We start from the raw sequence: 130,939 nt of genomic DNA on the forward strand, positions 1-130,939 counted from the left end.
GAAACACTACCAAGTTAGTCGGAACAAAGATATCATTATATAAACAAAGGCTCCACAATCAAATATACATTAGCTAATCTATTTCAAGAGGAAATGCTTCTGTTATTTCTGAAAAATTCTCTTATAATATTATGCAGTTTTTCTTCTTCTTTTTCCTCTGTTTCTGTCCCAGTTTCATTGTTGATGAATGAGAAGTGGTCTCACACACAGAAAAGAACAAAAAAAAAAAAAAAAAGCTTTGATGATCTTGCAATGATTATCCTATCATGCAGGCATATGTAGTAGGTAGAACGACATGTTAATTACAGCTCGAGCAATTCTTGTCTACAATTGCCTTTGCTCTCAGAATCTGCAGCTCCTTTCATTTTCATTTGCATGAAATAGTCACATTCTTCCACAGCTAGAAGATGAAAATTTGTGTTTCTACTGTGTTCCTTTCTTCAGGACTGTTGAGGAGGCAATAGAGAAAGCCAACAACACTAGGTATGGACTTGCAGCAGGGATTGTGACCAAAGACCTGAACATAGCTAACAGGGTCTCAAGATCGATTCGTGCAGGCATCATTTGGATCAACTGTTACTTTGCTTTCGATGTCGACTGTCCTTTCGGTGGCTACAAGATGAGTGGTTTCGGAAGGGACATGGGAATGCATGCGATGGACAAATATCTCCAAGTCAAGTCTGTTGTGACCCCCATTTATGGTTCCCCTTGGCTGTAATTTAAACATTGCAACGAATTCTCGCAATGAATATTATGGAATAATTTTCTCTTGGGCTAATAAGCATTTTACAAACACTTCATATTCTCAAGAAATTATATACAAATACACACAAACACTGCTGCTACGGATGATGGTGAGGGCATGGTCTGAGAACTTGAAGCTCATGGGAAATCTTATCCTTTGTTGTGGTCTGATTTTGGATGATGCTGATTTATATAAGGTCACTCAAAAATTTTAGTGGTTTCTACAAATTTGAATGCGATCCCAGAACCGACATTAACAAAAGAAAACATTATTGAATTCATAATTTGGCGCCGCAGACCACACAATAGATATAAAACCTCTGACAAGTAGTTAGCAGAAGAAATTTTGTTCATCACCTCATTCTGATTCCATATATTAGAAGACTGCTAATATTAAAGAAACTTGCAGCAATGAGCATATATGGTATGAAGTATCGATCTTATACTTCCTGATAAAAAGCATCGATCGATCGGTCTTAAGCAAATGTCAATCCATTGGCAGGCCAGTGCCTGGGAAACCTGAGAATCCTATATCATGACTTTGAGAAACCTAAAAAAATGATGTTAACGGTCTGGAACGTAAATCATGCTCCACCACTAATTTTAAAGCTCCAGGTACACGATGCTCATCAAGGAAACATGTTTTACGGGTTGCCAGCCATCCACCATGTTTGAAACAGATCTCGAAAACTATGATGCAAAATTTCTTTTAAAAAATAGCCTCACTAAATTTCTGCAACCTTAGTGTTATTTTTTAAAAATTTTCTCTTTCTCTTCTCCTTCTGAAAAATAAAAAAAAAGGACAATCGTTCTTTATTGAATCTGAATAGAGTTTCTCTCAAGAATTAGTGATTCAGACGTCATTTTTCGAATAAGGGCAAAAGAATAAGCGTAATTTGTATCCTTGTAGATCCGATCTATAATCCCGTGATTGAATTGATACTGTAATATTAATTTATTCAAAATTAATCAAGAATTGATAGTTGTATTTGTTTTTGTCTGACAAGGATATCATATATTAAATCAATCAATACAGCACGCAATTATCGAAGCTTTCGTTCATAATAATAATAATAATAATAAAATTCAGCTACCGCGCTCAAAAATGCTTGGGTGTCATGGTCAAAAGTGTCATGCTAGTTGAGGCCGACCACGCAAGGGGAAAGAGATCTTTGGATAAATTCGGTGAATCCGAAGCACGAGTTGACGGGAAGGGACAAGTCACGTGTCCCAGACCGCATGCTGAATGTTGGCATTTCTGAGACCACGGGAAGCGGCGGGGAATGGCATCCATGACGCATGCACCCACGCCGATGCCGACTACTCGCTCACTGCTTATCATGTCCGTAATGTACTAACTCTCTTTCGTTCTCTCTTTTCCACCACCATTCCATCCGCATAAAAAATGCTCGTAGAAGTTTTTTTTTTTAAAAAATATACGTGCCAAACTACACGACTCATCTAATAAAATTAAAAAATAAAACACCACAAAATAATTTAAGTAAATCTGCATCTCGAATTCACAACGTAGCATCTGCATGGTTAGCTGTGTAAGCGGCATCCAGTCTATAGTACTGTTAGCCTTCTTGAACACATGCTTGGCCTCAAAAGCGATCCCAACTTCGCCCATCAACCAAATATCGCGCAGCAGGGGATAGTCCCCTTCTAAGCCACTCGGGCTTCCCTGGATCCAGCCTATCACGGTGACCGAGTCCTTTTCCATAATGATGGAGGTGGCCTGCAACACCCGTCGGGCGTACGGGATATCCGCCCATGCCGCTCGCAACTCAGCTCCGAAAACAGTGATGTCAAAAAACTGACATCCACCGGCCGCAACTACTTGTGAACGCGGGTCTCTGATAACGAAACTCGCGCCCCCTCTGCTCCCACTATCTAAAACATGACCCGTCGAAGTTGATCTTAAAGAAGATAGGAGATGAGAGCTTCCAAATAATGAACACCGTACGAGGCGCTATCTGAGTATGATAAGACTCCTAAATATCCCTAGCTATCAAAGGCCTACCACCCGAAGAACCTCAAAGAAGCTCCGCAGCCTATGCTCGACCTCGCTCTACCGCGAATCTTAGGAATAGGCAACGTCTGCTAAAGATCCGGATATTTATACTAAATCTGGCCAGCAATCAATGTTCGTAGATATCTTCGTCGGGAGACAGAGCAATCTTACTTGATGCTTAACTTTTGTTATCAAAACCGCAGCAATGATGTTTGCTTGCAGTGTACCAAAAAAAAAATTTGCTTGCCTGCCTTGCTACCACAGGGAAGACATTCAGGAAAACTGCGGAGATACAGTGAGAGCTGCAGTGGTTGTTTCTTTTGCACCCAAGGATAATTGATCTTTTTCTCCTGGCACCAAAAGAAAACCGTCGGATCACATTCAACACAGATCTTAAAGCATGCCAAATATTTTCATTCATCTATCCGTATAGGTCTCGAAGCAACCATTGCAATAGATTCACATGAAACAAAAAAAAAAAAGAAAAATCCTTCTCTTGTGCAGAAGATGCAACCCTGCCATGCTGCGGAGGGCGACAAAGATAAGAGCTATATCTTTCGTACTAAAAAAGGATTTACGTTCCTTCATGCAAATCTACCATTATTGGATCATACAACAGCCGCTTCAAGATCCATGTGGATGGATGATTCGAAGTGCTTTGAGAATTGTGCAGGATGCGATCCGACGGTTGGCAGGCAATAAAGCGGCCATCGACATGGCCGTCAAGACTGCCAGAGAAACCTGGGCCATGGCGCATGGCCGTTAATTTGTCTGGGCTGAGCCTGGTCTAATGTTGGCCCATGGGAGGCCTGTGCCCCTAGACTGGACCTTAACTATTCTCGGGCTCTTTTGAAAAATTTAGGAGCCCATATTTAGAGTCGTCATTTCACGAGCGCATAAGAAAACCCCATGGATCGATCCCAATCTCAGGTTCAGCTACTATTTCAAGCCAAACTGTTGTACCGAGTTGGTATGATCCTTAGTGCAGTATGGCCTATGACTCTTCAACTATGCTGCAATTTAAGGATTTGAATTGCCTTGAATCATGAGGGAGAGGGGGAGGATTAGATTATGATGAAGTTCCCACACTCGATCCAAGAGCACGTAGAAGAGTTGGCGTTGTTGGGAGGCTGCTCAAGCTTGGCAATAACGTGGTGCGCTAAAAACACTTTAGATGCTGCGCTAGTATGCTGGGATTGCATTGCAGAAAAATCCATGGTGATGGTTTAACAACAACTGAATAAATAAATAAATAGCAGTAGTTTTCTATTCCATCATTAAATCTTTGTCCCCAAAGATTAAATTTGTTGTGGTGTGAGCTCATACATGGGCAGTGTATTACTGGAGAAGTTATAGATTATGTAGAAAAACTGCCAGTAAGCATCCAGGATAAGTTAACAGCATAGAAAAAACTATCCAAAAAATAGAAGAATTGCTGATATAATTACTGATCTGCATCATAACAAGAGAAACTTTGTTCGGAATGTTTCTCACTTTCTACAACAACAACAGCACGACATTTGGTCATGAAATCCGATTATTGCACCTATTTATCCTAGGATTAGGGTTGAGCCTCTAAAGCGGATCAGGTCTACCTTTTGCATTGCTTTCCTTAATGGATAAATAAGTCTTCCTCGTTACCATATCGATAATTATCCTTATGTAAGCCTATGATACCATGTTAATTAATAATTATCTTGTTTGAGCGATTATTACTCTTAGATGAGTAATTATTGCGGGAATATAAATGATAATTACGGCAAGACATTAGATTATTTGCGGAAGTTTGTGAAGGAACCACCTCAATACATCCTCAGTGCTTTGCAGCAAATTCTTTTTAAAGTTGCAAGTTAGACTATAAATCTTTATTATCAAGTTATGAAAAAGAATCCACCATTTCTCTCACGAATTTATCAGAGCTTGCTCGACATTGTTCGAGCCGAATTGTTTTCTAGTGAATACAACCATATAAGATATGAAGAACAAAATTATTGCAAACTACATTTTTTTATAATTTTAAATTTATTGTTTTATGCAGTAACTACTATATTTTTTTTTAATGATTGCTAGATAAAATACATATATAAAAAAACGATGATGGAAACTGGAAACTTGATGCAGCCCTCCGTTCCTTAAAATTTAATTCAAATTTTTAAATAGAAATTCTAGTTGTTTCCTTCTGAAAAAGTGTCAAATTTTAAAAATTCCTTCTTCATAGTCCATATTGGATTTAAGATACTTAGATACTTGTGCTCTTATTTATCCGGTTGGACTTTAGGAATGATGGGCCGGTGACCACAAATGCAAGACGAACTTGAAATTTAATTTCATATCTGTAACTCTCAGCAGACCTGCACATTATTGATCCTAATGCGCATACACTGTCGGACCATTATGAATCTATTGGATGTCTTCACACCCCTTCCTTCCAATTATTATTGCTATTTATCTTGTTATTAAATTTTGTAATTGTTTATAAATCATGTTTTATGCAAATATTCATCTTGTTTTATGCGGTTCCTAGTAATTTCTAGGACTACCAACTAACACATGCATACTACTTCCTCTCTTTCCTACTAAACATCAAAACGACCTCATCTACTTAATGTAAACAATTAAAATGCTTCTAGTTAAATTCGCTATGCGACGTATTAAGGTTTAGATAGTTGCGTACTTTTGACAAGCACTTTAGAAGCTTTAACCACCCATCTCAGTAGAAAGCTGCACTTGTGGCAGTTAAGATTACCTACGCTCTAATGTTATTATCCTACCTTAATTACCAAGCAACTAGGGTCAGGTCGTGGATGCAGCATATAAAGTCCGAAGAAACTTTGAAGGCATTCTGGATTTTCCATTCATGACCTGTTTGGATGCTAAAAATTTTATAAAAACCGGGTCTGGCCCATACAGCACATATCTTCTAAACAAATATTCACAGATTATATCTAATATTATCGGATATAAAGTATAGCGCAGCCAATATCAATTGGACCTCTTTCAGTCTATTTCTGTGAGATTCGGATCGGTCTACTTTGAAAAAATTTCTATAAAAACTACGAATAAATTGTGTCTGGTCTGTGTTATTGCGAATCTTGTTGGATTGCATAGAATTATCGAACTAGATCCTCAATAATTTTTTATGGAGGGAAAAGTGGATCACCCAACACATATGGTTAAAGCACCCGAATCCAACAGTAAGCCTAGTCTCGGTAAGCATGGTCTCGGTAGGCATGGTCTCGACGAGCGTGATCTCAGTAAGCATGGTCTCGGCGAGCGTGATCTCGATAAGCGTGGTACCGGCTAAGCAAAGTTCGATTGACCTCGAGGTCAAGAAAGACCTAGTTAGAAGCTGAGACCGACCCCGACTCCACCAACAATCAAGCCGGTCTCTAAATCGGAGCGTCTGCATAAAGAAGGGGTCACCCAATCCTCCATATTCGGGATCAAATCCCGCGGTCTCCACCATAACAGCTGTCAAAATTTGAATCATTACAATCTCAACCGATTGCTAGCTAGCCTAAAATTCCGTGCCATTTAAGGTAATTTATTTAACCCAAGATTTACGCAATCACATCCGATTGCGAGTAACCAGTACACCCCCTCCTATAAAGAGGGGGAACTCCGGGGAGAGGGGGACTTCTCCCCTTGACGAAAAAGATATCTCTATTAAAATATCTAAAAATTCTCTTTGACTTAAGCATCGGAGGGCCTTCGCCAGATCCTCCGGTTTGGGCTTCTTGCAGGTCTGCCGAAGATAGCCATCCACCACTGTCTGTAACAGAAGCTCCTCCTCCGAGTTCTCGATCATCTCCGGATCTGATTTCAGCAATAACAATTTTGATGGAATTTTCTACCAAACTGTAGCAAATGCTGGCGAGTGGTCCATCCCGGATGAACCTTGGTCGCTGCTTTGCTGCCTTCACTGTGCCTTCACTGTGTGATCGGCCTACGAGGAGAGGGTCATCGTCATGAAGCGCAACCCGAGCCATAAGGAAAAGGAATTCAAGGCTACAGGCCACGTGTCAACTGTGCAATTCCACTGTATGACCTCCATCTCTGGTTGCGAATATGGGGAAGACCACATGGTGGTAATGTGGAAGAACCTAACTTTCGGTCGATTGCTCGAAGCAAGACCTAATCAATCATGATCGTGACAACTTGAATCAATCACATGAACCACAAAGCCCCTTTCTCCTTTCAAGGACATTAATTCCAAAGAAAGAATAAAAAGTTAAAAACTTACGCAAGATATCACTCCAAAGGGGAAGAAAACTCTCCCCCTTTTGGAAGAAGATTTACAGCGATGATTAATGAAGTCGATGTAAGGCGGTGAAATTAATTGCTCCATATCTCGTTTAATAAATGGGAATGTAAAGCTCATTAATGGAAGGAGGTCCGTCCTGCCACGTGCTGCGCCCGCGTATGGGCAGCCGGCGGCAGGATCGTGTCCACAACCGTCTGATATCTGCATCGGTGTCTTATCCTTCGCACCCCCACTGCAGCGGACTCCTTTGGATCGCAGAAATTTTTTTATTAAAATATTTTCCAAAAAATAATTTTTGAAAATATAATATTTAAAAAATAGTTTTGATATATGTAATTAATTAATAAAAAATGACATATTATAGAGTGAGTTATGTTTGTTTGACCATTTATTTTTTAAAAAAATTATATAAAATATCTATTATATTCTTAATAAAAACAAAAATCTTACTTATAAATTTTGATGGGTAAAATATATTTTAAAAAAATTCTAATTTCTAATCCATCAAAAAGTAGTTTTTTCTTTTTATATTTTTCATGAGTTTTTTTTTTTTTTTGGCCGAAACGAAAGTATCATACAAACTGAATACGGATACAAGTAAAAAAATCAAAAATCAATACATGCCGGAGCGCACTAGACAACTCCGCCTCACCCACCCATAGGTAGTCCGCAACCCAATCGACCGCCCTATTGGCCTTCCGAAATACATACTGCGCCTGAACATCTATCCCACCATAAATCATGGCCCGAACATTCCTCAAGAGTTTCTTTTCCTTTTTATCGCCTCTCTTTTTTAAAAACCCCAACAAGAGATTCTTTTTGTCTTTCCGTTGACCACACTTTACTTCTATTTCTGTGAACTAGATAAGTTCCTGATAAGTAGATATGGTGGATCAGTCCGGTAGTCACTCGCCCTATTACCTCGTTGTATTTTAAACAATTCAATATCAAATAAGATCGATCGCTCTCATCTAGTAGATATGTTTGGATATTGATTGATCTATTGGATCTGGTCCATATAATAACTCCTTACCGCAGTTAGACGATGAATGGGGCCTATAGAAACTAACAAACCTTATTGGCTGCCCGACTATATGATGCATGCAATATAGATGATAACAAATAGAACGATGTGTCATCCATCCACAAGCAGACCATGCCGTTTATATAGAAGAGCAATCGGACGGGCATCATCATGGATAGCCATCTGATCATAATCAATCAGATCAGTAAAGAAGAGCCATGCTATACTCTGAAAAATGGGGAGGCTATGGAAAAAAACACGATGATGTACTTGACTTGACATCTGTGGGGTGGGTGATCTGATGGTTGCATAGATCTCAAAAGTGATTGGTGGGTGATCAACTGGTGGATTCTTTTGTGCAAAAGATGAATCCTCCTTTCTAATTTATTAGGCATATTCACTTTTGGAGAAAATTTGGACTCCATTTTAGAATATAGAATCTTTCACCTTAGAATTTACCAGTTTGGTAATTGGAAATGATTAATATAGTGCTAAAGATTCAAATTCAAAAAAAAAAAAAACTCAATGCATTTATTATAATATCAGAAATAATTGAAAAAATTTGAATAAACAAAGAGAAAAAGGAATATGTATTTAATTTCATATACTTATATTTATATTGAAAGTAAGAGTAGAATGTGTAGGGTTAATAAACAAACAAGAAAAATAGCAAGAGCCTGTACGTAGCATTACTAATTCATCATACTTCATCAGCGTCTTTAGATTAGTGAGGTACAATTCGTGGATAAATCACAATATACGTGAGTGTATGAGTAATTCTGGATTAATTTTTTATTTGAGAAACAACTTGAAGAATCTTTTAATTTACTAAGGTAAGAAAATAAGAATAACCTAAAAATCAAGGATCTAAAATAATTTCGCTTAAATTCATGAGAACAAGACCTGCATCACATTTCAAAATATGGAACATGCGTCAGTCTAAAAACTTGACATGGTTCAGATTACTTCCATTTCAAGCCTGAAATCTATCATCACCCACATACTCAACTTTGAAGACTGCTGCAACTTTGAAGACTGATGTAACACATGGAATGTTCCACATTTCAGCAAGAAAGCAAAGAATCGAGGTTATAGTTATGTTATTCTATGCACAAAAAAAAAAAGATGGAAGCTATGACCAGCATCAAAACAAGTTCAGACGCACAAGGATAAATAGATCCGGTAAACTATGCAATAAAGATGCACTTAAACCTGTGCGAGATGCCATACCTGGCAAAGTTGGTGGCCCCAAAAGAGTTTGGCTGTTGAAATCAAAATCAAAAAAAAAAAAAAATCTAGTTGAGATTAAACAAAACGTCAGGCCAAGCGAAGCAGCCGCTGGAGGCCATGCCGGCAGAGCAATTCACGTTAACTTTACAACCCCATAAATCCATCGAAACCTACTCTCGCTTATCTAACCCCCAATTCAATTCAGACCTGCACAATTTAATCCCGTACCGGCTAAACATATTTATAGCCCATTAATTAACATCTTACCTTCCGAAGATGGAGTAAAACATCCTTCCAGCTTTACCCCTCCAAGTATCAATCTTCTTCATCTCCCATCCCTCGTCTCCTTTCTCCCCCTATATATAATACAAGAAATATCAACTGCCTCTCCTCTGAACCATCTTTAGTCTCTCCACAAAGACCAAACCCAAAAGGAGAAGCAACCAAAGAAGAGAAGAAAAATATGGGGAAGAAGGGCATTCACAAATCTCTCCAACTTTACCTGTCTAAGCTCAAGAAAGTCCCCACACTCCGCCTTCCAAACCCCCCGAGCCCCTCCAACGCCGCCGGCAGTTGGCTTCTCTCCGCCTGCAAGTACCCCAAGACCCCATCTTTCGCTATCGATCGCGACCAACCCGATGATGATGGCAGCGGAGGCGCCCGCGACCCTGCCGCCACCCTCTCCGACGTCGACCGTTTCCTCTACGAGAACTTCGGCTCCCTCTACTACCGCGACAAAGACGGCACTGAATTCTCCTCTGAATCCCCCAGCTATGACGCCGAGCTCACGGCGGGCATGATCCGATCGTCGGAGCGCTTCTTCGTGTCCCCCGGTACGTCCAACTCTCTCCTCGATGAGGCCCGGCCGAGCGCCGCCGCGTCGTCGTCGTCTTCCCGGCGGTCCGACGCCGGTCCGGCGGTCCTCGGCGACGGGGTGGCGGTGACGACCTTCACCAAGGACCCCTACGACGATTTCCGGCGGTCCATGCAGGACATGGTGGAAGCCCGACACGTGGATCCCCGCCAGCCGTTGGATTGGGACTTCATGGAGGAGCTCCTCTTCTGCTACTTGGAGCTCAACGACCGGAGCGTCCACAAGTACATCCTCAGAGCCTTCACCGATCTGGCGGTCAGCTACCGCCGCAGGGGAAGGCGGCGGAGGAAGACCAAGGAAGGGCAAGTGGCCGTGGTGCCACGTAATTTTCCGGTGGGTGTGACCGGGAGGTCTTGAACGGCGCCGTTGGAAAAGGTGGGAAACGCCTTATTTTCCGGCTGTAGATATATAATATATTATATATATACCAAGAGTGATAGGGTCGTGGGAGCGCAAGTTAGGGGTTGCTCACATGCAAATAATATCATTCACACATAATGTAATTTAAAAGGGCGAAGGAAATAGTGATTCGGGCCGTTTGATCAAAGGGTAATTTGAAGAAGTAATGAATCAAACGGTGAGAAACAGTAGTTTGTCGTGGAATTTTTCCTGATTCCAAAAGGAGACCGACACCCTCTCTCGCTCCATATGTACTATGTAGGTCTGGTTCTTCTACAAACTATTGATAATTATTTGACATGCTTGACTTTCTCATGATCAGTGAATGGGATGGCTACTAAGGACAAGGTTGGTTGTATCTTTTGTATGAAAAAATAATTGATTTTTTTCGTGATATCGGCTGTTGGATCGCACTTTGCACAGACTTAATCAAACTTCTTCGTTCATCTATTTGCATGAATCTTGAAGCGAATTGAATGATGGATTCGCACGACAGATACAACCTCCGTCCAGCTCTAACATGAATAGACAACTTATTATCTTTCAGAGTCCCACACATGGTCTGATATGTAAGTTTATGTGGTGTGCCAAAATGCATGTTGTGAGTCTTGAATGGTGTCATTAAAGAAACAACAGATGCACAGGCTACGGTATTTATTCTACTGTCGTGCTAACCAAGTCTACACTTAATTGGTATAATTATTCAAAAGAGATTATTGAGATTTGCCATCACGTGCAATGCAGCAAGCAGATACAATGTTCTGATCATATTTATATATACGCGTCCAAAGGCACACCCATTATTGCAAATGACCTCTAAACACTGCATCATTGAGCATCCAAAATTATGATCTTTAATTTCTCTCCTATGTTCGGAGAATGTGAAGAGGTCCTGCCAATAGTGTTTTTCATATAGGCATATGACCATTACGTAAGTGCATCAGGAGACTAATCTAAAGTCATCTAAGACCATTCCAGTGGAAGGCTTCCAAGGGCAGACGAAAGGCCAAATCAGGGAAAGATCTCGCTATGCTCGAGTACTCAAGGCACTTCCATTGTCTCAGCTTGTTGAGACCGACAAAGATAATCCCATCTCAATCTCAAAAAATAGAAAGAGCAATCATATAGCATGAGTCTAATCTACGGGTTCCATATTCATCCATCCATGCAAGAATTGTTCCACCGGCAACCCCGTATCACGAAGTCGCATCTGAGAGAGCAAAGGCCTTGGAAAACCTTTTTCACCCACGACAAGCTTACGCGGCAGCGCCAGATTATCATTCGCCTAATTAAGAACATCTTCATGACATCCTCACAGCGATTATGAATCCCACTCCGTGACATCCACCACGCCTGTTCCTAAAGAAAAGGTTTAGAAGGCTTAAAAGTTACCAACCCCACGTTCAAGCCTCCTTTTGTCAACTTTTTTCCTCACGAGAGCGTGAGGCCACCCCATCTCTTCTCGGTCACCGCTCCATTCCTTCACCATCTATTTTGTAGAAACGTGTATTCCCCCAATTCGACTCAACCTCACCCCCCCCACCCCCAAAAAAATCACCTGAGATCAATTTTAAATAGAAAACCATGAAAATCTAAAGCAAAACTCGAAGCCTTACCCGACTGTCAGTTCTAGATGAAAGAAAATACATCTTGATCTATGATTGCAAGTATTTCTTTGCTTTTAATATGGTCATCATCGCAAGTACAACTAGAGGGTAGATATTCCCAATCACGTAGATCAGACATGCAGAATTCTAGTTGCTGGAGAGCCAGCCTCCAACCCTCAGATGGGAAAGACTTGCCGCCCAAAGCAACACCACCCCATGAAAGACCTGTCAAAGCCTAGGAATTCTAGTCCATATTAACAAAGGTACCTGCAACACATCTCAGCTTATAAACCAAGCCATTTGACCTGTAGCGAGATAGGCCTTAGCCCCGTATTTGAAAAGCATATCTACTTTTAGTTTTATGTATTTTGACCTCATGCCGTCCATTATTCTTGACGTTCTTTATCACCGAGAAAGGCATTCTCCCGAACTGGAATCACCCAACCCAGTACTCCCAGCTTGTGATCAAAAGTTTGGCTTCATATCTCCATCAGGTGATGAACTGAACTGAGGTCATGCAAACTTCTAATTACCGGCATTTGTATTCATCAGCAAGTTGTTCATTCCGCCATAAAATGGAATCCAGCAAATGATTCTGGCATCTTGTTGCACTAACTGGCAGCTATAATTTAGAAGAGCAGCAAGCGCGCCCAAGATCATTACATAAAACAACAGAATTACTTTTATTTCTGCCCGAATATTTATTATAAAACGACATCGGGTCAATCGGACAATATGTCACATTTATGTTCAATTCTTCCGTGCTGCCGAAGTCACCGTTTAAAGAAGCACGCACCTCTGGTCCAAAAAAAAAAGAAACGACAGTATGAAAATGATCTGCGTCATCAAATGATAAAACTGCTACTGAAACGACAGAAATATGGCAAAAGCTAAATCAGCAGTCGAAATAATCAGTGTTACCTTTTCTGAGATGTGGATGCCATCCTGGCTCCATTTTTGCTTCTCGAATCTTTAAAGATTGAACGAGTTATAACCATCTTACTCAAAAAAATAATTGCAAAATTAATATTACTCGTCCTTTTACTCGAGCAACCTGGCAGCCCATCTAGCAGACATGCAGGCCATGATGTTGGGAAGGCACAGCAAGCGGATACAAAAGTAGACCCTGAAGGATGTCTCTTACACAGTTACACCATTGGATCGGATTCATCTGCAAGAAAATAACCAATAAATAATACACACATCTACAGTGTAACATAACGAGGTAGGGACCAGCAATCTCCATGTTGTAGTTAGCAACTATGCCAATTCTTTTTGACCGAGATTAAGTACAGTATGTGTTGGGTGAAAAGAATAATGCACAAAATCTAGTTCAGCATAAATAATGACCAAGAAAAAACATACCTAGGTCTAAGACAACAATAATTTCAACTGGAAGTTGAGATATAGCTCTTTTAGTGAGTTATTCATGTCGGGCAAGATGCCGAACTCAAAGGCAAAACGTGGCACTCCAATAAAAAGGAAAAAAAAACACGAACATAGGAGTCGTAAAGAAACTAGAAAGTCGCCCAGGAGCCGTGTGACTTTTTTATGTGAGATGTAAAAGTGTATCCTAGTGCTGCTCTTACCACACCTGGGGGAGTTGGGGTGCAGACACCTTGGGGGGGGAGGAATAAATCCATTTGATGATTTCCAGCAAGAAAAAACAGCACAACAACCAACAAGACTTGCGGGAAAAGAACATAATAATTTATACACGATATAAGCATGTTCAAGTATATCTAAACAAGCGATGAAATACTATTATGTAGATTCTAATGCAGTTTTGTTCACCTCTGATGGACTAAATCATTCAAACAATAAGTTCAAAGGGGAACAACCAATAGTACATTTGTGAGATAGCACATGATACATATGCCTGTGCATACACACACACACACACATAGAGAGAGAAAGAGGAACTTGATTCCCATAGTTGCACAATCATGCTCGGGAACTGGTGAAACACCGTAACACACGTCAGCATGCAGATTCTAATGAAGTTTTGTTCACCTGAGATGTGGCTTGATCACTCAAACAACAAGTTCAATGTGGAAAACCAACAGTACATTTGTCAGACAGACCATGATAAATGAAAAAAATGAGAGCAAGTTTATTCCCTAGTTGTATAACAATTGTACAACTTATGAGACTCGTTAATCTGAAACTTGATCAGAAATGCACTGTTATAGTACTTGGGCGCCAAAGCTCCAACTCCAATTTCACATACATCAGAACTTTTATATCGGTCTGAAGGGATCGGGTAACAAACTACGTAGTTCTCCATGCCCTATCATTACTTGCTCATCTGGCTACAAGTAGTTGATAATAGGCTTGAATCAACTACAGAGTGGCCAAAGACATTAAACTATGGTAATTGAATTGGCAAATTAATATACAAAAATAATTAGAGAAATATGATCTTTGACTTAAACAAGGAGAAAATCACCTGACACTTTCTTACAACCACCATAATCTGCTGTACCACTAGCTCTGAGATGTTGCACGTATATGGGATGATATTTCGTAGGAACAAAATCTTTGAACCTGTTCAGAATGTCAATTGCAACATAAATATACTAACTGTACAACAAATGAAAGAGAAGAACTATAAGCGAGCAAACGAAGAGATCATACCGAGAAAACATTCATCCACCCAACACTCAATTTTGAATTGATAATTCTAATAACAGTCAATTTTGAGCAGATTAGAAAAGGAGAGGGAAAGAGAACTAGCCCTTTCCCAGATATTTGCCTGTGATATTATAGGAGTACTTACATAATCTTTAAGATTGATATCTTATATTACATGCTATTTGACATTAAGGCAAGGGAATTCCAATGATACAAAACAGAGAGCCATTAGAGAGCAAGAAATGGTGGGTTTTTGTATATTGATGACAAGTGCTTGAAACTGGTATCAAACTCCATACAATTTTTGCATCAGAAAAATACAGTGTTGGTATAGGACCAATATCGATGGTGTACCAAAACTAACATATTCCAAAATTGAAATACCAACAGTACCAACCGGTATGGTACCACTATATGCACCAGTATGGATCAGTACAAAATACAAGCCGGTATGGCCTGTATGGTACTAGTAGGACTTTTTCGGTATCTTCACACCCGTATCGGTGCTAGTTTTATGTTGGAATGGTGCGGTACTAGTCATACCATCCGATTTTGGAGGTTTTTGAAACCATGGATGACAATATGTTAAAACAAGAAAGCATAGAGTTAGAAACAAGTACACAAAAAAGCTCAAAGTTGCTATAGAAACTTGCATCGATGGATCATGTCCCTAAGTTACCACCTTAACAATAAACAAGGCTTCAATACACATAGTGCAACCCCCCACCTAGGAGAATCATGATGTAGGCAACCATCTTGAGTTTTGATCACCAACCTAGTGGCATTTTTTGCCAGTCCAATCTACTATTTTGAAAAGTATGCATGCATGTCTATATAAATGAATGTAATTTTCATGTTGCTTCTTTTGAGGACACACAGATACTACAATTGGTATAATTAGACAAATATGTTAGGTTGGAGTTTCAAAGAAAATCAAATTGCAGCAATAATTGTTAAACAATTTACCCATATTAAGCTATATTATATATGGGAAATATATAAGTACTTTTATTATGTCCAATTTAATAGCTCGGTATAAAAAAATTATGAATGTACTATGTGCTCTCCAAGTGCACTTACTTTTTAAAAATGCTTAAGTTTTCATTTTCTGCCTTGAGGCAAGTTAAGATATATCAACCATCTAGATTACAAGTTAGGTCAATTAAATTCACTTTGGTAACGACAAAAAAGAGAGTGAAAGGATTTTATAGAGGAAAAAATTGTCGAATTGATCCATATGTTGGAAAATACATACATAAATGTGTCATTTTCTTAAAAGGATATCCTTCTGCATTCTTGAGCAACTGGATTAAACTGAGAAATACAAAATCCATTAACACCAATTAACGAAATCACCCCGTGACTCCCCACAGCCTTCACTCTTTCCTGCTCCATAGACCCTCCCTTCCCCCATCCCTGAATTCCTTCTTGGGAGTGCAAGCACTCCTTCATTCATTCAAACTGCCACCACCTACTTTCTCATCCCTAAAATGCCTAACTGGCTACTAAAGTCGGACATGTCAGGTGGTCAGATTAAAAAGCAGCAAGAATGGGAGGATAGGAATAATGTGACTGAAGGGGAAGGAAGGAGCATTGGACAATGAGGGAAACAAGGAAGGAGCAAAGGAGTGAGGGAAAAGAGGAAGAAAGATGGGAATGAGGGGAGGTGAGAAGACAGGCTTGATCAAATGGATAATATATTAGATCAGACCCCTTGAATCTATAAGTAACCATCTAAATATTTATGAGTTTGTGTTGCATGTGTGTGTATGAGTGAGTCTGTGCATATAAGGTGGGGAACTTCCAGTTATTCCTGGTGCTCAAAGCATAGCTCCCTACTAAGAGCCAAGTAAAATGAGTTCATGACCAACGAAACTACCTAAGGCAACAAGTTGGTTACAAATATTTATATGCTGCCAGAAATAAGTTTTACCATAAAACTTGGTGTACATGGTAGCATAAAGGTGCTCCTTAAAATATTTATCCACAAAACAGAACTTTTAAAAATAGATTTAAATAATTACAGAATATTTCATGTCGCATTACAACATAGGATGGAATATGTTTAAGTTCCGTGGCTGGCCATGGTTTCATCAATTGATGAAATGTTGCTAAACAAGTTAAGATGCAGATAATTGGTTCAAGAGAAAGATGTATATGATGTACGGCCATGATCCTATCAATCAATGGCGTGTTTGAAATTTACATTGCTACGGAAGTTTTTTCATTTATAAATTTAACTTCTTTATTCTCTGCAGCATCATTTGGAGAAAGTGAATTTAAGGGATGTATTTACTAAAGCATACTACATTTACAAAGATGGCCTCAATACCTCATTGCCACTTGTCCAGCCTGGCTAGGAAATTTGTGTTAAATATGATATTGATAAGAGAAAAAGATCCAACACTGAAGCATTTAAAAGAGGAAATATGCTCTAGCCACAGAAAAAGGAACCAGCATTTCAAATTGTGATCATATAGGATACTCACAAGTATGCAAATGAATATTGTAAATTTCTCTTTTCCAAGTATTGAAATGAATATTGTAAATTTCTCTTTTCCAAATATTGAAATGAATATTGTAAATTTCTTTTTTCCAAATCCAAAAGGCACAGGGACTATCCAACAATACATTGAGTACAAATGGGAGTTTCAAAGAAAAGATGCCTATGTCAAGGTATAAATCTGTGAAACAACTAACTGGTTAAATAACGCATATGAGGAAATATTTATTCGAGTTCCAGGCAAAGCATGAAATAAAAATAAGAGAGGTCACTAAGGGATAGTTAAAAAGCAAAAACAATTTGTGAAACTTGATTACATGATCATAATAACATGTTTCAAACATCTTATGTTGTTTGCCTGTCTTTCCCAACATCAATTAACAATTTTCCAAGAAAAAAAGACATTTTTCTCTGACATGAAATTTGAGTGGTAAGAAAATATCCCAGTGCTCCAATGTAAGTGCAATCAAGCATTTGTTGGATAATCTGAATGTTACCTTTTAAGAAGACAAATCCTCTCTGGAGCAGAGAATAATTTTGCAATTGACCCCAATACAGATGTAATCTTCATGGTCTTGGATTTCAATGCCTTCATCAAACCTACAAACTCTTTATACTCTGCAACAGTAAGTTTCTCTTGAACCTGTATGATTGTCAAAGACAGAAGTTTATCGTATAATATAATGCAATAAAAAATTTTCCTGAAGGTAAAAGAATTAGTGCCCCATAATCATCACGTGCTACTCAGGAAACTGAATAAAATGCAACAGCCAACTCTGAATTCCATTTTGTATAGAAAAAGTAATAAAAATACGATCATGTTCAAAAGTAACACACACAAAAAGAGAAAAAACGCTTATTTTGAACTAAATTTTCATAGTATTCAACAATACCATCTTTCATGTTAGAACCACACTGCATTGTTTTAAAAATGAATGAGGCACTTTGACATACCAGCATAAGGAGTAGGAGAAAATGGATCAAATCATATTGCAATATTATAATTTCATTTTGAATGCCGTACTAACAAGAAAAAGAAATCTTATAGATTCAATTCTAAGGTAGTGTAAGAAATTTTCCTCGAAAAACAGTGGTGTGAGGAAAAACAGGCAGGACATGATCACACAGAAATCAGCAAACAGATGCCCCATGTTGTGCAATTACCATCCGATGTTTACATGTTTAAACAATCAATAAACTGCACAAAACTAAGAGAGCTAATGACTCAGCTAACGACAAGTGAGGAGTATCAGAATGAACCAGAAAAATCTATACTGTAAAACAACAACCACCGAGAAAAATGGTACAAAAATTACAATAAGAAGTGTTTTCATAGCTTCTAGCAAAATGTCTTCTTCATTTTTTTTTTTTGAATCAAAAATTTTGTGTACAGAATTTTTTGATGGGCAAACATTAATACAGCAAATTAGGTCTACTCTTTGAAAAGTGTATGACTTTTAAAGCTCTAAATGAATTTCCATAGGAAGAAAGCAAATTTGTTGAAAATATTTGGGCCATAAATGATTGGATCATGAGGTGATAAGATTCTGTGGAGGAAAAGAGAACTTAAGAATGTATGTGGAAGAAGTGGTTCATAGATCTCACTTTTAAAGATACCTCAGTGACCTAATAGAATGTCAGACTACCACAGTATGTAAAATATGCACTCCACAGTAACAAATGAGTACAACTATTGACAGCTGAGGAAAAAAGGATGTGTGATGTAGGACAGCAAGGAGTAAGGGCTGCCTGCATGCAACGGTGGACCTCGAGGCGAAGGATTAGGGTCATGAAGGACTTTATTTCCTGCTCTCCAGGTTCTGAGATTACGATAGTCCATAAAAATTAATTAAAAAAAAACCTTGAAATTTGGGACAATGGCTGTTCAAGAGAATGTCTATTTAGGGTGTTCTATATGTGGGAGGACGAACCAAATAACAATCTAGAGCTCTCTCAGACAATCAAATATAAATCTATGATCATGTAAGATCAATTAATGCACACAGAAATCTGCAGATAGCAAGTATGATCTATCCAAAGTCCAAATGAAGTAGTGATAAAGAGTAATTTATGAAATAAAGAAGAAGTCAAGAAAATTGAGAGAGAGACGATAGGAATAAGTAGCAGAAAATAGAAAGGAGGAGAAGAGGGGAAGAGAGACGAAGGAAACAAGAGGGCCAAACCTGGACTCAAATCTTCAATTTCATGCACAACAAAGAAAAAACCAGCACATAAATCTTTTTCTCAGCCCACTTTATAAAGACTTACACTTGACCCACAAGTTAATGAATTATAGTCCTTCTGTGACTCCTTACAAAGATAGAAGCAAATCCGTTAAAAATTTTCCAAAACAAACTAGTTCTTTTGACTCCAACTAGATCATGGTACTGTAGCATCATTATTCATGCTACAATGATGTGAAATGACACCTTAACTTACCTAAACTGACTCCTTTTCAACCTCCTAAAATTAGGGACTTCAAGATCTTATGATATGACCTTGATTGACTATTTTTGGACTTAAAAAAACCCTAATTATTTCAATTAAAATCTGCAATTAAAGGACTTTAAATCAACAAATTCAGGCTATTGAATGTAATGCAATTCAGTCGCCCATAAGTTACTTCCACTATGTGGATCTTGTCCCTGAGATTTTTTTTCCCCAGAAGCTTGATCCTCCATTTAGTCTCTATGCTTTGATGATGGAGGCCCACATAAAGTTCTCTTGCAATCATACCATTCATTGGTTGCTCTAATGTCCACTGGTTTACAAGCAACAAGGTCTGGACTCTGGATCATCCATTTGATGGAGATCTTCGAGGAATCCAGCAAATAATAAAGAAAGGATCTCCTTATGGCTTGATCTTGATCATTGACTTCAGATCAGTAACTAGATCTTGCCATATATGCTCCTCACATGCATGTTCAATTCTTTGATCTTTTGCCCTTGAGAAGTTCACTGATCATCAACTAATAGATTCTCAATGAATAAATCTCTGATGGTACTATAATATTGCTGCATGATAGATACTCGACCATAGACTCTTCCCATGATAGAGCTTCAGTTGCAGGTTCTACGGGCATTAGTTCTTTGGCTTCTTCATCTTTAAGATTCTTGATCTGTACTTCAACCTCAGGGAGTTTTTCAATGCCTAAAGCCACTGCAATTGCTAGCAATATAGCCTACATTGACATCACATCGTTGTTGATAGATGCCAAGTTATTATCCACCCGACAGAAGATCTTTTCATATTTGACTCATGAAGATCACATCTGAAACTCAAATCCTCATTCATGATTATGATAAAAAGGGAAAGACATACGAAGTAAACAGAAAGAAGATCAAGAAAGAAAGAAGACAAGGTAGGATCCTTCAGCTTTGATACCAAACTTGATGTAGGACAGCAAGGGGTTAGGGCTGCCTACATGCAATAGTGGACCTTGAGGTGAAGGATTAGGGTAATGAAGAACTTAAATGCCCGCTATCCAGGTTCTGAGATTAGGATAGTCAATAAGAAAACTTGAAATTAACGGCAATGGTTGTTCAAAGGTTAGGGTCTCCTATATGGGAGAAGATGAACCAAATCACAATATGCAGCTCTCTTAGACAATCAAATATAAATATGTAATCCTATTAGATTAAATAATGCCCACAGAACACTGTAGACAGCAATATGATCTATTCAAAGACTAAAAAGCAGGGATAAACTACAGATTTATGAAATAAAGAACATTAAGAAAGAGAAAGAGAGGAGAGGAACAAGTAGCAGAAAATAGAGAGAATAGGGGAAGAGGGAGGGAGAGAGGGAGGAAACAAGAGGGCTGAACTTAGCCTAAAATTTTCAATTCCATTCACAATAACAAAAAACCAGCATACAAGTCTTCTGCTCAACCCCCTTTATAAAGACACAAAATTGACCTAGTCCTTCTGGGACTCCAAAAAGATGGAAACAAATCCCTCAAATGTTTGCAAAACAAACTAGTTATTGACTCCTAACAGACCATGAAGAATCACTGTTCAAGCTACATCAATGTGAACAGTATACCCCTTAGCTAAATTGACCCTTTTTCAACCTCCTAAAATTAGGGACTTAAAAGTTCCAACGATGCGACCTTGAATGCCTATTTTTGGACTTCAAAAAACCCTAATGATTTCAATCTAAAGCCTACAATTAAAGAACTTCAAATCAGCAGAATTCAGGACATAAATGTGATGCAATTCAGTCCTGCATCGATGAGGAATCCCGAAATAAGATAGCATGAACAAATTGAAGAAAAATAAACAAAAAATATTGTGGTCAACAAATGGGAAAAAACGAAGTTCGTGGGTTGCCTAAAAACTATAAAGGCAAAACATGCCAAACTAACATAAAGGCCTAGTGACAAATTTAAGGAAGGAGTCATCAATTGGCAAACTTTGATGCATGAAGCATATGAAGTATATGTACACCGGCAAGTTTTTGATTGAACCAATGAACCCCATCCTACCATAAACTAAGGGCTCTGCAATGAATTTGAGAGAACGAGTGGCTAAATTGTTGTCGTTTTCACTTGAAAAAAGAACGAAGGGTTAGAAAACTAATGCAAAACTTTTTTCATGAGAAGAATGCTGCACATGTTTAAACAGGGTACAGAAAACTCCCATCCACTTGCCCACACACACATAGAGAAGAAAAAGAAGATTGACATGTCCCATTCACTATTAATTGTCTGCAAAACTAACAGTATTAGTAATTAAAATAATTTCTTATTTGTATAGTTAGCTACTATGAAATACCAAATGCTCCAAGTGATGAGATTTCATATCATACAAGAAATGTCATAGTTTACTCATTAGATACTCATCTGGCAACCAGACCTGATTAAAAGAGCAATTAATTAATAAATTTTAGAAATAACCTGCATCAAGAAAGCAGAACCTCTTGTTTCCTTATCACCATGAGGCAATGAACTACTCCAATTATCCTCCTCTCGAGATGGTTGCTCGGTAGTTTTCTCTGCATTTATTTCACCATTAGATATCATTGCTGAACCAAATTGGCCAGTTTGTGTACAAATATCCTTGTCATAAGTTCCATATTTTACAGAACCATAAGGTGAAAGCCCTGATATTTCTTCACCATGTCCCCCTGTATTGCTACTGGAGGGAAATTTTTCCAGTGAACTTCTTGAATGACCATTACGCAACCATTCATCGCATTCACAGTCAACCGCACTAGAACCTATTTTTGATATTCTTAGCTTTTTCACAGAAGGTGTTGAAGCATCTTCACGCTGTTCACAACATGGTGTATCACTAGTCAAATCAATCACTTGATCATCCTGACACTGACTTTCTTTTAAGCCGCTTTCTGGTGAACTCTGTACAGTCAAGTGACAATTGGCTTTGTTAGAAAGGGTTGAACGATTTGCAGGGACTATTTGCGCTAACTTATTGCAGGTGTTGCTTCTCGAATCTGCCAGTACAGATGATAGTGACTTCCTAGAACAATGTTCAGTAGTCGAAGCCTGGACAGAAAAGAAGAAGTTAAGAAATGTTCCTAACTGAAATAAAATTGGCAGCAAGCACATTATAAGAGCCATCTATGATTGAAAATCATGTTGTCAGAACCATACCAAACAGGGAAGGTTTTTCGGTAGTGAGATCTTGTCTTCAGAAAGCCTTGCTTTCACTGCAGGAAAGTTATCCACGAATATTACTATTTGATAAGGAATGAACTGGATGCAATTAATTAACTGAAAGATTTTATAGTAACAAAACTTTTCCAGCACAAAAATAGAAATCAACAAGCAAACGTCAAGTAGGAGGGCAAACCTTGGCACAATGGTAAGGTTGCTCCATTGTGACACGAGTGTCATGAGTTCAAAATACGGAAATAGCTTCTTAACATGAAGGGATAAAGCTGTATACATCTAACACTCTCCAGACTCCGCAACCAGGGTCGACGGAACTGTCCCGAACCATCCAGTTCAAGGCGTCCCGAGCTGTACCGGCGGCAGACCGGGATGGTTCCGGCAATGAAACCGAGACGCTGTTGCCGGAGGAAGAGAAGAAGGAAAGAGAAGAAAAGAGAGCAAGCAGGGAAGGGAGGGAGAGGAAGAGGGAGAGAGGCCGGTAGAGGGTGACAGAAGCCGGCCCCTGAGCAGGAGGCGGAGGCCACGGCCGGATCCTTTGTTTCGTTCTGCCGGCCTCCTCTCTCCGTCCCTCTCTCCTCTCTCTCTCTCTCTCTCTCTTTTTCTCTCTCTCGCCCTCTCCTGTGTCGGTACAAGCCCAGCTTGGCACAGCACAATACGGCATGGCACGACGCAAGCCCGTACCGACTCGTCCCGTCGGACAACCGGTATGGTGCCCGATAACGGCATAGGAGACCGTGCCCGCAACAGTGGGAGCCTCATGCACTTGGACGCCCTTTAAGCAAATGTCAAGTAGGGTGTTGAGGTCACACATCTCACTCAACAATAAATGCAAATTGGGTCATCTAAGAATAAAACAAACTAAAACTGATATATTTTAAGGCCCAATTTTATCCAAAGGCTCCATAAAATAACCCCAAAAGAGCTGATTCTAAGAGGACCCCTCAAAATCCTAAAGATTTGGACCTGTTCACACTGAATTGGTCATGTGAACTGGCTTCTAATATCCATCAAACTTGAAACCAAGCCAAAGCTAATCTAGCTCACCAAATCATAAAAGCTTCACTAAGCATAGAGGCAGCAAATGTCTCACATGTTACCAAGGTCTGTTGAACCGGCCCGAACCAACTGGTTTAGCACATACCGTACCGGCCCCAACCGGTACGATTCGGCTGTAAAAAACGGTTTTGGCCCCTATAAAGCCAGAATCAGCCAATTTTCGTTATGTACCGGTGTGAACCGGGCACTAGCCGGGCGCAGCTTTCCTGCGCGTGCGGCGTGTACCGGTGCGAACCGGGCACTAGCCCGGTGCAGCTTTCCCGTGCGCCCACACGCGGGGCAGCATTCCCGCGCGGCCGCGAGCTGGGAACCACGTCCGCGCACGGTTCCCTGAGCTGGGAACTGCACCCACGCAGGGCAACGCGCCCGTGCGGGCGCGAGCGGGGAATCGCGCGCCCGCGCGCGGCATCCCGCGTGGGGTATTTAATGCCACTTTGTGGCATTTAATACGTCTGCGCGCGCGCTGTTGACCGGTTCGGTACTGATTCCAATCGATACCGGTACCCACCGGTGCATCGGTACAGTCGGTACGACGGACCTTGCATGTTACAAATATAAGCTGATTTACTCCTTAGGATTCTCAAATGTGGAAGGTTGGCCGCCTATTAGCCACATTAACCACCCCCCACGCCCTGTGCAGAAAAGGGGGAAGAGAGAGAGCGAGGGAGGGAGGGAGGGAGGGAGGGTGGGTGACAGAGAGCACAAAGCCACAAACAAACCAAGCTAGAAGGAAAAAAAGTCCGAATGGGTCCACCAGAACTCAACGACCGGTAGCACACTTAATAACATACATATTGTAGACTAAACAAACTACCCTCTCTTTACATGTGATGGAAGCCAACCCAACTGTTTTTCACATTCAAAGACATTGACATAGTGCAAAACAAAAAAAAGAAGCATTAAGCGTGCCACATCATATGGCCTCTACAACTTGACATTGCCCAACCAAAGGGGTCACTGCATGCTAGGTGCCAACCACATTTAAGAAGTTTAAAGTCCTTACAGACATGCCATGGAAGCCAACCATTTCATGCACATGCAGGCTTACCTAGAACAAAAAAACATGGATAAGTTGTAGGCGTACAAGCATGCAACATCATATGGGAGAGATAATGTAACTAGTGTCCCACTTTATACACCGAAAATGAAGAGCTAATGAATGTCTCTTTTCTAATAGCAATGCCCCAAATACAAAGCCACATGTCAACTAATTAACAACAAAATAGATGTATTAACCAAGGTTCGCCATCTAGATACCAAACCCCATACTGGTAGCATGCTGGTATAGTATTGGTACACAGTGTGAGGGTCGTTCGACACACCAAGACTCGGTACACCTCCTGTCCTGAGTCTCATTCTGGAAACAGTATGATATGACACACCCGATATGGAGCGCTATGGACTAGTACGGCAAACCTTGATATAAACAAAAAACATCCCTTTTTTAGCTATATATCTTATTCAAGAAGATCACCAGACTCAATATGGACCACTCTAGCCATCATGAGTAGGTTTGTGCAGGGTCTGAGTGCAGGATCAACCTCATCAAAAGCTGAATTGCATATCAAAAGTTCTAGAGGTCATAACTTGCTTGTATGATATCCGATTAAGATGCATTTTTTATGTTAAGTAACCTTTTGAGATCGCCATGATGTTGAATCCTCCCTCAAATGGTTCGATGCATGTAGTGACCTAGGGCAAAATCCTTCTTTTGGGCCTTAAAACAAATAGGGCAAAGTAAAAAAAAAAGTTTCTTTCTTAGGAAACACTTTGACCAGGAATATCTCGCAATCTGGTAAAAACCGGGCAAAATGGCTGAAGACAAAGTTGATGCAAGCAACGTTCGCCCATTATCGATTTTAGCACCCAAATCGGAACCATTTGATATGGTGTCAATAACGATCGGCTTACCATACCGACACTCAGTACACTCCTCAACCTCTCGTACTGAATATAAACTTAGTAGTTAGTACCAATACGAGATGGTATGCACCAATATGGCGAACCTTGGGTATAAGAGCTGAGATCTATCTCTAGTAGAATTTTAGCTTTTCATGATTATTTTCACTAGTGGCTATTTTGAGAAAGTTGTAACCTCTTTTAACTAGATAAAAAATCCAACACGGATTACTTAAGAGCAGACCTCATTAATATAATAGAGACCTTGCAACTCAATTTTACTAATCCTTAATGAAAGAAAAAGGGACTTAAACCCTACTTTCACCAATTACCTTATGCTTTATTGTTCTATTCTAGATATTCATGTTGAATTGGTTGAAGGAATTCCTTCTTTCTCCCCATAGAATCAATATCTATCCTTGCTCACAAAAGAAGAGATGTTATTCCTATAATCTTTTTTCCATTCAATAAACTCCTTGAAGGACATGGAAAAACTAGAGGAACGCGCAAATATAGCCTAGGGTTAAACAAGTCTTTAGGTTTATGAGTTAGGCTCCAAATTAATTAGTTTGCTTATTTTTTTGAGTGTTTCACCCAAGTGGCATGATAAGAATGGACTGCCCTAGGCTAAGGATTAATTATGAGCATATCTATTAGATAATGGGCTCATTTTTTTTAATTAGTAATTTCAAGATATATATTAGACTATCAAGAAAATTTAGTAGTAAGGTTCGCCGTCTCAATACAAAACTCCATTCTAGTGCCACACTAGCATATAATCAGTACGGTATAGTACGGAGTTTTTTTGGCATACTTAGTATCGGTACGCCACCCGACTGGATACCAGTACCGAATTCTTATGGTACGGTATACCTTGTACCACCCGATTCAGGCCATACCTTGTTCAGTAGAAATATTAAGAACCAATATGACTCACTATGACAACAATCATAACTATATTAAGAACAAGAATTCTTTTTATCTATGATGACTTTCAATGAGAAATGAAAGCATCAAAGTAAACGAAACAAATGAAAGGCCTTGGAGCAATACCAAAGCAAGATACCACATAGCTATTAGACAACAAGTGAGCACCATACGAATTCAATATGAAAAACAGGAGTTAAAGAAATTTACTATACCAATGCTTAAGCTTTCAGCTTGTTTTGGTTTCAAAGTTCCGCAAGTGCCTTTTTCTCGAAAAAATCTAGTCAATGTAAAAACTACATCCCCAAATTTGGGGTAGCACTGCAAGAGCAATATGTGACTTAGTAAAAGACCTTGCAATGTTAAAATGCAATGTGAAACAGGAGATAAAACCTTGATATGAGACTGCAGCCAGTATGACATTTGGCATTGACGATTTTGTTGTGCAAACCTACATATAACAGAATACTGCAATAGTTATTAAAAAAAAAAAAACTGTCTACAACATAAGATTAGTCAATAGTTAAAAAAATGCAACAATAATGGCCATCAGAAATTCTATCAACACCAAAAATGAAGGTTGCATGTTACAAACCATCAATTCTACCTATTCATCTCCAATAAAAAATAAAGATAATGCTCTGCAGGTCAAGAAATTTGACCCAGACATGGACAAACCCATTTGCAGCCTCTTGACCTATAACATGAATAGGTTATGCACGGATTTTGCCTGGCCATAACCAGAACTAGACAAACCCATTTGCGGCCATAACTATGAAGTGCACAACACTAATGCTCATGCAAACTCTGACATATAACAATATTCAATCAAAAAAGAAACAAATAAAATACAAAAATGAACAATCCGTACAAGTTCAGCACTAACATTATCTCAAAAATATATCTAAGAATCTGAAATAGTTTATTTTTGCTAAGGCAAGATTTCTGAAACTCTGCATGAACAGAAAAGTGAAGCATACTGAAGAGATGTGAGGACTTCCTCTACAACACAAATGTGAAAACATTCCAATGATTGACCCTGCCTCAATTTATGCTTATCCTGCAACTCAGAAACTTAACACTGCAAAAAAGAGTTTCCAATATTTTTTTTATCATTGAACCTTTCATCACAGAAAATTATAGCTCCATAATCATGACGATGTCTAATGATGCGCCCAACAGCCTGATTCACAGCCCTTGCTGCTTGCTGGACATACCACTCCTCCCCAGTCAGAACCTGTAAGTTAGCAACATAACTCGAACATTATATAGGGTAATAAAAAGCATAAAGGGTCACAACTTCTGCAACAATTAAGACATAAATATTGAGATGAGGAAAACAAGAAGACAAATTATTTCCTTTAAATAGAGAATCACTTATGCTTCATTTTTATCAGGCTCTATAAAATACGACAAATAACACAGGGGAACCTTTCTTAAACTTGAAATATCAAACACTAGAGTTTGTAGAAATTTAGTACCACAAATCAACTCAAGTATATCAATTACCTTAGAGTCCTTATTCTGGGACAAAGCCTGCTGATCCAAGTACTGACGTTTGAGACGAACCTACAACAAAAATGTCATGTAGTAAAACCAAAAGAAAACCAGTGGTAAGTAATGATGAAGAAAGAATTAGTGCCAGAAAATTTAAGGAACCATGAGGTATTACAAAATCAATGAGCAACAAGCGTGCTGAATTGTTGAACCATGTCATATTGTTACTTGGATCTCAATATTCATGTGTCTTGGGTCCATAAAAAAAACAATACCTAACTTGCAGCAATAATTTCTTCTCATGGATAGAATAGTGTCCAGTCTCTTTGTTAAGGTGGCAAAATATCATTACAAACATCTATAATGCACAATAGTCTTTTTCCTTCCATTAAGTGGGACTGAGAACTAGCAGCATTGGAATAATAAGTAACTGAAAAGTTTCAGTAAGAAATAACTAACTAGCACTTCAAACAGAAAAAAATGCTTCCTTGGATAATCATGTCACATCCCTTGGATAGTTTTGTTATATCAAGCAAAAAACTTGGATTGAAGTTCAACTTGTTTTCCTGCATCACATCCAATATTATTCAATCACTGAAGGTGGCCTTACATGCCAAGGTTTTCAGATTATTACAGAGCAACTGCATTTCTGTTGTATATTTATGGATGGTAACTATAACAGACTCGGATAATGAAACAGAAGGATCTAAAGGGCATTTCCTGAGACAGGAACAGATTGCAAATTTCCACCCATTTTCTTCTTTTGCTCATTATCGTTCTACAGGTTTATACAACAAGAAGGCAATGCCAGTCACTGCCCATTATTCTTGCAAATTATCTCTCAGAATCCACGAAGAAAATATAGGATTCACATCGGAAAAGTTGGAGATAGAGTTCTATCTGATAAAGTTGAATCAACACAGAAAATCTAACTACACAGTATGGTTAAGAGATCTTTTCTTGGTGCAGGCATGCTAGAGACTGCTGCCTTGGAAAAATCAAAACCAGCAAAAACCTATTCAGACACAAGATGATTACAAATAAATTTCTTTGTGATCTACACAGGTGGCTCAGCATCCATGACAATGCAACATTCAGAGAGAAATAACTGTTTTCATTGGTTGCTTTGTATAAGTCTCAAACATGAGAAGGACCTTGTTTGCATGCACTCTCTCCATTTTCTTTTAATTTGTATTTTGTTAGTAACTTACAAATACGAAGTTAAATTGTTTTGCTAAACTTTCTATAATGATGTTATAAGAGGATTCGTGATTACCAACCTTGGGGTCAGTCTTCATAGAAAAGGGCATGCCAGTTATCACCACAGCTCTCCCAGCCTGGTCAGCAAAATCAAGGCCCTCACTTACCTGGATAGATAAAGAATTCAGATAAAGTCCTGAAGGTTGTAGTAGTTTTTGGTTTTACTATTCATGCAAAAAGCCAGATTATATAATTTGAGACTAAAAATGAAAAAAAAAAAAAAACTCAATAATGATTCCATATAATGTCAAATTTGGCTATTGCAGAATTCTTTTCTGGTCTGCTGTGCTCATGGTTGTATTGATACATGACATGGAAAAATGGCATTTGAACTAAGCTTCAATAATCAAGATAACAAATTATAAGTTTCCAAATACAATAAGAGTAAGAAGTTATGGAGAAAAGGAATGATTTAGTTTTAGCATGCCAAAATTACTGTATCAGCAAGCACGTAAACCAAAACCATTTATTTGAGCCTTCGAGATATGAGACAGACCCCAAATCTACATAGCATGCTATTCTGTGTAGATTATTCAACCTAGCTGAGGTAGGGTATCATGCTCATATACAAATAGTCCTACGCATCTAATGAAAGCTCTTGAAGAATAAAATACTGCCTCATATACTTTTGCTCCCTCTAACCTACTAACATACCAAAACCCAAATTAATATAAATATGCCTGACAAACAGTGGCAAAGAAGTTGTGTGACCAAGATAGTGTATATGAATTGTGGGTTAGCTATGTTATTGTTGTTATTGCTCAATCCATGATATATACCCATTAAAAAATTGGAGACATGTATTATAAACCCAAGAAAAAATGGTGAAACACGTTTAAAAAAAAGAGAGAGAAAGAGAGAAAGAAAAGAAGCTGTTTCATAAACTTCTCAGTTTCAAATGATTTGTGGAGTTAATCAGCATCTGACAGTAACACCTTACCGTCATTTAAGAAACAAGAAGCTTAAAGTGTTCAATGTGGAAAGCCTTAAATATATATAACTCGACACTGCGTTCTCCCAAACTGTCATCACAATTGTACAGGCGATTCACAAAAAAACCAAAAACAAATGTGGAGAGAGAGAGGGAGGGAGTTGAGCTATAGCCATATCAGTAGGGTTTCAATCAAAACATATCAACGCAGAATATATGATGGGCCATTTAAATTGAGAATGCATGGCACTTCCCAAGTTCTACAGCATTTCGTTGCCCAAAAGCTCTATCTTAATTTTTGATCTCGTCTCAGTAATGCATAGAGAGGCATATAATAGAAAAGTTTCATTGCAAGATAAGAAAATTGATTCAACACAGATCTCAAGAATATCAAAATGGCTAATATTTTGATTATTATATGTTATCAGAATAGTAGATTATGGTCAACAGTGTAAATCCTTGATTTATATGTCCTACAAACAAACTTCCAAAACATTTGCCCTTTGATTTTTATGGTTTTTACATGTCTTAAATTGTTGTGGAGTGTCAACGTCTCATAAAATATTCCATATAATGCAGGATTGACACCCCACCCACCTCTTGGGGACCTTTTCCATCGCCTGTACATGTACATATTGGAGCCCCTAGATGCTAGAGATAGTGTATTAATAAGGAAAAGTGAAAGCCATACTTTTGCAAGCTGTTCTAGAAGCAATAGAGCTTTGCGATCAAAAAAATTGCAATATTTGATGAACTGATGGCAGGGCCGGCCCGAGCCTTAGGCGACTGAGGCGGTCGCCTAAGGCCCCGGGCCAATGGAAGGCCCCGGGATGCTGACCAAAAGGAAGCAAAGGCCCCATATAAACGGGATCAGGAGCTGGCTACGAATCTTCCCCCCTCCATCGGTGGAGAGTTTCCTGGCCTGCAGAGGGGCAATTTGGAAGTTGGGGACAGTAGTTTTGTTTTGGGTGGGGGGGGGGGGGGGGGGGAGAGAGAGAGAGGAGGGATTTGGTTGGCTTGATAGACGCCTGAAGCCACTCTTACCTTTCATCCCTTCTCTTTTTTGGTTTTGGTCTTGGTTTTCCTTCCCTCACATTACTCCTGATCCAGCTGGGCCATCCGGAAGAAAGATAGGGGGATTGGAGATGGACGTCTTGGAGGGTGGAGATTCTTTTAGTTTTCTCCTCTCGGTTTCTTCTCCCCTCTTGGGTGGTAGAGAGAGAAAAGGAGGGAGGGGGTTGAATGGCTGCTGTGTCGTGATGTTGCAGTTGCTGCTTGGGTACTCACTTGAAGGGGAGATGGTGGGATGGGACTTTTATTAATTTGATGGAGTGAATTTCCCATAATGACCCTACTTTCTCTTATTGAGAGGTTTCTTTATGGACAAATCCTTTTCTTTACCTTGACCATGAAGTGCCATGGGATGACCTTTTCCTATCCGGCTCTTGCTTGACATGGTAAACAGTATTGCCAAGTATTATCTCAGTTATTTAATCAGTTTTATGGCCCTTCATTTAGAATAATTACTTTTATGTGCTTCCATTCAAGAATTATATTAAATTGAAAAGGCTTCTTGTCTATCTTTGTTAGATTCATGGTTGAAATAGTGTACTTGATAGCTATCTATTTTCATATTTTTTTGAAGTATTTTATATTTATTAAAAAAATTATTATTAAAAAAAAGGCCTCATTCATTGGATTCGCCTTAGGCCCCAGAATGTATTGAGCCGCCCCTGACTGATGGCTTTCAATTTTTTCCTGTCATACAATAGCTCACAAGTTCAACTCATCCAGGGAAACATTCTAAGTGGTTCTCCATTGTTGTTTTCAAAAACATGAAAATTTCCATAAAAGATATTTTGAGATTTGAGACAAAGCACACATAAATGGACCTCTATTCACCCTCCTTTGCTTCCTAAAAGTGACTTTCTAGTCTTAATGTAAGTTTCTTTAACAAAACGGAGTCACGTTTTTATTCAGGTCAAGAATATGGTTAGTCTTTAACTGGAATTTCATTAAAAATATATTAAATAAAGAAAGATGAGGGCTAACTTTGCCACGACAAACTGCAAAAAAAATTGCCCCAGAAGTAGTATTGTCCCGCAATTTTGCTTCAAAATCCTGAAACAAAAGAAAACCATCAGATAGCAGGGGAAAATAAAATGATTGTTTTTTTTTTTGCTAAAAAAAAAGTGAAATTTGGACGCATCATCCTGAGGTGATGGGAATGATCCGATCATAACAGAGAAAATGACACTTAATGGAATACTGTACCTCAATTGCACGTGGAAAAAGTGATGATTGTCTAGGCTCCACAACAGGTTGTTTAGTTTTGCAGATCCTATCCCAGATTGTGCTGAAATCTGTTGAGCTTGAATGACCCTGTAGAAAACTCCAGTTTGATCAACAGCTGAGCAATTTACAGAAAGGTGTTCCAGTCAATCTTCATGAAATTATCTCCTTCCTTACCATATTTTTCCAGCATTCAATGCACTGGTCCATCATGTAGTATGAAGAGAAGAACACAAGCAATCCATCAGGCACAATTCGAGCAAAATTAACTGCAAAGAAGCCATGGAGAAAACAAGCTAATCTGAATAAACAGATTGTAGTATGACCAGCTCAAAACTAAAAAGGGTTTCATTATCTTTTAATACCTACCTATAGCATTGCCAAGTTCTTGCTTATATTCTAGTAAATCACGATTCCGATAGGAAGAATTTAATGGGTAACCAGACGGACCACTTGGTACAACACCAACCCAGATTTGATGGGGAGATATAACGTGAGGGTTCTCCAACCTAACTGGAAACTTACTGAAGTTGAGAAAGAAATTTAAAGATAAATGATATCAATTGCCAGGGAAAAAGTTTAAATAGTGGGGAGGAAAAGAAGCATGCAAAGAGAAAGGAATATGGCATACAGGTTCAATTCCAAGGCAAATGAATCTAAGGGAGACAAAGTGCCAGATGTCAATATGATAGAGCGGACCCCCAGCTTTATGAATTCTTCCATAGCAAGTCCTGGGTTGAAACACCACCAGCTAAGTATCCTTGATATCTTGCCTACACCACCAGCTAAGAACACAAGAAATCAACCGTGAGAAAACCTATCCTTAATTTTCAACAATCATGTTAAAAATAATATATTAGTAATATGTAAGAACAGATGTAAGCACATTTTTACATGTATGCAAGCATGTATTTAACACATTGCAATGCTCTCCTAGCACCTAATCTAGAAAAGAAAATAATCTCTTCGCAACAAAGAATTGGAAAAAATATTAACAATCCTAAGCAGCATAGATGCCAATTGAAATTCTAAAAGGCAGTGGCAACTAAATAGTATGTTGCATTGCTATACTAGTTTAAACTAAAAACCATCAAAACAACTTCAGCGCATGAATTAATAAAAAAAATATTCAAACGCTTAACTACAATACCAGAATCCCAAAATAAATGAGTAGATAACCTTAACTTCTATATTTTCTAACTTCCGCAAACCCATGGAATAGACTACAAATGTTCAACTTCTATGTCATTTTAAACTGAAATTTGTTGCTAGTACCAAGCCTGTGAACATAGGTGAAACTTGAGCAAGTGCAAGAGAATGACATTTAAGCATATGTTAATATATGCAATTATAGATGACTCATCAAATGCAAGCGGAGGGGTAGATTGTAGAATGTATGCAGTATGTATTGCCTCATAGAAAGAAAAAAAGAACACATGTAGAAGTTCACTTAAAGCGTACATACTCTCTCTCACACACACTCTCTCTCTCTCTCACTCTCTCGCTCTTGGTGTGTGTCAATTTGTGCGATAGATCCATAACAAGAGATGGTAGATAGCAGCATAGGAATGAGAAATACTGCACAAAAAGTGGCCAAAAAGCAAATTCCAGAAAAATAAGCGGAGATGATGCTTGAAGACACACAACCCAGATGGCAGGTCATGAGCCAAAGAAAGCACCAAGCAATAGAAGGGCATAAGTTCTCATGGCTGTGAGGATGGTAACAAGGCAGGTAAGTCAGCAAGCTATAACACTACCAGGAGTTCATCAAAGAATGATAAATATTCAAAATCAAGGTTTGTTGTACCGGTACCGAATCCCGTACCAGTGCCACACTAGCATAGTGTCGATATAGTACGGATTTTTTTTTGACATACCAAGGATTGGTACGCCACCAATACCATACCGAACTGGTGTGGTATGGTACGCCTGGTACCGTCTGGTATGGTATGGTACAACATACCATGTCAAAATAGATGCGTGCAGAAAAAAGATACATAGCAGAAGTCAGCATAAGAGCGGTATTCTTTAAAGAGTAACCACAAAAGCAAAATTCAAGATTTTTAACAGATTTTACTCTCCAATTGTTTTAGTTGATACCAGCTTTGCTTCAAGGACTGCAAACCATAAAAACAGTATAAAATCTGTAGAAAAAGGAACAAAAAATGGGCTGCTACACCTTAAAACACATAACATGGAAGAAGCACAAAATGAATTTTCTACAAAAATCATAATCACTGTCAAACATAAACAATCCTAGACAGATATTAGTAAACATTACATGGTTTGGAACAGTACTTGGCAGTACAAATTTCACAAGCACCAACATGAAACCAGTATACAGAATACAAATTATCAGCTACAACAGAACAATTTGAGATGAACACTGAAGTGACATCATGCCATGACTGCATTTTTCCATTTGGTAGTCAAAACACCAGATAATAGGCATGGTAAAAGTCGATTGTAATTTGTTAAAAAAAAGGCATCAATCAAAATGATTTGTGTGCCTGAGATAAAGAGAACCATCACTTCATTTGGATATGCAATTGATATCAAGAACATAATGCATCAGTATCTTATACTTCAAATAGTGGTGCCTCAGTACCTTTCAATGAATCCATGTTACTTTGCTGAGATTCCTGCACATGAAACTTAAAAGGACAATGTCCTTGTAATCAGTTAAATACTTAAATGTCATGGAGTTAAAACAATTTACAGACCTCACTCTAAGTAAAAACTTAAAAAAAAAGGAAAAAGAAAGAAACCTAACCTAAAAAGTGAGAAAATTGAATGCAGGCATGTATAGTTAAAACAACTTACACGATAAAACTTTGCGTGACTTTTGCCACCATCCCTGAAGATAATATTGAGAATATCCCTGATGCTTTCTAATCTGCATACTGTTCCCTTTGTTTTTGTTTGTATACCAGTTTCAGTCATGCTTTCTAGTATTTTGGGGACAGAAATCATATTATCGTCCAGCAAAAAGAATTTCTATACTTTGTCTATTAAGAAGGGAGAAAAAGGATCTTTTTGAAGGATCGAGAGTAAAATAAATTTTCACTTACCAATAAATACAATAATGTCTGAAGGTCACAATAAGAAGAAAGAGACATTAATTCAAAACAAAGGTTCACTTAAAGTAGATGCAATACCTTCCTCAAGAAGCAGAGCAGCATTGTCAATTGTATCAATAAGCATATTGGCAGTCTCATATGTTATGTTAAGATCAGAAAGGAACTCATATATATAATTCCCAGGTCTTGTGAAACCTAACTCTTTGGATTCAATAGCGACCTCAGCAATCCGCTTTTCAAGCTTCAGTAGAAGGGCTGCAAGCATTTTATATTGTTACATATAAGAAAACTATTTGGTATGTTAAATATAACCAACAGACTGTTAGAAACAGCTTAACATCAATTCACTTGTGAATTAAATAAAATTCAGTAAAATGCAATACTATGACTTCAGTTGCATAACAACCGACACCTCTTCATTTACAAGGTGTCCTTCCATCATACACTCTGCCCTTCAATCTTGCTTAAATGAATCTTGAGATGTGCACAAATAAAAATCTGCAAGCATAAATACATCTACAAATTTGAGCTAGTAAAAAGATTTGTATGGTGTCAAATTGATTTCCAGCTGTATCGTTTGTGATAATATATATTTACAATAACATAGTCATGAAACAAGGGTAATGATCCTGCTTGAAGCATCATGGCATGCTGTAGTGCAATTATCAGTTGCATAAACAATCTAGCAGATAACATTAGTATATCGGATTTTTAAAAAATCAATAATAAATCATTTCAAAACAAGAGAGAATTCTTGCCAGTTCATTTCAGTGGAACCCTAATAAACAGCATGTGGCATGAGAACAAAAGAGTTCAATAATTGGGGCTGTGGGGGAAGACTGAGATGCCAACATTTAAAAAATAAAAAAATATAAAGTTTACTTCAGTCATAAGTAAAAAACCTTATTCCATGAGCAAATAGATGTGTTCCGTTCAAGGCTGACTAGCTTGGAAATGTTGTCAAAATGTAAGTATATGCATTCTGACATGTGGAGTTCTAATAACAAAAATCAAGTTGATGGGTTGAATAGGATGAAAGGTTCATGATGAAGTGAAAACAAAATTAGAACTAGTGTAGGACTCAAGAATGGTGTAGCTCCGATAGAACATAACGTCTGGATAAATGCAACATCCTAATTGCTGCCTCTAAAATTCTAAGTGGTGAAAAGAGAGAATTTCAAAAGGCGCTCCATTTAGCGGACCATGGAAGTAGATCAATGGGTAAGCAATCAACATAATTCTCTATTTAACCATTGACCCAGGGAACAAGTAGGCCTATATAAAGATCATAAAGGTACTTAATTCTAAGATGATCAAGCTCATAAATGGAGTGCATAATCATCCCAACAAAAATAGAGGGAAAATAGAAAACTATCATAATGGCTTGAATGCTGGAAATACCTCTAAGAATAGCATAATTATCTGGGTCATGTTGCTTATCAGCTGAATTTTCAATTGCCCTCCTCGCTATACAAACATCAACACATTGTTTTGCTTCTGAAATGCAAGCAGTTAGATAACCAGAAGGCAAGTCAAATGAAGCTGCCTCTGCGCATATGCCCTCCTGCATATCAACCCATGACAGCCTCATTTCTAAGAAGCTACAAAAATGGAATATAAAGCACCATATAAAATGAATTTTTGGATTGATGTTATTCTTCTACTATACCTTAAGAATAAGCGAGTAGACAATCAGAATTGTTAAATTGACCTACAATATCATCCCTATACTAAAATGCTATATTTTAATGTCAATAGTTAGAAGCAAGTTTTCAATACCAGATTGTGTGCTTCATCAAAAATAAGCACAGCATTGTTCCATTGGATACCCATGAGAGAACGCCGATTTCCAGGATCAATAAGATAGTTGTAAGGGGCAAACAAGATATCAACAACCTTGTGAAGCTCTCGGGATATGTAGTATGGGCATCTACATAAGAATAAAATTTCATACTTGTAATCTAATAGAGTTTGTCATATTAATTTAAGCAACAAAAATTTATAACATTGTCAAACAAACCAAAAAAAAAAGGCAAGTGTGTTACAGGAACCTACGGCCCCTTGGTTCTTCCAATATTAACCAAGTCTTCTATGTCAAAAGGCTCATTTCCAAGTTCATGATGTGACTTCATGTACTCTACAAAAATTTATATCGATCAGCAACTGAACAAAAATTTATGCAACAACAACAGAAAGGAACATTGAGCCATAGTACATTGATGCATATACATATATCATATATGTATACGTATATGTGCACACCTACATATATATGGACACACATACATACATATATATATATAACAATCAATGTAAAGGTAGAAGAGCTCCTATACTTCTGCAATAAGTTTAGAGAATTATAAACAATACAGAGGAGATAATAAGACAAAGAAAATACATCATTTTTCAGTGGTTTTTCTGATGCTAACTGCTTAACTATTAAGATTTATGACAACTTCATCGGAATTATGCATGTCATCTGATATACTGTGCTTTATTTACTACATTAGCTACTACAGTTCTGCCATAATTTTAGCTAATTTTAAACAATACAGGGAAAATAACGAAATAAAAAAACCATTCATTATTTTTTTTCTCCAATGCTCAACTGCTTAACTACCAAAACAGATTCATCAGAACTATATGCTTCATCTAAGGTACCTGTGCTTTCTTTACAATATTAGTTTAATTTTGTTTTTGGGCAACTATATGTTTCCTCGAAAATATTTACTTTTCATGCTATCCTACAAGTTCTTAATAGATGTAAAGCCTATTACTCTAGCTAACACCTAGTAGCCTAGTAACATGCTAGTTCCATCACCAGGGCTATTTGACAATTGTGCTCTCTAGCTATGTATAAATATGTTCAAATTAAAGAAAAAGGGATAAGATCGAAACATCTACGTCATGAAATGAGAAGACCAGCCTTCACGATCTCTCAAAAATAATAGAAAAACAATATTGGTAATAATCCATGAGGCCCTCATGCTTTCTCCCAAGTAATGACAAAGATTGCAGAATAACACTTCACCTCCAACCCCCCCCCCCCCCTACACACACACACAAAAAAAAAACCTCCATATAATCCTACTTGCCTACTGACCATTATTCCTCTTCATACTAACCTTTCAAGTGCACTGCCATCTCAAAGAAACATCTCAGTTAAAAAATATGTCACCCTAATCCTATGAACCTCTTGCTCTCTACCATCAAGCTCATAAGGTAAACTGTTCTCCAGCCATTTGCAACACCATTTAGTTAAGGAATTATGAAACTCTATAAATATTATGGTGGATATCTTCGAATCACAAGAAGATGAAGATGCAAAAGTTGTGGCACATGATCTGGCAATTGACAAACTACAAACATTATGGTGGATGAACTTGTAAAATATGATTAGCTGGGAGATATCTCGACATAGAGAATATAACATTCTCAAACAAGACCACCAGCAACATAATGAGAAAAGGGAATTGACAAAGAGTTGATCATCAGAACAAGATAACTTAGAGATGAAGTCTTCTCATAAATCGAATCATTATCTTCTTTGACATGAAAAGCTGAAATCATACATGTGCCTGAATGGGGCAATAAATGACACCTCAAATACATAAAATGATGATGCAAAATAGAGATTTCAGTCCACCATTGATTAAAATATGAGATGCAAGACATAGAAAAAAAACTAAAATAGACTTAATTGAAGGCCTGATATAAAACAAAAGGCATATAAGATATCTCCATGAGCAAAATAAATAAAATCAGTTGAAATATATCAAGCATCAGGTAAACATTAGTACCAGAAACACGAGTATAATGGCGGCAGAGCCGTTTCTTGCAGAGGTAATGACAAGCATTGTTCTGTGCTCCACCACGAAGTAAGCGTACTTCATCATGAATACACATCTGCTCACGAGAACCTAATACTGCCATTTTGGGCCTGCAAGCTTGTACCAGAGCAAAAGTTAAACAGGCACAAGTCCAGAAAATGTGAACTACAACAAACAATAGTTATGACATATTGATATTGAGCCTACAACAATGTGAAAAGTATGTTAGAAAAATAAAAGAGGATGTACCCACCACCATTGTAGAATACGTGTTATTCAAAGTCCATTATTGGTTTTTTTTTAAAAAAAAAGAGCACAAAACTAACTGCCCGAGAAGATGTAAAATGAAAGAATCACTAGATTATCTAATAATATTCTAGATATTCTTCATTAAAGAACTAATATACAAGATATTTCATAACAAATGGTCTAAAATGATAGAGATAAGGAAGGAGCAACATGCAAGAGGGAATCAAAGGTTATCTAAAAAAAAAAATTCCTCTTCTGGTACATAATCAAACCATGAGTTACCACAATCAGCAAAACATTGAGACTTCCTCGGACCATAACCAAACAAAAAGTCAGTTAAGATTCCAAAATAGATGGAATAGAGGGAAATGGTTGGGAAACAAAGAAGAAGAAAAACTGAGAAACCTTGAATTTAGGCTTTAAGTGATTCACATTTAAGGAGCAGATCTGTAGAATACTGCCTCAACATCCAATACTCAAAGAAAATGCAAGCACACAAAATAACTTCAAATTAGTTTATACTTTTATGGTCAAAGGAGCACCTAGTTTGAACAAAAACTAAATGAGAAGGGTGATTTCACCTGTAGTTACTACTTTTTAGCTCTCTAATAACCTGCTTCAACTGGCTATGAGTGCGAGAAGTGTATATGATGACAGGATAATTTGATCCTGGATTCTCTGTCGATTGACTTTGGGAGTGCTGATTACCAGAATACCGAATCTTCTCTTCATTTGTCGTAGTTAGGAAGTCACCCAAACTCTTCCGCCAAGCCAATGTTGCACACAGGAGGGACAAAGTTTTTCCCGTTCCAGTAGGACTTTCCAACAAAGCATTACATCCCTGCCGCAACAGGAAATTAAATCAGATTTGCTCCGAAGAGAGTTACATAATCTTTAAGAAAACAGAAACTTGGAGATAAGAAGAACGTTGTCTAAGAAAGAAATAAAGAAAGATAAAGATTGTCCAGCTTGAGCGTAGTTCAGGTTTTCAAGAACATGAAGGACAAAAAAATTGTGAAGAATCAGATAATAGTAGAAAACGAGAGATCGGGATATATAATCTTTGAGCTGTAAGAGTCATAAAGTAGGATTATAGCATGAAAAATAAAAACAAGATATAAACCTAACAGTTAGAAGAATTGTTTTCAGACCAAAGTGGTAGTGAAAAGAAAAAACGGACGAAGAGACAAAAAAGAGCTACAAAGGAATGAAGACGGAGAAAATGTTCGAGTTCGGGTGAAATAATTAAACGGCTCTTCAGATGATCCTACTGTCAAAGAACAAAGAATCGCGAAAAGAACTAGGAGAATACAAAAAAAAATAGAGGCTTGGATGACAAAAACTGGAATAGGGTTCAAGAAAGTGATAAAGAAGACTTCTCTGGAGAATCGGGATAAATAGATGGGATAAAAACAAATTTACACGGTCTTGAATTAATCGTAAAAGAAAAGAATCGCAAAAGAAACTCCGGGAAGGTAATAAAGATGTTGTTTTAATCTCAGCGAGCAAATGACAAAAAAAAAACTAGTTAGGATTCAATAGAACAACATGGACGAAATTCTTGGAAGATTCGGATATTTTAGAGATCAAACCTCTTGCAAGGACTGGATGACCTTCTCCATATAGACGATCTGGCCATCGTAGGCTTCGAAGGGGAAATCCACATCGATCCCACTAATCTTGTAGATCGGCATTTCCCTCGAGCTTCTGATAGACTGGGCACCGTCCGTTCGAGAGAGGGCACGGGGACGGGGATTCTTGAGGAAACCCTCGAAATTTTTTCGAGGAATGTGAGGGTTCTTGGGAAACCCTAGAAAGCTTCTTGAGGAAGGAGATAGTGAAGACGCGGGCCGAGGTGTCGAGGAAACCCCGGAAAACCAAAGACGAGCGACACCCTTAGAAGCTGATGTGGACGGCGCCTTCCCGCCAACGAGGCCTATTTTCGGATCACTGCAAGGAGATTGCCGCTTGGTCGCCCGCATCTCATCACTTTGTAACGAAAGATAACGGCTATGATTAATATTTGCGCTGCTTATTTTAAATAAAATAGTTTTTTCACCATCGTATTTTTGTTTTTTTTTAAGGATCTATTGAAAGTTATCTCACAGAGAAAAATAAATTCTATATCACCTGGTACAAAAAGTGAATGCGAGAAATAATAAAATAAATAATAGATTCTATGTTTATTTTCCTTAAAAGAGAAGTTACATTGGTATTATTTGTTTTCTGATTCTGAAAATATCATCTTTTGACGGAATACCCTTATTTATATTATCTTAATATTATACTAATAATATTATATGATTACTATTGATTATATTAATATCTATTATATTTTTATTATATTAATATATTTAATATAACAATATATTTATTAATAAATATTAATTATTAAAAAAATATTTATTAATTATCGATAAATCTAACGTAGGATTTATTAATAACTAATGTGTTTATTTATACACCAAAATAAACTAAAATTTATTTATAATAAGAAATGTATTTTCTAATATATACAATTAATTTAAAAATATTTATTAACTCATATAAATATATTTTAATATTTAAAATAGTTAATACCGATAATGTTTACGTAAGTGTGCCATAAATGCCAACTAATAAACCCAAAAAAATTATTACTTAAACTGTTTATTCAAAAATATTGTTGAAAATCCAGTAATATTTCGTATAAGATTATCAGAAACGAAACATAGTAATATTTCTGAGTAATTTTTCTACCAATCAAATATGAAAATTTGATTTTTTTTCCATAAATATTTTTTCAATAAATAATTCTCAAAAATTGTCAATATCCTAACCAAACGGGCCATTAAAAGGTATTCAAAATTTTGTATTTTCCTAGGTAAGTGTTTCCGGGCAACATTTAGATAAGAAAACAATTTACTTATGTTCTTTTATGTATAGAAAAATAGCTTTAGAATATGTTACTCATATTCTTTTGCATCACTATTTTTCGAATAAATTGCCAATATATATCCATAATTTCCATAATGCCCTTTAGTATATAAATATTATTATGTATAATAATTATATTATATGAAAACAATCATATATGATATTATGATAATAATAAAATATAATATAGTGTATGATAACAATAATTTATTATAATAATAACATATTATTATATGATAGCAATGTTGCATTGCATTACATTATACTATTATATATTTTTATCTATAGTAATTATATTATATTATGTTATATATATTCTAAAATATAAAAATGCATAATATTATGTACTATATTATATATGTGTTATGTTATATTATTATAAGGTTAGGGGTGGTTTAGGAATGAAATAAAAAGATTATTTTTTGTTCTAGTTGGTAGGGAAATGATTTAAAACGAATTTTCCTCCTATTTCATTGATAAATACAACCAATAGAAAAATTTGAGTAAGTTGGTCGATAAAAGAATTGATGTCATACAGAAGAGATCATAGAAATTCACAGGAGCTGTGTGATACACGATGAGGCTGTGGTTTAAATTTTAATCACAGTCTCCTCTCAAAACATGGCAATGGAGATTGGCTGGGCTTTAAAGCTTCTTTTTTTTCCCTTCTAAATTAGGTATAACTAGATGTAATTAGGATGACCAATGTTGTGGTTCAAATCTGGCCTGAGGGTGACCACATCAGAGGAGTCCAAGATGCTGCCGGTCATTTGGAGGATGAAGACAGGGGCCACCTCCTGCGCGACGGTGACGACGGACCTGCACAAGGCCTCACCGGTGTTTCCGGTGAGGGCCCTCCGACGATCAAGTTAGAGTGGGATAAATTTGGTTCAACCAAAAGTCCCTTAGAAGTTACCTGACCGGGCTATTTATAGTTCCGATGGAGAAGCCCAAGTGGCAGAGGCATTGTCCGCCCTCATCATGAGAGGGGGGATGACTCTGAGTCGAATGGCGCGCAGCTAAGGCTACCGGTGGCGTGTGATGCTGTCTACTCTTGAGAACGGCAAGGTGTTGACAGTCGTAGCAGAATATGGTCGGAGTAGTCACGGTGTTGTACTTTGACTATCGAGGGCGAAGCGTGGCGTGGTGGCGTTGCAATGTACGACCACGTAGGAAGGCGTGAGCGTACACATGGGTGCAGCTGTTGGCGAGTTCGAACCCATTGAGAGGTTATATCATGTATTTGGCGAGGTCGGCTAGACGGGTGCCGAGGATAGCATGACTTCCCGGATTTCGACGTGTGTTCGATGGAGTACCCCGAGTTCGAGGGTCGGAGCGTACTACTGAAACGATCGCCATGAGCTCGGTCGAGTCGAGTCAGCGGATATTGGAGGTCGATGGAGCTTCTGGTGGAGTCCGAGGCCGGGATAATTCGGAGCCTGAGGATTCAATCGGTCGGCGTTGGCGTTTATTGGGCCAAAATTGGGCAGCCTTTTGTTGTGAGCTGGATGATCCATTTCGCCTCCATCAACCATTATGTAGACAAATTGCAGACATTATAGAGCCCGGTTGTTGGATCATAGCCCATCGGATACTAGCATAACACATGGCAAGGCAAAAGGAGAAACAAAATGAAGTCGTCATGCATGAAATTTCATTTTTTTGCTTATGGGACTAAAATAACACTTGTTGTTCAATTAGGGCTTACTCTTAGTTTGGTTGATTGGCATCTATTTAAAAGTTGTCATAATTCCTTTTTCCAATAATCCAATTAACTCTTGTTATATAACATAAAACATATAGCATAATCAGTCCATCCCAATTTTTAAAAATCAAATATTACGTATCTATATAGAGAAAAATGTGGGTAAGATTGAAAGCACAACAATTATACCATTAGCTCGAAAGCCCTCTCTCTCCCGTCTCTCTCTCTCCCTCTCTCCCTCTCCTCTCACTCCCTCATTCTCTCTCCACCTTACTTTTCCTCTTTCTCTCTCCATTTTTTTTCTCTCTCTCTCTCCTTTTTTTTTTTTTTTTTTCTTTTCCATTTCATCGTATTGCTCAAATCGAGGGCAGAAACATGATGTTCAGTTTTTGGTACATTTCAAGTTGGATGGTTCGAAATAGTACAATATTTCATGCTCCTGTCTTTTTTTGACTTAACCAAATATACACTTCCATAATGGTTCCACGACATTTTAATGTTCTCCCCCATCAAACCTAAGTCCAAGAGTATTTCTTCTTGTGAGATAAAAGAAACAGGTTGCTAAATTCTAATTTAATTTACAAGCACAGCCAAGTGCAACTATGTCCTGATTTAAATCTTTAAGCAGGCTGGTCGAGGGGGGTTCTATATACACCCCCCCTATTGCTAAGGACACCCCCCAAAAACAAAAAAAAAAAAAACCCAAACTAACCTTTAGTGTAATTACCATATTGCCCTTGAAATTTTATCAGTACACCCCCCCTTCCTCCTCCTCCGTTTCGTTTTGAAAAGAAAAAAAAAAAAACACCCCTCAAACCCCCCTTAAACCCCTCGATCCATTTACATCGTTTAGGCGATCTTTGAAGGAGATTTAAGCCCCATTCGAAGCATGGACAAGCAACTAGTGATTTGGGACGAAGAATCGGCCGCAAAGGTACGTGTTCCACCTTGTTTCGAATTTTTTTTTTTTCACGGTTCGTGCTCCGATCGGCACTGGATCGCCGAACAAAAGGCTTCTGTTCGGCTGAACAGTGCCGAACAGAAGCCTTCTGTTCGGCAACCCTCAACCGAACAGAAGCCTTCTGTTCGGCTGCACAGTGCCGAACAGAAGGCTTCTGTCCGGCACTGTGCAGCCGAACAGAAGGGTTCTGTCCCAATTGCAGCGGGTCGGCCCCATGGGGCCGAACCGAAGGAAAGAACCAGTGCCGAACGATTTGGGGAGGCGGGGGGGAGCTACCTCGAGGTGGTCGTGGAGGCGCCGGCGAGGTGCTCGTTGCTCGGGAGATGGCCGGGGAGGTGGTTCCGGGAGAAGCCGGCGAGGTGGTCGGAGATCGGGAGAATGCCGGCGACGAGAGGGAGAAGGGGGAACGGGGGGGTTTTGGGCGTTGGCGAGGTGCTTTGGGCGGAACAGTTCAAAGGGAGACGGAGGGGGTTTGGCCGCCGGCGAGGTGCTTGAGGCGAGGTTTTTTGGGTGGAAGGGAGAAGCCGGCGGGTGTTTTGGAGGGGAAGAGCGGGGTGGGGGGGGGTTTGGGGGGTGTAGAGAGCAATTTAGGTGAGGGGGTGGGGAGGGTGGGGGGTAATTTAGGAATTTTTAATTTTTTAGGGGTGTCCTTAGCAAATGGGGGGGTGTAGAGAGTATTTAATTTTTTTTTAATTTTTGGGGGTGTCCTGAGCAATAGGGGGGTGTATATAGAACCACCCGCTGGTCGAGCCCAATGACATCACCACTCTTCACAAACAAAAACCCTTGAAAAAGCCCAATATCAACGCTTTTACCAGTACGGAGAACATTCAAAGCACGTGCCGTGGATCTTTCTGGAATGCCCCGCTCTGTCCAGATACGTCGGAAATAATACTCACAAATCAACACACCCACCAGATACAAACCTAAAAGCTAAATAATTATTATTTGTTCCCATTATCCCCACATCACAAATCCACTAAGAAGTTACACCAAGGCTAATCTGCCACACGTTTGATGAAATTCTCTCTGTGGCCCACCACAAGGTTTCCGAGTATCAGCACATCTTAAGCGCAAGATATCGGACGAACGGCCAGAAATGGAATGAATGACTTTAACGACGTGGGTTACTCAGGTTTCTCTTGCACTCCGGTACTCCTAGAGGATTCTAGAAAACGCCACCCCTTGACGATTTAATTACCGCTTCGGCTTCGATCCCTCCCACCAACCGCGAGAGCGGCACGTAGCTTTGATCGACGTTCTGCGATTCTCGACCGGTACGTCGCAAAAACCTTCTTTTCTCTTCCCCTCATTTTGCGAGATCTTATAGTCCTAAACCCCAATTCCAAGCGCGACTAGTATCGATCTTGGCGGTCGAAAACCCTGCACTCTTGCTTGTTTTTTCCTTGGTTTTTCTTCGAATTTGCACTCCTAATGGAATCCTATAAGGAATTTATTTTACCAGCTATTCCTAGATCACGCGTTTGGGGAAAAAATCGATCTTTTAACGGTATATTAATGTTGTCTTATATTGATTTTCTTATATCCATCCTGATTTGATCTCAACTTTTTTTCTTTACCTTTTTGTTAAAAAAAAATTAAGATCTTCTCGTTGGTCTGTCGGATATAAATTAATTTATTCAAGGGGAGATAAAGAAGGAAGATGAGCGTTGTCGGCTTTGATTTTGGCAACGAGAGCTGCATTGTTGCTGTTGCCCGGCAGCGGGGCATCGATGTCGTCCTCAATGACGAATCCAAGCGTGAAACCCCTGCCGTCGTGTGCTTCGGCGAGAAGCAGCGGTTTATCGGAACCGCTGGAGCCGCCTCCTCTACGATGAACCCCAAGAATTCCGTCTCTCAAGTGAAGCGCCTCATCGGCCGTAAGTTTTCCGACCCCGACCTCCAGCGAGACGTCCAAAGCCTCCCTTTTTCAGTGACGGAAGGGCCCGATGGGTACCCGCTGATCCACGCAAGTTATCTTGGAGAGAAGGGAACCTTTACGCCGACCCAGATCCTAGGAATGATTCTCTCTAATCTGAAAGGGATAGCTGAGAAGAATCTCAATAATGCAGTCGCGGATTGTTGTATCGGAATCCCGGCCTACTTCACCGATCTCCAGAGAAGGGCTGTTATGGATGCGGCCGCCATAGCCGGGCTGCATCCTCTCCGTTTGTTCCATGAGACCACAGCAACAGCTCTGGCTTACGGTATCTACAAGACGGACTTGCCCGAGAATGATCAGATGAATGTGGCCTTTGTTGACGTGGGCCATGCGAGCATGCAGGTGTGCATTGCCGGGTTCAAGAAGGGGCAGCTGAAGGTTTTGGCTCATGCATATGATCGGTCACTTGGAGGGAGGGATTTTGATGAGGTCCTATTCAGATACTTTGCAGCAAAGTTCAAGGAGGAGTACCAGATCGATGTGTACCAGAATGCACGTGCCTGCATCCGACTCCGGGCAGCATGTGAGAAGCTGAAGAAGGTCCTGAGTGCGAACCCTGTGGCACCTCTGAATATCGAGTGCTTGATGGATGAGAAGGATGTCAAGGGGTTCATTAAAAGGGAAGAGTTTGAGCAGATCAGTGTTCCGATATTGGAGCGTGTGAAGGGGCCATTGGAGAAGGCACTGGCAGAAGCCAATCTGAGCGTGGAGAATATTCACTCTATTGAGGTTGTAGGGTCAGGTTCTCGTGTTCCAGCGATAATTAGGATACTGACAGAGTTCTTTGGCAAGGAGCCTAGGCGCACCATGAACGCGAGCGAATGTGTCGCCCGTGGTTGTGCTCTTCAATGTGCGATTCTTAGCCCGACATTCAGAGTTCGAGAGTTCCAGGTAATACTTCTCCTCAATGCTTCATCTCAGTCAGTTTTATCATCTTTTCGTTTTGTTTACAGTTGGAACTGCTGCGTTGCTGTTATGTATGACATTTTTAAGTTGTTTAGCTTATTTGGATGGCTATATCTCTTGAAAATGCAAACAATGTATTATATGGTTGTCTTGAACTATTTTCTATCTCAATCCATGAGTCCGCCAGATCTATCATGACTTCTTGAGCTATGATTTTTGAAGGTCCACGAGAGTTTCCCCTTTCCGATTGCTTTTTCCTGGAAGGGCTCTGCTCCTGAGACACAGAATGGGACAACAGAAAATCTGCAGAGTTCAATTGTATTTCCCAAAGGAAATGCAATTCCTAGTGTCAAAGCTTTGACATTCTACAGATCTAGTACATTTTCAGTTGATGTTCATTATGCCGATGTTGGTGATTTGCAAGTGCCAGCAAAGATAAGCACATACACAGTAAGTATAGTATTGCTTGTGTTATTATGGAAATCAGTCTATTATTCATTTAAAACTTGAAATTCGGTCTTTAACTTACCTTTTCTTTGAATCCATGTAATCATGGATTCTTTTGGATAGATTGGTCCTTTCCAGTTGACCACGGGTGAAAGGGCTAAGTTGAAAGTGAAGGTTCGCCTGAATCTCCATGGGATCATTTCTGTTGAATCAGCAACTGTAAGTTTGGACGTTGCTGTTGGTTATACACAGGGTTGTTTGGTGCATATTTACTTTATGACATTGTCTGACTAAATTTTTGTCGTGTCTCTAGATGTTAGAAGATGAAGAAGTTGAAGTTCCAGTATCAGCTACAAAGGAGCCACCAAAGGAATCTACGAAGATGGATACAGATGAAGCAACAAATAACTCTGTGACTGAAAATGATGTAAACATGCAGGATGCTAAAAGTACAACAGAGGTATCTGATGCTGGAGTTCAAAATGGCGAACCAGTGTCTGAAGAAAAGCTTGTGCAGATGGAAACAGATGCTAAGGTCTGCAACTTGTCAATCGTAGATAGTGGTTCTTCTTCTGTCTTGATATTCATCATGCACTACAGAAATTCTTTATTATGCTCTAATCAATTGAATCCATGTTTTTGTGTGTTTGTTTGTTCTTTTGTTTCTGGAAGCTCATAAAGTACACTCTCATATTATGCCTAGTCAAGTTTCCTGAGAACAATTTGTGCATTTCTGCACGTCATATATATCAATAGGCTAGTTATAAAGGTCTCTAACTAGAAAGTTAGTTTTATTGCATGGTTCACTGTCTTGGTGCCGAATCCCATGCTGCTACCATACTGGTACAACGTCGGTACGCCAGTTATGGAAGTGGGTTGGGTACCGGTACAATATGGTATACCTAATATGGGGCGAACCTCGTGCTATTGTTTTACGAGTGGTTATATATCTTATCTATCTGTGTGGAAATAGGATCAACTTCTGCCCCTCCATCATTTCTTGTTATCTTACATTCTTTATCATGTTTTATTTCGATCTTGGACCTCCAAGCATAACATCTTATTTGGTTTTTCACTTTATCTTATTTTATTTTAGTTATTATTACCTCTTGCATGTCATCGATCAGATTAGGACCATCATTTGCAGTTACTTTGTGCATACTTGATTTTTAAGAATATTATCTTGTTGCATAATCTTACTTTTTTTTTTCACACTATTCTATAGTATCCTTGTGTTTTGAAAAGTGGAAGGACAGGCCTTGCTGATTTCTGAAGATTCACATATATTTCTCTGGTCCCTCTCTTCTTTTTTTTGGGTGGAGAAAATGGTTTTTGGGGGTTTTATTTCATTTGCCAGCTGTGGTCATAAAGGGAGATGCTAGGTTATTTCTTCCGGCAAAACTTAATTTGCCTTGTTATCTTTTATTTGCATGATAAGCTAGTTGTTGATACCTACAGTTCTCAGCTTAAATCTGAACACTGCCCATCTGATGGGGTTATCAGTGGACTAATTGTTTAATAATATCTAGACATGCTTAGCCTTTTTTATGGTAGTGCCTAGAAAGCTAGAAGTTAATTTATATAGAGGTTGTTCCAAGGAGGGAGGTTGATAGGATTTCAAAATGGGTGACATTGAACTGGAAATGCTCTTGAAAGAAGGGATGTAGGAGGGAAAGTTATACAAAGGGGATTGAAATGGACGGATGTGGTAAAGAGAACCATGTTCAAAGACATTGATTGTAGACTTCAGCATCTTACTCTTCCCTTTTCTGCAGTGCCAGGACTGGAGAACTAAGCTTGAGGATAGGTAATTCGGAGGAAGTATTGTTGTCTAGTGCATTTAGGATTTTGAGATAGATGATCAGAGCTCTAATTAATGATTTGGCATGTAATGGAAGCTGCTGTGTTGAGAGTTTTTTTTATATATAATGATAATTGTTGTTTTAGGACGCTAACACTCTCTTGATTGCTCTGCACCTGTACATGGAATATGGGGAGTTCAGACCAGTCAAATTTTTGTTTCTTTGTCTTTTTTTTTCTTCCTTCTTTGTGTGTGTGTGGGGGGGTGGGTGGGTGGGGTTGGTTGGAGCAAACCAATCTAGTTGTTAATATTTGAAACTGGCTTATTACATTTTTGCAAATGAAACCACTGAGAAGTAGATGTCTAGTTGACAGTTCTTACAATTGTATTAACACAGCAACACAGATTTTTGGCAAGTTTGTCTTGAGGAATCATTTGACTATCTGAAGTAGTTCCACGCTATATATTCTCTAAAAAGAAAATCAGTTTTGATGAAAATAGCCAGCAGCCTTTTTTTTTTTCTGTTAATGAAGGCTTTCTGGCTACACCAAATGCAAGGCTGTTCATATTTTCTTAGCTTATTGCCTCGTCAGGGGAATGGCAATGTACTTGCATATCTTCTTATGTTATCTCTGTTCCTTTCTCTTTTGAGTGGACACTTGGAATGGTAGGATAGAGCTATTGTCATTCTGCACCAGAGAAGTGAGAAATAGTTGACTATCATCACCATTCCGACCTTTTTAAAGTTCTTTTATGAGATAGTATAGTGCTTCTGTTTGAAACTTTACATGATGAGCAAGAGAAATTAGGTCATCATCTGGCTATGGTAAGCTATCAAATACAACGATAGCTTGTCAAATGGGTAAAACAATTCTGAAATGCAATGCTGAATAAATAATGCTGATTACTTATTATTTGATGTGGTCTACTATTTAAAGACATGAAGACAAACTTCTGTTCTCAAATGTGAAGACTGATTATAATGAGATTGTCATGATAAAACTTAAGGCTGATTGTTATCAGGATTGTATTTCTATCATTAAGGCTGATGTCAATAAGTAATGTATCATCCAGCAGATAAGGCTACCAATTTGAATTCTTCTACACATTCATCATGTAACATAATATATGTCGAGGAAGCAGGATAGGCAGGTTGATGTCTGTTAAAAAAATATATATATGGGGGGTTTTTTATGTTCTTTAGCATGTTGTTTATTTACAAAAAGGAAGCTAACTTGAATATTTTTTTTAAATGTTAATATTTGTGGTCCTTAAGGCATTGATGTTGCTTGGTACTAGGCGTGCCCCAATTTAATTTTGACATGGTTCTGAGATTCCTGGCTGAAGTTGGTTTGGTTTTTTTATTTTTCTCTCTCAGATGTAGCATGCTGCTCTCATATGCTTCTGCAGTATTTTTAATCTTGTAATTATCTGTATAAGTACTCCTAATTTTATGATACAAGACATGCTAAACTTGAAAGCAGATTAGATGTTGTAAGTTTTGATGTTACAGTGATAAAAGTATAAATAATTGTAATTCATTTTTGTTCGCCTATGTACATGGTTATATAAAACCTGTTCAGTCAGTTTTTTTGAAAATTTATCTATTACTCACTCTGCAGGTTGAGCCTTCAAAGAAGAAGGTAAAGAAAACTGATGTTCCAGTTGCAGAATTGATCTATGGGGGGTTGGCTGCTGCTGAACTTCAGAAAGCAGTTGAAAAAGAGTTAGAGATGGCTCTACAAGACAGGGTGATGGAAGAAACTAAGGACAAGAAGAATGCTGTGGAAACTTATGTTTATGATATGAGAAACAAGGTTAGAAAAATGGTCCTTAAAAATTTTGCATTTTGAACCGTACCATTTTAACCCATTTGATCTGATATCATTAATATGCTCTACATTTAGCTTCACGACAAGTATCAAGATTTTGTAACTGAGTCAGAGAGAGAACAGTTCACTGCTAAGCTTCAGGAGGTCGAGGATTGGCTCTATGAAGATGGTGAGGATGAAACAAAGGGTGTTTATGTTGCAAAGCTTGAGGAGCTCAAACAGGTACTTATTTTGCATGAGTGTTTTGTATTCTGTCTTGGATCTGAAATGCCAGACATGTTGATGATCTTCATTATTGTAGCAAGGTGACCCTATTGAGGAGCGTTACAAGGAGAGCACAGAAAGAGGGCCAGCAGTTGATCAACTTGTCTATTGCATCAATAGTTTCAGGGAGGCAGCCCTGTCCAGAGATCCTAAATTTGATCACATTGACATTGCAGAGAAGCAGAAGGTATGATGTCATATCTTAACTGGGTTCCATAGTGTCAAGCGAATTTAGATCTGTCGCTTAAACCCTTTATAGAGATTGACTATCACCATGAATAATCTAATAAAAGGGTTGGAAGTAGCAAAATTGTAGTAGTGAGGCACAAAACTTGAGCAGGGGAATATGTTTTCAGTGTATACTTGCATACTGAAATGCTTAATTTAAATGGTGCTGTTGGAGAGTACATAAAAGTTATACAGTGAATTGCTGAAAAGTGATACTTAAAGACAGGCATATATTATATTGTTACATAAATGATAAAGCAGATTTAGGCTGATAATCTTCCATTTTGTAGGTTATCAATGAATGTGGTGAAGTAGAAGCATGGTTGATGGATAAAAAGCAGCAGCAGGATGCTTTGCCCAAACATGCCACTCCAGTTCTCCGTGCAGCTGATGTGAAGAGGAAGGCTGAGGCACTTGGCAGGTATGAATTTAATCAATTTTTAATGCACATATAAATGACTTACAATAATGGCGGTCTTCTATTTTCTTACCTTGTATCTTTTATCAATTTACCATCCGTTAACCCTACATGGAGGCTAAATTCGGAATTCTTGGAGATGCCATAACAATGGCCATGTAGTTGGTTTGCTACAAAATGCAACCATGATTGTGGAGAATGATCGAATGTTTATTCAAATCTTTGTTGATAATGACTTCCCAGATGACAGTCCGTATTATCACCTCCTGAATGTTGGAAGCATCGAACAACAAATAGAGGCAGTAAGCATTATCATAAACAAAAAAGAAGAGGAAAAAATGAAATCAGATATATCCCCCTTGACTTGATGTACTTTTCTTTCTTGATCTAATAAAATCTCCCTCCTACTGTGGAGGTTATTGGAGAAAAAAAGGCAAACAAGGAAAACAAAAAAAAATGGAAATCAGAGGTTATAGGATTATGCTATCATAAGTTTGCCGCATATTGCTTGTGGTCTGGAACAAAGCCAGTAACAGAAGATTTGCTTGTGCAGGTTTTGCAGGCCTGTCATGACGAAACCAAGGCCGGCCCCAGTTAAGCCACAGAAACCACCCCCAGCTGAGACACCAGCGCCCCAACCGCAACCTCATGGGGGTGATGGAACCGGTGAGCATGTGGCAGATGGTGGAGTTCCAGGACCGGAGGCTGCTCCCGAACCAATGCAAACCGACAAGTCAGAGAGTGTCCCAGCTTCTGTAGCACAAGAAGTTTAAGATAACGGTCTTCATATTTCCAGACCATTATTGCTTCACCTGTATCATGATTGTCATATTCAGTGCAATAGGCTAAATGAGGGCAGAGGGATGCCCTGTGGGTGATACAAATTTTAAATATCCATCACTGTCAGACCAAGTGGCATTCGTTAGTTGTACCACTGTAACTTTTAATCAGAAGGATGCCTTGGCAATATGCATTGATCATTTAATCAGAGTTGGGTCATTTGAATCGAGCTTTGCTTCTTTGATCCACTGTAACTTTTTACAAGGCTTATGCTTATTTATCATTTCATGGGAGTTGTGTAATCTGAATCGAGCTTTGCTTGTTTGTTCCACTGGAACATTTCAAACCAACAAGGAGGTTTGGTTAACTCAAACAGTAGAAGTCTTCTTTTAAAAAAATTGCCTATGAGTAAGGATACATCACAGATATTTCATTCTCACAGATATGTCTTGACTGTCATCCCGCTAGTTCATTTAAGATTTTTTAGATCCTTATGATTTTCAATTTTTTCTGTTGCTTTTAGATTTTTAGAAATTTTGTTCTATGTGTATCAATATGATCGTAATGAAAAAAATGTATAGCACTTGTTACTGCTGGGTTTTTAGATGGTTGTTTCATTTAGTCATTCATATAGAAACCATAGCCATCTAGCCTCTTCCCAACCATTTCAGATTTGACTATATGGATCCTCACTAACTACAATGCATATATCTCAACATAAAAAAGGATGTTGTTTGCATGTGTGCATAGATGCCTGTCTATACATGCACAAGTGGGTCTACAGGACTTGTCTTCTTTTCAATTTGTTGTAATTTATTATTGCCGAATTAGTGGATAAAAATTTGATAAGATCAAGTTTTACTGTTAATACTGGCCGATCCTTTAGAGTTTGCTAGAAAAACTACTGTTAATGCTGGTATTTTGATATTTAGAGGACTCTGGCACTACTTGGGGGAGAATAACACTCAATTAATTTTAAAGATTAACTGTTTATGTATTTTTTTATTTGGAAAATTATAGGCAAGTGTTAGTGAAAGGAGGAGTCCTTTATTTGTTTAGCTGATTGGCCATTTCATGGGTGCCTTATAAAGACAATGATTGGCCATTTCATGCGTGCCTTATAAAGACAATGATTGGCCATTTCATGGGTGCCTTATAAAGACAATGATTGGTTATGTATAACCATATTAGAGACCAGCTATTAAGATGATTTTGAGAGACTTTCTTCTAACAATTTCCTTTAGTCCTTTGACTAGTACCAGTATTAACTAGTCCAAAAATTAATTATGAGTTGATATGAGTGAAGTCCTATTCTTTAAAAGGCTCCATGAGAATTCAAATTTCATAAATTAATTGTGATTGTTCTGTAAGATAAATAGATTTCTTTTTGGCTTTCAATTGTTAAGGTTGGCCACCTGATCCTTGAGTAGCAAGGAAGAAACCCTTATATATTGAAGGAAAATGTCTTGTTAGTTGATTAATCTTTCCTTCAAGATCAATGCAAAAAGAATAATAATAAAAAAATCAGCTTGCTATTTTCCAGATTTATTTTCTTATTATTTCTTTTTTCTTTTCTCCTTGGTTCTTTGTTTATTGTCTTTTACACTGCTTCAGTTGGCATTAGAAAGAGTTTGGTGATCGTGGAACCTAGTGAAATATTGTAATGTTTCCCACTGTGGTGAAAGAACAAATGACCATGCAGTTATAGAATAGGAATTTGATTGTCCTTATCAATCTTGTGGATAAATTATGAAAGGTGATCATGGGTTTGAATGTTCTGATTGGGATGTGTTTTTTTTTTTTTTATTTTTTTTTACCTATTAGTTTTCCTCTTTACTAGTTTGAGTGGTATCAGTATAATTTAGGCGATGTATTGATTTCATCATTTATTCTTGGGAAGAAGGAGGTGTGTTTTTATAGGTGTATTTTGAAATTCTTTTATAAGTAGGAATTTGTCTTAGATTTCAAGTATATGTTATTTTTTAACGTTTTAAGGATTATGTTTTGGAAAGTTATTGTTGAGTTTGTGGGAGAAAGGGGCCTTTTCTTTTGTATTTTGTACTGCTAAAGCTACAAAAATATTTATCCTCTATAATGCAATAAAATCAAGAAGCTTGTTTCCACTTTCTTTCAGTGTCTTTCATGGTGTGGTGGTGTGAAAACTTGAACCCTAGGTCCTTTATTTGTGTTTTAGCAACATTTTGCTTCAAGGTCATACTAACCTGAACATGTTGGTCCAGGTTATCAAGGCTGGTCTTTGCTGTATTCAACTCTTTATGAACTCTTCCTCACAAGAAGAAGCAATGTAACATCTGGAGCATGCCAAGGTATGATTTGCTGCTCTGGAGGTTTAAATTACCATACCAGCTAATGAGTTTATTTACTGCTTAAGCTAAGCAATTATGAAACTATCCGTTCTTCTGTTGATTCTGGATTGGTGAACTTCAAGTTTACTTTCTCCCTTTTCTTTTACCTTGATTTGCATCTGGCAATAGCTTTGAAAAAAAAAATTATGTGAGATATTTCTAGCTCGGCAATATAATGGCTTATTTCATAAAGACACCTTTTTTATTGAGAAAGTAAATGATGCCTTATAAAATTTTCAGGACCTATGGTTTGCACACCCCCCTCTTTTCCTGCTCTCCATCTGTCTAGCATAAGCTCCTCGTCCTAGATAACCAAAACTACTTCTAATCAAAACTCACTTTTCGCTCTCCCTTTTATGTCGTATCTATTCGTTAAGATAAGGACAAAAGTAAGGTTGGATTGCAACGCAGATAAATGGTCTTCTATCAGTTGGCTTTAAACTCTAAACAACATTCTTATCTCCTAGCTTGCAATTGGACATGCTTGTATACTAGCATATATCAAAAGCATGTTTGACAGTAATAATGTCTTGAAGGCTTCAAGAAATATTTCTCCCGAGCATAGCTTGATGCATATCTTTACAGTTCTCTCTTGAAACTTTATGCTTGTTTATGATGTTGTTTCTCTCTCAATACGAAAGTCCTGGCCTGCGTGGTCTGTGGTCATCTAAAGAGTGCTTTCCAGATAGCATCCCGAAGTGGAAGTGCGGTTGATGTTTAATATGTGGCCCATCAGGTTGGTGTTCACCTGATCTTTTTACTTATGCTACAAAAATTCGTATCATAATCTTGTTCCTTTGTTTTCTACAGTTTCACCTGTTGTAACTTGACATTTATCTGACTTCTGTGCTGCTATATTATTGAGCAATTAAGTTGAGAAGCAAATGTTACAATTCAACAGTATTTCTGTATTACTTGGAACTTAGAAATGCATTCGATCCAAGAAAGGAAAAAACTGAAAGAAAATGAATATCGTTCTATGTATGTGGACTGAGATATGGGCTCTGCTATCTGCCATATGAGATATGGGCTCTGTTATCATAAAACTTACATGGAGAGGATAACATTTTCTTTGTCAAAATACTTCTAGTTTATTTTAGAATTTGCAAAATTCCCTGTTCTTCTTCAAAAATACTATATGCCTCTAAGCCTTCTGTATGTTATGATTACTTTGCTGCTATCAGATAAATGAATCGGACTCAATACTAATTGCTTGAGATGGATGGGACTCGAACTTTTTCCTGGCTGACTTCTCATGCAAGATAAAGCTAAATAGTCGCTCTCATTCATCATATAGTGTTACTTAGAAGTGCGTCAGTGTTTTGCATGGCAAATCCCATATTCTTGCAGTTTTACATGATATTACTGCCTCCATTCTTCAAAAGTATTCTGGCATACCTTACTTAAGATGATGATTGTGACTGTGACTAAGTTGTGCATCCTCATACCCACCTTAATTTTTGTGCTTTCTGCTAATCAGATAAACATTGGACTCAGTGTTAATTGCTTGAGACATATGGGACCCAAACTTTTCCTTGGCTGACATCTCATGCAAGATAAAGCTAAATAGTCAATCTGAATTCATCATATAGTGTTTCTTGGAAGTGTTCTATAGCATGTCCTATTGGTTAGTGTTTTGCATGGCAAATGCCATATCTCTTAGTTTTACATGATATTACTGCCCTCCACTCTTCAGAAGTATTCTAGCGTATCTTTATTAAGATGATAATTGTGACTAAGTTTTTCATCCCTTATACCCAACTTAATTCTTACGCTTTCCACTAATCTCGCAGGCTTTGCGTGCAAATGCACTACCTGTCCTCGACATGTGCAAGCAATGGTTAACTTAGTATATGTAATTTAGTAACTTTTAAAGATACAAGGGATGAAAGAATAACATGTTGCAGGAAAATTTTTATATGTATATTTTTATTGTAAAATGATGGTGCTTGCCAAGATTGGCCGAACCGGTACCGAGACCTGTACCGGTCGGCGTTCGGTAGAGGTCGGTATTGGTTCGAACCTAGTCGAACCAGATGGAATCAGGTTCTGGGCCCCTAGGGGCCGGAACGAATCGACTCCGTTGGAGAGCAGATCGGCTCGGTTCGGGCTGAACCGGCTGGTCCGGCTTGGTTCAGCTTTCCTTGGTGCTTGCAATAAAATGGTTCTTCCTTTCTTTATGTGAGAATATTGTCTTGTTTCTCAGTTCCAGTTTCTCTACAGATTTTCTATTCCTTGCATGGCTGATCAGTTGTATGGCTTATTGTCGAAACAGGTTATCATATTTTCAGTGGACAGTAGACATCCAAAGCTTGCCACCAAAACTTACCGGACTTGGAACTGAATAAATGCCACATCAACAAGCAGGCATTGGCAGCCTTAACTCAGCTGATGGATCAACTACCTGGTTTAGGCAACTTATATTGATACAGGAGTATTTTCTCATCGAGTAATCTTGGGAGTTGGCTACTTGGTATAACAATTCCTTAGAGACTGGTGCTATACTTGCCAGATCAGATCTCTCTCCAATCCCCTATGATCCACATATCCATCTCCATATCCTGCATACCTCAAGAGCCTCCTTCCATCTCGATCTTATTGATCAGCTTATTCATATGGTTGTCATCTGTCAAGCTGCACAGTCCCAGTTAATTGATATTTGTTATAAATATCTCAATTAAGTGATAACACGGGAACTGTGAAGCTGAAGATCTCTTGTTCAGCTATTTAAACTGATTGGTTACAACCATGTTTTGATCGACATGTGGAAGGACTGCTGGTCAATTAAAGTCTAGAAAAGGTCTATTTTATTCATATGCACACAGATCTCAGCAACGTTTTAGCTAGAAACATGTCAAAAAGCAAGAGGTGATATGCTTGCAGGAACTGCTAGTTATCCACTCCTCCAGTTGGCAGCTTGACAGCCGACCTTATCCAAGCCACTAGACCGATAAGTTCGGGTAGATGGCCAGGCCATGATTTGTGAAGGGCTGGGCACTTGCAGAGTTGCAGCTGTTATATTTTCACTGCTAGCGGTAAGAGGAGCGGGGCTCGCTCTTCAGTTCTCTAGATCTACTTTGCTTAGTTCTCAAAATAAATCTGCTTTGGGTTGTGACTACTTAGGCAGGTTGGCCACCTCTTTGCAAGGCAATAGACAGCTTACAGCAACCTCATTCTACATATCTGCCTCACGTACTCTGCAAATCTGCCCTGAGTTATTAAGAAATTTCTACACCTTTGTTGCATGGCAAGTTTTTATGGGATATAAAACTATTCGGACGAGATGCCTTTTGTTTGCTCCACGATCCAAGTTGATTTCTTACAGATTCCAGAAGTACAGGTCCTCTGCAATCCAAGATGCATGAGATTCTTACGGCTGGTTGGATATGTGATGGATTTAAACAGAAAATGTTTGGGGTGCTTGACAGTGCACACGAAAAATTTTGAGACCACGTAAAGCTGGCTTGCCGCTCTGTATTCAGAATGCCTGGTTGAATGCTCTGGAGACTGGATTTAGGCCAGTGGCATGTCGTCACATGACAACTTTTCAGAGGACCTGTTTGAATATCTGTAACAACTGGGGTACAAATGAATCCCGGATACAGAAAATAATTCCTTCTCCACTATTTTTGGACACAAACTCTCCTTCCTCATCCCTTGCGCTGGTATCTCCTCTTGCAGCAGCTCAAATAATCATTTTTTTTTTAAAAAAAATCTCGTGACCCTTTCATTCTATTTTCTGATTTGCAGCTCTATGAAAGTGGTCCAATTCTACTTGTACTTGAGTTTTATGGTCGATATGTGTTAAAATATTTGCAGAAGAAAGGGAAAAACAAACAAAAAAATTTAGTACATTTGATATAAGTTGCTATGTGATTTATAAAATCATTTCAACAAGATCATGCTAACAAGAAAAAATAATACCGATCGGCACAGAAATATGCTAACAGAAGAGAATAATACCGAGTAATACTAGATCACGCTAACAAAGAGATATAGATTATTATGTGATCTATAAAATTACGCTATCATCTTTTTTCAAACTTAATATGATATTATAGATGCAACTTGAGTTTGAAAATTAGATCACGAAGGTGCCTAACAACGATAGTCGATATGATAGATTGATGTGTATTAAATAAATATTCCGATCCTCACTCACGTGATCTGTATTTAAGTTATGCCGACGTCATCACGTGAAGGGTTGCGGGTATGTGTGGCACAAGTCGTCATATGGACGCTTGGAACCCGACATGTTCGGTGCACAAGTCGACGGAGGCCCCATGCTCACCCGACTACTCCTTCTCGCTTTGACCGGACATGATGCCCCCCCAACCCACCATGATTCCAACCGTTTTGCGCGGCGCCGCTAACCGTTTTCTCAAACAATATTTCTCCCCTCTCGCCGGAATGGTAATGCAAATGGAAATGCTTCAGCGGCCACGATGGCCAGGGGAAGAGATGGCGACGACGCCTATGAAGCAGCGGGAGGGGGTGAAGCCGGCGGCCGCCATCGGCGTCGGGACCCGCGGCTCAAGGAGCTGGGCATCTCGTGCATGCTCAACATGGAGGTGGGCGCCGTCCTCGCCGTGATCCGGCGCCCCCCGGATCCCATCTCCGGCTTCCTCCCAGGCGGCGCAGACGAGGGAGCCAACCCCCAGCTCCTCCAATCCCTCAAGTCCCTCCGCTCCCTCATCTTCCACCCTCGGCACAGCGAATGGCGCTCCACCGAGCCCTCCGTCTACCTCTCCCCCTTCCTGGACGTCATCCAGAGCGACGAGATCCCCGCCGCCGCCACCGGCGTCGCCCTCTCCGCCGTCCTCAAGATCCTCCGCCTCAACGTCTACGAGGAGCGCACCCCCGGCGCCCGCGAGGCCATCCACTCCGTCGTGTTCGCCGTCACCAATTGCCGGCTGGAGCGCACCGAGCAGGCTGCCGAGGATGCCGTCCTCATGCGCATCCTCCAGGTGCTGGTAGCCATCGTGCAGTCTCGCGTCTCCGTCCTCCTCACCGACCACGCCGTCTGCACCATCGTCAACACCTACTTCCAGGTGGTCCAGCAGTCGGTCCACCGAGGGGACCTCCTTCAGAGGAGCGCCCGCCATGCCATGCATGAGCTCATCCAGGCCATCTTCTCCCGCCTCCTGGAGATCAAGGTGCCCGAGACCACCGAGAAGATGCTGGAGTACTCGCGAAGGGAGAATTCGGAGCGGGAGATGAAGAGCATGGAGGGGACGCTGAAGGAGGCGATGGAGCTGCTTGTCGAGGTGTTCCAGCGGTTTATGGTGCCTTTGTCGCGGAGCCCGGGCATCCGGACCTTCGGGCTTGTGCTGGGGAGGATGGACACCTGCATGAAAGTCGTCGTATGGACGCTTGGAACCCGACATGTTCGGTGCACAAGTCGACGGAGGCCCCATGTTTACCCGACTACTCCTTCTCGCTTTGACCGGACATGATGCCCCCCAACCCACCATGATTCCAACCATTTTGCGCGGCGCCGCTAACCGTTTTCTCAAACAATATTTCTCCCCTCTCGCCGGAATGGAAATGCAAATGGAAATGCTTCAGCGGCCACGATGGCCAGGGCAAGCGATGGCGACGACGCCTATGAAGCAGCGGGAGGGGGCGAAGCCGGCGGCCGCCACCGGCGTCGGGACCCGCGGCTTAAGAGCTGGGCATCTCGTGCATGCTCAACACGGAGGTGGGCGCCATCCTCGCCGTGATCCGGCGCCCCCCGGATCCCATCTCCGGCTTCCTCCCCGGCGGCGCAGACGAGGGAGCCAACCCCCAGCTCCTCCAATCCCTCAAGTCCCTCCGCTCCCTCATCTTCCACCCTCAGCACAGCGAATGGCGCTCCACCGAGCCCTCCATCTACCTCTCCCCCTTCCTGGACGTCATCCAGAGCGACGAGATCCCCGCCGCCGCCACCGGCGTCGCCCTCTCCGCCGTCCTCAAGATCCTCCGCCTCAATGTCTTCGAGGAACGCACCCCCGGCGCCCGCGAGGCCATCCACTCCGTCGTGTTCGCCATCACCAATTGCCGGCTGGAGCGCACCGAGCAGGCTGCCGAGGACGCCGTCCTCATACGCATCCTCCAGGTGCTGGTAGCCATCGTGCGGTCTCGCATCTCCGTCCTCCTCACCGACCACGCCGTCTGCACCATCGTCAACACCTGCTTCCAGGTGGTCCAGCAGTCGGTCCACCGAGGGGACCTCCTCCAGAGGAGAACCCGCCATGCCATGCATGAGCTCATCCAGGCCATCTTCTCCCGCCTCCCGGAGATCAAGGTGCCCGAGACCGCCGAGAAGATGCTGGAGTACTCGCGAAGTGTTGCCCAGATAGACAACCCAAGAGGGGGGGGGGGGGTGAATTGGGTTTTTAATATAATTTGGCTAATTATGCCAACCCCCACGGAAACTAGCCGTTACTCTGCTTTTTCTGGCCGTTCTGCACACTCTGCGCAGCCTGACAATATGACCGTTGGTGGGTTGGAGTCGACTCGCGCGATCAGGAGTCGACTCGGCTGTAGCAGGAGTCGACTCACGCTTTTCCGGAGTCGACTCGGCAACTGTTCCAAATTTGAATTAAAGTTGCCGTCTTGACTGGGAGTCGACTCGTCTTGACCTGGAGTCGACTCGCCAACTTCTGGAGTTGACCTGGCAATTTTTGGAGTCGGCTCATCCACTGAAGTCCGTGGATCCAAATTTGAATTTTGTCCACTCGAGTCGACTCGACTGTCCTGGGAGTCGACTCGAATCTCAGAGCCCGAACTCTCGATTCTCTGTCGTTTGGCTCATCCAGTCTTGGAGTCGACTCGAACCTCCTTGGAGTCGACTCGGCTCTCAGTTTCCGAAAGTTGGTCTTCTGCCTTTTGACGTGAAGCTTGTCTTGGAGTCGACTCGAGCTGTCTGTGAGTCGACTCGAATCTCAGAGGCAGTAACATGGTCTTCTGTCTGTTGATGGTCGCTCAGTCTCGGAGTCGACTCGTGTACTGCGGGAGTCGACTCGAATCTCAGAGTCCGAAAATTGTTCTCTGACTTTTTCCTTGTGTTCCTCTGAGAGTCGACTCTTACCTTCTTTGGAGTCGACCTGCCAACCATCGGAGTCGACTCGCGTTCCACTGGAGTCGACTCGAATCTCAGAACCGAAAACTGCTCTCTGACTTTTCTGCCTGTGACTGCTTGGAGTCGACTCTTACTTCCCTGGAGTCGACTCGGTGAACATTGGAGTCGACTCGCGCACTTCAGGAGTCGACTCGTTGACAGGTTCTGAGATGAAGCTTTCTGTTCTTCTTTCTGTTCTCAGTCGGAGTCGACTCGTACTAATCTGGAGTCGACTCGAGTCTCAGACTTTGGTTCAGCAGACTTCTTAACTTAACCAATATACTATGAACCAAGTCTAGAGACACTTGGACAGGTTTTTCACTGAAACACTCAATTGAATTCATTAGTAATCACAAGATATACTCAAATGCTTTGAGCTCATCAAAATCAAATGGGGTTTTAATCAATCACTCCACAATCTCTCCCTTTTTGATGATGACAAAACTTTGAGTATATGTAAAATGACTTGCTCATAAAACAATGAAGTAAAATCCATAAATGAATTCAAATGTCTGATAATTTAATTTATCCAAGTTTGAAAGGAGTGAAACATTAAATTTCGGAGTTAAAGCTCCCCCTTTCATTTGGAATTATATAAGCCTTCATATTATGCAATCAATTGTTTGGCTTATATGTCATTAATGATTTAGCTTGATTAAAATTCAGATTCTCCCCCTCAACATATGCATTCAACTATGTTTTGATTCTCTGAATTTCCTTTTAATGCTTTGAAGTTTTTGAACTGAATTTTATCTTTTTAGAGGGAAAATCTGTCAATTTGTTCTTGAGTAGGATTCAGCTAATCTCCGAATATCCCTTGAATAGATTCTGGAGATTACTCCATTAGGAGCCCCAAAAGAGAGATAATGAGCCTCGAGGTACCGAATCCACTTAGAACAAATTTGTGTGTGTTTTTAAGAGTTTATCGTTATATTTATTTTCATTGATTTCTTTTACATATTTTTTTAATATTTCTCCCCTTTTACATATTTTACCATATTTTATACATATTTCTCCCCCTTTTTGTCATCATACCAAAAAGGAGGTAATCACACACAATCAATGGCACAATCAACAAATGGCACATCAAATGGCACATAATTGAAGATAAAATGTCTACTCATTGTATTGATATGAATGTGAATACATTTGAGAATACAATAAGTAAAGCAAAACAAGACAAAACACAAAAACATCTATGGCCTCCTCGAGGATGAGGCTCCCCCTCTCGAGGATGCATCTCCTCCTCTGGAGGATGTGGCTCCTTCTCTCGAGGATGTGGCTACTCCTCTCAATCGGTTCTGCTCCATGAGGAGGGTGACTGCATCTGTCACATGGCCAAGCTGTGCGATGATAGACGTGGTGGCTCTGCTATGTGTAGTGGAGAGCTCTGTCACCGACGCCTGAAGCCCAGTCACCGATGTTTGAAGTGCGTCCAGCTTGTCGATGAGTACATTCGACAAGCGCTCGGCCCCCTCGGTGGTGGTGTGCATGTCACGACCTATCTCCTCTCGCATCTGTCGAGTGGAGCTCGTGACCTCACTCATGCTGTGGAACTGGGCCTGGACCAAACTCCGGATATTGTAGATCTCTTTCCGTACATGAGCCGTCATGTCAGTCACGGCTGTCAAGGAAGGGACCAACTGAGAAGATACGGGTGCAGGAGTGGGAGCAGGCACCGCACCTCGGAGCTCCCGAAGCAGCTCGTCCCTCAGATCTCGGACGATCTCCTGCCGCAGCTCCCGGAGCTGCTCTGGATCAATCCGAACCTCCATAGATGGTGTAGCTGAGGAGGAAGGTCCGGCAAAGGTGGTAGGAGCAGGAGGAGTGGATGGGAGGTCTGGATGGTCTGGAAGGTTTGGGTAGTCTGAATCTGGCTCAGGACTGGATGATGGTCTGGTGGTCTGAGTAGTGAGAGTAGACTTCCTAACCCAGATCCCTTCTCTCTTCCGAAATCCCATCCTGTGCATAGTCCCCGTACACAAGCGATCAGTCCATCGCAAGGCACGAGAGGGTTCCCTCTCAGGAATGGAAATCTCGTACTGCCTAAAAAGAAGAGTGAATAACATCCCGTATGGGAGTGAGAGCCTAGGTCTATCTAGGGGCTCACACATATACCTATAAATGAGCTTTGGGAAGTTGATCGGGGTGTCCTGAAGGATATAAGACATAATAGCTAAGTTCCTCTCATTCACAAAATCAAATCTCCCTGTCTTAGGGAAGATGGACCTGGACAGAATGCTCAAAAGGATTCTCACTTCAATAGGAAGTGAGCTAGCAGATACCTCATCTAGGGAGGACTGAGGTGGATGCCCTAAGACGACCGTAAGGGCCGCAACTCTATCCTCAGGGTGTGCGGGAGCCACCCCTACTAATGGAAGGTGAAGGATATGGGCAATGAGGTCCTCTGTGACACGCAACGGGACACCTACTACCGTACCCTCGATACCTCCATCTCTCCGATGGACGGTACTGTAAAACTCTTGAACTAGGCCAGGATAGGTGGGAAGGTCCAAGGTGAGGAAGTACTCTAGGCCCTGGGCTCTAAGCCTATCGCCTATGGTGAACCCCTCCCGGGAGAGATAGTCGAAATCGACAAACCTCCCGGAGGTGACGGCCTTCCCGGCCAACGGCCTAACGAGAACCACCCTAGGCGGGGACCGATCCGGAGGTGGTTGCCTCGCGGGATCGTGCCGTGCCTTGGAGCGTCACTCGGGACCGGCCTCGGGACGGGACCTCTTCCTAACGACGGTCTTACGAGGCATCTTGACTTAAACGGGAAGAAAAATACCTAGAGGACGGTGAAGAACCGACAGAGGAAGCTCGGGACGGACCGGAAATGACCTAGGAACGGACGGAAACTCAATGTCCGGCGAAGAATCGACGGGAAAAGGGCTTGGAGACGATCGGGGATGACCTAGGAGTCGGCTCTAGGGCTTTGTGAACAGTGGCGGCTTGAGGAAAAGTGTTTGCGAAACGACAAACCTAGGGTTAAAAAGTCGGATCCCGACTGCGAGTCGATTCCCCTGAGTCGCGAGTCGACTCGACCTCGAGTCGACTCCAGAATATGCGCGAGTCGACTCTCTGTTAGCGCATGTAGACTTCGAGTCGACTCCCGACAGTGTGCGAGTCGACTCCCCCTCAGCTGCCAACTTTGCGAGTCGACTCCCGCTAATGCGCGAGTCGACTCCCCCTTAGGAGCCGGCTCTGAAACTTACTCGAGTCGTCTCTAACCTTGGCACGCACCTAAAAACCATGCCATAATCGTGCCAAATGAGGGAAAATCACCTAATTAAGGACTGATTTGATGATCACTGCATAGAAACTCTATTTTAACCTCATTCTAATCATCAAAATCAATTAATCTAGTGAAAAACTCCCACTAGGATGGATCAATCACTCCTAATCCCCTTCTAAGCACACTAAACCTCTCTTCACTTAGGGGTTTTGTAAAAATATCTGCTAATTGATTATCAGTACACACAAATTGGAGTGACACATCACCATTCAATACATGATCTCTTATGAAGTGATGTCTTATCTCAATGTGTTTAGTTCTTGAGTGTTGAATTGAATTTTTAGTTAGATTTATGGCACTTGTGTTATCACAATTAATGGAAATTTTATCTTGTTTAATGCCATAATCTTCTAATTGTTGTTTAATCCATAAGATTTGAGCACAACAACTCCCGGCTGCAACATATTCAGCTTCTGCAGTGGATAATGCAACCGAGTTTTGTTTCTTGCTAAACCATGAGATTAGGTTTTCTCCTAGAAATTGACAAGACCCGCTGGTACTTTTTCTATCAAGCTTACATCCAGCGAAGTCTGAATCTGTGTACCCTATTAAGTTTAGGCTAGATTCTTTAGAGTACCACAGCCCTATGTTCTTAGTTCCAATTAAGTATTTAAAGATTCTCTTAACTGCAGCTAGGTGTGATTCTTTAGGATTAGCCTGATATCTAGCACACATGCACACACTAAACATAATATCAGGCCTACTTGTAGTAAGATACAGTAAAGAACCTATTATACCTCTATAAAGTTTTTGATCTACAGATTTACCTGATTCATCTTGGTCTAACTTGCATGATGAGCTCATGGGGGTGCTGATTGATTTGTTTCCCTCCATATCAAACTTCTTGAGCATCTCCTTGATATATTTTGCTTGATTGATGAAGATGCCTCCTTCAGATTGTTTGATTTGAAGCCCGAGGAAATAGTTCAGCTCTCCCATCATGCTCATCTCAAACTCACTCTGCATCAAATCAGCAAATTCCTCGCAGAGGCGATTGTTAGTAGCACCGAAAATGATATCATCAACATAGATCTGTACTAATAACATATCCTTATTTTTCTTTTTCAGAAATAATGTTGTATCTACATTTCCCCTAGAGAATTCATGTTCTAATAGGAATTTACTAAGTCTCTCATACCATGCTCTAGGTGCTTGTTTTAGTCCATAAAGCGCTTTGTTCAGTTTATACACATGATTAGGGTATTGATGATTTTCAAAACCAGGAGGTTGTTCTACATACACCTCCTCATTAATAAACCCATTTAGAAAAGCACTTTTTACATCCATTTGATATAGCTTGAAGTCCTTAGAGCATGCATATGCTAATAGAAGTCTAATCGCCTCAAGTCTAGCTACGGGAGCAAAGGTTTCATCAAAATCTATGCCTTCTTCTTGATTATAACCCTTTGCTACTAGTCTAGCCTTATTCCTTATAACAATTCCATTTTCATCTAGATTATTTTTATATATCCATTTTGTACCTATTATTGGATATTCAGAAGGTCTCTCTACTAGATCCCACACTTTGTTTCTAGTAAATTGGTTTAGTTCTTCTTGCATTGCATTTATCCAATTTACATCATTCTCGGCTTCTTCTATATGTTTGGGCTCAAAGTGTGAAACAAAAGCTAGATGGTTATTCAAATTCCTAAGAGATGCTCTAATCCTAACCGGTTGAGATGGATCATCTAGAATGAGTTCCTTAGGATGCCCGTGAGCATACCTCCAAGCTTTTGTTAACCCATGACCACAATAGGCTCTTGGCTTGATGATGCTTCTTCAATCAATTTTTGATTATCATCTTGTAATCCCATCTCATCTATCTTTTCTTCAAGTATTTCAATATCATCATCAAGATTGGCTTTCTTACTAGAGGAGATGTCACTAGAGTCATCAAATACAACATGTATAGATTCTTCTATAACTAGTGTTCTTTTATTAAAGACTCTATAGGCTTTACTAGTTGTAGAATAACCTAAGAATATTCCTTCATCAGATTTAGGGTCAAATTTCCCTAGATTATCTTTCCCATTATTATGTACAAAACACCTACATCCAAAAACATGAAAATAGTTAACCTTTGGTTTTCTGTTTTTCCACAGTTCATAAGGTGTTTTCTTTATGATGGGTCTTAATAGAACTCTATTTAATATATGGCAAGAAGTATTAATGGCTTCTCCCCAAAAGTACTTAGGGAGGTTACTTTCACATAACATCGTTCTAGCCATTTCCTCTAGTGTTCTATTTTTTCTTTCCACAACTCCATTTTGTTGTGGTGTCCTAGGTGCAGAAAAATTATGGGTTATCCCCTTTTTACTACAAAATTTATCAAATAATTGATTTTCGAATTCGGTACCATGGTCACTTCTAATGGCTATGACTGAAGACTCTCTAGCATTTGTTACTTCCTTATGGAACTTTTTAAACATGAAAAATGCTTGGTCCTTATGTGCTAGAAACATGACCCATGTGTACCTAGAGTAATCATCTACTATGACTAGACCATATTTATTTCCACCTAGGCTTGTTGTTCTAGTTGGACCAAATAGGTCCATGTGTAATAATTCTAGAGGCCTAGAGGTAGAGACACATTTTATGGGTTTAAAAGAATTCCTAGATTGTTTGCCAAATTGACATGCTTCACAGATTTTGTTCTTTTCAAATTTTAACTTTGGCAAACCTATCACGGAATCTCTTTTAACTAATTTAGTTATTGTGTCCATGCTTGCATGACCTAACTTACGGTGCCATAACCAACTAGCATCATTATCTTTAGTTTCATTAACAACTAAACATTGGTTATGTTTTGCAAGGTCTTCTAGGTCTACCACATATACATTTCCACGTCTAATCCCTTTAAAAACTAAACTATTATCATTAGTATTTGTTATAATGCATAGTGATGGTTTAAACATAACATCATATCCTTTGTCACATAATTGACTAATGCTTAACAAGTTATGCTTAAGACCATCAACATATCTAACATTATCTATAAAAGTAGAAGGGGTGATTTGAACTTTACCAATACCAATGATGTGACCTTGGTTGTTGTCTCCAAACGTCACAGCACCTCCCTTCTTAGCTTCAAGGGTGAAAAATTGGTCTTTATCACCCGTCATGTGCCTTGAGCAGCCACTATCCAAATACCAGCAATTTTTGTTGACCTTGGCTGCAAGACACTCCTACACAAGCAAATCATATCATCTTAGGTACCCAAGTTTTCTTGGGTCCTTCATGGTTAGTCAAGTTGGTTCCTTTTGGAACCCATACCCTTTTAATTTTTCTTTTAGTTTTACTTTTCCTAAAATTACATACATTTGCTTTATGGCCTACTGTACCACAACAAAAGCAGGTTATTTTCTTAGTTTTTGTTTCCCCAGCTTTAACAAAGAAGTTACTAAGAAGTTTTTGCTTATTCCTTGGTTTATATCCTAAACCGGCTTTATTAAACACTGCACGTTGACTATTTAGTATCATGTTTAATTTTTCAGAACTATAGGTAAATCTTTCAACTAAGGGTTTGTATTTGTTAAGTTCTTTAGTTAGTGTCTGATTTTCGGCTTTTAGATCATTAAGTTCTTTAGTAAGATCCTTATCTAAGGTTTGTTTATATTTTTTAAGTTCTGAAAATTCCTTAGTTAGTTTTTCATTTTCTTTAGTTAAGGTGTTGGTCTTTTGAGTTAAAAGTTGGTTGCTTGTTTTAAGTTCTATATTTTCTTTGGTGATTAAATCCTTATCCTTAACTAATTTATCGTATTTATGTAGGTATGATTGATTAGTTATTTTCAGTTCTTTATTCTTAAGATTTATAGCCTTATATTCTACCATTAATTCATTAAATGCATCATAAAGTTCATCAAAAGAAAAATCAGGATGCGTGTCGGAAGTTACCTCGTTTTCGTTGGCCATGAAACAGAAATTGGCCTTCTCTTCTTGTTCATCATCTGATGAGGAGGATGATGAGTCGGAGTCCGATAGGGTAGTCATAAGTGCCTTTTTCTTCTTGTACTTACCCCCCTTCTTCAGTAAGGGGCACTCTGCTCTTATGTGACCCGGCTTCTTGCATTCGTAACAACCAATCCCCTCATTTTTCCTTTCCTTACCTTTGTCCTTCCGGTAGGAATTCGAGGGGCCTCTCCTTTGATGATAGGACTTCTTGTGGTTGATGAATTTCTTGAACTTGCGCACAAGAAGAGCCTCACCACCATCTTCCTCATCTTCTTCTTCTTCGCTACTGCTGCTGCAAGACAAGTCCTTGTTAGAAGAAGTAGATTTAAGGGCTATTACCTTTTTCTTATGGGAGGACTCTTCCTCGTTGTGTTGTTTCATGGTGAGCTCGTGCGTCATGAGGGATCCAAGAAGCTCCTCAAGTGGTAGTTTGTTCAAGTCCTTGGCTTCTTGAATTGCTGTCACTTTAGCTTCCCACGACCTCGGTAGACACCGAAGGATTTTCCTGACAAGCTCACTGTTAGTATAGTTCTTGCCAAGGCTTTTTAGGCCATTGACAATATCAGTAAACCTAGTGAACATGGATGTGATTGTTTCATTTGAATCCATTTTAAATAGTTCATATTTATGAACCAAGATGTTTATTTTGGATTCCTTGACTTGATTCGTGCCCTCATGGGTCACTTCAAGTCTGTCCCAAATTTCTTTTGCTGAATTACAAGTTGAAATCCTATTGAATTCATTACGGTCTAAGGCACAATAGAAGACATTCATTGCTTTAGAGTTTAATTGTGCCTTCCTCATGTCATGTTCATCCCAGTCCATTTCAAGTTTAGGTACCTTAACACCATCTACGTATATGGATGGGATGTATGGCCCATTTACTACAATGGACTACATCTCATAGTCTTGGGCTTGGATGAATATTCTCATCCTAGCCTTCCAGTATGAGTAGTCAGATCCATTGAAGAAAGGGGGTCTTTGGGTGGACTGACCCTCAATGTGAGAAGATCCAAATGGGGTTGTCATTTTGATCTTTTAACTCTTGAGTGGAAGAGTTTTTGGCTCTGATACCACTTGTTGCCCAGATAGACAACCCAAGAGGGGGGGGGGGGTGAATTGGGTTTTTAATATAATTTGGCTAATTATGCCAACCCCCACGGAAACTAGCCGTTACTCTGCTTTTTCTGGCCGTTCTGCACACTCTGCGCAGCCTGACAATATGACCGTTGGTGGGTTGGAGTCGACTCGCGCGATCAGGAGTCGACTCGGCTGTAGCAGGAGTCGACTCACGCTTTTCCGGAGTCGACTCGGCAACTGTTCCAAATTTGAATTAAAGTTGCCGTCTTGACTGGGAGTCGACTCGTCTTGACTTGGAGTCGACCCGCCAACTTCTGGAGTTGACCTGGCAATTTTTGGAGTCGGCTCATCCACTGAAGTCCGTGGATCCAAATTTGAATTTTGTCCACTCGAGTCGACTCGACTGTCCTGGGAGTCGACTCGAATCTCAGAGCCCGAACTCTCGATTCTCTGTCGTTTGGCTCATCCAGTCTTGGAGTCGACTCGAACCTCCTTGGAGTCGACTCGGCTCTCAGTTTCTGAAAGTTGGTCTTCTGCCTTTTGACGTGAAGCTTGTCTTGGAGTCGACTCGAGCTGTCTGTGAGTCGACTCGAATCTCAGAGGCAGTAACATGGTCTTCTGTCTGTTGATGGTCGCTCAGTCTCGGAGTCGACTCGTGTACTGCGGGAGTCGACTCGAATCTCAGAGTCCGAAAATCGTTCTCGGACTTTTTCCTTGTGTTCCTCTGAGAGTCGACTCTTACCTTCTTTGGAGTCGACCTGCCAACCATCGGAGTCAACTCGCGTTCCACTGGAGTCGACTCGAATCTCAGAACCGAAAACTGCTCTCTGACTTTTCTGCCTGTGACTGCTTGGAGTCGACTCTTACTTCCCTGGAGTCGACTCGGTGAACATTGGAGTCGACTCGCGCACTTCAGGAGTCGACTCGTCGACAGGTTCTGAGATGAAGCTTTCTGTTCTTCTTTCTGTTCTCAGTCGGAGTCGACTCGTACTAATCTGGAGTCGACTCGAGTCTCAGACTTTGGTTCAGCAGACTTCTTAACTTAACCAATATACTATGAACCAAGTCTAGAGACACTTGGACAGATTTTTCACTGAAACACTCAATTGAATTCATTAGTAATCACAAGATATACTCAAATGCTTTGAGCTCATCAAAATCAAATGGGGTTTTAATCAATCACTCCACACGAAGGGAGAATTCGGAGCGGGAGATGAAGAGCATGGAGGGGACGCTGAAGGAGGCGATGGAGCTGCTTGTGGAGGTGTTCCAGCAGTTCATGGTGCCTTTGTCGCGGAGCCCGGGCATCTGGACCTTCTGGCTTGGTGTGCTGGGGAGGATGGACACCTGCATGAAAGTCGTCGTATGGACACTTGGAACCCGACATGTTCGGTGCACAAGTCGACGGAGGCCCCATGTTCACCTGACTACTCCTCGCTTTGACCGGACATGATGCCCGCCCCAACCCACCATGATTCCAACTGTTTTGCGCGGCGCTGCTAACCGTTTTCTCAAACAATATTTCTCCCCTCTTGCTGGAATGGAAATGCAAATGGAAATGCCTCAGCGGCCACGATGGCCAGGGCAAGCGATGACGACGACGCAGATGAAGCAGCAGGCAGGGGCGAAGCCAGCGGTCGCCACCGGCGTCGGGACCCGCGGCTCAAGGAGCTGGGCATCTCGTGCATGCTCAACACGGAGGTGGGCGCCGTCCTCGCCGTGATCCGGCGCCCCCCGGATCCCATCTCCGGCTTCCTCCCCGGCGGCGCAGACGAGGGAGCCAACCCCCAGCTCCTCCAATCCCTCAAGTCCCTCCGCTCCCTCATCTTTCACCCCCAGCACAGCGAATGGCGCTCCACCGAGCCCTCCGTCTACCTCTCCCCCTTCCTGGACGTCATCCAGAGCGACGAGATCCCCGCCGCCGCCACCGGTGTCGCCCTCTCCGCCGTCCTCAAGATCCTCCGCCTCAACGTCTTCGAGGAGTGCACCCCCAGCGCCCGCGAGGCCATCCACTCCGTCGTGTTCGCCGTCACCAACTGCCGGCTGGAGCGCATTGAGCAGGCTGCCGAGGACGCCGTCCTCATGCACATCCTCCAGGTGTTGGTAGCCATCGTGCGGTCTCGCGTCTCCATCCTCCTCACCGACCACGCCGTCTGCACCATCGTCAACACCTACTTCCAGGTGGTCCAGCAGTCGGTCCACCGAGGGGACCTCCTCCAGAGGAGCGCCCGCCATGCCATGCACGAGCTCATCCAGGCCATCTTCTCCCGCCTCCCGGAGATCAAGGTTCCCGAGACCGCCGACCGCGCTTCTCAAGCCGCCGCCGCCGACGACAGCGACACCCCCATCTCCGGGTACGGGGCCTGCTGCATGGTCGACATCTTCCACTTCCTCTGCTCGCTGCTTAACGTCGGCGAGGTCGTCGATTCTGCTGAGGGGATCGGCTCCATCAGCTCCGACGAGGACGTTCAACTCTTCGTGCTCGTCCTCATCAATTCTGCAGTGGAATTGGGCGGCGAGGCGATAGGAAGCACCCCAAGCTCCTCCGAATGGTCCAGGATGATCTCTTCCACCATCTCATTTGTTGGTGGAAAAATGGACCACCCCACAAATGTAATTATAGCACCCAAATCCATCAGCAAGCTCGAGCTCATCCTAAGTGATGGAGCTCTTCCGCTCTCGAGCTCATCCTAAGTGATCGGGCTCTTCCGCTCTCGAGCTCATCCTAAGTGATCGGGCTCTTCCGCTCTCGAGCTCATCCTAAGTGATCGAGCTCATAGGCCGAGCCGAGCACAGCAGGCCGAGCACAGAAGGCCGAGCACAGAAGGCCAAGACCAGAAGGCCGAGACCAGAGAGCCGAGACCAGAGAGCCGAGACCAGAAGGCCGAGCACAGCAGGCCAAGCCCATGCCTTAGCCAAATATCCAATTTCCACCTAACCCTCTAAGGGACCTGACAACTCCACTACAACCTGCCGCTATCTCCAAGCCATCAAGGCATAAGATCTCCGCAGGTATTCGGCACGACCTGCCATTAATGCATGAGACCCCCTCAAGTCTCTGATGCATTCAGTCATTTAATGAACACGGCTCAAGGCGATCTCCGGATCACTGAACCATCAAAGCGTATGGCTCTCCCTGACCGTCGGTTCATTTGGTAATCAATGCACTTACCATCCACGGACCCCAGGCCCACCACGGCCGGCGGTTCAACCACCCCAATAGGTCCGATCGACCGTGACAACTCCCTGGTTCCGGTCTGATTCGGCCTTATTTTCCACCACGCCTTAATGGGCCAAATCGTGCCCAATTATCACAGAACAGGACAAACCTCCTGTCACCTCCCAGGTAACCAAATCCTTTTATAAAAGGAAGCCTGGGGGGAAGAGGAAGGGGACTCTCAGGATTCTGGGGACTGGACTCTGAGAAACCCCTAACAAAAACTCTCCGGACTGAACCCTCCGGGACGGGGTGGGAGGAAGCACAGACACAATTGATGACATCATCCCTTTCATCTTCTTGATCTTATCCAAATATCTTCTGTGTCTTCTCCACATACTCTCCTCCCCGCTCTCTCCACATACTTGCCCTCTCTGACTTAGGCATCGGAGGGCCGGCGCCGGGGAGCCCGGCCACCGGTTTTCCTTGCAGGACTCGCACACCCCCCGCGGCGGAGGACGCAGCAAGCCGGCGCACCGCCGTCCGCCTCCTGCAGCAGCGGAGCTCCTCCTTCCCCGGCTTCACGACGGCCCCCGGGTCCAATTTCCAGCAACAGTTGGCGCTAGAGGAAGGGCCCGAGTTCGCTGCCATGAAGCTAAGAAGCAAAGGGGCTTCCAATGCCTCTCGACGTTCTCCACCTAGCCCGGAGCGTTCCGTCCGAAACCCATCACCTCCGACCGAGTCAGTTCATCAAGTTCGGCCGGAGCAGTTTGATGCCCTGGTGCAACAAGTGCAAGCCTTGGCTACCGCTGTCCAAAGCTTGCAACCCAGGGGCATCCTAACGGCACCGCCTCCTCCGGCTCCAGTTCAACCGGAGCCCCCTACAAGCGGGTTTCCCCTTCGAGTATCATGCTCCAAGTCCCAAACGCTCAGTCCAAAATTCACCATCAAGATCTCCGGTAGATCAAGTTCCACAAGTCCAACTCGAGCACTTCGATGCGCTTGTGCAGCAAGTCCAAGCGCTAGCTATTTGCAGCCCAAAGCCTGCAACAAGTGGAGGCCCCTCCTGTGCCGCCTCCACGGAATCATGTGAAGCAGAGGAAGAAACTTTCTCCTGACTCCCGAGCCATCTCGAATCAGGCATGGCTCCCGCTGCAACGACATATGTGGGGGCAACCAGTGAGAAGTAGTAATCCAAGTCTCACGTCAACGAGTTGGGGGGAAAAAGAAATAAAAGCTGAGGTCTGGAGAAGGAAAGTTATGGAGCTTTAAAATGGGATTGTAAGCCTCTGTGACAAAGGGTACAGCCCCATTAAATCCCATTATCCTTCCAAGTCTTCTGTCTTCCGGCAGCAAGCAAGAAACCAGCATGTACTCCCTCCTTACGGGCGTAAGTCCTTGGGACGGCGCCCGCGACATTGCTCCCCTTTCAGAGCGTCGCCATCACTGAAGCCCCCGTCGAGCTCATGCAGACCGAGCTCAGAAACCCGAGCGCAAAACACCTAAAAAATCAAGCCAAAGAAGGCCGGTGCCGAACCAAGTCCTGAGGGACTTCGAAGCTCGAGAGCTATCAAAATATCTCCAAAAGGTACAGGACGCCACTTTGGCTTCAAATAAATTCAATATTTTATCTATTTTCAGGTTAGCCAACGAGCTCGGCTCGTTCTCCTACCCTGACCACGGTCAGGATGCCCTAAGACGTCAGGATGCCCCAATATATTGGGATGCCCTGCCACAACGGGATGCCCCGATTCGTCGGGATGGCCCGAGACGTCGGGGTGCGGTCTTAAGTGACCAGACGAGCTCGGCTCGTGCTCCATCGGCTTCCACCGTCGAGCTCGGCTCGTGCTCCCCGACTATGAGTTAGCGGTCCTCTCTGACCGGACGAGCTCGGCTCGTGCTCCATCGGCTATGAGTTAGCGGTCCTCTCTGACCGGACGAGCTCGGTTCGTGCTCCTACCCTGAGACGTCAGGATGCCCCAATATATTGGGATGCCCTGCTGCAACGGGATGCCCCGATTTGTCGGGATGGCCCGAGATGTTGGGCAATGAGTTAGCGGTCCTCTCTGACCGGACGAGCTCGGCTCGTGCTCCATCGGCAATGAGTTAGCGGTCCTCTCTGACCGGACGAGCTCGGCTCGTGCTCCATCGGCTATGAGTTAGCGGTCCTCTCTGACCGGACGAGCTCGGCTCGTGCTCCATCGGCTTCCACCGTCGAGCTCGGCTCGTGCTCCCCGACTATGAGTTAGCGGTCCTCTCTGACCGGACGAGCTCGGCTCGTGCTCCATCGGCTATGAGTTAGCGGTCCTCTCTGACCGGACGAGCTCGGCTCGTGCTCCTACCCTGACCACGGTCAGGATGCCCCGAGACGTCGGGATGCCCCGGCTATAGGGATGCTCGAGACATCGAGATGAGTAGCGGTCCTCTCTGACCGGACGAGCTTGGCTCGTGCTCCATCGGCTTCAGCCAACGAGTCCGGCCTGACCTATTATTGGATTTCTCTGTCGACGCCCTCCAAGAACGGAATCCGAGCAGAGAAGCGTCTTCAATCGCCTCGGCGCCAGGACGCACACGGTACAAGGTACCTATCTATTTAATATCTTTACATTACATTACCTATTATTGGATTTCTCTGTCGACGCCCTCCAAGAACGGAGTCCGAGCAGAGAAGCGTCTTCAGTCGCCTCGGCGCCAGGACGCACACGGTACAAGGTACCTATCTATTTAATATCTTTACATTATATTACCTATTATTGGATTTCTCTGTCGACGCCCTCCAAGAACGGAGTCCGAGCAGAGAAGCGTCTTCAGTCGCCTCGGCGCTAGGACGCACACGGTACAAGGTACCCATTTACTTAATGTTTCTACGTTAATGTCTCCATATTGTCTATTTTTGGATTTCTCTGCCGACGTCCCCAAAGAACGGAGTCCGAGCAGAGAAGCGTCTTCAGTCGCCTCGGCGCAAGGACGCACACGGTACAAGGTACCCATTCATTTAATGTCTTTACATTATTTTATTCTTGGACTCTTCTCTGCCGACATCCCCAAAGAACGGACTCCGAGCAGAAAAAGCGTCTTCAGTCGCCTTGGTGTAAGAACGCTCACAGCACCAGGACGATCGATGACTGAACTACTTCCTTCGCCCGAGCCAAAAAGCAGCTCGGACTCGGAAGCCGGAGGGTAGTGTTGGTGGAAAAATGGACCACCCCACAAATGTAATTATAGCACCCAAATCCATCAGCAAGCTCGAGCTCATCCTAAGTGATGGAGCTCTTCCGCTCTCGAGCTCATCCTAAGTGATCGGGCTCTTCCGCTCTCGAGCTCATCCTAAGTGATCGAGCTCATAGGCCGAGCCGAGCACAGCAGGCCGAGCACAGAAGGCCGAGCACAGAAGGCCGAGACCAGAAGGCCGAGACCAGAGAGCCGAGACCAGAGAGCCGAGACCAGAAGGCCGAGCACAGCAGGCCAAGCCCATGCCTTAGCCAAATATCCAATTTCCACCTAACCCTCTAAGGGACCTGACAACTCCACTACAACCTGCCGCTATCTCCAAGCCATCAAGGCATAAGATCTCCGCAGGTATTCGGCACGACCTGCCATTAATGCATGAGACCCCCTCAAGTCTCCGTTGCATTCAGTCATTTAATGAACACGGCTCAAGGCGATCTCCGGATCACTGAACCATCAAAGCGTATGGCTCTCCCTGACCGCCGGTTCATTTGGTAATCAATGCACTTACCATCCACGGACCCCAGGCCCACCACGGCCGGCGGTTCAACCACCCCAACAGGTCCGATCGACCGTGACAACTCCCTGGTTCCGGTCTGATTCGGCCTTATTTTCCACCACGCCATTAATGGGCCAAATCGTGCCCAATTATCACAGAACAGGACAAACCTCCTGTCACCTCCCAGGTAACCAAATCCTTTTATAAAAGGAAGCCTGGGGGGAAGAGGAAGGGGACTCTCAGGATTCTGGGGACTGGACTCTGAGAAATCCCTAACAAAAACTCCCCGGACTGAACCCTCCAGGACGGGGTGGGAGGAAGCACAGACACAATTGATGACATCATCCCTTTCATCTTCTTGATCTTATCCAAATATCCTCTGTGTCTTCTCCACATACTCTCCTCCCCGCTCTCTCCACATACTTGCCCTCTCTGACTTAGGCATCGGAGGGCCGGCGCCGGGGAGCCCGGCCACCGGTTTTCCTTGCAGGACTCGCACACCCCCCGCGGCGGAGGACGCAGCAAGCCGGCGCACCGCCGTCCGCCTCCTGCAGCAGCGGAGCTCCTCCTTCCCCGGCTTCACGACGGCCCCCGGGTCCAATTTCCAGCAACATCATCCACTACGCCGCGTGCTCGAGCCCGCTCGTTCTTTCCATGATCTGCAGCGCAGTCTTGAATCTCTATCACTTCTATCGTCGGTAATTACTAAAAATTTCCTCCCCGTCGTTCCATTTCGCTTGCTGCGATGCAAGATTAATCAAAAGAGGAGGAAAGAGCAAGTCGTCGCATCCACATTTTTTAAAATTAATTTACAGGTGCCTCAGGCTCCAACTCGAAGCATTCTTCACCTACGTGCTCTTAAGAATTGCGGCAGGAGGGAGCGGAGTGCAGCTCCAGGAAGTCGTGATCGAGGGGATCCTAGGCTTCTGCCGGCAGCCGACCTTTGCGATCGAAATGTACGTCAACTACGACTGCGATCCGATCCGGCGCAACGTGTTCGAAGAGATCGGCAAATTGCTCTGCAAGACCGCATTCCCTGCGACCAACCCCATGTCCCCGATGCAGGTCCAGGCCTTCGAGGGCCTCGTCACCGTCATCACCACCATCGCCGACAGCATCGAGGTCGAGCAAGTTCCCGACCGGGAGTCCTACAGCGCCGACGTCTCCGATTACAAGCCCTTCTGGGTCGAGAGGTGCGACAGCTACGACGACCCCGACACCTGGGTCGAGTTTGTTAGAATGAGGAAGATGAAGAAGAAGAAGGTCATGATCGCCGCCAACCACTACAACCGGGACGAGAAGAAAGGCCTGGATTTCTTGAACATCTGCCATCTGGTACCGACTCCGCCGGACCCCAAGTGCCTGGCCTACTTCTTCCGGTACACGCCGGGCTTGGACAAGAACAGGATCGGGGACTTCCTAGGCGACCCCGACGAGTTCAACCTCCGAGCGCTGAAAGAATTCACTGAGACGTTTGATTTCTCCGGCGCGATCCTCGACACCGCCCTCCGGCCCTACCTTGAGACATTCTGGCTTCCTGGAGAGTCTCAGAAGATAGAGGATCCTCGAGGCGTTCTCCGAGAGGTTTTACGAGCAGCAGTCCTCGGAGATCTTCGTGAGCAAGGACGCAGTGTTCATCCTCTGCTACTCCCTCATCATGCTCAATACCGACCAGCACAACCCCCAGGTGAAGAAGAAGATGACCGAGGAGGAGTTCATAAGGAACAACAGAGCCATCAACGGAGGGATGGACCTCCCCAGAGAGTACCTCTCCGAGCTCTTCCATTCCATCTCCACCAACGCGATCACACTCTTCGGCCCGACCGGTTTGCCCAACGAGCTCAGCTCGAACCAGTGGGCCGACCTCATCAAGAGATCGAGAGTCGTTGAGCCCTTCATCATCTGCGACTTCAGCCATAAGCTGGGCCGCGACCTGTTCCCCACCATATCAGGACCCTCGGTCGCCACGCTTGCCGCCATCTTCGAGCACACCGACGACGAGGAGATACTGCAGGAGTGCGTCGAAGGGCTGATATCCATAGCAACAATTGCAAGATACGGATTGGAAGACATCCTCGACGAGCTCCTCTCTTGCTTCTGCAAGTTCACCACTGTGCTAAACCCTTACGCCACGGCCGAGGAGACCCTGTTCGCATTCAGCAATGAGCTGAAGCCGAGAATGGCCACTGATGTGGGGTCGGAACCCCGACACCAGCCCACACACCGGCCGAGCAGGAAAAGCATCTGCGTCCCTCCCGAGGTATTGTCCGCTCTGGGATTGCCGCTTCGGGTCTGCGGGAGGTCGCCCAGGGAGGTCGCCCAGGGCCGGAGCCCAATGACAGTCCCGAGCCCTGACGGCGCGGGGGTCCGCGGAGGTTGCCCCCTACCCTCATGGTTTTGTCCTATAAAAGGCGCCTCGTGAGGAAAGGTTTTAGGCCTCCATATTATAAGGCACAGACCTTTCCGCTGATTAGCCGATGTGGGACTAAACTGGGAACCCCATCCCACAACACAGCCCCCCAGTGGGAAGGTCTGTGCGTGGCCGGGGCCCTTCCTCCAGCGCCATCTGATGTGGGGTCGGAACCCCGACACCAGCCCACACACCGGCCGAGCAGGGAAAGCATCTGCGTCCCTCCCGAGGTATTGTCCGCTCTGGGATTGCCGCTTCGGGTCTGCGGGAGGTCGCCCAGGAAGGTCGCCCAGGGCCGGAGCCCAATGACAGTCCCAATGACAGTCCCGAGCCCTGACGGCGCGGGGGTCCGCGGAGGTTGCCCCCTACCCTCACGGTTTTGTCCTATAAAAGGCGCCTCGTGAGGAAAGGTTTTAGGCCTCCTCATTATAAGGCACAGACCTTTCCGCTGATTAGCCGATGTGGGACTAAACTGGGAACCCCATCCCACAACAGCCACGGTGGCCCTCTTCACCATCGCGAACAAGTTCGGGGACTCGGTGCGGGGGGCGTGGAGGAACATCGTGGATTGCATGCTCAAGCTCAAGCGGTTGAAGCTACTGCCTCAGTCCGTGATCGAGCCCGAGAACTCTCCATCGTCGGACCCCGGATTCACCCAGCACGCAAAGTCGGAATCGGGCGTGATCTTCCCCTCATCCCACCTCGGGTTTGGCAGCCGCCGCCAGGTCTCGGGATTGATCGGGCGGCTCTCGCAGTTGCTATCGCTGGATAGCGGGGGGGATTCGATGCTCAACTGCGGGAGCGAGTTTGAGAACAACTCGAAGATAATTCAGCAGTGTCGCATCGGGAATATTTTCTGCGAGAGCTCCAGGTTGTCCGATGAATCGCTGCAGAACCTTGGCCGGGCTCTCATGTTCGCAGCAGCAGGTCGAGGCCAGAAATTCAGCACTCCGGTCGAAGAGGAAGAGACCGTCGGATTCTGTTGGGATATCCTGGTCATGATTTCGACGATCAACATTCGGAGGTTCGCAGCATTCTGGCCTCAGTTCCATGACTGCGTCACCGTCATGTCGCAGCTCCCTCTCTTCTCGCCTTGCCCGTTTGCCGAGAAGGCCATCGTTGGGCTCTTCAAGATCGCGCTCGAGCTCTTCTCATCTCCCCCGCATGTCGACAAGCTCCCCGAGGAGCTTGTCTTCAGGTCCATCAACCTGATGTGGAAGCTCGACAAGGAAATTCTCGACACATGCTGCGAGAGCATCGTCGAGGGCACGGCTCGGATCCTGAACGAACATGCGAAGAACGTCCAGACTATGATCGGGTGGAAGACGCTCCTCCACCTACTCTCCGTCACAGGCCGGCACCCCGAGACATTTGATCAGGGGGTGGAGGCTCTCATGAAACTGATGTGCGAGGGAACCCATGTCACAAGGTTCAATTATCCCTACTGCATCGAGGCCGCATTTGGATACGCGGCGCTAAAGATCAGCCCGCTGGAGAAGAGCTCCAAGATTCTAGACTTGATGGGAGACTCTGTGAATTGGCTGATCCAGTGGCATAAATCGGGTTACTCCGACCCGGGGAGCACGAATAGCATCTCGTCCATGGAAGACGGCCAGAAGATGGGTGCTGGCGCTGGCAACCTCGAGGCCAATCTGTTTGTCAAACAGGCCGAGGCGTTGCGCAAGACTAGCTTGGTCCGACGGGAGGAGATTCGAAACCAGGCAGTAGCGGAGCTAAGGAAGTGCTTCGCAGCCGCCGAGGAATTGGACTTCACGCCAGCGAACTGCCTTGCTTGCTTCAATCTTGTGATCTTTGCTATGGTGGATGACCTGCACGAGAAGATGCTGGAGTACTCGCGAAGGGAGAATTCGGAGCGGGAGATGAAGAGCATGGAGGGGACGCTGATGGAGGCGATGGAGCTGCTTGTGGAGGTATTCCAGCGGTTCATGGTGCCTTTATCGCAGAGCCCGGGCTTCCGGACCTTCTGGCTTGGTGTGCTGAGGAGGATGGACACCTGCATGAAAGTCGTCATATGGACACTTGGAACCCGACATGTTCGGTGCACAAGTCGAGGGAGGCCCCATGTTCACCCGACTACTCCTTCTCGCTTTGACCGGACATGATGCCCGCCCCTACCCACCATTATTCCAACCGTTTTGCGTGGCGCCACTAACCGTTTTCTCAAACAATATTTCTCCCCTCTCCCCGGAATGGAAATGCAAATGGAAATGCTTCAGCGGCCACGATGGCCAGGGGCAAGAGATGGCGACGACGCCTATGAAGCAGCGGGAGGGGGTGAAGCCGGCAGCCGCCACCGGCGTCGGGACCCGCGGCTCAAGGAGCTGGGCATCTCGTGCATGCTCAACACGGAGGTGGGCGCCGTCCTCGCTGTGATCCGGCGCCCCCCGGATCCCATCTCCGGCTTCCTCCCCGGCGGCGCAGACGAGGGAGCCAACCCCCAGCTCCTCCAATCCCTCAAGTCCCTCCGCTCCCTCATCTTCCACCCTCAACACAGCGAATGGCGCTCCACCGAGCCCTCCATCTACCTCTCCCCCTTCTTGGACGTCATCCAGAGCGACGAGATCCCCGCCGCCGCCACCGGCGTCGCCCTCTCCGCCGTCCTCAAGATCCTCCGCCTCAACGTCTTCGAGGAGCGCACCCCCGGCGCCCGCGAGGCCATCCACTCCGTCGTGTTCGCCGTCACCAACTGCCGGCTGGAGCGCACGGAGCAGGCCGCCGAGGACGCCGTCCTCATGCGCATCCTCCAGGTGCTGGTAGCCATCGTGCGGTCTCGCGTCTCCGTCCTCCTCACCGACCACGCCGTCTGCACCATCGTCAACACCTGCTTCCAGGTGGTCCAGCAGTCGGTCCACCGAGGGGACCTCCTCCAGAGGAGCGCCCGCCATGCCATGCACGAGCTCATCCAGGCCATCTTCTCCCGCCTCCCGGAGATCAAGGTGCCCGAGACCGCCGACCGCGCTTCTCAAGCCGCCGCCGCCGCCGACAGCGACACCCCCATCTCCGGGTACGGGGCGCGCTGCATGGTCGACATCTTCCACTTCCTCTGCTCGCTGCTTAACGTCGGCGAGGTCGTCGATTCTGCTGAGGGGATCGGCTCCATCAGCTCCGACGAGGACGTTCAGCTCTTCGCGCTCGTCCTCATCAATTCCGCGGTGGAATTGGGCGGCGAGGCGATCGGGAAGCACCCCAAGCTCCTCCGAATGGTCCAGGATGATCTCTTCCACCATCTCATCCACTACGCCGCGTGCTCGAGCCCGCTCGTTCTTTCCATGATCTGCAGCGCAGTCTTGAATCTCTATCACTTCTGCCGTCGGTAATTACTAAAAATTTCCTCCCCGTCGTTCCATTTCGCTTGCTGCGATGCAAGATTAATCAAAAGAGGAGGAAAGAGAAAGTCGTCGCATCCACATTTTTTTAAATTACTTTACAGGTGCCTCAGGCTCCAACTCGAAGCATTCTTCACCTACGTGCTCTTAAGAATTGCGGCAGGAGGGAGCGGAGTGCAGCTCCAGGAAGTCGCGATCGAGGGGATCCTGGGCTTCTGCCGGCAGCCGACCTTTGCGATCGAAATGTACGTCAACTACGACTGCGACCCGATCCGGCGCAACGTGTTCGAAGAGATCGGCAAATTGCTCTGCAAGACCGCATTCCCTGCGACCAACCCCATGTCCCCGATGCAGGTCCAGGCCTTCGAGGGCCTCGTCACCGTCATCACCACCATCGCCGACAGCATCGAGGTCGAGCAAGTTCCCGACCGGGAGTCCTACAGCGCCGACGTCTCCGATTACAAGCCCTTCTGGGTCGAGAGGTGCGACAGCTACGACGACCCCGACACCTGGGTCGAGTTTGTTAGAATGAGGAAGATGAAGAAGAAGAAGGTCATGATCGCCGCCAACCACTACAACCGGGACGAGAAGAAAGGTCTGGATTTCTTGAACATCTGCCATTTGGTACCGACTCCGCCGGACCCCAAGTGCCTGGCCTACTTCTTCCGGTATACGCCGGGCTTGGACAAGAACAGGATCGGGGACTTCCTAGGCGACCCCGACGAGTTCAACCTCCGAGCGCTGAAAGAATTCACTGAGACGTTTGATTTCTCCGGCGCGATCCTCGACACCGCCCTCCGGACCTACCTTGAGACATTCCGGCTTCCTGGAGAGTCTCAGAAGATACAGAGGATCCTCGAGGCGTTCTCCGAGAGGTTTTACGAGCAGCAGTCCTCGGAGATCTTCGTGAGCAAGGACGCAGTGTTCATCCTCTGCTACTCCCTCATCATGCTCAATACCGACCAGCACAACCCCCAGGTGAAGAAGAAGATGACCGAGGAGGAGTTCATAAGGAACAACAGAGCCATCAACGGAGGGATGGACCTCCCCAGAGAGTACCTCTCCGAGCTCTTCCATTCCATCTCCACCAACGCGATCACACTCTTCGGCCCGACCGGTTTGCCCACCGAGCTCAGCTCGAACCAGTGGGCCGACCTCATCAAGAGATCGAGAGTCGTGGAGCCCTTCATCATCTGCGACTTCAGCCATAAGCTGGGCCGCGACCTGTTCGCCGCCATATCAGGACCCTCGGTCGCCACGCTTGCCGCCATCTTCGAGCACACCGACGACGAGGAGATACTGCAGGAGTGCGTCGAAGGGCTGATATCCATCGCAACAATTGCAAGATACGGATTGGAAGACATCCTCGACGAGCTCCTCTCTTGCTTCTGCAAGTTCACCACTCTGCTAAACCCTTACGCCACGGCCGAGGAGACCCTGTTCGCATTCAGCAATGAGCTGAAGCCGAGAATGGCCACGGTGGCCCTCTTCACCATCGCGAACAAGTTCGGGGACTCGGTGCGGGGGGCGTGGAGGAACATCGTGGATTGCATGCTCAAGCTCAAGCGGTTGAAGCTACTGCCTCAGTCCGTGATCGAGCCCGAGAACTCTCCATCGTCGGACCTCGGATTCACCCAGCACGCAAAGTCGGAATCCGGCGTGATCTTCCCCTCATCCCACCTCGGGTTTGGCAGCCGCCGCCAGGTCTCGGGATTGATCGGGCGGCTCTCGCAGTTGCTATCGCTGGATAGCGGGGGGGATTCGATGCTCAACTGCGGGAGCGAGTTTGAGAACAACTCGAAGATAATTCAGCAGTGTCGCATCGGGAATATTTTCAGCGAGAGCTCCAGGTTGCCCGATGAATCGCTGCAGAACCTTGGCCGGGCTCTCATGTTCGCAGCAGCAGGGCGAGGCCAGAAATTCAGCACTCCGGTCGAAGAGGAAGAGACCGTCGGATTCTGTTGGGATCTCCTGGTCATGATTTCGACGATCAACATTCAGAGGTTCGCAGCATTCTGGCCTCAGTTCCATGACTGCGTCACCGTCATGTCGCAGCTCCCTCTCTTCTCGCCTTGCCCGTTTGCCGAGAAGGCCATCGTTGGGCTCTTCAAGATCGCGCTCGAGCTCTTCTCATCTCCCCCGCATGTCGACAAGCTCCCCGAGGAGCTCGTTTTCAGGTCCATCAACCTGATGTGGAAGCTCGACAAGGAAATTCTCGACACATGCTGCGAGAGCATCGTCGAGGGCACGGCTCGGATCCTGAACGAACATGCGAAGAACGTCCAGACTATGATCGGGTGGAAGACGCTCCTCCACCTACTCTCCGTCACAGGCCGGCACCCCGAGACATTTGATCAGGGGGTGGAGGCTCTCATGAAACTGATGTGCGAGGGAACCCATGTCACAAGGTTCAATTATCCCTACTGCATCGAGGCCGCATTTGGATACGCGGCGCTAAAGATCAGCCCGCTGGAGAAGAGCTCCAAGATTCTAGACTTAATGGGAGACTCTGTGAATTGGCTGATCCAGTGGCATAAATCGGGTTACTCCGACCCGGGGAGCACGAATAGCAGCTCGTTCATGGAAGACGGCCAGAAGACGGGTGCTGGCGCTGGCAACCTCGGGGCCAATCTGTTCGTCAAACTGGCCGAGGCGTTGCGCAAGACTAGCTTGGTCCGACGGGAGGAGATTCGAAACCAGGCAGTAGCGGAGCTAAGGAAGTGCTTCGCAGCCGCCGAGGAATTGGACTTCACGCCAGCGAACTGCCTTGCTTGCTTCAATCTTGTGATCTTTGCTATGGTGGATGACCTGCACGAGAAGATGCTGGAGTACTCGCGAAGGGAGAATTCGGAGCGGGAGATGAAGAGCATGGAGGGGACGCTGAAGGAGGCGATGGAGCTGCTTGTGGAGGTGTTCCAGCGGTTCATGGTGCCTTTGTCGCAGAGCCCGGGCTTCCGGACCTTCTGGCTTGGGGTGCTGAGGAGGATGGACACCTGCATGAAGGCCGACGCTGGGGGCATGGGCGACGGGGCGCTGCAGGAGCTCGTGCCTACGCTGCTGAAGAAGATGATAACCGAGATGAAGCACAAAGAGATTTTGGTGCAGAGAGACGGGGATGAGCTTTGGGAGATAACAAACATTCAGATACAATGGATTGCTCCTTCGGTGAAGGAGGAGCTGTTCCCTGAGGAGTTTTGAATCGTCCTGGACTTGGGGAGGGGAAGGCGAGGGAAGAGGGCATCATTGTAGTTCATTGGAAGTATAGGGGCAGATGGTAAGGAGAGTAATAGGCCTTTGCGTATAAGATGTTTTGACTTTTTCCTGGTCTTCACTTTTTTGTTGCTGTTGTTGTAATTCTACTTAAAAAAAAGGTTTTTCCTCCTCTCTTGATTATAGAGGGGCGCAATAGAAAGGGTAGTTCTATATACACCCCCCCTATTGCTCAGGACACCCCCCAAAAACCAAAAAAAAAAAACCCAAACTAACCTTTAGTGTAATTACCATATTGCCCTTGAAATTTTCTCATACACCCCCCCTTCCTCCTCCTCCGTTTCGTTTTGAAAAGAAAAAAAAAAAAAACACCCCTCAAACCCCCCTTAAACCCCTCCTCCCCCGTTCCCCCTTCTCCCTCTCGTCGCCGGCATTCTCCCGATCTCCGACCACCTCGCCGGCTTCTCCCGGAACCACCTCGCCGGCTTCTCCCGAAATTTTTTTTTTTCACGGTTCGTGCTCCGTTCGGCACTGGATCGCCGAACAAAAGGCTTCTGTTCGGCTGAACAGTGCCGAACAGAAGCCTTTTGTTCGGCAACCCTCAACCGAACAGATCTGTTCGGCTGCACAGTGCCGAACAGAAGGCTTCTGTCCGGCACTGTTCAGCCGAACAGAAGCCTTTTGTTCGGCGATCCAGTGCCGAACGGAGCACGAACCGTGAAAAAAAAAAATTTCGGGAGAAGCCGGCGAGGTGGTTCCGGGAGAAGCCGGCGAGGTGGTCGGAGATCGGGAGAATGCCGGCGACGAGAGGGAGAAGGGGGAACGGGGGGTTTTGGGCGTTGGCGAGGTGTTTTGGAGGGGAAGAGCGGGGTGGGGGGGGGGGGGTTTGGGGGGTGTAGAGAGCAATTTAGGTGAGGGGGTGGGGAGGGTGGGGGGTAATTTAGGAATTTTTAATTTTTTAGGGGTGTCCTTAGCAAATGGGGGGGTGTAGAGAGTATTTAATTTTTTTTTAATTTTTGGGGGGTGTCCTGAGCAATAGGGGGGGTGTATATAGAACCACCCCAATAGAAAACGAACGCTTTTATATTTGTAAGTTTGCAATTTAATACCTTGCAACTCTCGGTTTCTAATTGATTTATGGCAATAATTTGATTTTTGTTCCACAATCTCATCTAAAATTTAATTCAGGATTCATAGATATAAATGAATCGAGGAAAAATGATAGTTGGCTCGAGCAGGGACGAATTCATAGAAGATGATATTTGGCCTTTACGGGATGAAGGTGGTAGCAAGACAGGACCAGTAGAGCCAAACCCAAGATATAGGTTCTATATTTTGGTGAAAATGGATTCACGCGATTGGTACATGAGAAATATCAACGCAGGGCTGCTTAAACACAATGCTTGCAATGGTTGAATTATCAAATGGAAGTGTTTCCTAAACCTTACATTTCAGTTGAATTTAGAAATGGCAACTGATGAGGAAAATATGGGATATTTTGATCTTGGCCTAAATCGACCTCCTTGACCTCAGTATTAACCGTAGTAAACAACCTCAATGAAAACCGATGTGCCACTTTGCTCTGGCTAATAGAGACCAGAAGTTATGGTAACACTGCAGTCAATGCACGATCGATGTAATTACCGCCATGTGCTGCTCATATGGGATGATTTTCATATTGTTAACATGCAACCAGCCGTTATCTTGCAATTAAAATACGTTGCATCAAATCAGGTAACGGATTAATATTTTATCCTATATAAAGAGGTGGCCCGAGGATCCTTAGATAAGCTCATTTTGGACTCTACAATATTTTTATTCTTTCTATATTGTTACCCTATTATTCTGACTTACATTGGAGGGCCCTCCATTGGAAACTTTCCGGCAAGTAGACTTCTTGCAGATTGGCCTCAAAGGTGACCAATTTTTTCTCACCTCAGTCTCATCCGACTCCATTCAGTTCGGTTCTCACCGACCTCGCCGAGCAGCGCTCCGACATCGATTCAGAACTTAGCGGCAATAGCAACCAAATTTGATTGCTCCTTGCAAGTGAATAAGATTTAATTTATCAAAGCATATCTCTTTTTGGAAATATTCCATGCAAGCAACATGCCACCATCCTTAAGGCGAACTTTGTCAATAAGAATAGGAAAACGAAATGAACCCTAAAGCAAATATTAACTGGTTATAATAATACAAATCTGGGAGACGGTAGAGGTTAAAGGGCATCAATATGATGATAGAAAAGGAATTCTTTCCCCTTTGGACTTCTCTTTCACCGGAGGGGCAAAGAAACTGGCGACAACGGCTAGTTAGAGCGAGAAGCTCCAGCGTAGTGCGAAAAAGTTAACGGCTAGCCGGCAGCGTCCTATCAGCGTCTGGCGAGGCAGATTGGCGGGGCTCCGGCCTTCCGGTGTGGCATCCACGATGGGCGGGGCGGTGTGAAACACAGGAACTTGGCTCGGCAAGTGCTCTCGGCTCCCGGTGATCTTCGGGCGGTTTGGGGGAAACTCCATGGACCGCAAAGGGAAGGCGCTGATGGGGAAGACGACGGAGCCGATGGGGAAGACGACGGAGGGAGCGGCGAGAGGACCGGGTAAGTCTAATAGCTTTGGGCATGGTGGGAATTCCGGTGCTTGGTCACGGCCGGGGCCGTGCGTTACTCAATGGCCCACGACCGCGGAGGTGGAGCGGCTGAGCCGTTGCTTCCCAGACGTCCTTCGACTACCGGAGGAGCCGATAGCGGCGGCCCGGCTGAAATGGGAGGAGCGAGCACTGGTGGCTCGCAGTTTCGGCCGCCGCATCCCGGCGGAGTGGGTGGCCAAAGATGTGGCCGCCCGGGCCAAACTGAAGGACGTGGTGGCCGTCCCGCTCGTGGACGACTGATAAGTGCTGATTAATCTATAATTTAATATTCTTTTTCCTGCACATGTCAACGTTCTTAAACGGATAACTACTTATTTTACTACAAAATAGAACAATCTTTGAAATAAATTTAAAATATGATAAGAAATAAATAATTCACATGTCCTCGCCTTCCGAGCATACCAGCCAGCACATTTCAGTTCAATAACACTGGGTTCGAGCCCAATGCCCAACTGACATGCATGCACCCAAGCACTGTCCACCGTCCGTGGCTCCCCAAGTGATCCAACGGTTCAGAAATTCCCGTCTCCGCATCATGTTTCCAAACTAAGCAAAATAAGGGAGACCTTTTAAATCCATATATGCCCATTTTTCTGTTAAAATAGAGCAAGAAAAAGAGTTTTTTCCCAAATGCTGAAAATACTGTTCATATGAACAGTGTTAAAAAAAATATATATAAAAAATGACTCAGCCACTGTTCATCTTCTTCCTCCCCCGATGAACATCTCACGCGCAGCCCACCGACGGTCCCCCGCGGCGTCTTCCCGTTGATCTCGCGGCCGCCCACCGTCCGCGGCGTCTTCTCGACGATCCCGCGATCAAATCCGCCGGAGACCAGTCCTCCATGATTCCAGTCGGCCGCAATCAGCCGCGTGCCCACCGTGCCCGTGCGGTCGACTCTTCCCAGCAGCCGGAAATCAGCCATTTCCTCCAAGCATTCCAGCCATCCCGAGCTTCACCCGGATTCGTTCCAAGAAGAAATCCCATCGATTCCCAGCTCCAATCCCTGTGATTCAGCCTTCACCGCGATCCCAGCCAACTGCATTCAACGAGCCGGTAACCCAGCTCCTTCCGGATCGGCACCCGTTTCGAGCTCCATCCCCATCGTCGCCCGAGATCCAGCCATTCTCCCAGCATCACGCCCTCCTCCTCTCTCGGGATCCATCACCGGCCTTCGGCGATCTATAAGAGCAAGATGAAGAAAAGGGAGAGGGGGGAGGGGGAGCTCGGTTCGAAAGAAAACAGGGGGCAGCTCGGTTGAGAAGAAAGAAACAGGGGAGAGGCTCTGTTTCGGTGAAGAAGAAGAAGAAGAAAGCCGAGAGAAAGAAATAAAAAAAGAAGAGAGAAGGGAGGAAAGAGAAGAGTTTGTGATATTCTGGGAAGAATGAGAGGTGCTCAATTTCATTTGAAGATGGGAGGTCGTTCAGAAGCCATGCTCGGCTAAACGTCTAGTCTAGGGCTGGATGAAGCCCTAGCAATTGTATCAGGGCAATTGTAGTTCTTACTTTTTTATTATTTTGGAGCTTGTTTAAATTCTTATTTTCAATGAAATATTTTTTTATGATGTTTAAACCTTGAGCATGCCATTTACTATTCGTGTTTGCTAAAGTAGTCTAAGATAATCCATGCCTAGGAAGATGAGGTGTGCTGCACCCTAGATTAGCATACTTAGGTAGACACTTCATTCTATACCGAAGATGGATTTTCCTAAAACTCTTTATGTTTTTTTTAAAAAAAAGGCTTGTAGCCAATTTGCATGCCTCTCCAAAAGATAAAAATTAAGAACACAATCCCTAATGCCATGCTACGCGGTGGATTCCAAACCCTAGATCCATCTACTTTGATAAATTTCATTTCGTACTTATAGATTAATTTAGTTAAATCAAGTTAGCAAATTCTTCTTCGTGATTTATTTTTAAAAGAAAAATAACTTATCTCCAATCCCTGTGGACCGACACCCGTAATCACTATCCTACGGGATACGTGCTATTGCGTAGTTTATTTTCAAAATTGAAAGAACCGATCAATTTTTGGCGCCGTTGCCGGGGATTGCTAGCATAGTTATTTTTCTTATTAAAAAAAAATTATTTAAAAATTTTAAAAAAAATTTAAAAAAAATTTCTATTATTGTTACTTTTCTTATCTTCTTTTTCTCCCTTACTAATTTTTATTTATTTATTTATTTTTTTAATCAGGAATCGAGAAAAAAAAAAATTTGGGATGATCAAAAGGAGAACTGCCGGAAAAGAAATACTATAGAGGTTTGCAAAAAAAAAAAAATTAAATTGCTGGGGAAATTTCCTTTGGTAACCTCTAAACTTTTCTTATTTAAATTAATTATTGGTTTGAAATTTTGTGGTGATTGTTTGATTTTAATTGTAGCAAAATTGTGAATGCATGCTTGATACACATACACAAATCAATTTGCACATAGTAAGGGCAATCACCCCAACAAAATAAGAGTCGGATTTCATCACCGGACTCTTGCCCAACTTAGGTGAACTCAATCTCACATAGTGTCATCTTTAATTAAAATCAATTAGACGTTGGCTCCTAGGAACATTCGAGCTCAATAGGACGAAGATCACCGAAAGTTGCACCAATTTCGCTCTGTAGCTTAGTTGATGTCTAGGCAAGCTTTGTCCCTATAAGGGAGACAGTTCATCTGTTCGAGGCAAGTGGGTTTTAAGTGGGACCTTTGCGAATGCATCGTGACCCCTCCACTTACCTGGGAGCTTACCTGCTCATCTCGGTTCATTAGACCGGATTGGAGGCTTAGGTGCCCTCTTCAAACCAGTTAGGAGCTGTCTAGTGATTTTAGGACAAAGACTAGGATTGATATGCTTTTCTCTTTTATTGCATGCTTGATTGATCGAGTACTAGTGTATGCACGGTAGTCGTTCTAGAGTACAAAACCTATTACCTTTTGACCCTGAAATAGAACGAACCCTTAGGAACATTCGAGCTAAGATCAAAACATTAGGATCATCCCCACCTCTTAAGATGGCTGAAGAACAACCCAAACTCCTGAGGGAATACTTTACTCCCACTATTTACACTTCCCCATCTTGCATTCGATTACCTGAGGTAGCAGCTGTACAATATGAAATAAAGTCTAGTGTGATCCAAATGCTTCCATCTTTTTATGGGCTCACCAATGAAGATCCATATAAACACCTAGATGAATTCCTTGAAATTTGCACCACTGTCAAGATTCAGAATTTCACTGATGATGCTCTGAAACTTAGATTATTCCCCTTCTCCCTTAAAGATAGAGCCAAACAATGGCTGAATTCTTTAGAAGCTAACTCAATTCGTTCTTGGGATCAAATGCAACAAGAATTCCTTAAAAAATACTTTCCCATAGGAAGAACGAACCAGTTTAGACGTGCCATTACAAGCTTCTCCCAAACTGAGGGAGAAGAATTTCATGAAACTTGGGAGAGATTTAGGGACCTAATCCGTAAATGCCCTCATCATCAAATACCTAAGTGGCAACTAGTGCAATGTTTTTATGACGGATTGACAGAACGAAACCGTCAGATGATCGATGCTGCATGCGGGGGCACTTTTATGCTTCAAAATAAGCATGAAGCATGGAAATTATTTGAAAATCTTAATGAAAACTCCCTCACCATGCTTCATGTTCTCGTCAAGCACCCCCGAGTTCTCAAAGAAAAGGGACAATTTGTGAAATAAGTCATTCTATGGACCTGTCTAGCAAGGTAGATGCATTGTCCCATAAGATTGACCAACTGATGATAGGTGGGCATTACATGAACTCTTCCCAAGCACAAGTGTGTACTATTTGTTCTAGCCCATCCCACCCTATTCATGAGTGCCCTTCAGCGCCCCAATTCCCCGAACTCGTGCAAGAACACATCAATGCTGCTCAAACACTGCCTAGACCGGGTAATGACCCATTTTCCAATACATATAACCCGGGATGGCGAAATCATCCAAACTTTTCTTGGAAGCACCAAGCTTCGAATACTGCCCAACCTTATTCCCAAAACTTTCCAAACCCTCAGAATTTTCAAACCCCACAAAATATTCATCCCTACCATCCCTCGACTCAATTTCAACACACTCCTCCTCCACCCCAAAGAAACACAGCCTTTGAGGAGAAAGTGTTGAACACCCTTCAAGGTTTGGAAACCATTACACAATTGGTGCACTCTCACACGCAATCAATCGCCAAGCTAGAATCCCAGATGGGGCAACTAGCTAATGCACTGAACAAGCGAGAGGAAGAAAAGCTTCCAAGCCAACCACTAAGTAATCATAGGGGACAATACATGGCTCAAGAAAATCAATTAAATGCAATTCATCATGAATAAGCCAATGCTTTGACTACCCTAAGGAGTGGACGTATAATAGACAATAAGATTGGGGAGGATAATAATAAGGAAGGTGAAGAAGAGGATAGAAATGTGTCAAATAAAAATCTAAAACCTTCTTCTTCTTCTTTAGCTAGTCCATCTTCTGCCAAAACTCACATCCCAAAGGCCCCATTTCCTGAAGCTCTTACTTCACCCTCACCATTTGGCAAAAAGGGAACTCCATTAGAAGAGATGATAGAGGTCTTCAAACAAATTAAAATCAACCTCCCACTCCTTGATGCCATCAGACAAGTTCCCTCCTATGCCAAATTTCTCAAAGACCTTTGTACACAAAAGCGAAAATCTAGGACACATGTGCCTAAAAAGGTCTTCCTAACTGATCAAGTGAGTTCTATTCTCCAACACAACACCTCTCCAAAATTCAAAGATCCTGGTGCTCCCACGATCTCCTGTGTCTTAGGAAATAATTTCATTGATCGAGCACTCTTAGATCTAGGGGCAAGTGTCAACCTTTTACCTTATTCAGTTTATGAGAAACTTGGGTTAGGTGAGTTAAAACCAACCTCGGTATCCCTTCAATTGGCTGATCGATCTGTAAAAACACCACGTGGGATAATTGAAGATGTTCTTGTCAAGGTAGACAAATTCTATTTTTCAGTAGATTTCATTGTCCTTGATATGGAACATGAACCTAATCCTAAGAAACAAATCTCCGTTATCCTTGGGCGGCCCTTTTTAGCAACAGCCAATGCGTGCATCAATTGTAGAACAGGGGTAATGAACATATCATTTGGGAATATGAAGGTAAAATTAAATGTGTTCAATGCGGCCGACCAACCCGCAAGAAAAATTGAGTGTTTTATGATAGACAAAATAGATGACCTCATAGAAGGAGATGCAAAAACTATCTCACTATGTCTGGCTGAAGACAATAAACTTAGCGCTTGTTGGGAGGCAACCCAATTCTCTTAGATTATTTCTTAACATTGAGGACAATGTTAGGTTTAGGTTTGGGGGTATTCATCTTGATTTTCATCAAAAAAAAAAGTTAAAAAAAATAATAAAAAAATCATCTTTTTTAAAAAAATAAAAAAATTAAATTTTTTTTTTTAAAAAATGTATTTATTTTTATAAAATAATAAAAAAAATAATTAAAAAAAAGTTTTGTTAAAAAAAAAACTAATTTATATACATTTATGCGAGAATGATAAACACACAAGGTATATAAAATCTAAAAAGCCCAATGACTAGTGGGAAGTAATACAAATTTAAGTTCTTTTTATTAAGTCTCTCTTAGGGAGTTGTAAGCTAATTAATACTTTGGAATTTCACTACACACTGGCCGACTCTTCTAAGGTCTAGGCTCGACATTATGTTGAGAGTATGGTAGCAACCTTGGACCCTGATGAATCATACTTATCTAATCCAAAAAAAAAAAAATCAATAAAAATGGATTTAGTCAGGAACATCGAAAAGGGCTACCTATTGTCAAAGGTCAAGTGGGCTTGTGATGAAGACTCCGAGCATAAGTCCGTAGGGGAGTCTTGATGCCCGACACCTTATGCCAACTGGTGTGAGAGTTGTCGACTGATTGCTCGTTACACGGAGAAATCACCACAAGAGTAAAAGTGCACAATTTATATATCTTTCTTAAAAAAAGAAAAAAAAAAGGAAAAAAATGCTGTATTGACCGAAAAGACAATAGTGTGAAAGCCGTCGTTGTAAAAATTCGAGTAAACTGGAATATTACAGATAAAGCCCGTGAGGTACTAAAGTAAACATCCACAACTCTCGAAATTCTGCAGATAAGATGATTTTGAATCAGTGAGTAGGTCTTTTCGACCAATCCTTGGAAACTACTAGTATTAACAATATTTTGGAGATCCGAACCCTTAGCTTGTGTACGGTCCAGATTTCACCGAGCACTCCAGTATAAATAAGTCTTACAACTCCCTAAACGGAAACTTAATGACTTTAACTTAGATTGCATACTAATCTAGAATTTGGGCTGACTTAGTAAATAAAACCGTGTGTGCTTTGAAATTCTTATCATTTATGTATCTTAAATTAGATTTTAATAATAATAATAAAAGAAAAAGAGTTTTTGAAATTCTTAGCTAATGAGCATTTGGAATTTGATTTTCACTTTATAGATTGATGACCCAAAGATCGATTTAAAGATTGATTTTGATGATCACAAAATCTTGAAGTATAAATACTAATGTTTGTGTTGCAAGGAGAAAGATATTTATTTTGCAAGGAACATAGCAAGTTGGAAGAACACAAGAAGGCCTCCAAAGCTCTCAAGAAAAGTTGGAAGAAAGCTACAATTTATTGGCCCAAGTTTCAAGTTCAAAGGATTCAAGTTGGAGGAGCAAATTTAAAGAAAAATTCAAAAGAATAGTCCTCGAGTCGACTCCTGAAGAATTCGAGTCGACTCCGATGCTTGCCGAGTCGACTCCAGAGTAGAACCAGTCGACTCCAGGGAGTAACAGACGAAAAGACAGAGAAGCTATTTTGGATCCTGAGAGTCGAGTCGACTTCTGAAGAACTCGAGTCGACTCCGATGGCTGGCAAGTCAACTCCTAAGAAAAACAAGGCAAAAGTCAGAGAGCAAATTTCGGACACTGTGAGCCGAGTCGACTCCCGCTAAGTCCGAGTCGACTCCAAGACAGCGCAACCCTAAAGACAAAAGACGATATTTTCGTCTCTGAGAGGCGAGTCGACTCTAAGACAGTTCGAGTCGACTCCAAGGCAGCGCGACCCCAAAATACAGAGGATCAGTTTTCGGGCTCTGAGAGCCGAGTCGACTCCAAGAGAATCCGAGTCGACTCGAGGAAGAAAATCAGAAAATATGTCCTCTGGATTCCTGAGAATGAGCCGACCCCTAAGTGCCCGAGTCGTCTCTAGCTATTGGCGAGTCGACTCCAGTTTGGTCCGAGTCGACTCTAGGACAAGGCATGCACATTAATTCAAATTTGGAACAGTGGCCGAGTCGTCTCCAGAAAAGCACGAGTCGACTCCTGCAACAGGCGAGTCGACTCCAGATCGCGCGAGTCGACTCCGATCCCAACGGAAACTTTGTCAGGAGTTGCAGACTGTGCACAACGGCTCTATTTTTGTCTCTAACGGCTAGATTTTTTGTTTCCACTCCCTCTAAAGCTATAAAATCAAGGGGAGAGCTAGGGAAGAAGGTATGGAAGTGGAAGAGAACATTTAGAGAAGAGATCTCAAAGAGATTACAAGGAAAATCCTCCATAAGCACAAAAGGGCCATCCAAAGCGAAATAGAGAGAAGAAGAGAATCCAAGTGAATCCCAAAGCTTCCTCTCCATCCGTGTGCTGCCTCGGTGATCCTCTACTTCGTGCCAAATCAGAAGAGGGTCAAGTAAAGAAGAAGCCGAGCTCCTTCATCTTCAAAACTCGTTTGAGGGCTTCTCTTTACTCTATTTGTTTATATTGTTACATTTGCTTGTTTAAGAAGCTTTCATTTGTTTTAACCTTTGTTTTAATATCTTGTAACTTGATTCAATCAAGGGATTGAATCAAGGGGTTAAGGTTTTTTGGTGAGCCAAAGGGAAAACCAACGGTGTTAGGTTGTGGTTGGTGAGCCTTTGGGAAAACCAACTGGGTTGATTGTGAACCCGGAAAACAATCGTTGTAAGGTTGTGGTTGGTGAGCCTGTGGAAAAACCAACTGGGTTTGATTGTGAACCCGGGAAAACAATCGGTTGGTTCTAGTCGGTGAGCCTGTGAAAACCGACCGAGTTCGTTGTTATCTCGCAAAACAACAAGTTGGGTTGTGAGCTTGTAAAACAACCGGCTGTAATCTGTAGGATTATAGTGAAATTCCCAAGAGGTCTTGGGGAGTGGATGTAGGTGCTGGGGTGCACCGAACCACTATATGTTTGTTGTGTTTGTAATGCCTCTTGTCATTGTCTAACTTACTCACTTACTTACTTAGATAAATTGCTTGCTTAACTCTTATCCGCGCATCCTTTAGTTGCAAGCATATTCAATCAAGTCACATTCTATACATCAAACTGTTGCTAAGTTTAAATTTCACTGTGCATCTATACAACTTAGCATAATTAATTGAAAAGTTTTAGAAGTAGTCTAAAAGTTTTAAAAGACCCAATTCACCCCCCCTCTTGGGTTGTATCTACTGGGCAACAAGTGGTATCAGAGCAGGTGCTCTAAGATTAATTATTGATCTCACGATCAAGAGCCAAAGATCATGACAACTCAAATAGATAGTTTTCTAGAAGAGGGACAATTAATTGATAGACCTCCACTACTTAATGGCTTAGACTACACATATTGGAAAGCACGCATGCGCATTTTTGTTCAATCACAAAACTATAAAATATGGAGTATCATTATAAATGACTCTCATACACTCTCTCAAGCTGTCAATGAAAAAGACTTAGCACAATTGAATGCTAATGCTATGAACATTCTATATTGTGCTATCCATGAATCTATATTTCATAAGATTTCTGCATGCTTATCTGCTAAGGAGATCTGGGATATTTTAGAAAATATTTATGATAAATTTCAGATTAGCTCACATGTGCTTCAATTACATACTAACAATGAGACTGCAGAAAAAGGTGTTGAATCTCCCACCTCAGTCGAGTCGACTCCAAGTATTTCAGAGTCGACTCCCAAGTTAGCCGAGTCGACTCCAATAAGGCCCAAGTCGACTCCGAGGCAGAACAGTTCAAAAAACAAAGAGTTCGGTGATGAAAACAAGGATCCATTTCCAAACACCGAAAGATTCAAAAGCTTCCTAAAGACAAAGAAGAAGAGGAAGCAAGAAGAAAGGAAGAAAGAGATAAAAAGCAAGAAAGTCTTGACCAAGGAAGAGTCAAGCAAGAAATTGAAAGCTAGGAGCAACAATGATGATATTAGCTCCAAAGAACTACAAGAGGTAACTAACTTGTGCTTCATGGCACAAGAAGATAAGGTAAAATCTGAATCTACCTTTATATCAAATGATTTTCAAGAAGAATTTTCTTATGATGAATTATTAAATGCTTTTCATGATTTGTATGGTGAATGTAAAAAATTAGCTATAAAGAATAAAAATCTTAAGAAACTAAATCTGAAAATTTCAAAAGAAAAAAACTCTAGTGATGAAATACAAGATAAACTAAATTCTGAAAATGAAAGCTTAAGGTTAAATTTAGAACAATTGATTCAAAAAAATCAGAGTTTAATTAAAGAAAATCAAAACTTAAGTGAAAAAATTAACCAATCAAAATCTCTTATTAACAAATTCAATGTAAGTTCAGAAAGATTAAAAATAATGTTTGAAAGCCAATGTGTTGCTTATGATAAATCAAAATTTGGCTTGACTCCTTTACTTAATAATAAATCTCTAGAGAAAAAGGTTATCAATTCACCAAGCAAACCATTAAATAAGATAACTTATTTCAAACATGAAAAGAATGGGCATAACAACTTTACCTATCGTTCTAACATAATTAAATCAAGTGGTAAAGTTATTACAATTAAACAAATCTGGGTTCCAAAAGGAACCATATGTCCTAACTCTCAAGGACCCAAGCAAGCTTGGGTACCCAAAATGAAAATATGAGGATGTAAATGGGTGCTCTAGACACACATTAAAGAGTGAAACTTAAAATACACTTATGAAAAGTAATTAAAAAATAATAATAATAAAATCAGTAACCCTTGCATCTCATCATTACTTTTGCTTTAGTATTTGATTAAAATATGAATTGCAAGTATTGATCAATTTTGTGATATAGAAAATACTTTTGAAAATATTATCAAATCACTTCATTTTATAGTATGATTTACTCACTATTGGATAAGTTGCTAAGAATAACTCTATGAATTCTCTATATGCTTGATTGAGAGTTTTTATCCATGGCATTATTGTTTATCGATCATAGATATGAAAATGTGCACTTGGTATGCCTTTGAATATATGCACCAAGATTAAAGAAACCATCTTTGGGATATAAAATCAACTCATGCTAGTATGTACTTAATCTCAAAAGACCTTGCCATTGGCTTACTTAGAGTATCTTCTGAAAGGTCAAAGTTTACTATGCATGTTAACTAAGGAAACAAATAAAAATCAATTTCTAAATCTAAAGTTGTTGTTTCCAACACTAAGTTTTCAAAAGCTTACATTGGTTTTGTTCTTGGCACTTAAATTAAAATATTTTCTGCATGCACAAACTCACAAAAAGGGATCAAATGAAAAAGGTTTGCAAACTATGAAAGTAAAGAAGTATCATGGCATAGTGTTGAAAACCAATTTTGTATTAAGTTGTGCACAGAAAATAATATTGAATGCAATTGTTTCTGCACCAAGAACACTATAAGTAAAATAGGATCAATAGAATCCTTGAAGAAATGAAGAAGGCAATGTTGTATGATAGTCATCTACTTAAATGATTTGTTAAAAGCTATCATCATTGCTTGTCATATATATGGTTTCTATTAGGTCTATTATTGATGAAAACTCCATTTGATCTTCTGAAAAATAGAAAATGATCTATTGCATATCTTTCATATTTTTCAGTAGCTTATGATATGCTTGATATGGTCTTTTGAAAATAATGCCAAATCTGATAAAGATATTTCTATCCTTGGATATCATTCATCAAGTAATGCGTATAGAATATTCAATAAAAAGATTCTAGTTGAAGAAATATCAATTCAGTTTATTCTTTATGAGACTAATGATTTATTATCAAAATACTAAAATCAAATTATATATGTATATGGTTAATCTTTTACCTATAACAATATGAAAACTTGTTAATGATTAGAACCAAATTGAGTTCTTCAGAAATGCACTTAATGAAGAAAAATTGATAACTACTAAAAGACTAAATCAAGAAAAGATGAAATAGATCTTGATGAAATTCTTGCATGATTAGAAGTAAAGATCACCATTATCATTTGCTTGCTTATGAGCTTTATATTCTGTCAAATGAATGTGTAGAATACACTCCTATGTGGTTATTTCATTAAAAAAAAGATCTATGTAAAATAACCACCTTATTTGAAAACATTCATTACAAATATGATAAAGCAATTTGTGATTTGGAACAAGCATGAAAAGCATGATAGAATAATTATTTTATCATATACCTAATAGACCAGATTATGTGATCATTATGTGCCTTTGTGCAAGACTTCAATCTAACTCTAATGAATCATAATTTATTGATAACAAATGAATCATAATCTGAATTTTGATAGAAACAATTGTTTAAGGCAATTTAATCAAAACTTAGCTAGCATGCCTTATTGATAATTATCTTAAGCAAATAGAATCTAAGCTAAATTGATGTTGAAAATAAGAAATTGATTTGATCTTGATAAATCTTTCTATTGTCTCACATGCTTGTCCTTGAACCTTCTTGGTTAATGAAACTATCTCTTAAGTTCAAGTGACATGTGTTTGCTTATATTTAGGCAATCTCTTGAGTAAAGTGACTCAACATTCAATTGTTGTCATATCTTATGATTGAGTCACCCAGTTAAAAAATATGCTCTATGAATGTTTTATATCTTGAAGAAACTAATGACTTTCTTTCAAGAAAGAAAAGGAGTTTGTTAATAATGCAGGATCCTTGAGCAAGAAAATGAGAGATTTCTACTTGAAGGATATCTCCATGTAAGATACAATAAACATTCACCTGCAAACAAGAGAGAGGACCTTCTTCAGCCAAAAGTTCATACATAAGAAATCTAGTAGGTATCTGACTTGAAGAATGCAGAATGAATCGGTAATTTTAGAGACCTCTCTCATAAATTAGCTAAGCAAAGTCAATAACTTAAATCTTATTGTGGCATGATTAAAATCTTTAAATATTAATTTCTAGATATCATGTCTATATATGCATTAATTGACTTATGCTTTTAGAAATTGTTTCATGGTTTGCCCAAACTAAAATATATCTTTGCCTATGTCATAACCATGAACTACACAAGTTTATGCTTAAAATTTTTGATTTAAAATGACTTGTGAGAAGCTATGAATTCTTGAGCATAATGAAAATGTTGTTTGCATGATATACCTCTATATGATACATTTGATTATTTCTTTATTCTGCTCTTTCAAGTAAATTACTTGAGAATAACAAAGAGAAAGAGAGATAAAGAAAAGATAATGGATATTATTCAAGAGAAGTAAAATCTAAGTAAAGGCAAATACTCCAATCTTAAGAAAAAGCAAAACAAGCATAATATATTCAGCACTTGTGTGAGCATTCTTTTGGAAGGATAAAATCCGTAATGAATTACACTTAAATAGAGGGAGAGTTTAAAGTAAATAGTTTAACCTTTCTATATTGCTCATCATAGGGATGGTGCCAATGGGGAGGCTAGTGGTAGTACCCGGCACTATTTAACCCAACTATTAGGTGTAGGGCATATTAGGGACGGCACAAGAGGGAGGCTATTGGTAGTACCTCGTGCCCCTTCCAACTCCACCGGATAGGGAGCAAATAGAGTATAGAGCATAAGAAAGTAAAAATGAAAGACAAAGCAAGTGAAAGTATATAAAAAGAATCAAGTCAAATTTTTAATCACTTGAAAACACACCATAAGGTTGAAATCAATGCAAGAGTATGTTTAAATAGGGGGAGTTTATTTGAAAAAATTGATTTTGACCATTGACATGCTTGTTATTTCAGTTTGGTCATTCACGTTTATCTTTGAAAGTTAAATAGATGTGCAAAAAGAAGAAGAGAAGGATATTTCTATTTAGGCAAAATGAATTGATCTTGATCTATCTTTCTACTTGCCTAACTTTGATACATAATGTCCTAACACTTGTTAAAATATCCTCCATCGTGTATCGAAACTCAATATTAAATATAAAGATTCTGAAAGTGCTCTAATGTTATTGAAATATATGTTTTCAATCATAATGATTTAAGATGAGCTACAATGTGGAAGATACATATCTCAAATTATGACTTTGAAAGCCTCTATTGAAAATCTTTATGAAATTCAGAATCTGATTTTATATAAAAGCTTAAACTCAATATGATTTCTAAATAAAATCTTAATGAAAGAAAAATAGAATTAATTTTGATGTCTTGGTTGATTGCTCCGATACGCATCCGAAACATATCATTACTTATCTTTAGAGTGTACCAATATTGGTCCAAATGATGTGTCTTTCGATGATCTTGATTGCAAACAAAAATTTCTAAATATATGATTTTATTTTGATATTAAAAAGATTTATTGGGCTTCATGTATACATTGCTGAAAAACTATGATTAAGAAATTGAGATCTATAACTATATATATATATATATATATTATTAAAAGAGTGAATGATCTTAAAGCTAGAAATATTTCAGCTCATTCAAATGATTCTAAAAAAAAGAAAATGTAAATGCTTTTGAAAGAAACTGAGCTTAAAATGAATCATTTTCTGTTTAATATTTCTATACATTTTCTCCAAGGTTAAGAGAAAGCATAACTTGTTCTTGAAGGATTAGAAAGAGTAATTGCTACAAATTTTGAATAATACTAGATTACTCTACATTCTCGATATCATAGAATTTCAGTTTTATTCACGTTTATCACTAAAATCTGAAATTCAACAATAGAAAAGAATGATTAAAGAAGAATGCATCTTTTGAGGGGGAGCTTTAGATATTCAGTATCTCATACCTTAATTTTTATGGATTGATTTTGATGAACCTCCCTATATTGCAAGACTTGCTTTAATTATATAATAAGTTTATACCTTGAGATGAGTTCTATAAAGGTTGTTTTATCTTAAAATTTGAGCTTTATGGAAATAGAATATATTGAACATATATTTTCGAGTTTGACAATTTTATTGGACACTATCTTCAAATTTTAAACTCTTAAATGGAATAAATAATTAAGGGGGAGAAAGAAAATTTTAGAGGGAAAGATCATATGAAACTTAATCGCATAAATCTATAACTAAAGGAGAGAGAAAGCATAATGAAAAGTGATCCTAATGCACTCCTGTTGCTGGTGGTCCAAACCGAGAACGATTGGCACAGCGGTGTGAACGGGGTTCCCTTGGAGTTGGGTTGGTTGCGCTCCACCTTCCACCGAAAAACCTGCAAGCAAGCCTCGCACCACCACTGGGGTAGTGGGGGCCCTCCGACGATCAAGTCAGAGAGGATTGAAGGAGAAGGAGAGATAGCAGTAGCAGGTAAGAGAATGCTCTGGAAAACCTTTTCTTTCCTCCCCCCTTCTCCCCCCAGCTGCATATATACCAGGCTGGGGGGTCCTTCTGGGGGGTTGGTCATCGTGTAGCACGATGGAGCTGCCACTGACATGGCCGTTACAGGGCGTCGTGGGGCAGCGCTGGGTACGGCCATGACAGGGCGTAGTGGAGCTCCGCTTTGTACGGCTGTTACAGGGGATCGTGGAGCAGCGCCGGATACGACCGTTGCAGAGAGCAGTGGAGCAGAGGGCCGCGGCGTGCTTCAGGGGAACAGCCTGTCGTTGTCGAGAGATTACCGACTCGGGGTCGGACTGCTGGATCAAGGGGCAGCCGACTCGGGGTCGGGCTGCGAAGCCGAAGATATCCGACTCGGGGTCGGACTGCTGGATCAAGGGGCAGCCGACTCGGGGTCGGGCTGCGAAGCCGAAGATATCCGACTCGGGGTCGGACAGCTGGATCTAGGGGCAGCTGACTCGGGGTCGGGCTGCGAAGCCGAAGATATCCGACTTGGGGTCGGACAGCTGGATCAAGGGGCAGCCGACTCGGGGTCAGGCTGCGGAGCCGAAGATATCCGACTCGGGGTCGGATTACTGGATCAAGGGACTGCCATAGTCTTCCTGGGTGCGCGTGCCGGTCACGTGGGGCGTGGCGGCTAAGTTCCCCCGTAACAGTAACCCCCCACTTCCGAGCCTGGAACCAGGAGGGGAACGGGTGAAGGGAGTGATGCTTCGAGATTGCCGCCATCCCTCGGAAAGGCGCGCGCGCTTCGAGCTCCCCGCCTCCTTTATGGCGTATAGCGGTTGTCGCTGATCTGGCAGTCTGCGGATTTCGGCGGACATCCTTCCTTAATGGCGTCGATTCGCCTTTGGGGCGCGAGCGATCCTTCGGCAGCCAGGCGTCCTCTGGCGTCACCGAGGCGTCACCCGCCTTTCCACCTATTTAACCGGGGCCCTCCCCCGTCCGCTCTTCTCTTCACAGGCATCTTCGAGTTTCTCCCTTGTGCTGCTGTCGTTGCCGTCGGACTGTTCGCTCGCTCCTCCTTTGACGCTCTCGGAGCCGTTCTTCCTCTTTTTAACTCTTGGTAGCGTCTCGCCGACTCCTGACTCTCGAAGTTCTTCCGGCGCTAGGCCAGGCATCCGAGGGTTAGGCCTCAGGAAATTCTTCCGGCGCTAAGCCAGGCATCCGAGGGTTAGGCCCCAGGAGATTCTTCCGGCGCTAAGCCAGGCATCCGAGGGTTAGGCCTCAGAAAATTCTTCCGGCGCTAAGCCAGGCATCCGAGGGTTAGGCCTCAGGAAATTCTTCCGATGCTAGGCCAGGCATCCGAGGGTTAGGCCTCAGGAAATTCTTCCGGCGCTAAGCCAGGCATCCGAGGGTTAGGCCTCAGAAAATTCGTCCGGCGCTAGGCCAGGCATCCGAGGGTTAGGCCTCAGGAAATTCGTCCGGCGCTAGGCCAGGCATCCGAGGGTTAGGCCTCAGGAAATTCTTCCGGCGCTAAGCCAGGCATCCGAGGGTTAGGCCCCAGGAGATTCTTCCGGCGCTAAGCCAGGCATCCGAGGGTTAGGCCCCAGGAAATTCTTCCGGCGCTAAGCCAGGCATCCGAGGGTTAGTCCTCAGAAAATTCTTCCGGCGCTAAGCCAGGCATCCGAGGGTTAGGCCTCAGAAAATTCTTCCGACGCTAGGCCAGGCATCCGAGGGTTAGGCCTCAGGAAATTCTTCCGGCGCTAAGCCAGGCATCCGAGGGTTAGGCCTCAGGAAATTCGTCCGGCGCTAGGCCAGGCATCCGAGGGTTAGGCCTCAGGAAATTCTTCCGGCGCTAAGCCAGGCATCCGAGGGTTAGGCCTCAGAAAATTCTTCCGGCGCTAAGCCAGGCATCGAGGGTTAGACCTCAGGAAATTCGTCCGGTGCTAGGCCAGGCATCCGAGGGTTAGGCCTCAGAAAATTCTTCCGGCGCTAAGCCAGGCATCCGAGGGTTAGGCCTCAGGAAATTCCGCTCGTTGGTCGGCCAAGGCTGGCGCAAGCCGAGGCGACCGGTCGGGGCTTCAGGCTAGTCTGCTCCCGGGATGATCATCGGGTTAGCCTGGCATCCGAGGGCCGAGCCTCGGGAAATTCCGCTCGTTGGTCGGCCAAGGCTGGCGCAAGCCGAGGCGACCGGTCGGGGCTTCAGGCTAGTCTGCTCCCGGGATGATCATCGGGTTAGCCTGGCATCCGAGGGCCGAGCCTCGAGAAATTCCGCTCGTTGGTCGGCCAAGGCTGGCGCAAGCCGAGGCGACCGGTCGGGGCTTCAGGCTAGTCTGCTCCCGGGATGATCATCGGGTTAGCCTGGCATCCGAGGGCCGAGCCTCGGGAAATTCCGCTCGTTGGTCGGCCAAGGCTGGCGCAAGCCGAGGCGACCGGTCGGGGCTTCAGGCTAGTCTGCTCCCGGGATGATCATCGGGTTAGCCTGGCATCCGAGGGCCGAGCCTCGGGAAATTCCGCTCGTTGGTCGGCCAAGGCTGGCGCAAGCCGAGGCGACCGGTCGGGGCTTCAGGCTAGTCTGCTCCCGGGATGGTCATCGGGTTAGCCTGGCATCTGAGGGTTGTTAGGCCTCAGAAAAATTCCGCTCGTTGGTCGGCCAAGGCTGGCGCAAGCCGAGGCGACCGGTCGGGGCTTCAGGCTAGTCTGCTCCCGGGATGGTCATCGGGTTAGCCTGGCATCTGAGGGTTGTTAGGCCTCAGAAAAATTCCGCTCGTTGGTCGGCCAAGGCTGGCGCAAGCCGAGGCGACCGGTCGGGGCTTCAGGCTAGTCTGCTCCCGGGATGATCATCGGGTTAGCCTGGCATCCGAGGGCCGAGCCTCGGAAAATTCCGCTTGTTGGTCGGCCAAGGCTGGCGCAAGCCGAGGCGACCGGTCGGGGCTTCAGGCTAGTCTGCTCCCGGGATGATCATCGGGTTAGCCTAGCATCCGAGGGCCGAGCCTCGGGAAATTCCGCTCGTTGGTCGGCCAAGGCTGGCGCAAGCCGAGGCGACCGGTCGGGGCTTCAGGCTAGTCTGCTCCCGGGATGGTCATCGGGTTAGCCTGGCATCCGAGGGCCGAGCCTCGGGAAATTCCGCTCGTTGGCCACACGCCTGTCGCTTGCCACTCGACGGGATTTCTCCGTGTCCAGCTACGATCGTGTTTCTCCTCCTCTCCACGCGTCGCCTGGGGAACACCAGAAGGGCATTAAATGCTAATTGAAGCGTTACCTGGGAAATCGGACCGCCAGTTGCTGCTTGCAAGGAGTGTCAGTTAAGCGGCCGCGATACGCGCGTTCTTCGAGGCGGATGCGGCCTGGGCGCGAGCGGAGATACGTAGACCGAGGGATACATGCCGCCCGGAGTGTCCTGCACAAAGAATGCAATTAAGGAGAACGACGCTTAGGAGATCGTGGGAGGATACGCCTCGAGAGCCGGAACGGCTCCGGATTCGGTGCGCCCGCCTTTATTGGAGCCACCCGCATCGGAACGACCGGGGGGCCTCAGTTTGGCTATAAATATAAGTGCAGGTGCGGTGGAGTCTGCCAAGCCGAAGGTATTCAGGTTGCCATGGATCGTGGACCTCCTCTCCGGCGTGTGGCTGGGAAACCCCTGCTGGAGGAACGGGAGGCGCGCCCCTCGCGACTTCCGCCAACTAGCCGTTTCATCTGGGATCAACAAGGAGGTTCTCCCCGGCGGAACTCCGCTCTAGGCGTTTCATCCGGGATCACATCCCCCCTCCTTTCAGTCCCCCCTCCCGATTGAGCTCTGCGCCAGACGCTCCATCCGGGATCGCGCCTCCTCGCGCTCTTCTTCCCTTGTATTCCTTCTCTCCCCTAACCTGGGGAGGACCGGGATATCCCTTGGAGGTGGCGTTCCTCTGGAGGCAGCGGGAACTTCTTCTTCGTCCACTTCTTCTTCGTCCGCGCTGGCTCTTCGTCTTTTTGCGTGAGGCGTCCATGGCGCCTCCGGGGAGAAGCACCCACGCCCGGCAGGATTGCAGCTGCTTCGGATGGAGGGTTCGGGATCCCAGATCTTCAGCTCCACGGAGTCTCCACCTCTTCCTTGCTTTCTTTACTCCCTAATTTCCCCCTGGGAATTCTTTGTAATCACACGAACACACCGTTGTAACCAAGAATTATTGAAATGAAAAGAGTTGTACATTCTTCGAACTGTCTTCCTGGTTTTGTCGTTCTACTGGTAATACACCCGCAGGTTAGCGGAATTCCAGCTCCTTGGAATTTCTCGACCATCTAGGGCCTCCAACTGGTAGGAGCCAGGTCGGTTTACCCAGCGAACCCTATACGGGCCTTCCCAATTCGGCGCCAGCTTCCCACCTTCCGCGGGTTGAGATGCTTTGGCTCGCCTTAGCACCAGATCTCCGATTCTAAAAAGTTTCGGTCGGACCTTGGAGTTATAATATCGGGCCACCCTCCGCTGATACATCGCCATCCGAACCTGCGCCATTTCCCTTGCTTCTTCCAAGAGGTCCAGGTTCCCTCGGAGCTGCTCCGAATTGACCTCGGGTCGGTGCGCGGCCACCCGAGGTGAGGGGAGTCCGAGCTCCACGGGGACGACCGCTTCCGTGCCATAGGTTAGGCTGAATGGCGTCTCCCCGGTAGGGGTCCGATGCGTGGTCCGATACGCCCAAAGGACATTCTCGAGTTCTTCGACCCAAGCTTGCCCTGTCCGACCGATTCGCGCCTTAATTCCTTGGAGGATCGTCCGATTTGTGACCTCGGCCTCACCGTTGGTTTGGGGATGCGACACAGATGTGAACCGATGCTCGATCCCGAACTCCTCGCAGAAGTCACGGAAATGCTTGTTGTCGAACTGTCGACCATTATCCGAGATGAGGACCCGAGGTACCCCAAATCGGACAATGATGTTCTTCTTCACGAACTTCCGGACTTGCGCCTCCGTGATAGTGGCCAGCGACTCTGCTTCTACCCACTTGGTGAAGTAGTCGATTGCAACCATCAAAAATTTCCGCTGGGCTGAAGCGACGGGGAATGGTCCGAGGATATCCATTCCCCACTGTGCGAAGGGCCAGGGTGCGGTGATCGGGGCCAAGGGGACAGAAGGGACTCTCTGGACGTTGGCGTGGCGCTGGCAGGCGTCGCATTTCCGCACGTGATCCTTCGAGTCCTCCAACAAGGTAGGCCAATAATAGCCTTGCCTCATGATCTTGTGCGCTAAGGACCTAGCCCCCAAGTGCGATCCGCAGATGCCCTCGTGGACTTCGCCGAGGACGTAGACCGCCTCCGAGGGGCGGAGGCATCTTAAAAGGGGGGCGGTGAACGAGGTCCGATACAGCCTCCCTTCATAGAGTACGTAGTGGGCGGACTTCTTGACAAGTCGCCGAGCTTGCTCTTCGTCTTCAGGGAGGATCCCTTCGGCGAGGTAGGCGACGAGCGGATCCATCCAAGACGGCTCCGGATCAATCGCCATCACCGCTCCAGCCTCGCCGATGCTCGGCGCATCCAGGGTCTCTAGGTAGATCGCCCTCGACAAGTTGTGCGCCCCTGCGCCCACCAAGCGGGACAACCTGTCGGCCCTGGCGTTTTCGCTTCTGGGGACCTACTGGAAGTCGACGCTGCCGAGGTCGGGAATGAGCGCTTGCACCTTCCGGACGTAGTTCTGTATGGTCGGGCTCCGGGCCTCGAACTCCCCACGGACCTGCCCGACCACCAGCTGGGAGTCGGTGAAGACCTTCAGACGCCGGATGCCGAGCTCCTTGGTGAGTTTGAGTCCCGCGACTAGGGCCTCGTACTCCGCCTCGTTGTTGGTCACTGGAAATCCAAACCTCAAGGCATACTCGGCTATCACTCCATCAGGACTGGTAAGGACCAGCCCGGCCCCTCCTCCTTCGGGGTTCGACGACCCATCGATGTGAAGCGTCCAGATCGGGAGGTCGAGGCTGGGCGTTTCCGGCGGTCTAGGTTCCGCCTCCTGCACCGTGCACTCAGCGAGGAAGTCCGCGAGCACCTGGGCCTTGATGGCGGGTCGAGGCTGGTAGCGGATGTCGAACTCACCGAGTTCTACTGCCCACTTCACCAGCCGTCCCGCATTCTCGGGGTTGCTGAGGATCTGTCGTAACGGTTGGTCGGTTAAGAGAGTGACCGAATGGGCCTGGAAATAGGGGCGAAGCCTCCTGGTCGCGGTTAGCAGCGCGAAGGCGATCTTTTCAGCCTTCGTGTACCGCGTCTCGGCATCCCGTAGGACCCGGCTGATGTAGTACACGGGCTTCTGGAGCTTTGCCTCTTCTCGAACCAGCACCGCACTGACCGCGGTTGGGGAGACCGCCAGATAGAGGTAGAGCATCTCCCCTTCTTGCGGCTTGGACAGCAGGGGAGGAGACGCCAGATATTCCTTGAGTTGGTCGAACGCTGCTTGACATTCGGCCGTCCAGAGGAAGTCTTTCGGGCGTTTCAACACCTTGAAGAATGGTTGGCAGCGTTCGGCCGATTTTGCCACAAATCGTCCGAGCGCGGCAACCCTTCCAGCGAGCTCCTGAACCTCCTTCACTTTGGTCGGGGGGGGACATACCTTGGATAGCCTTGATTTTGTCCGGGTTTGCTTCGATACCCCGCTGGTTGACAATGAAACCAAGGAACCTCCCGGCCGAAGCGCCGAAGGCGCACTTCGCTGGGTTCAGCTTCATGCGAAACTTCCGCAAGGTGGTGAAAGTTTCCTCCAGGTCCGCGATGTGCTGATCTGCATGGCGGCTCTTCACCAGCATATCGTCCACGTACACCTCCATGTTCCGGCCGATTTGCTCTTTAAAGATTTTGTTGACGAGGCGCTGGTAAGTGGCGCCAGCATTCTTCAGACCGAAAGGCATCACCTTGTAGCAGTACAGCCCCCGGTCTGTTATAAAAGCAGTTTTCTCCTCGTCCTGTGGGGCCATCATTATCTGGTTGTAGCCGGAGAAGGCGTCCATGAAAGACAGCAGCTGATATCCGGAAGTCGCGTCGATCAGTTGGTCTATCCGCGGAAGCGGAAAGCTATCCTTGGGGCATGCCTTGTTCAGGTCGGTGTAGTCGACGCACATCCTCCACTTCCCGCTCGCCTTCCGGACAAGTACGACATTTGCCAGCCACTCGGGGTAACTCACCTCCCTTATGAATCCTGCCTCCAAGAGCTTGTCTACCTCCTGGTCGACCACCCGGATCCGATCCGGGGCACAGTGTCTCTTCTTTTGCTTTACTGGTCGGTGGGTCGGGTCGACGTTGAGGGCGTGAGAAATGACCTTCGGGTCGATCCCGGGTACATCGGCCGCCGACCAGGCAAATACATCGGCATTGGCTCGGAGGAATTCCACCAACCGGGCCCGAGCTCCCGAGTCGAGATTGGCGCCGACCCGGACCGTCCGGTCTGGGCGGCCTTCCTCGAGGGGAACTTCGACCACACCCTCGGCTGGCTCCCCCTGCCGCAAGGCCACCTCGTCTCTGGCATCAAGGGACTCGACGCTTAGGGCTTCCACGGGCTTCTTCCCTTTGAGAGTCGCTAGGAAACATTGCCGTGCGGTCGGTTGGTCACCTCGGACCTCTCCGATCCCAGCCGCCGTGGGGAACCGCATGAGCAAGTGGTACGTAGAGACCACCGCACGAAGGGCGTTCAGTCCAGGTCGTCCGAGGATAGCGTTGTAGGCCGAGGGAACACGGACGACCAAGAACCCGAGTCGCACCGTGGCTTCCGCGGGTGCAATGCCCGCAGTCACAGGCAGCTCAACGACTCCTTCGGCCGGGACAGCGTCACCAGTGAATCCGATGAGGGGGGTGGATGTTTTGTGCAACAATTGTCTGGTCAAGCTCATTTTTTGGAAGGCCTCGTAAAACAAAATATCAGCTGAGCTTCCACTATCAACAAGAACACGCCTTACATCATAGTTTGCCATAGTGAGGGAGATCACCATGGCGTCATCGTGGGGAGTCTGAACCCCCTTTACATCCTCATCAGAAAAGGTGATTACATTACCGACCCTCTGCCTCTTTACGATGGCCGTCCCTGACGCTTCCGCCGAGCCCCCTGCGTTCCTCACGGGCCGTGAGCAGCCCCCAGTGATAGTGTGGATCACGCCCGCAACGGGTCGATTCTGCTCCCGAGGCTCCGGAGGAGCCGGGTCGGCTGGACGCGGGTCCGCGGGGGGACGTCGGTCGTTCACATATCGTCCGAGACGCCCCCGGCGGATGAGAGCCTCGATCTCGTCCCGAAGCTGGAAGCAGTCTTCGGTGTCGTGGCCGTGGTCCCGGTGGTACTCACAGTACGCCCGGGAGGGCCTTCTCCCAGGGATCTTCCGCATCTGTCTCGGGGCCGGGAGGTCCTCCCGCCCCTTGATCTCCATAAGGATCTGGGCCCGGGGAGTCAGGAGAGGGGTGTACCGGTTGAAACGTCGGGGCGGAGAACGAGGGCGTGGGGCGCCGTGGTTCCTCGCCGGCGACGGGCTTCTGCGCCGACGCTGGGGCGTCGGGCTCCTCCTCTGGCGTGCCTCTTTTCGCCTTTTCTTCCCGAGCTTTGGAGGGATCTCGGCGGCCTTCTTGCTCCGGTGGGCGGCCGCCTCCTCGGCGTCCGCATACTGGTTCGCCCGGGACAACAGCTCCGGAAAGCTCCTCGGCAGGCGTTTGTCCAGGGAGAAGGTGAGTCTGCCCTTCCGGAAGCCGCGCTTCAGGGCTGAAAGAGCTACCTCCTGGCTCAGATTCCGGACCTCCAGCGTAGCCTTGTTGAAGCGGGTGAGATAATCCCGCAGGCTTTCTCCCTCGTTTTGCCGAACATCAAAGAGGGAGTCGGAGACCAGTCGCCGCCGGCTACTGACGGCGAAATGAGTGATGAAGAGGCGAGTGAACTGGTCGAAGGACTGGATTGAGTTAGCCTCCAGGCCGGCGAACCACGCCCTTGCCGGGCCACGGAGGGTTGCTGGAAAAGCCTTGCAGAGGAGAGGATCTGATGCTCCGTGGAGGAGCATAAGGGTCTTGAAACTCTCGACGTGATCCTGCGGGTCCGCTGCCCCGTCATAGGGCTCGATCGCCGGCATCTTGAACCCCGACGGATTCGGGGTCCGCAGGATCCTCGAGGCTAGCGCCGGCTGGGAGGAGATCTCCAAGTCGGCGAAGGGATCTTTGGAATGGCCCTTCAGGACCTGGAGTTGTCGGTGGAGATCGTCCACCCGCCGGTCCAGGGAGCGCGACCGGTGGGCGGGAGACAAGGAGCGGCAGGAGGGAGACCGACTGGAGCGCGGGTTCCTCGAGGACTGGGGGGTCTGGGAATGCGCCCAGGTCCGCCTCTCGTACCCCGCGCAGCCCCGATGAGAAGGTCCCGGCAGAATGGAACGCGCTCGAGAATCCTCCTCGTGCCGGCGCTCCTCCCCATGGGAGAGGAAGGAGCGCGGGTTGAGGAGAGCAGGCGAACGCTCAGGCAGCAGCGGCTCCTGAGCCCGCTGCGGCGCCCGGGACATCACACCCTGCAGATTCTGCACCGCCTCCGCGAGGGTGCGAACCTGCCGGGCTAGCTGGTCGAACTGAGCGGCTTCGACCGTCTGAATAGGCGGTGGGGCGGTGGAGTGTTGCTGAGAGCGCGTTGGAGATGCAGCGGCCTCCCGGCCGGAGGCGCGAGAGGCCCCGCGACCGGAAGCGTTGGAAGCTCCACGACCACCTCGCCGTGCCATTACGATCGCTCTGAGATCCGGGCCCTTCCTCTAGCGCCAACTGTTGCTGGTGGTCCAAACCGAGAACGATTGGCACAGCGGTGTGAACGGGGTTCCCTTGGAGTTGGGTTGGTTGCGCTCCACCTTCCACCGGGAAACCTGCAAGCAAGCCTCGCACCACCATTGGGGTAGTGGGGGCCCTCCGACGATCAAGTCAGAGAGGATTGAAGGAGAAGGAGAGATAGCAGTAGCAGGTAAGAGAATGTTCTGGAAAACCTTTTCTTTCCTCCCCCCTTCTCCCCCAAGCCGCATATATACCAGGCTGGGGGGTCCTTCTGGGGGGTTGGTCATCGTGTAGCACGATGGAGCTGCCACTGACATGGCCGTTACAGGGCGTCGTGGGGCAGTGCTGGGTACGGCCATGATAGGGCGTAGTGGAGCTCCGCTTTGTACGGCTGTTACAGGGGATCGTGGAGCAGCGCCGGATACGACCGTTGCAGAGAGTAGTGGAGCAGAGGGCCGCGGCGTGCTTCAGGGGAACAGCCTGTCGTTGTCGAGAGATTACCGACTCGGGGTCGGACTGCTGGATCAAGGGGCAGCCGACTCGGGGTCGGGCTGCGAAGCCGAAGATATCCGACTCGGGGTCGGACTGCTGGATCAAGGGGCAGCCGACTCGGGGTCGGGCTGCGAAGCCGAAGATATCCGACTCGGGGTCGGACAGCTGGATCTAGGGGCAGCCGACTCGGGGTCGGGCTGCGAAGCCGAAGATATCCGACTTGGGGTCGGACAGCTGGATCAAGGGGCAGCCGACTCGGGGTCAGGCTGCGGAGCCGAAGATATCCGACTCGGGGTCGGATTACTGGATCAAGGGACTGCCGTAGTCTTCCTGGGTGCACGTGCCGGTCACGTGGGGCGTGGCGGCTAAGTTCCCCCGTAACAGTAGCCCCCCACTTCCGAGCCTGGAACCAGGAGGGGAACGGGTGAAGGGAGTGATGCTTCGAGATTGCCGCCATCCCTCGGAAAGGCGCGCGCTTCGAGCTCCCCGCCTCCTTTATGATACACCTTGAGGCTTGTTATTTGGTCAATATATCTTATGCATAAATCATGAACCAAATTGCAATTCAAACAGCTGATCATAAGAGCCTCTAACTTAATAAAAAAAGGGAGAGAATAATGTGTTGAATGTTCTTGAGTATCTCTTACAAAACCTATTTTTGGAATTTACTAATGAGTTAATATTGGCTTGTTCTTTAGAACTTCAATTTTTATGCCAATTCATTATTATATGTACCAAAATATGCTTCTTTTTTAAAGGATTAAAGTTTTTATAAGAACCTTCAAAGCTTTGAATTTTATGTATGCTAAATTGCATGAATTCATGTTTTTTTTTTGGCATTTATGCCACAATATTTTTACACCATAAATGAACAAGCTTTCATACTTATTATTGAAGAGAGGTTAGATTTCCATTCGTGCTTTCCTTGAATATCATTCATGGTACTTCTTGCATCAACTTGAGAAAGATTCCACTTACACTTAATTTGAAAACTATCTTTGGAATCACATTCGATATGTTCTGCTCTGAAATTGGCTCTGATCTATGCCCATTAATCTTATTCTAATATTATTGCCTTGAGTTATATGATTCATATTCTTGCAATAATTTGACATGCAAATCAGAGTACAATAAGAAATATTTGAGTAGTCTTATCTTTGTGCTTAATGTTTTACTATCTTTTTGATGTTGTCAAAAAGGGGGAGAAATATCTAAGTATATGCTCATAATGCTTTATGTGTTGATTATGTTAAGTTGATTAAATCTAAAGCATTATCATGAAGTCTATGTTAAAGATATATATTTTCTACTTCAAACAACTTAGCTATGCATTACTTCTAGAACACAATATATTTTATATTGCATATACTCCAAGTTTTGTCATCATCAAAAAGGGGGAGACTGATGACCCAAAGATCGATTTAAAGATTGATTTTGATGATCACAAAATCTTGAAGTATAAATACTAATGTTTGTGTTGCAAGGAGAAAGATATTTATTTTGCAAGGAACATAGCAAGTTGGAAGAACACAAGAAGGCCTCCAAAGCTCTCAAGAAAAGTTGGAAGAAAGCTACAATTTATTGGCCCAAGTTTCAAGTTCAAAGGATTCAAGTTGGAGGAGCAAATTCAAAGAAAAATTCAAAAGAATAGTCCTCGAGTCGACTCCTGAAGAATTCGAGTCGACACCGATGCTTGCCGAGTCGACTCCAGAGTAGAACCAGTCGACTCCAGGGAGTAACAGACGAAAAGACAGAGAAGCTATTTTGGACCCTGAGAGCCGAGTCGACTCCTGAAGAACTCGAGTCGACTCCGATGGCTGGCAAGTCAACTCCTAAGGAAAACAAGGCAAAAGTCAGAGAGCAAATTTCGGACACTGTGAGCCGAGTCGACTCCCGCTAAGTCCGAGTCGACTCCAAGACAGCGCAACCCTAAAGACAGAAGACGGTATTTTCGTCTCTGAGAGGCGAGTCGACTCCAAGACAGTTCGAGTCGACTCCAAGACAGCGCGACCCCAAAATACAGAGGATCAGTTTTCGGGCTCTGAGAGCCGAGTCGACTCCAAGAGAATCCGAGTCGACTCGAGGAAGAAAATCAGAAAATATGTCCTCTGGATTCCTGAGAATGAGCCGACCCCTAAGTGCCCGAGTCGTCTCCAGCTATTGGCGAGTCGACTCCAGTTTGGTCCGAGTCGACTCTAGGACAAGGCATGCACATTAATTCAAATTTGGAACAGTGGTCGAGTCGTCTCCAGAAAAGCACGAGTCGACTCCTGCAACAGGCGAGTCGACTCCAGATCGCGCGAGTCGACTCCGATCCCAACGGAAACTTTGTCAGGAGTTGCAGACTGTACACAACGGCTCTATTTTTGTCTCTAACGGCTAGATTTTTGTTTCCACTCCCTCTAAAGCTATAAAATCAAGGGGAGAGCTAAGGAAGAAGGTATGGAAGTGGGAGAGAACATTTAGAGAAGAGATCTCAAAGAGATTACAAGGAAAATCCTCCATAAGCACAAAAGGGCCATCCAAAGCGAAATAGAGAGAAGAAGAGAATCCAAGTGAATCCCAAAGCTTCCTCTCCATCCGTGTGCTGCCTCGGTGATCCTCTACTTCGTGCCAAATCAGAAGAGGGTCAAGTAAAGAAGAAGCCGAGCTCCTTCATCTTCAAAACTCGTTTGAGGGCTTCTCTTTACTCTATTTGTTTATATTGTTACATTTGCTTGTTTAAGAAGCTTTGATTTGTTTTAACCTTTGTTTTAATATCTTGTAACTTGATTCAATCAAGGGATTGAATCAAGGAGTTAAGGTTTGTTGGTGAGCCAAAGGGAAAACCAACGGTGTTAGGTTGTGGTTGGTGAGCCTTTGGGAAAACCAACTGGGTTGATTGTGAACCCGGAAAACAATCGTTGTAAGGTTATGGTTGGTGAGCCTGTGGAAAAACCAACTGGGTTTGATTGTGAACCCGGGAAAACAATCGGTTGGTTCTAGTCGGTGAGCCTGTGAAAACCGACCGAGTTCGTTGTTATCTCGCAAAACAACAAGTTGGGTTGTGAGCTTGTAAAACAACCGGCTGTAATCTGTAGGATTATAGTGAAATTCTCAAGAGGTCTTGGAGAGTGGATGTAGGTGCTGGGGTGCACCGAACCACTATATGTTTGTTGTGTGTGTAATGCCTCTTGTCATTGTCTAACTTACTTACTTACTTACTTAGATAAATTGCTTGCTTAACTCTTATCCGCGCATCCTTTAGTTGCAAGCATATTCAATCAAGTCACATTCTATACATCAAACTGTTGCTAAGTTTAAATTTTACTGTGCATCTATACAACTTAGCATAATTAATTGAAAAGTTTTAGAAGTAGTCTAAAAGTTTTAAAAGACCCAATTCACCCCCCCTCTTGGGTTGTATCTACTGGGCAACATAGATCAATCGACTAAATAATAATAATAATAATAATAATAATAATAATAATAATAATCATAAATGATTTATTTTAATATTGAAGTTTGTGGGTATCTTCACTGGAAACCCTCACGAGACTATAACTCGTCCACTAGAGTAACCTAGGGGTTTAAAGCCTTGTTGCATATGGTAAATGCAATCGCGATGCCTGCGAAAGTGAGTTAGAATTTTTTTTCTAGTTTTTTTTTGCTCGAGGACTAGCAAAATGTAGGTTTGGGGGTGTGATAAGTGCTGATTAATCTATAATTTAATATTCTTTTTCCAGCACATGTCAACGTTCTTAAACGGATAACTACTTATTTTACTACAAAATAGAACAATCTTTGAAATAAATTTAAACTATGATAAGAAATAAATAATTTACATGTCCTCGCCTTCCGAGCATACCAGCCAGCACATTTCAGTTCAATAACACTGGGTTCGAGCCCAATGCCCAACTGACATGCATGCACCCAAGCACTGTCCACCGTCCGTGGCTCCCCAAGTGATCCAACGGTTCAGAAATTTCCGTCTCCGCATCATGTTTCCAAACTAAGCAAAATAAGGGAGACCTTTTAAATCCATATATGCCCATTTTTCCGTTAAAATAGAGCAAGAAAAAGAGTTTTTCCCCAAATGCTGAAAACACTGTTCATATGAACAGTGTTAAAAAAAATATATATATAAAAAATGACTCAGCCACTGTTCATCTTCTTCCTCCCCCGATGAACATCTCACGCGCAGCCCACCGACGGTCCCCCGCGGCATCTTCTCGTTGATCTCGCGGCCGCCCACCGTCCGCGGCGTCTTCCCGACGATCCCGCGATCAAATCCGCCGGCGACCAGTCCTCCATGATTCCAGTCGGCCGCAATCAGCCGCGTGCCCACCGTGCCCGTGCGGTCGACTCTTCCCAGCAGCGGAGATCCAGCCCCTTTGCCATCACATCCCGCGTCTTCAGCCGAGATCCAGCACCACCGCATCAGCTCTGTGCCAGCCGCATCAACCGCGTGCCATCCGCCGCCCGTTCCACCTCCCAGCAGCCGGAAATCAGCCATTTCCTCCAAGCATTCCAGCCATCCCGAGCTTCACCCGGATTCGTTCCAAGAAGAAATCCTATCGATTCCCAGCTCCAATCCCTGTGATTCAGCCTTCATCGCGATCCCAGCCAACTGCATTCAACGAGCCGGTAACCCAGCTCCTTCCGGATCGGCACCCGTTTCGAGCTCCATCCCCATCGTCGCCCGAGATCCAGCCATTCTCCCAGCATCACGCCCTCCTCCTCTCTCGGGATCCATCACCGGCCTTCGGCGATCTATAAGAGCAAGATGAAGAAAAGGGAGAGGGGGGAGGGGGAGCTCGGTTCGAAAGAAAACAGGGGGGCAGCTCGGTTGAGAAGAAAGAAACAGGGGAGAGGCTCTGTTTCGGTGAAGAAGAAGAAGAAGAAAGCCGAGAGAAAGAAATAAAAAAAGAAGAGAGAAGGGAGGAAAGAGAAGAGTTTGTGATATTCTGGGAAGAATGAGAGGTGCTCAATTTCATTTGAAGATGGGAGGTCGTCCAGAAGCCATGCTTGGCTAAACGTCTAGTCTAGGGCTGGATGAAGCCCTAGCAATGTATCAGGGCAATTGTAGTTCTTACTTTTTTATTATTTTGGAGCTTGTTTAAATTCTTATTTTCAATAAAATATTTCTTTATGATGTTTAAACCTTGAGCATGCCATTTACTATTCGTGTTTGCTAAAGTAGTCTAAGATAATCCATGCCTAGGAAGATGAGGTGTGCTGCACCCTAGATTAGCATACTTAGGTAGACACTTCATTCTATACCGAAGATGAATTTTCCTAAAACTCTTTATGTTTTTTTTAAAAAAAAGGCTTGTAGCCAATTTGCATGCCTCTCCAAAAGATAAAAATTAAGAACACAATCCCTAATGCCATGCTACGCGGTGGATTCCAAACCCTAGATCCATCTACTTTGATAAATTTCAATTCGTACTTATAGATTAATTTAGTTAAATCAAGTTAGCAAATTCTTCTTCGTGATTTATTTTTAAAAGAAAAATAACTTATCTCCAATCCCTGTGGACCGACACCCGTAATCACTATCCTACGGGATACGTGCTATTGCGTGGTTTATTTTCAAAATTGAAAGAACCGATCAACGACTACCTCACCCTCCGGTTCCGGTCGACGGAGGATCGGGACCGTGCCCTGAGCGAGGGCCCGTGGGTGGTGGCGGGGCAGCTCCTCGCCATGAGCCCATGGGTCCCGGATTTTGAGCCGGACGCCGACGCGGTGAAGACGGCACTGGTGTGGCTTCGCCTGCCCCGCCTTCTGCCGGAGTATTGGTCGACCTCGACCATCCTCCACATTGCGGCTAGGGCGGGCCGGCCGATTGCGGTGGACGGGGTCACCGAGCAACAGGGGGCGATGGGCTTTGCTCAGGTAAAGGTGGCTATCGACACCACGGCGCCTTTGTTGCCGGGGGTTTTGATCCAAGGATTGATGAAGGTGCGCTGGCAGCCCTTCGTTTTCGAAAACGTGCCGGCACTCTGCCCCCGGTGTGGGCGCATGGGTCATGGGGACGCCGCCGCCTGCCGTTTTCCAGCGACTGGCCGAGCCGCGGGTGGCTCGTCCTCGGGGGCAGTGGACCCTGGGGGCGGGACAGACCAGTCGCCTCCGACCACTGAGGAGGAGAACCAAGGGCCAGTCTATGGCCCTTGGATGGTGGCGACACGGTGGAGAGTTCCATGGGAGGACCCTCTGCCGCGACCGGGGGAGACGATCGGTCCCGATAAGGGGCCTGGGTCGTCATCGACCCGGTTGCCACCCCCGGCGGCTTGCCCGACCTCGTCGGCGTCACCGGCGGACACCGACGGTTGGCAGAAGCCAACGAAGGTCGCGCGCCGCCGGTCGCCGTTGGCTGGTGGTGGGGACAGGCCGGCCCTGGACCCCCTAATAGGCCATGTCCGGGTTGCCTTGGTCGGCGACCCAGGACTCGACTCGGTCGAACCGGGGGACCGGGTGCCAAGCCAGCGGGTCGACCCGGTCGTCTCGGTCGACCCGACCCTCCCGCGGGCTGACCCTGGGCCCAGCGGGGCGGTCGTGGCGCCCAAACGCAAAAATGGCCCAAGCCCCCAGCGGGCCTTGGTCCACAAGGGGGCCCAGGCCTGACAACCCAAAAGCCAGGGCTGGCCCAACGCGCACGGGCCCAGCGGGCTGGGCGCCGCGGCCGTGGGCCGGCCTGCATGATTGGCGCGCCCTGCGCCAACGGCGCGCCGCTCCCTGATGACGCGCCAGGCGCAGGCAGCGCGCCCCACACGGGGTCCGCGCCCGCTGTCGCGGGCGCGCCCGTTGCTGGGGTCCCTCCCAGTGAGCGGGGCGCGAGCCCCTTGGAACAGCAGGGCCCGTGGGCCCATCTCGCGATGGGGCTGCAGGCCCTGATGGATCCGGGCCTTGGGGCTGGCCCGGGGGCCCAGGCGACCCAGGGCCTGGCTAGTGGGGGCCCACAGCACTCTGCCCAGCCAGCCTTGGGTCCAGGGGATCTGTTTGACCCGGTTCCCTTGGCCCAGGACGAGCCGACCATGGCTGGGGGCCCTGTGGCACCAGCAGGGCCTTTCCAGTTTAGCCCACCACGCCAGGAGCTGGCGGTGGGTCTGGGGCTCCCACAGGCCGACGGCCAGGACCACCCCATGGTGGGTGCGCCGAGCGAGCCGCGACTGTGGGATGCATTCGTGGGCCTTGAGGGTGGCCCGGATGGAGTTTTCCGCTTTGGCCCATCCCCCCGGCTGCGGGGGTGCAGGAGGACGCTACCCCAGGTAGGTGCATGGTGGGGGACCACCCCACCCCACACGCAGAGGGGAGCATAGCTGAGGCACTGCCATTAGGAGGGGGTACGGACCATTTTACTATCGTGCAGCTTGTCAGGGCAGCAGTCATGGGGGTCGTATCCGTAGCTGGTGGCGAGGAGGAGGGGCGAGACTGCCGGGGCGCCGAGCCTGAGGATGGTCCCGCGACTCTGGGAGAGGATGAGTCTGAGGCCGACTATGTGGACTGTGACCCATGATGATACTTGCTTGGAATTGTAGGGGGGCGGCCAAGCCGTCCTTCATGTCTGCCTTCAAACGACTAGTGTAGGTCCATAGCCCGGAGATCTGTTTCCTATGCGAGACTCGATTATCTGGCGACGGGCTCAGCCGCTTGAGACGGCGCATGGAGAGGGATTGAGAGACCTATGCAGTCGACTCCCAGGGGTTGTCAGGAGGCATCTTGGTTCTATGGAGGCGGGGTGTGGCGACAGTCGATGTCTTCCACAATTGCTCCCAACAAGTAATCATGATCGTATCACGACCCGACGCTGTTCCATGGGTACTGTGTGGTGTGTATGCTAGCACGGACCACCGGGCCAGGAGAGTCCTCTGGCAGGAGATCACCAACCTGACCGCCCAGGATATCCCGGTGGTAGCGATTGGTGATTTCAATTGTATCTAGAGTGAGAATGAGAAGCGGGGGGGGGGGGGGGGGCGCTGCCTTCACGGATCGAGTGGACAGGAGAGAGTTTCGGGACTTTGTGTCACGGAATGGCCTGGTAGACTTGGGTTTCTCGGGACTACAGTTTATCTGGTGCAATAATCAGTTGGGCAGTGCTAGGGTTTGGGAGCGATTAGATAGGGCTCTTGCGTCCCCTGATTCGATCCTCCGCTTCCTTATAGGCCGGGTTAGTCACTTGCCTCGGATTGCCTCGGACCACTGCCCACTGCTACTGTCCACCTCATCAGGTCCTACGCATCGCATCCCCTTCCGCTTTGAGAAGGTTTGGCTGTCGTACCCCCAGTCTTGGGATATTTTTCGCGACACGTGGCAGGTCTCAGTGCACGGCGATGCCATGCAACAGGTCTCACGCAAACTTGAGCTGACTAAATGGCGCCTTCGCCGATGGAACCGTGAGGTTGTGGGCAATATCTTTCAGCGACTGGAGGGGGTTGAGACTTCGATCGCTGAGCTGCAGAGGAAGGAAGACCTAGGAGGCGTGCTTCCGAAGGACGATATGGCCGATCTCCGGGGACTTCTTGCGACTCACCACTCGCTGCTACGGCAACATGAGATCTTTTGGCGACAGAAATCTCGGGTGCAGTGGGTAAGCGAGGGTGATCGTAACACCAGGTTCTTTCATCGGTCGACGGTTATCCGGAGACAGAGGAGCATGACCCACTCTCTGCGAGCTGGGTCTGGACATCGAGTGGAGGGTGAGCCTGCCATCCGACAGATCTTACTCGATTTTTTCCGTACTAGATGGACGGAGGATGAGGAGGCCAGTGATGGGACCCCCCCTCTGACGGTGGATGTGGGTATTTGTGATGCTGAGAGTGTATCCCTGACCCGGCCGGTGTCGGCATAGGAGGTACAGGAGGCAGTCTGGGCCTTGGCCGCAGACAAGGCCTCGGGACCTGATGGTTTCCCCCCTTCTTCTTTCGGCAGTATTGGGGTATTATCCGACCAGCGGTGGTGGAGGCTATCCAGTATTTTTTTGCCCAGGCAGCTATGCCTGAGGACTGGAAGGCTACCTTCATCACGCTAATACCTAAACATCAAAATGCGGCTGAACCTTGTCACTTTAGGCCCATCAGCTTGTGCACAACCCTATACAAGGTTGTGGCAAGAATTATGGTGGGCAGAATGAAGCCCCTCCTGCCTGGTATTATTAGCCAGGAGCAGGGGGCCTTTGTGGCCGGCAGAAATATTTCCCATAATGTTATGTTGGCCCAGGAAATGATATGGGATCTCCGACGAGCATCGAAGCGGCACAGCCTGATGGCAGTCAAGCTGGATATGGAGCGGGCTTACGATAGGATCAGGTGGAGCTTTCTTCAGCGGGCGTTGGAGGCGTACGGCTTCCCCAGGCAGTGGATCGGCTGGGTCATGGGGTGTGTCCGGGGGCCAAAGTTTTCTATCTTGGTCAACGGCACACCATCACCTTACTTCGAGTCCTCCATAGGGCTACGACAGGAAATGTCCCTTATCCCCTTGTTTATTATCTGTGCTGATATTTTATCTCGATTTTTGCAGAGAGTGTGCGCCAGCCGGGAGCTGGAGGCCTATATCCCAGCCTTGGAGGCTCGCCCTATCTCCCATTTACTTTTCGCTGACGATTGTCTTCTTCTGGCCAGAGCACGGACTCCAGAGGCTCGGGTCCTTCGCATGGTGGTGGCGGCCTACTGCACGGCGTCCAGCCAGAGAGTGAATTTGCTCAAATCTACCATCTCTTTCAGCCCCAGCACAGAGAGCGGAGTCAGACAGGAGATCAGAGGGATACTGCAGATACCGGAGCAGGAGAGGATGCTTGCCTACCTAGGCGTTCCTATTATTGGCCGGAGGCTACGGGTGGCAGAGTGCTCGGGTTTGGTGCAGCGGGTCCAGAGTAGGTTGGAGGGATGGAGGGCGTCCTCCTTATCCATGATGGGGAGAGTGACACTGGTCAGAGCGGTGCTGGGATCTATACCGGTGTATTTTATGGCCAACACAGTGGTTCCGAAGACGATCCTGTTAAGGATCGAGCGCCTTCTTCAGAACTTTCTGTGGGGGTCATACGGTGGAGGTCACGGAGTGCACCTGGTGGCTTGGGAGCAGGTTTGCCGTCCCACTAGTGAGGGTGGTCTGGGAGTGCAGTCTCTTATTGAGAGGCGCAAGGCGTTCATCGCTCGGCATGCGGCTAGGTTCATATTAGAGCCACACGGCCTCTGGAGTCAGGTGATGACAGCCAGATATGGTCGAGGGGCTTCAGGGGTGGCACAGAGGGGTCGTCGAGTCTCCTTCATGTGGCGTGAGATCGGGAGGTACCTGCCGTCAGTATCGGCACACATCAGGTGTTTGATTGGCGACGGTCGGAGTATTGATGTGACCAGCGACTCATGGGTGGACTCCTTGTCCCTGAGCTGTTGGCCGACTATGTTTGATACAAAGGCAGTTGAGAGGCTATGGGTGTGCGACCTCCTAGCACCAGGAGGGGCAGTGTGGGATGAGGCCAGACTCAGGCTATTGTTCGGGGTACACCTAGCTGCGAGGATTCGGTCCCTCCCGTTACCAGGATGCGGGAGGCCAGATGTCAGGGTGTGGGGCACCTCGAGCCGGGCCAGTGTCAGGCTGGGAGATCTCACGCGCGCCATTCAGCCAGGGTACGAGCTGGGGCCGGATTGCACTTGGATTTGGAGGTCCGGACTTCACCCGAGGGTAGCTCTCTTTCTATGGAAGGTGTTCTGGGATCGACTTCCTACAAGAGTAGAGCTGAGCAGGCGAGGTTGGGGGGTTCCGGCTGAGTGCGGGACGTGTGGAGCTGAGGAGTCAGTGGACCACGTGCTCTTCCAGTGTACATGGGCGAGGTCGACATGGCAGTGGGCTGGGATCCCGCAGGGGGCCCGGAGTGCGCGGCTACAGTTTCTTAGGGTGATACGGCAGTGGTTAGCCAGTTCACGGACCCGCGAGGAGGGCATTAGAGCTACTTGCACAGCACTTCAGATCTGGCTGGCAAGAAATGCCCATACTCTCGGTGAGCGCAGGGTGTCACCGAGGTTTGCGGCAGAGTTTGCTCGAGCACAGGCCTCAAAGATCAGACCCGCCCCTCATACAGACAGACCTTTGACAGCTCGGGACACCTGAGGTTCCCTCCTTGCTTCGGCAGCTCCTCAGTTGGTGTTCTTCACCTGGGAGCCCCCACCCCCGTGCTTCCTCAAGGTCAACTTCGATGGATCGGTTTTGGATGGCGGCACACGAGGCGGTGCAGGCTTTGTCATACGGGGCCCGCATTTCAGGGTAGTGGCCGCAGGAGGCTGTCAGTTGTTCGATATATCGGTTCCTGGAGCAGAGCTGCGTGCAGCCTGGGCAGGCCTTCGACATGCGCGGGTAGTATTGCGGGCCAGCTCGATTATTTTGGAGGGTGACTCGGCCACTGTCGTCCGGTGGATTCAGAGGGGATTGGGGGGTGAGGGCACAGACCATCCCTTGATTCGTGATATTGTGATGATGATGAGTGAGGGGGGGCCATTCTGGCCAAGCATGTATTCAGGAAGGCCAATGGGGCAGCCGATTGGGTGGCTGCCCATGCAGCCCACCACTTGGGGTATGCCCTCTGGTCGGGGGAGGCGGAGCTGCCATTGGCACTCCGTGAGGTATTGTATTTTGATCTTATTGGGTGTATTCGTACCCGTACTGTATGAAGCACCCGTTTTCAGCAAAAAAAAAAGAAAAAAAGGAATAATCTTGCGAATATTTTCCTTTGGAAGTTGAGGGATGGATTTCCATGATTAGTCTTGCAGCCAACTAACCGAGTTTGGACAAGTTTGGACAAGTTTGGATGTTGGAACACATCAGCACAGGGATCCATCGTCAAATCTGCACCCAGATTGAACAAAACTTGTTGCTAAACATCCTAACTCTCGTGAAATGATTGTTTCAGTGAAGCATAGTTGTGGTGAATGGAAACCATGGTGAATCATTCAGTTAATATGTGCCAAATTGTTAGAGCAAGATTAATACTTCACCAAAGCTTGAGATGGACAGCCATCTAATATGGACAACTCTCTGTTCCCTTCAGGAAAGCATAGTTGAGATGGTAAGCATGACCTCGGCAGATATGATCTCGGCTGAGTTAAGCTCGATTGACCTCAAGGTCGGAAAAAACCCAATTAAAGGGGAAAACTGACTTCCACTCCACCGAAAATCAAGCCGACCCCTACATCGTAACATCCACATGAAGAAGGAGTCATCAAGTCCTCCGTATCCGGGATCAAATTCCGCAATCTTTGCCACAATGGCTGCCAATATTTGAATCCTCACAATCTCAACCGATCGCTAGCCAGCCTGAAATCTCGCGTCGTCTACAGTAACCTATTTAATCCAAGATCTGCGCAATTGTAATCAAGGATGAGTAACTGCCACACCTCCTCCTATAAAGAGGGGGCAACGCTGGCGAGGCGGGGGACCTCTCTCTCGATCTTCTCTCCTGGTCAAAAAATGTTTCTCAATTATCTCCATTAAATACCTCCAAATCTCTCTCGGACTTAAGCATTGGAGGGTCTTCGCCGGGACCCCCGGCCAAGGGCTTTTTACAGGTCCGCCGGAGTCAGTCACCTGCCACCGCATCACAGCCGGAGCTCCTCCCCTCGGTTCGCGGTCACACCCTGGTCCAATTTCCAGCAACAAATACCTTGCAACTCTTGGTTTCTAATTGATTTATGGCAATAATTTGATTTTTGTTCCACAATCTCTTCTGAAATTTAATTCAAGATTCATAGACATAAACGAATCGAGGAAAAATGATAGTTGGCTCGAGCAGGGACGAATTCATAGAAGATGATATTTGGCCTTTACGAGATGAAGGTGGTAGCAAGCTAGGACCAGTAGAGCCAAACCCAAGATACAGGTTCTAAATTTTGGTGAAAATGGATTCACGTGATTGCTACATGACAAATATCAACGCAGGGCTGCTTAAACACAATGCTTGCTGTTGGCGCTAGAGGAAGAGCCCCACTGAAACTTTCCCTTACGAATCCTTTTCGCTGTGGGGGTAGTGTTGGGGGGCGGATGGAGGACCCAGGACTTTAGTCCCACATTAGAAGAGTAGTGGAAAGGATTGTACCTTATAAAGAGGGGTCATCCCTTTCCTTCTAGAGGGCCCTTTTAAGAAGGACAAAGTCGTGAGGGGAATATTGAGCATTAAGAGCTGCACACGACATGCGTCGCGCGATACGTATGCACTTCCCCAAAGCGGACAATACCTCTGGTCGGGACGCCGTCACTTTCCCGTTCTAACAGTTGGCACTAGAGGAAGGGCCCCACCAAAACTTTCTTGCACGAATCCTTCCCACTGGAGGGGTAATGTAGGGGGGCGGATGGGGGACCGGGACTTTAGTCCCACATTAGAAGAGTAGCGAAAAGGAATGTGCCTTATAAGGAGGGGCCACCCCTTTCCTTCCAGAAGCCCCTTTTAAGAATGACAAAACCGTGATGGGAATATTGCCCATTAAGAGCTGCACACGACATGCGTCGCGCGATACATACGCACTTCCCCAAAGCGGACAATACCTCTGGTCGGGACGCAGTCACTTTTCCACTCTAACAGTTAGTGATGGGGGGAAAAGTGGACCACCCCACAAATACAATTAAAGCATCCGAATCCGACGGCAGGCATAATCTCGATAAGTGTGGCCTCGGCAAGAACGACCTCAGCAGGCTTGACCTCGGCACACATGGTCTCGGCTGAGCAAAGCCCGATTGACCTCAAAATCGAGGAAGACCTAGTCAGAAGCTGAGATTGACCCCGACGTCACCAACAGTCAAGCCGGTCCTCCTAAAGAAGGGATCGCCAAATCCTCCATATTCGGGATTAAATCCCATAGTCTCCGCCACAACGACTGTCAATATTTGAATCCTCGCAATCTCAACCGATCGCCAGCTAGCCTGAAATCTCGTGTCATTTAAGTAAATCAAGATTTGTGCAATCACATTCGATTGCATGTAATCGCTACACCCCATCCTATAAAGAGGGGGGGGACTCCGGGGAGGAAGGCATCTTCTCCCCTCGCCAGAAAACACCTCTCCATTAAAAAATATCTCCAGATCCTTCTCTGACTTAAGCATCCGAGGTCCTTCGCCAGATCCTCCGGCCCAAGGCTTTTTGCAGGTCCACCGAAGACAGCCATCCGCCACCGCACTACAGCGGAAGCTCCTCCTCTTCGGTTCGCAGTCACCCCCGGATTTGTTTTCGAGCAACAGTTGGCACTAGAGGAAGAGACCCGCCGAAACTTTCCCACACGAATCCTTCCCGCTGGGGGATAGTATTGGAAGGCGGATAGGGGACCCGGAACTTTAGTCCCATATTGGAAGAGTAGCGGAAAAGATTGTGCCTTATAAGAAGGGGCCACCCCTTTCCTTCCAGAGGGCTTTTTTTAAGAAGGACAAAGTCGTGAGGGGAATATTGCCCATTAAGAGCTGCACACGATACGTGTCGCGCGATACGTACGCACTTTCTCAGAGTGAACAATACCTCTGGTCAGGACGCAGTCACTTTTTCACTCTAACACTTGCAATGGTTGAAATATCAAATGGAAGTGTTTCCTGAGCCTTGCATTTCAGTTGAATTTAGTAACTAAGATAACTAAGATAATCCAATGGCAACTAATGAGGAAAATATGGGATATCTTGATCTCGGCCTAAATCGACTTCCTTGACCTCGGTATTAACCAAAGTGAACAACCTCTATGAAAACCGATGTGCCACTTTGCTCTAGCTAATAAAGACCGAAAGTTATGGTAATATTGCAGTCAATGCACAATCAATGTAATTACCGCCATGTGCTGCTCATATGGGATGATTTCCATATTACTAACATACAGCCGACCGTTACCTTACTATTAAAAAATGTTGCGTCAAATTAGATAACAGATTAGTATTTTATCTCATATAAAGGGGTAGCCCAGAGATCCTTAGGTAAGCTCATTTTGGACTCTACAATTTTTTTTCCTCCCATATTGTTGCCCTTTAGGCATTGGAGGGTCCTCCGTTGGAAACTTTCCGGCAAGTAGACTTTTTGCAGGTTGGCCTCGAAGGTGACCAGTTTTTTTTCACCTCTGTCTCATCCGACTCCATTCAGTGCGGTTCTCACCGACCTCGCCGAGCAGCGCTCCGATCTCAGTTCATAATTTAGCCGCAACAACAACCAAATTTGATTGCTCCTTGCAAATGAACAAGATTTAATTTATCAAAGCATATCTCTTTTTGGAAATATTCCATGCAAGCAACATGCCACCATCCTTAAGGCGAACTTTGTCAATAAGAATAGGAAAACGAAATGAACCCTTCAGCAAATATTAACTGGTTATAATAATACAAATCTGGGAGACAGTAGAGCTTAAAGGGCGTCAATATGATGATAGAAAAGGAATAATCCTGCAAACATTTTCTTTTGGAAGTTGAGGGATGGATTTCCATGATTAGTCTTGCAGCCAACTAACCGAGTTTGGACAAGTTTGGACGTTGGAACACTTCAGCACAGGGATCCATCCTCAAATCTGCACCCAGATTGAACAAAACTTGTTGCTAAACATCCTAACTCTCGTGAAATGATTGTTTCACTGAAGCATAGTTGTGGTGAATGGAAACTGTTGCCCAGTAGATACAACCCAAGAGAGGGGGGGGGGGTGAATTGGGTCTTTTAAAACTTTTATACTACTTCTAAAACTTTTCAATTAATTATGCTAAGTTGTATAGATGCACAGTGGAATTTAAACTTAGCAACAGTTTGATTTATTGAATGAGACTTGA

At 44.5% G+C, this 130,939-nt stretch overlaps 6 protein-coding genes and 1 non-coding gene across 10 annotated transcripts in view; 5 read left to right on the plus strand and 2 right to left on the minus strand.

Moving 5' to 3' along the window:
- Window positions 1–795, plus strand: part of LOC103695702 (aldehyde dehydrogenase family 2 member C4-like) — a 7,675-nt gene extending 6,880 nt beyond the window's left edge. The window contains exon 9 of the mRNA XM_008777093.5: window positions 445–795. Within this exon, the coding sequence (XP_008775315.4) occupies window positions 445–718 (274 nt within the window). The 3' untranslated portion in view covers window positions 719–795. The remainder of the gene's footprint in view (window positions 1–444) is intronic.
- An 8,674-nt stretch (window positions 796–9,469) lies between these two features.
- LOC103695706 (transcription repressor OFP14) lies at window positions 9,470–10,845 on the plus strand. Its single transcript, XM_008777096.5, has one exon. It carries the CDS (start codon window positions 9,740–9,742, stop codon window positions 10,505–10,507), a length of 768 nt encoding a protein of 255 aa, XP_008775318.3. The 5' UTR covers window positions 9,470–9,739; the 3' UTR covers window positions 10,508–10,845.
- Window positions 10,846–12,759: 1,914 nt separating this feature from the next.
- On the minus strand, window positions 12,760–41,938 carry LOC103695703 (RAD3-like DNA-binding helicase protein). 3 transcript variants are annotated; one of them, XM_017847002.4, is made up of 25 exons: window positions 41,543–41,910; window positions 40,532–40,791; window positions 39,672–39,811; window positions 37,927–38,008; window positions 37,651–37,801; window positions 37,273–37,435; window positions 35,950–36,126; window positions 35,615–35,739; window positions 35,400–35,445; window positions 33,423–33,576; window positions 33,161–33,315; window positions 32,969–33,060; window positions 32,774–32,881; window positions 32,552–32,620; window positions 29,589–29,675; window positions 28,321–28,380; window positions 27,933–28,048; window positions 27,205–27,262; window positions 27,027–27,132; window positions 22,909–22,964; window positions 22,192–22,800; window positions 17,791–17,936; window positions 14,606–14,703; window positions 13,078–13,327; window positions 12,760–12,954 (listed from the first exon to the last, which is right to left on the minus strand). In XM_017847002.4, the coding sequence occupies exons 1-24, from the start codon at window positions 41,642–41,644 to the stop codon at window positions 13,305–13,307; spliced, it is 3,183 nt and encodes a 1,060-aa protein (XP_017702491.3). In that variant the 5' UTR covers window positions 41,645–41,910; the 3' UTR covers window positions 12,760–12,954; window positions 13,078–13,304. The 3 variants fall into 3 exon arrangements, with proteins under 3 accessions (XP_017702491.3, XP_088567645.1, XP_088567646.1); XM_088711519.1 differs by lacking the exon at window positions 37,927–38,008 and having other exon boundaries at window positions 41,543–41,938; XM_088711520.1 differs by lacking the exons at window positions 40,532–40,791; window positions 41,543–41,910 and having other exon boundaries at window positions 37,917–38,008; window positions 39,672–39,707.
- Window positions 41,939–46,615: 4,677 nt separating this feature from the next.
- On the plus strand, window positions 46,616–54,379 carry LOC103695705 (heat shock 70 kDa protein 14-like). 2 transcript variants are annotated; one of them, XM_008777095.5, is made up of 10 exons: window positions 46,616–46,809; window positions 47,136–48,365; window positions 48,603–48,830; window positions 48,951–49,046; window positions 49,141–49,362; window positions 52,251–52,445; window positions 52,536–52,682; window positions 52,762–52,911; window positions 53,243–53,373; window positions 53,924–54,379. In XM_008777095.5, exons 2-10 carry the CDS (start codon window positions 47,196–47,198, stop codon window positions 54,141–54,143), a joined length of 2,559 nt encoding a protein of 852 aa, XP_008775317.4. In that variant the 5' UTR covers window positions 46,616–46,809; window positions 47,136–47,195; the 3' UTR covers window positions 54,144–54,379. The 2 variants fall into 2 exon arrangements, with proteins under 2 accessions (XP_008775317.4, XP_038973749.3); XM_039117821.3 differs by having other exon boundaries at window positions 46,756–47,042.
- Window positions 54,380–73,267: 18,888 nt separating this feature from the next.
- On the plus strand, window positions 73,268–83,364 carry LOC103695708 (ARF guanine-nucleotide exchange factor GNL2). The gene is given in 6 exon segments (XM_089928705.1): window positions 73,268–74,474; window positions 74,477–74,530; window positions 79,451–79,529; window positions 79,647–80,387; window positions 80,389–81,012; window positions 81,735–83,364. Coding segments are annotated over 6 exon segments (4,080 nt in total). The 5' UTR covers window positions 73,268–73,522.
- Window positions 83,365–83,451: 87 nt separating this feature from the next.
- GNL2 (GNOM-like 2) lies at window positions 83,452–87,851 on the plus strand. Its single transcript, XM_039122988.3, has 2 exons — window positions 83,452–84,575; window positions 84,693–87,851. The coding sequence occupies exons 1-2, from the start codon at window positions 83,452–83,454 to the stop codon at window positions 87,784–87,786; spliced, it is 4,218 nt and encodes a 1,405-aa protein (XP_038978916.3). The 3' UTR covers window positions 87,787–87,851.
- A 5,972-nt stretch (window positions 87,852–93,823) lies between these two features.
- Window positions 93,824–93,929, minus strand: LOC120109240 (small nucleolar RNA R71). The gene has a single exon (XR_005510205.1). It is a non-coding gene; the product is annotated as a small nucleolar RNA R71 (small nucleolar RNA).
- Between the last annotated feature and the right edge of the window lie 37,010 nt (window positions 93,930–130,939).

Source organism: Phoenix dactylifera, chromosome 1, assembly GCF_051530095.1.
Source record: "Phoenix dactylifera cultivar Ajwa chromosome 1, Ajwa_hap1_PhDact_Kaust_v1.1, whole genome shotgun sequence".
Lineage (NCBI taxonomy): Eukaryota > Viridiplantae > Streptophyta > Magnoliopsida > Arecales > Arecaceae > Phoenix > Phoenix dactylifera.

Coding starts and splice junctions, on each gene's coding strand:
- LOC103695706 (XM_008777096.5), top strand. CDS start 9,740: ATGGGGAAGAAGGGCATTCACAAATCTCTCCAACTTTACCTGTCTAAG.
- LOC103695705 (XM_008777095.5), top strand. CDS start 47,196: ATGAGCGTTGTCGGCTTTGATTTTGGCAACGAGAGCTGCATTGTTGCT. Junction 48,831..48,950: donor CAAAGATAAGCACATACACA/GTAAGTATAGTA, acceptor TCTTTTGGATAG/ATTGGTCCTTTCCAGTTGAC. Junction 52,912..53,242: donor ACATTGCAGAGAAGCAGAAG/GTATGATGTCAT, acceptor TCCATTTTGTAG/GTTATCAATGAATGTGGTGA.
- LOC103695703 (XM_017847002.4), bottom strand. CDS start 41,644: ATGCCGATCTACAAGATTAGTGGGATCGATGTGGATTTCCCCTTCGAA. Junction 40,792..41,542: donor TCATCCAGTCCTTGCAAGAG/GTTTGATCTCTA, acceptor CTGTTGCGGCAG/GGATGTAATGCTTTGTTGGA. Junction 33,061..33,160: donor AGAACTTGGCAATGCTATAG/GTAGGTATTAAA, acceptor GCTTCTTTGCAG/TTAATTTTGCTCGAATTGTG.
- GNL2 (XM_039122988.3), top strand. CDS start 83,452: ATGGAAATGCAAATGGAAATGCTTCAGCGGCCACGATGGCCAGGGGCA. Junction 84,576..84,692: donor CTCTATCACTTCTGCCGTCG/GTAATTACTAAA, acceptor ATTACTTTACAG/GTGCCTCAGGCTCCAACTCG.